The 136,146-nt window shown below is 41.3% G+C and overlaps 1 protein-coding gene across 1 annotated transcript; it reads left to right on the plus strand.

Annotated features, from left to right (window-relative positions):
• The first annotated feature begins 36,640 nt into the window (after nt 1-36,640).
• Nucleotides 36,641-99,672, plus strand: MMP20 (matrix metallopeptidase 20). The gene is made up of 11 exons (XM_055547426.1): nt 36,641-36,689; nt 37,950-38,107; nt 46,132-46,379; nt 50,414-50,562; nt 52,951-53,076; nt 53,858-54,019; nt 56,988-57,129; nt 75,806-75,942; nt 76,904-77,060; nt 97,856-97,959; nt 98,967-99,672. The coding sequence occupies exons 2-11, from the start codon at nt 37,982-37,984 to the stop codon at nt 99,065-99,067; spliced, it is 1,452 nt and encodes a 483-aa protein (XP_055403401.1). The 5' UTR covers nt 36,641-36,689; nt 37,950-37,981; the 3' UTR covers nt 99,068-99,672.
• Nucleotides 99,673-136,146: the final 36,474 nt, after the last annotated feature.

The raw sequence follows: 136,146 nt of genomic DNA on the forward strand, positions 1-136,146 counted from the left end.
ACTCCAAAACCCTCAAAAGAAGAGCCAGAGGTCCTTCCTTTGCTAGCAAGACTAGAACTCTTTTTCAGAAAATGTTAAAGGACCACTGTGCCTTAGAATTAATTAGCAGGCCTGAGGTGCTATCCTCAGAAAGCTGTGCTTGCAAGGTTGGCCTTTGGATGGCTTTCAGAAACATGATTTGGAAGGGTTCCCACCATTAACAGATTGAGTGGCTTACTGTGCCTAAACTGCTTGTGCAAACAATGTGGTTTATGCGGAACACCTGCTTTCCTTGTGGAAGTCTGGAATTTGGATTCATGCCTGGCAGAGGCTAGAAGAGGGGCCATGTCAACTGCACCCAATAAAAGCCCTGGGCAGTGAGTCTCTAGTGAGCTTCCCTCGTTGAAACAATTCACACATCTCATCACAACTCATTGCTAGGAGATTTAAGAATGTCCTATGTGATTCCATGGGGAAAGAACACTTGCAAACTTGCACCTGGCTTCCCCTAGACTTAGTCCTTCAGCTTTTGCCTTTGCTGACTTTTCTCTGTACCCCTTCACTACAGTAAATCATAGCCATGAATATGACTGTATCCTGAGTCCTGTCCATTCTCCTACAAACTATGCCACAGATTTTATTTTCTTGGGCTCCAAAATCACTTCAGATGGTGACTGCAGTCCTGAAATTAAAAGGCGCCTTCTCCTTGAGAGAAAAGGTATGACAAACCTAGACAGTATATTAAAAAGCAGAGACATCCCTTTGCCAACAAAGGTCTGTCTAGTCAAAGCTATGGTTTTTCCAGTAGTCATGTATGGATGTGAGAGTTGGACTACAAAGAAGGCTGAGCACTGAAGAATTGACGCTTTTGAACTGTGGTGTTGGAGAAGACTCTTGAGAGTCCCTTGAACAGCAAGGAGATCGAGCCAGTTGATCCTAAAGGAAATCAACCCTGAATATTCATTGGAAGGACAGATGCTGAAGATGAAGCTCCAGTACTTTGACCACCTGATGGGCAGAGCTGATTCATTGGAAAAGATCTTTATGGTGGAAAAGATTGAAGGTGGGAGGAGAAGGGGACGACAGAGGATGAGATGGTTGGATAGCATCACCAACTCAATGGACATGAGTTTTGAGCAAACTCTAGGAAACAGAGAAGGACAAGGAAACGTGGTGTGCTGCAGTCCATGGGGTCACGAGGAGTCAGACATTACTTAGCCACTGAACAACAAGGATGAACGTGGGGAATTCTTCAATACAACCACTTTTGCTTTACCATACTCTAGGGATATAAGAAGTGGGATCTGAAACTTAAATATAAGGTGTGAACTCCATAATCATCAACTAGAGAATCAATCTATGTCTTGGACATGTGGGGAAACATGATGAACTTTCTGTGGCAATTGCAGAAGGGATATTTTTCCCTTGAAAAGTATCATTTAATTTGTAACCTGATCCTGTATGGAAGAAAAGAAAGTTGCTGTGTAAGTAAAAGCTAGTTAACAGGAATGATCTTCCTTGCAGTAGATCTCAAAACTAGAAATCTAAGATTCCTCCTTAATTTTTTTAGGCCCTGCCCACTTTTTTAGAGGTATTTAGGAGTTGGTGATAGACAGGGGGGCCTGGCGCACTGCAGTCCATGGGGTCGCAGAGTCGGACACGACTGAGCGACTAAACTGAACTGAACTGAGAAGACCTTAAATGTAAGGACCTCAGAGCTCATCACCCCTTCTTCTACGAGAACAGAAATCCTCTTTAGAACATTCCTCTCAGTTACTGCTTGAGCATTTCCCTTACACTTAATGGCTTCTCTAGTCTTTCCTCCAAAGTGCCCTAAGGAAATTCTTTTTGGCAAAGAAGTAGTTACAGATGTAGTGCAAATCAGATTCACATATATACATATCTCTAAGCAGGCTTGTTTTCATTTAAAACATCATCTGAATTTTGCTTTCTATTTCATTGTGTGCCTGTGTTTGCTTAACATAAAAATAGTATGGATTTAGGCATAACCCGGCACATGCATGTTTCTGCAGAGATTTTATCACCTTTCTAAAAGGCACAGTCTGAAATAAAATAAATTTTATGTAATATTTTCCTAATTTAAAAATACATAAATGCACAAAGGAAAAAAGACAACAGTCATATATAAACTCCTTCTGGCTTCCCTGGTGGCTCAGAGGTTAAAGCGTCTGCCTGCAATGCAGGAGACCTGGGTTCGATCCCTGGGTTGGGAAGATCCCTGGACAAGGAAATGGCAACCCACTCCAGTATTCTTGCCTGGTGAATCCCATGGACGGAGGAGCCTTGTGGGCTACAGTCCACGGGGTCGCAAAGAGTCAGACATGACTGAGCAACTTCATTTCACTTCTGTCCTCAAGATAACTACTAATATTTAAGTGCATGTGTCAGAAAGAAAATTTTTTTCAAGGAAAAAACGAGCAACTATAATATATCGTGATAGATTCTACTTACACAAAGTAATAAGAAAGAAAGAAAAAAGAAATTAGGTATTAAAATTTCAATAGAAGGTAGTGACTACAAATCTAATTTTGACTAGAAGATCTAGTAGTGAGAGAGACAGAAAATTAGATATAATAACCGTGTTTCCATTTTAAAACATACCTTTCCAGCAAGGATCTAAATGCTTTAGATCCAATATGGCAAAGACAGAGGCCAGAAACTTGAAGAAAGGCTGTCTACACATTTATTTACCTTGATTCGTTGCTAATGTAAGGTTAGGCATCTGTGTACCCTTTAGTTATATTCACTCAGGTGCTGTCAGCAGAATCGTTGCACAGGTTCAGAGCAGTGTTGAGAATGTACTTTCCAGTTATATAGACACATCTTTCTAAGAGGTCGAGATCTTGGTCTCCTAAGAAAAGTGACTGTGTTTGCAAGACAACTCTGTGTTTGGCCAAATAACCTAGCAATGTTTCAAGGGCCTAAAACAAGTGAATGTTTCATATGTGTGCACATGTATATGCACACACACACTTGCACACACATATGCACACCGGGGAAGACAGAGGGAGAAGTATAGGGAGGGGCAACACTTCTATTGAACAACAGCAACATTCCTTCAGGCATCTGGCTAAAAAGACTGGATTTGCTCCAGTGTTTGGAAACTTGATGTAGCTACAGTGTTTGAAAGAAACTGAGAACTGGCCCTGTAAAAACGTGTCCAAGTTCCACTTCTGGTTCTGCCATTTACCAGTTGGTGGTATGGTGTGTGTGTACCGTCTCTTCAGTTGTGTCCTACTCTTTGCAACCCCATGGACTACAGCCCGCCAGGCTCCCACTGTCCATGGAATTTCCCAGGCAAGAATACTGGAGTGGGTTGCCATGCCCTCCGCCAGGGGATCTTCTCAACCCAGGGATCGAACCTGGGTCTCTTACGTCTCCTGCATTGGCAGGCAGTTTCTTTACCACTGAGCCACCTGGGAAGCCAATTGGTGGGTATTGGTGATACAGTAGTGAGCACAACTGCCTTTCAATTGGGCTCCTGCAAGCCACTTCTCATCTCTGAGCCTGTTTTCCCATCAATAAAATGAGAATCACAATATCCACCTAGAAGGATTCAAGTTAGTATAATTTAGACTGTCTGTAATAAATACTTAATACATGAGAGCTCAGATGGTAGTTATTGCTGATAAAATAAAACAATTTACATGAAAGCACTTTGTAATCTATACTGCTATTGAGAGTAGGAGGAAGCAAAACCTTACTGGAATGCTAATATTTAGAACTAAGGATTACAATTATTAAGGGCCTCATTGACTAAGGAAAGCAAATAGCTTTCACCTGGAGGGACAGCTGTACTCAATGCTGCTGCTGCTGCTGCTGCTGCTGCTGCTGCTAAGTCGCTTCAGTCGTGTCCGACTCTGTGCGACCCCATAGATGGCAGCCCACCAGGCTCCCCCGTCCCTGGGATTCTCCAGGCAAGAACACTGGAGTGGGTTGCCATTTCCTTCTCCAAGGCATGAAAGTGAAAAGGGAAAGTGAAGTCGCTCAGTTGTGTCAGACTCTTAGCAACCCCATGGACTGCAGCCTACCAGGCTCCTCCATCCATGGGATTTTCCAGGCAAGAGTACTGGAGTGGGGTGCCATTGCCTTCTCCGCTCTACTCAATGAGTATCTGCTGAAAGAAGTGCTGCCTTGTGGGGAAAAAAAAAAAAAATCCAGAAGCCATATCCAGACTCAGAGTTTTTGAGAAATTAGTTATGTCTTCCATGAATACAGGAAGGAGAATGAATATCAACACTCATGCCTGGCATTGCAGTCTTAGGTCATGGAAAGAAGTCTGACCTCAAGCTCACCTCCAGCACTTATGGAAAAGCTCCTGCTTGCATCCTGTCTCCAATCTGCAGCTGCTCCCTTAAGATAAAGATTTCATGAACAGAAAACATCAGTCATAAACATCAGACTCGTATGGTGTACACATGGGTGAGACCCACGATATCCCGAACTTTGCAAGTTCATCCAAATACATAATCTCAAATTACTGAGTAACAGCAAAAAAGACCAGGAAATCTTCCCAACCACAATCCAAAGACAAAATTGGACATTGGTTTCCACCAACATGAAGTAGTTATAGTGCTACTTTTCAGGTTTTATGAGGAATAAATTAGATGAATATGTTAAATGCCTAGAATAGGATCTAGAACATGACAATCCTTCAATATTATTTAGCTGTTATGATGATGAACATGATTTATTATCTGTTGTTTCAACAATTTATGATGATTTGATTTAGGTCATACCTAGATGGTCTGGGGGCTTCCCTGGTGGCTCAGAGGGTAAAGCGTCTGCCTACAGTGTGGGATACCCAGGTTTGATCCCTGGGTTGGGAAGATCCCCTGGAGAAGGAAATGGCAACACACTCCAGTACTCTTGCCTGGAAAATCCCATGGACTGAGAAGCCTGGTAGGCTACAGCCCATGGGGTCACAAAAAGTTGGACACGACTGAACGACTTCACTTTCACTTTAGATGGTCTAATGTTTTCCCCTACTTACTTAAATTTAAGCCTTAATTTTGCAATAAGGAGTTCATAATCTGAACCACAGTCAGCTCTTGGTCTTGTTTTTGCTGACCATATAGAGCTCCTCCATCTTTGGCTGCAAAGAATATAATCAATCTGATTTCAGTATTGACCATCTGGTGATGTCCATGTGTAGAGTTTTCTCTTGTGCTGTTGGAAGAGGGTGTTTGATCAGTGTGTTGTCTTTGCAAAACTCTGTTAGCCTTTGCTCTGCTTCATTATGTAGTCCAAGGCCAAACTTGCCTGTTAATCCAGGTATCTCTCTTTTCTTAATTTTTAAAAAATGTATTTGTTTTTTAATTGAAGGATAAATGCTTTGCAGAATTGTTTTGGTTTCTGCCAAACATCAACGTGAATCAACCACAGGTAAACATATGTTCCCTCCCTCTTGAACCTCCCTCCCTCCAGGTATCGCTTGACTTCCTATTTTTGCGTTCCAATCCCTTATGATAATGTAAAAGGTATCTTAATTGGTGTTAGTTCTAGAAGGTCTTGTAGGTCTTCATAGAACAATTCAACTTCAGCTTCTTCGGCATTAGTGGCTAGGGCATAGACTTGATTTACTGTGATGTTGAAAGGTTTGCCTTGGAAACAAACAAAGATCATTCTGTCATTTTTGAGACTGTGCCCAAGTACTGCATTTCAGACTCTTGTTTTGACAAATAGATTCAAGGGATTATTTTTGGTAGACAGAGTTCCTGAAGAACTATGAATGGAGGTTCACAACATTGTATAGGAGGTAGTGACCAAAACTATCCCAAAGAAAAAGAAATGCAAGAAGGCAAAATGGTTGCCTGAGGGGGCCTTAAAAATAGCTGAGAAAAGAAAAGAAGCAGAAAGCCAAGGAGAAAAGGAAAGATATACCCAACTGAATGCAGTTTCAAAGAAAAGCAAGGAGGTATAAGAAAGCCTTCTTAAGTGAACAATGCAAATAAATAGAGGAAAACAATAGAATGGGAAAGACTAGAGAGCACTTCAAGAAAATTAGAGATACCAGGGGAACATTTCATGCAAAGATGGGCACAATTAAAGGACAGAAATGGTATGGACCTAACAGAAGAAGAAGATACTAAGAAGAGGTAGTAAAAATACACAGAAGACCTGTACAAAAAAGGTCTTAATGACCCAGATAACCACAATGGTGTGGTCACTCACCTAGAACCAGACATCCTGGAGTGCAAGTGGGCCTTAGGAAGCATCACTGTGAACAAAGCTAATGGAGGTGATGAAATCCCAGCTGAGCTATTTCAAATCCTAAAAGATGATGCTGTTAAAGTGTTGCACTCAATATGCCAGCAAATCTGGAAAACTCAGCAGTGGCCACAGGACTGGAAAAGGTCAGTTTCCATTCCAGTCCCAAAGAAAGGCAATGACAAAGAATGTTCAGACTACTGCACAATCCCACTTATTTCACATGCTAGCAAGGTAATGCCTAAAATCCTTAAAGCTAGACTTCAGCAGTATATGAAACAAGAACTTACAGATGTACAAGCTGGATTTGGAAAAGGCAGAGGAACCAGAAATCAAATTGCCAACATCTGTTGGATCATAGAAAAAGCAAGGGAATTGCAGAAAAGCATCTACTTCTGCTTCACTGACTATGCTAAAACCTTTGACTGTGTGGATCACAATATACTGTGGAAAATTCTTAAAGAGATGGGAATACCAGACCACCTGACCTGCCTCTTCTGTTCAGGTCATAGAAACCTGTAAGCAGGTCAAGAAGCAACAGTTAGAACCGGACATGGAACAACGGACTGGTTGAAAATTGGGAAACATCAAGGTTGTATATTGTCACCCTGCTTATTTAACTTATATACAGAGTACATCATGCAAAATGCCAGGCTGAATGACTCACAAGCCGGAATCAAGATTGCCAGGAGAAATATAAACAACCTCAGCTATGCAGATGATCCCATTCTAATGGCAGAAAGCGAAGAGGAATTAACGAGCCTCTTGATGAGGGTGAAAGAGGAGAGAGAAAAAGCTGGCTTGAAACTCAACATTTCAGAAAACTAGGATCATGGCATTCAGTTCCATCTCTCTCTCTCTCTTTAGCCAATAAGTCATGTCTGACTCTTGCGACCCCGGGGACTGCAGCCTGCCAGTCTCCTCTGTCCATGGGATTCTCCAGGCAAGAATACTTGAGTAGGTTGCCATTTCCTTTTGCAGGGGATCTTCCCAACCCAGGAATCAAACCCGGGTCTCCTGCTTGCAGGCAAATTCTTTACCAACTGAGCTATGAGGGAAGCCCAATGGCAAATAGATGGGGGGAAAGTGAAAGCAGTGACAAATTTTTCTCTTCTTGGGCTCCAAAATCACTGCACGTGGCAACTGCAGCCATGAAATTAGACGATGCTTGCTTCTTGGAAGAAAAGCTATGACAAACCTAAACAATGTATTAAAAAGCAGAGACATCACTTCGTCAACAAAGGTCCATATAGTCAAAGCTATGGTTTTTCCAGTAGCCATGTACAGATGTTAGAGTTGGACCATAAAGAAGACTGAGAGCTGAAGAATCAATGCTTTTGAACCGTGGTGTTGGAGAACTCTTGAGAGTTCCTTGGACCGCAAGGACATCAAACCAGTCAGTCCTAAAGGAAATCAACCCTGAATATTTTTTGGAATGACTGTTGCTTAAGCTGAACCTCCAATATTTTGGCCACCTGATGCCAAGAGCCAACTCATTGGATGAGATCCTGATGCTGAATAAGATTGAAGGCAAAAAGAGAAGAGGGTGGCAGAGGATGAGTAGGTTAGATACCATCACCAGCTCAGTAGGCATGAATCTGAGCAAACTCAGGGATATAGTGAAGGACAAAGGAGCCTGGCATACTACAGTCCATGGGCACGCAAAGAGTCAGACATGACTTAGCAACTGAAGAACAACAAGAACAACAAATGGAGTTTTACACGAAATGTGTTCATTATAAATTATGGGCTATATTCAGCAGGCCTACAACCAGAACTAATTTAGAGAAATAAAGAAACTGCTGCAGATCTTGCCTGTGATAAGCATGAAACAGGGACTCCATAGAAAGTGAGGTCGCTCAGTTGTGTCTGACTCTTTGCGACCCCGTGGACTGTAGCCTGCTAGGCTCCTCTGTCCATGGGATTCTGCAGGCAAGAACACTGGAGTGGGTTGCCATTTCCTTTTCCAGGGGATCTTCCCAACACAGGGATCGAACCCGGGTCTCAGACACTGCAGGCAGATTCTTTACCATCTGAGCCACCATGGGCTCTCTGGTACTCCACGTTGGTTCTCAAATTGAAGCAGATTTAGAGTCAGGCCTGAGTTCACATCCTGAAGCTACTTAGTGGCTGTGGCAAGTTGCTTAATTTCTCATTTGTTTGCCTATGTGTAAAATGGGCAACAGTAATGCCTCTATTTTACAGTTGTTGTGAAGGTGAACCTAAGTGAGATTGTGAACTTTTAATCTGAATACCTACATATATACAGCCCACTAATATCAGTGCACAAATTTTTTAAACCCAGGATTTCAGGAGAACCTCAGCCCCTCCCTCAAAATTCTTGTGAAATTTTTTTCTTTCTGGTTCTCTCAACTCTTGGATTTCCCCTTTCCCCTTTGTAATTAAAAAGTATTTCATTTAAAAAGTACTTTGAGACCATCCAAATATCTCATCGTTAAACTATTTTTAATTTACATGTTAATGAATTAACTGAGAACTATTTTATTCAATTATATTATACTTCTATAATTATTTATTTTGATACTCAAAGTGCTCCAGATTTGGTCAACAGGACCCCTTAAAGCTAGTTATTCCATCTTTTTGTCAGTCTCTGTTATTCTTTAAACAATTTCTTACTTTTTAGCCAAACAAGATATTTCCAGCTTATTTTGTACTTTTCCTTCCCCACACCAGAAATCAATCATTTCTCCAAGAAGCCCTGGTCCCTTTGAGGAGAGATTGGTGTTTAGAAACCAAGATCTGGGTGCTAGTTGTGTGTAATACTATGGGGGTGCCACAGCTCCAGGACTCCTTCACTGGGTAAAGCAAAATGTGATGTATATACAATCAAATGCATGGATATATCAGCCCACATATGTGTATGTATATACACAACTAGCCTATTTCTCTATCTATATACATTGAAAACCATAAGTTCACACTAATGTCTCCAGTCCCAATCTAACATCTAGTTTTTTCTGTTTCCTTACTTATAATGCTATCTTCTGACGTTGAAAAACCTAGCTCCCATTATCCTTACAATATTTACTGAATTAACAGATCCTCCTGTATGTAACAAACCTCCTTGTATATAACAGACAAACCTAGGCCTCAGGCATATGCCCTTTCACACCTCTCAGGCCCCAGCACCCCTCATGGGGTTGCCATCACCCACACACCTGCATGGACACCCTTCTCATCTCCTCACGCTCAGGTATGTTGTGCTGGGCTCCCCCACTGACAGACACCTCCTCATCCCATTTGGGCTTTACATCCTGTTCTGGACCATCATTATTTGCTTAATTTCACCCAATGGCTTCTGGATTAAATTGTTTGAAAAGGAAACTGTGGAAAATTCTGAAAGAGATGGGAATACCAAACCACCTGATCTGCCTCTTGAGAAATTTGTATGCAGGTCAGGAAGCAACAGTTAGAACTGGACATGGAACAACAGACTGGTTCCAAATAGGAAAAGGAGTTCGTCAAGGCTGTATATTGTCACCCTGTTTATTTAACTTATATGCAGAGTACATCATGAGAAATGCTGGACTGGAAGAAACACAAGCTGGAATCAAGATTGCCTGGAGAAATATCAATAACCTCAGATATGCAGATGACACCACCCTTATGGCGGAAAGTGAAGAGGAACTAAAAAGCCTCTTGATGAAAGTGAAAGTGGAAAGTGAAAAAGTTGGCTTAAAGCTCAACATTCAGAAAACGAAGATCCTGGCATCCTGTCCCACCACTTCATGGGAAATAGATGGGGAAACAGTGGAAACAGTGTCAGACTTTATTTTTGGGGGCTGCAAAATCACTGCAGATGGTGACTGCAGCCATGAAATTAAAAGACACTTACTCCTTGGAAGAAAAGTTATGACCAACCTAGATAGCATATTCAAAAGCAGAGACATTACTTTGCCAACAAAGGTTCGTCTAGTCAAGGCTATGGTTTTTCCAGTGGTCATGTATGGATGTGAGAGTTGGACTGTGAAGAAGGCTGAGAGCCGAAGAATTGATGCTTTTGAACTGTGGTGTTGGAGAAGACTCTTGAGATTCCCTTGGACTGCAAGGAGATCCAACCAGTCCATTCTGAAGGAGATCAGCCCTGGGATTTCTTTGGAAGGAATGATGCTAAAGCTGAAACTCCAGTACTTTGGCCACCTCATGAGAAGAGTTGACTCATTGGAAAACACTCTGATGCTGGGAGGGATTGGGGGCAGAAGGAGAAGGGGACGACAGAGGATGAGATGGCTGGATGGCATCACTGACTGGATGGACATGAGTCTGGGTGAACTCCAGGACTTGGTGATGGACAGGGAGGCCTGGCGTGCTGCGATTCATGGGGTCTCACAAAGAGTCAGACACGACTGAGTGAATGATCTGATCTGATCTGAAAGAGGAAAAATGAGGAATTTAATCTTTGTGATCATGTTTTGATAAGAAACATGAGCAAGTAGATTCTAAAAAATCAAAATTTTTGCTAAAAGGTGGACAAGATGTTTAGATATTACATCTCCAACTGCCAATGAGATGGCCTATGTAAGTGGTTGTTGTTGCTGTTTAGTCACTAAGTTGTGTCCAACTCTTTGTGACCCCATGAATTGTACCAGGCTCCTTTGTCCATGGGATTCCCCAGCAGGAATACTGGAGTGGGTTGCCATTTCCTTCTCCAATGGATCTTCCCAACCCAGGAATCAAACTCACATCTCCTGCATTGGCAGGAAAGATTCTTTACCACTGAGCCACCAGGGAAGCCGTAGATAAGTGGACTGTAACACAAATTTTTTTATGAGCCCACTCTCAACCATCCCCCTGCTTTCTCCATCATGATTACCCTCACTCCTATACCCATGGTCACTTTCAGTGCTTCTGGCAAAGAAGGATACAAATAGGAAACTTAGGACTTCAGTATAGACAAAATCATGACTGATTTTCAGTGAATCCCCATTCTAAGATAGGCTTATAAAGATCCACCCAAAAAAAAAGGATGTGGTGACAACTCAGGCACTAATACAGGAAGTGTCGTTGGCGTTCATCACGTATTTATTACTCATTTGCTATGCTTAGTGTAAGTGGCAAGGTATCTCCTACTCTGCTCTGTGCAAGGCCTGTCAGCAAGAGAATGAATGAAGGAAGAAGAGAAGTGTTTTCAAAACTAAGTGACTTGGATCTGGAAGGTACTTTTGAGGTCACAGCCTGGTCTGCTGAATATTCACACTGGGAGCGAACACACTGTCTCCACTTTTCAGTCAACTCCAAAATTTGGATGTCAGGGTGAGAGTCTATCCTCTACCTTCTGGGAACTCCTGTCTTTCCATAGACCCCAGATCACCCCTCTGAGGTCACACAGAACAAGTTTAAGAACCCTATAGGTACTCAAAGAGAGCTGTTGTGTGCCTCCTGTCTTTAATGTTTGCTTTCTTGACCTATTCCTTATATGATGTGTTTTGAAGGCCTCTTATCTTTTGATTCCTCTCTGTAGAGGTTCCAGTTAGGACCACTTTCAAATGCAGACTGTAGAACCTATACAGTGGTGCAGGTGTGTTCCGATCAGGGCTGAGATCAGTGAACCATCTCAGCCAGCACATCATTCCCGGCATCCAGTCCTGAAATACATGCATGACAGCAATCTGATGCCTGTAAGGTCGGTCACTCTACTTCTAGACAGTGCTATTGAAGCAAGCTGTCATCAAAGAAAACCGGGGAACTCCTGTTCCTCAGTGCCTTGTTTCAAGAGCTTACTATAGCCCCTGCTGAGTCACTTCAGTCGTGTCCGACTCTGTGCGACCCCATAGATGGCAGCCCACCAGGCTCCCCCATCCCTGGGATTCTCCAGGCAAGAACACTGGAGTGGGTTGCCATTTCCTTCTCCAACTATAGCCCCTAATCCCATGGATTACAGTTAAATCTTGTGTAATTTTAATGGCAAATATGATCGGAGTGGCAGGGTATTTCATCTCCTTTTCCAATTTTACCATATTTATATTTTTCAAATTCATCTAATTTTTCCCTCCTCAGTTGTAGCCTCCATCCTGTCTCTATTGCTATGTCCAGCTATTGGGATCAAATGGCCTCCAATTTTACATACCAAGGCCAGAGTAAGCCCTCTGAAATTACTAATATCATCTTCTTCCTTAAGACCCTTAAGTGGTTCTCCATCACTCTTAGCTTTCTTAACAGGATTCACAAGGCCTGGCATGACAGAAGCCTCTACCATGCTTTATTATCACCCATTACCCACCCAGCCTTGTGTCTAATGCTCAAGCCATGCTGAAGTTGCATGTGTTTGCCTAAACATGGCCATGTTCTTTTTCACCTTCAGGCCTTTTTACCTGCTGTTTTATTTTCCTGGAACTCTCTCCCCCTACTATTCCATCCTCTTCACCTGGCCCTCTCCTTCTCAGGCTTTAGGACACCAGATAAAGTTTCCCTCTCATGGAGACCCTTCCCTGATAGCCAGCGGTTTCCCTCCCATGCTATTCCCTTAGTACACTGCATGGGGTGTCTATCATCACATTTATCAGAAGTCTTTCTCAAGACAGCAGGCCAGGAAGCCCACAACTAAATGGTCAGAGTCGGTACAATCTATGTATATTGAACTGATCAAAGAAAAATAGTCAGAAAAGCAGCATATACACTATTTGAATCCTTAGAATCCTTTGGCCCTGAAGAGTAGGAAAAAAGGAACAACTTTACTAAATCTAGAACAAAATGAGTAGAGTAGAAAACCCAGAAGTCTGATGGAAAACAAATGAAGATTTTAAAATAATAGTGCTAAAATATAGTTTGACTTGCAAATGGTGGTATTTGGCGAATCCCAGGAGCTGAGTCATCAGCAGTTTCAACCACCCATGAATGCTACAATCTGGAGTGGTCTGGCCTTTTTTAGAAACTGTAATCAGCTCTGGGTCTAAACCTAGATGATGGGTGTTGACTGGAGCAGAGGACCAAAAAAAGAGGAAACAAAGTTGTAATATCTTTCTGGAAAGGAAGCACTGTGTTGAAAGAATGATGGGATGGAGTCATTTATTTAGAAGAAGAGTACATGAAAATGTAACGAGATGAAAAATCTCAGTCACCAAAATCTCTGATAGAAATCTCTCTCGTCTTGTAGCAACTGTCTGAATTAACCATTACTAGAAGTTAGCATCTGGAGAAGGCAATGGCACCCCACTCCAGTACTCTTGCCTGGAAAATCCCATGGATGGAGGAGCCTGGTAGGCTGCAGTCCATGGGGTCGCCAAGAGTCGGACACAACTGAGCAACTTCGCTTTCACTTTTCACTTTCATGCATGGGAGAAGGAAATGGCAACCCACTCCAGTGTTCTTGCCTGGAGAATCCCAGGGACGGGGGAGCCTGATGGGCTGACGTCTATGGGGTCGCACAGAGTCAGACATGACTGAAGCGACTTAGCAGCAGCAGCAGCAGAAGTTAGCATCACCTACAGGGTGTAGATGCCTGCTCAAGAAACAGAAATTGCTTGCTAAATTTCTCTGTACAGCAGGTAAGTGAGGGATTTAAAATTCTGTTTGAAAAGAGGAGAAAGAGATCAGAGAAAGGAAAATCCCAAAAGTGGCAAGAAAAGGAAGAACTGAGAACCAATGTATTAGATGTAACAGATGTATTAGATTAACCAAAAAGGCTTGAGTAAAATATTATTTATTCAAACAAATCTTTGGGCCTTTGGGTCCTTCTTTTCCTGGTTATTTTAAAAGAAAACTATAGGGTAAGTAAATGTTTGCAGAAGTTTAAACTCGCATTTCTTTAAAAGACAGAGACTAAAGACCTTTTGAGCCCTCCGTCCTGTGATTCCATGACATTTCACAGAATCAAGAGCATGATTAAACCTGAAGAACTATAATAAAAACAATCCTTAGGTGTAATTATAATATCCAAAAGTGCCTGCTTCGTCTCTTTTGCTGCTGCTTCTTGTATTTTCAACAGTTTCAAACTGCAAATTAGCATTTTAAAAAAGATCCTGGTTTCTCAGGGAGAAAAAGGTAAATACTTCTGAATTTGGACCATGATTCTGGTTCCAAGTCAATATCTTTGTTGCTGCTATAGTTTATTTTGTACAGTGTATACTTTCTAAACTGCTCTCTGCCATTTATATTAGATAGGAAATCAAAGATGCGTGAAATACTGATTTTGGCTTTTAGAGACCTCCTAATATTATATAATGTGGGAATCAGAATACAGTAAATAGCATAAATAAAAGGAGATAAGTACAGAAATGGAGTTCTATGAAAATGCTATCTAATAAAACTTAAGACACTAAAATGCAGCTGCTGCAAATCTTAGGCATTGTTCTCTGTAGTGCTAGCCTATCTCATTATCCTGAGGGAAACACGACAATGGCCACTATATCAAAGCCTGATAGAGACGAAAAGCAGAACTACAGCAGTGACGATTATGCCAAATAAAGCCAAGGAGGCTCTGAACCCAAAGTTAAAGCATAAGCCTCACAAGGGCTGCCAGCCTGGTGGTCAGATGATTGTGCATAGAAGCCAAAGTGTGGCCTCACTGTTCAAGAAATCGGAGTTGGAAGACACAGAATACCCCAGGAAGAGCCAGCCCTTAGGAAGTAGGCTCATCACCACCACCGCCGTTTCATGCGGATGGAATCAGGGTAAGGTGAACATCAAGGAGAGGGAAAGAAATGTAAAAAGGACAGCTTGCCACTTTCTCAGGCTAGTGTACAGAAGTACAGACTGACTTCGACTTGAGGATGGTGGTCTTGGGGAACAATAAATGCAAATCCATCAGGTCATTTTAGTCCTACTGCTAAGTCACGGTGTCATGCCCACCACTGCCAGCTTGACCTCTAGTCCTGGATGCCACAAGGTGGCCACTCTTACCTGCCACTGCCTGTCAATGATTCTAACCTCTGTTCCTCTCACTGAAAGACTCTAAAACCAAATAATCATTTGCAGATGAAGAAATTACACCCCTTGACTTAAAATCAGTGGTTAACATTTGAAAGGCTTTCTGAGAAAAAAATTAATGTTACTCAGTGGTGTGAAAGGGCTTCCCAGGTGGTACTAGCGGTAAAGAACTCACCTGCCAATGCAGGAGATGTAAGAGACGCAGGTTCAGTCTCTGGGTCAGGTAGATCTCCTGGAGGAGGGCATGGCAACCCTCTTCAGTTCATCCTGGAGAATCCCATGGACAGAAGGCCTAGGAGCCTGGCGGACTACAGTCCATATGGTCTCAAAGTCAGACATGACTGAAGCAACTTAGCAGGAACGAAATAATGTGAAAACACAGCTGATTTTGCTTTCCTGATTAAAACCATGCATTATAGTTAATGTGTGAAACAATATTATTGGTACCTTTCTTGTTCATTTCACTTTTTACTTACTCCTCTTTAATAAAAATTGGGAGTTGGGGAGGGGACATAGTTAATTTCAAATGACATGTATTAGAATTTTTAAAGATTCAATGCTCCAGGAAAAAAAAGAAACAGATGAAATGATTAATTACAGACAAATCCTGTACACCTAAATATATGACAATGGAACAATAAGTTTTGAGGAAAACAGAGCCAACTGCAATGACAAAATGAAAAACAGAAGCATTAACTAATATTAAATTTCCCTTGAATTTGATCTTCAAGAAGAATGAAAGGAAAGAATCATTTGAATGAGTGATGAATGTTTATGACTTCAGCTAAAGTCCAAGCCATCACTGATTTTGCAGTGGCTGTTAAAAAGAAGACCTACCTTACAATAAGCACACTTATTTTGAGTAACTGTTTTTCTCATTATAATAATAGAATAATCAGACATAAAAGTCAGAAATTTTCTTTTGAAACAGCAACTGGGAAATGAGACGTGAGAATAAAATCTAGACACTTCTCACTTGAGCAGGAAAAAAGAAAAAATGACATAGTTTAAAAAAGAAAAAATACAGCCTGATGACCCAAAAGAAATCAGCGCCTGTCTTGGGAGAAACCAGGAGCATGCTGCAGACTCAGCCCAGTGGCAGGTGGTGATAAGAATGTGCCAGAAGCTTCTTTTTGTTGCCCTGGGACTCCAGTTTCTCAAGAATGCACATTTTCAGTCAGAGCCACAATTCTGTTCTTGATGCTAGGATCAGTAGAAGAAGGTACACAGAAAACCTCAGGAAAAGCAGGAAGTTAAAACCGCAAGTACAGGCAGGGTTAAAATCTCACTTGCACCAGGTAAATTCCAAGTCTGTGGCTGGGCCCCAGCCTCTTCTGCCTTGAATCTTGCGACTCTGCACAAACCAGGACGTCGCAGACATCCCACTTTCTAAAGGGACACCTGTTTTTTCTTTTCGCCTAGTTCACTGTTGCCTATACCACCACACCCAGGAAGCTTTCCCTGACCTCTGCAAGAACCCCATAAAAATGACAACCTAAATCTGCCCTTGGCCCTGTTTTATAATTGCTCTTTTAAATGCCTGTGTCTTACACCAGCTAGTGAGCTCCCCGAGGGTAGAGCTGGGTCACGTTTACTACAATACCACTCGTGGCAGGGCTGTGGCCATATGCTTTGTGGATGAGTAACTGGGATAGTCATAAATCTTGATCGGCTCTTCTTTCAAAGTTTGTTGGCAAAAACTTCCTAAGCAGTGCTCTAGGGCCTTTGTGGGGGTGACGGGCAGGGAAGAGGTGGAGGTGGGGAGGCAGGGCACAGTGAGCCATGGGTCCTTGACAAAGAGGTAATTTTTACTTTTTAATTGTGGAGTAGTTGGGCAGGGTAGGGTAGATAAGTTTAGGATATGTTTAGAAGATTGGGAAAAAGAAAAGTATGAGAGAAAAGAAAACCAGAGGGTACTCTTATAACCATTTATTAAGCTGCACACATTTGCATAGCTGTTCTAAGCATGCTTGAAGGGATTCAGGTCAAAAGGGAGTGATATTAAGAGGCTTTGAAGATAAATTATATCTTAGGATTATAATAATTATGTTAAATTATAATTGGATTTTATATATATATGACATAATATATAATAATAGCAAACATTTATTCATCACTTTCTACATTTCAGGTATTATATGAAGCCTTTACACACACTGTCACATCTAATTCACATAACTCAGTGAAATAAGTTTTAATATCCTCATTCCTTAATTGAAGAAACTAAACCTTAGAAAGGTCTTCCCTGGTGGCTCAGATGGTAAGGAGTCTGCTTGCAATGTGGGAGACCCATTCCTGGGTTGGTAAGATCCCCTGGAGAAGGCAATGGCAACCCACTCCAGTATTCTTGCCTCGAAAATCCCTTGGACGGAGGAGCCTGGCAGGCTGTAGTCCATGGGGTCGCAAAGAGTCAGACACAACTGAGCTTTATCATCTTCAAACCTTAGAAAGTAAACTACCTTGAGGAAGATCACACAACTATAAGTGCCTACTTATCTTGCATATATGTAAGTTATTAAAGAAATCAGTAACTTAATTAATTACAATTTAGCATCATTGTGCATAAACAGACTTGTCCAAATGGTTTGTTGTTGTTTAGTGGCCAAGTCGTGTCTGACTCTTTTGCGATCCCATGGACTGTAGCTCTCCAGGCTCCTCCGTCCATGGGATTTCAAAGGCAAGAATACTGGAGTGAGTTGCTAGTTCCTTCTCTAGGGGATCTTCCTGACCCAGGGATTGAATTGCGACTCTGCTTGACAGGCAGATTCTTTACCACTGAGCCACTTGGAAAGCAAAGTTTCAGGACTATTGCTACCAAAACATCACCTATGTCTCAAGTGGACCAATAATTTCTTTCCAAAATGGAATGTTGTCCTTGTTTAGATTCTGGTTAATAATTAGTGTATTGTGTCCTTTGGATTTGCCCCAGATTATTAGAGAAAGATTTATAAACCAACATTAAGGTTTTATTTAACCATCATTCTGGTCTTGAGAAGACATTTATTGACATAAATACTTCAGGACTATAGGACGGAGGGATCAGTATTTCTGCCTTCATAACATTAAAATAAAATTACTTGAGAAGCTTGATATATGCAATATACATTTTTAATTACTGGGAACACTGAACAGGAAACTGTGGTTGTTTTATTGTGTGCTCATGAATTACTGTGATTACGTGGTTTAAGACAACTAGCCTCTATTTATATACACTTCCTTTAAATCACTGCTACCCACATTGCACTTTATTCACAATTTTTCCTTATCTAAAAATGTAAATATTTATGTATAGTGACTTCCTTATTCTAGAATCCTCACTGAAGATTTTGAAATGAACACATTTTCAGAATTTTAGTATGTAAAATCTGTTTTTCTTCTTAGAAACATTAAACCTAATCAAAGACTAAAATCAAATGATTTTAAGTCATTATTATCAAATTTATTGTAAATTCAGTTCACAGTGTAAGTTTTATTGAGCTCTGTTTTCCCTCACAGAAATCATGGCTGGTGGTTCTAGAGCCCTGGAAGAAATGCACCTCCCTAAGCCCACCTCCGTCCACACACGATGACACTCAGGGTTAATGGAATCCAAACCATGTACAGCGTCGTGCTTGTGGATGTCGTGGGTGCTGTGCAGCATGTCGAGATCCTCCTCTGAACTAAAGGGCCCCCCAGCTCTTGGCAGCACTGCAGCAGACAGCCCTCAGTTCTTAGCCCTTTGCTGCCTTGCTTCAACTGGAGGGATTTTGCCTCTTCCAAGGCAGCGCTCAGTCACTCAGTTATGTCCGACTCTTTGCCACCCTATGGACCATAGCCCGCCAAGCTCCTCTGCCCATGGGATTTTCCAGGCAAGAATACTGGAGTGGGTTGCCATTTCCTCCTCCCTTCCGAGGCAGACCACATCCTTATTACATGTATGGGTTATAAGGCAAGTCAATCACAGTCTAACTCAGGACAACTCTGAAGGACCCTGTCAGCTCCTAACACCATTCGGGATGCTGACACCATCCTTAAACTATTTCACAGCTGAGATTCTCCATCTGCTTAATCCTGCTTCCTCCCCTCCCCTCCCCTCCCCTCCCCTCCCCTCTTCTCTCCTCCCCTCTCCTTTCCTCCCCTTCCCTTCTCTCTTCTCCCCTCTCCTCCCCTCCCCTTCCCTCCCTTACCCTTCCCTTCCTTTTCCTTCCCTTCCCGTTCTTTCAGTTCCTTTCCCATCCTTTCCACAGTGCTGAGAGCACTTCCCAATAACTTCCTTCGCTCTTGTGTCCACTGCAGAGTGTGCTACCAGGAGAACCCAATCTGTGACCACGGGCAAATTTTTACTTTGTTATATGTATCACAAAAATTTATGTGTTACATATGTCAATTCCATATCATTATTTTTAAACTTTTCCTGAAGTCTAAAGAAAATACTATGTAGTACTATTCTAGAGCATCCAAAATTCATTCTAATCCCATTTTTATCAAATAATCTTATTAATTTATTCAAGAAAATCTTAATTTGTTCAACACATATATTTTGTTAATTTTTTTAACATTTTATATCCAATAACCGTATTTACTGGATGTCAAGTTTCTTTCCTTAAGGAGCTCAAAACATAATTAAAAGAGAGACATACAACTTGCTCAACAGCATGAGAAACATTTAACGGATAAATAGATGATCTTTGAGCTGAGTCTAAAGAGACAGGCAATTCAGCATTCAAGCCCTCTGAGGCAAGGGAGAGGGAAACACACACAAAGAGAACAGAGCCAGCTCTGGGTTGTGCTCTAGCAACTTGGAATCAGGCCCTCCCCTCAGTAGGGTGGGAGCAGCCACTAAGCAGAGGGGGACGTCCCCATCACACCCAGCTCCAGCTCTAGCCACATCCCCTACCAAGGGGTCAGCTGCCAGCACAGCCTGAGGAAAGACGTGATTTGTCTCCAAGGCAAACCCAACTCTCCCACCCAAGGCACTGGGCACACAGTCTGCACAGGGATGTTCCCACGAAGATCACCCCTGTAAGACCACAATAGGCAACTGTTTCTCCTAAAGTAAGAGGGGCAGAGAAAGTAAAGCAAAATGAAAAGAGAGAGAAACTGCTCTCAACTGAAAGAGCAAGAGAAGACCCCTGAAAAACCACATAATGAAAGAGAAATAAGCAACTTACCAGATAAAGAATTCAAAGCATCAATAATAAAAATGTTAACTGAACTAGGGAAAAGAACTGATGCACACACTTTAACAAGGACATAGAAAATGCAAAAAAAAAAAAAAGACTCTGAAATGAAGACTTCCACATTGTACAGCAGAAACCAACACAACATTGTAAAACAAATATCCTCCAATTAAAAATAAATTTAAAAAAAAGAAATGAAGAATTCAATACTCAAAATAAAAACACACTAGAAGGACTGAATAGCAGACTAAGTGATATAGAAAAATGCATAGGTAATCTGGATATTAGCTAACTTCCCTGGTAGCTCAGGGGTTAAAGTATCTGCCTGCAATGCGGGAGACCAGGGTTCGATCCCTGGGTTGGAAAGATCCTCTGGAGAAGGAAATGACAACTCACTCCAGTACTCTTGCCTGGAAAATTCTGTGGACGGAGGAGCTTGGTAGGCTACAGTCCATGGGGTCGCAAAGAGTCGGACACTACTGAGCGAGTTCACTTCACTTAATCTGGATATAGTATAATGGGAATCACCCAATCAGAACAGCAAAAAGAAATACAAATTTTATTAAATAAAAACAATTTAATAGATGTCTGGAATAACATTAAACATATATACATTAATATTATAGGGGTCCCAGAAAAAGAGAGAGAAAAAGGCATCAAAAATGTATCTGATGGAATTATGGCTGAAAGCATCCAAAGTCTGAAGAAAAAAACATATCCATGTACAGGAAGCACGAGGGATCCTGAATAAGATGAACCCAAACAGACCCAACCAAGACAAATCATAAATAAGATGGCAAAAGATAAAAATAGAGAATTCTAAAGGCAGCAAGAGAAAAACAAAGAGTCACATACAAGGGAATCCCTATCAGCTGATTTATTTATAGAAAACTTGTAGGCCAGAAGGGACTGGCATGATATATTCAAAATGCTGAAAGGGAAAAACCTGCAACCTAGGGTGCCTCAGTTCATAATGAATCTGTCTACAATGTAGGAGATGCAAGTTCGATCCTTGGGTCAGGAAGATCCCCTGGAGGAGGAAATGGCAACGCACTCCAGTATTCTTGTCTGGGAAATCAAATGGACAGAGGAACCTTGCGGGCTATAGTCCATGGGGTTGCAAAGAGTCAGACATGACTGAGCATAGTACTAACACCTTACCTTATTTTAGGATACTCTACCTAGTTCAATACTAAATCTGCCTTTTAAAGGAAATGTTCAAGGATCTTCTCTAAGTGGAAAAGAAGTAATAATCTTTTACTTATTAGAATGGGAAAATTCTACTAGGAAAGACAAATATATAGTTAAGGACTGAAAATTAACCTCTTAAATAAGCCAGTACATAGGTTAAAAGACAAAAAAAAAAGTAAAAGCAAATGTAATTACAAAAAACAGTTAAGGGATAAGCATGAAGATGTAGACTATAACATCAAAACCCAAAATATGGACGGAGTAAGAAATATAGATCTTTTAGAATGTGTTTGCACTTAAATGACTACCAGTTCAAAACAAGTAGATACAGTTGTAGGTCAAGATAAATGAACCCCATGGTAACCACAAATTAAAAAAAAAAAACACCTAAAAGAGATACCAAAAAAAACCCTAAAAAGAAAGAAACACAGCATACTACTAAAGAAAATGCACAAACCATAAGAGAAGAAACAAACAAAAAAAGAACAGAGAAGCAATACAAAAACAACCAGAAAACAAGTAATAAAATGACAACAAATGCAAATCTACCAGTAATTACTTTAAATAACAGTTTGATAAATGCTCCCAGAAAAGGACATAGAGTGGCTGATTAGATTTTTTAAAAAGAAAAAAAAAAACAAGAGCCACCCATATTCTATCTATAAGAGACTCGATTCAGAGCTAAAGACACAGACTGAAAGTGAAAGGATTGAAAAAGGCATTTCATACAAACAGAAATTGCAAGAAAGCAGGGGTAGCTATACTCATATCAAGTAAAATAGATTTTAAAAGAAAGGCTATATAACAAAACATCAGTATAATGGGATCAATATAAGAAGATATGCTTGTTAACATATATGCACCCAATAATAATAATAATAATAATTAGAGAAATGCAAATGAAAACAACAATGAAATACCACCTCACACCTGTCAGAGGGGCTATGCATCAAAATGTCTACAAATAACAAATGCCAGTGAGGATGTAGAGAAAAGGAAATCTTTGTACATTGTTGATGGGAATGTACATTCAGTTCAGTTCAGTTCAGTGGCTCAGTTGTGTCCAACTCTTTGTGACCCCATGAATTGCAGCACGCCAGGCCTCCCTGTCCATCACCAACTCCCGGAGTTCACTCAAACTCACATCCATCGAGTCGGTGATGCCATCCAGCCATCTCATCCTCTGTCGTCCCCTTCTCCTCCTGCCCCCAATCCCTCCCAGCATCAGAGTCTTTTCCAATGAGTCAACTCTTCGCATGAGGTGGCCAAAGCACTGGAGTTTCAGCTTTAGCATCAGTCCTTCCAAAGAACACCCAGGACTGATCTCCTTTAGAATGGACTGGTTGGATCTCCTTGCAGTCCAAGGGACTCTCAAGAGTCTTCTCCAACACCACAGTGCAAAAGCATCAATTCTTCGGTGCTCAGCTTTCTTCATGGTCTGACTTTCACATCCATACATGACCACTGGAAAAACCATAGCCTTGAGTAGACAGACCTTTGTTGGCAAAGCAGCGTCTCTGCTTTTGAATATGCTAGCTAGGTTGGTCATAACTTTCCTTCCAAGGAGTAAGCGTCTTAATTTTGTGGCTGCAATCACCATCTGCAGTGATATTGATGCAGCCACTATGGAAAACAATATGGAGATTCCTCAAAAAACCAAAAATACAACTACCACGTGACCCAGCATTTCCATTTCTGGCTATATATCCAGAATAAATGAAAACACTAATTTGAAAAGATCCAGGAGCCCAAATGTTCACAGTAACACTATTTATAATACCCCAAATGTGAAAGCAATCCTAGTCTCCATTTATTTAAAGGCCTAGATAAGGAAAAGAAGGGCTTCCCTGCTGGTTGAGGGGGTAAAGAGTCTGCCTGCAATGCAGGAGACCAGGGTTCGATCTCCAGGTTGGGAGGATCCCCTAGAGAATGAAATGGCAACCCACACCAATATTCTTACCTGGAAAACCCCATGGACAGAGGAGCCAGGCAGGTTACAGTCCACGGAGTTGTAAGGAGTTGGATAAGACTGAGTGATTAACACACTTGAAGGAAAAGAAAGTAGACTAAGGAGATGAGAGAGGAGCCCAAGGACATGGGTATAAGCTGGTATAATGTGGCTAAGAGGTTAGGGTGGGGGTACATGAACTGAGTTTGATAATGCTAGATCTCTCTATTCAAATACTCATAACTTTTTTATTTTGATTACTTAGCTTGACAAAATTTTTTAGATATTCATGAATTCAGAGAACAAATAAATTTATAAATTTATTATTTAACATTCCTAATTTAGGATGACTTGTTCCATGTATGTTTAAATTTTATTGCATTTCTGACCATTGTAATTATTTTCTGGGAATTTAAGAGGTCATATTACTCTCCTTCCTTAATCAAGACTAGACCAAAGCTAAAGCCTAATATTCAGCCTGGTAATTTGGCACCTTTCAAATCTATAATCTTGGAAGACTTATTCAATGCCTAGTTAAAAGAGATCAGGGAAAAAATCTTTTCTATTAACAAAAATCATGTGTGTGTTAGTCGCTCAGTCATGTTCGACTCTTTGCGACTCCATGGACTGTAGCTCGACAGGGTCTTCTGTCCATGGGATTTTCTGGGCAAGAATACTGGAGTGGGTTGCATTCCCTTCTCCAAACAAAGATCATATCTTCTGTATATAAAATGAGATTTATCACAGGCACTTAATGGATCATAAACTTTTAACTTATTTGGACTTATCTTTTATTTCGATTTTTCCCTTAAATATTTAGGCAATTTTGCGTGGGTATGGTTTTACAGATTGTTTATAATAATTTTTTTCTGGCTTGAGTGTTCTCAAGATCACTAGCATTTACTCTTCTCCTCATGTATATGTGCATGAAAATTATTGCCTGCCGTATAGTAAACAAGGGATGTTGCAGCTATCAAGGCATCACATCATAACCATCCCGAGGGATCTCAGGGTGGAGGCAGGATGCCCCATCTAGCAGTCCGCTGCTGCAGCTACCCCTCACCCCCAACCCTACCCCCCGGGGTTGCATCCTGAGGAGACACAGGGTGAGAAGCACAAGATGCTGGTCCTAGATCGCTGAGGCGCATATCAAAGGGATTTTTTCCAAAAGCTCAGATTATGTATACACAGAAGCACTAAATTCCTTAACTTGAGATATCTGGGTTTCCTTAATTAGGAATACTCTTGGGACTTCCCTGGTGGTCCAGTGGTTAAGAACCTGCCTGCCAATGCAGGGGACACGGGTTTGATCTCTGGTCTGGGAACTAAGATCCCACATGCCGAGAGGCAACCAAGCCACAACTACTATGCTCAAGTACCGCAACTACTGAAGCCTGCACGTCTAGAGCCTGCGCGCGAGCCACAGCTACTGAGCCCAAGTGCTCGAGAGCCCATGCTCCAAAACAAGAGAGCCAGCACCGTGAGAAGCCTGCACATCGCAACCAGAGAGCACACACACACCACTCACCCCAGCCAGGGAGAGCCCCACTCCCCACAGCCAGGGAGAGCCCCCACTCCCCACAGCCAGGGAGAGCCCCCACTCCCCACAGCCAGGGAGAGCCCCAACTCACCCCAACCAGGGAGAGCCCCCACTCCCCACAGCCAGGGAGAGCCCCCACTCCTCACAGCCAGGGAGAGCCCCCACTCACCCCAGCCAGGGAGAGCCCCCACTCACCCCAACCAGGGAGAGCCCCCACTCACCCCAACCAGGGAGAGCCCCCACTCCCCACAGCCAGGGAGAGCCCCAACTCACCCCAACCAGGGAGAGCCCCCACTCACCACAGCCAGGGAGAGCCCCAACTCACCCCAACCAGGGAGAGCCCCCACTCCCCACAGCCAGGGAGAGCCCCCACTCCCCACAGCCAGGGAGAGCCCCCACTCACCCCAACCAGGGAGAGCCCCCACTCACCCCAACCAGGGAGAGCCCCCACTCACCCCAACCAGGGAGAGCTCCCACTCCCCACAGCCAGGGAGAGCCCCCACTCACCCCAACCAGGGAGAGCCCCCACTCCCCACAGCCAGGGAGAGCCCCCACTCACCCCAGCCAGGGAGAGCCCCCACTCACCCCAGCCAGGGAGAGCCCCCACTCACCCCAACCAGGGAGAGCCCCCACTCACCACAGCCAGGGAGAGCCCCAACTCACCCCAACCAGGGAGAGCCCACACTCACCCCAACCAGGGAGAGCCCCCACTCCCCACAGCCAGGGAGAGCCCCCACTCACCCCAGCCAGGGAGAGCCCCCACTCCCCACAGCCAGGGAGAGCCCCCACTCCCCACAGCCAGGGAGAGCCCCCACTCACCCCAGCCAGGGAGAGCCCCCACTCCCCACAGCCAGGGAGAGCCCCCACTCCCCACAGCCAGGGAGAGCCACTGCATAGCGACAAAGGCCTGGGGCACTGCAGAGAACACCCAGCCCAGCCAAAAATAAACAAACAAACAAACAAAAAACAATAATCTTTTGATGCTCTGACTACATAGTTTCTGTTGTAAAAACCTCTATATATCTGGAGTCCCCTGCATCGCTGCCTCTTGTAGCAGTCTCCCCGAGTTATAGATCTGAGATGCTGTGTCCCAGGCTTAAGTCCTTAGTTTTGTCCACCAGATAAAATGTTACTCTCAGCCATTAAGCTGTGCATTTTTTTAAGTTGACAGATATAGCAATTTAAATTCCCTTTCACACTCTTTCACTAGCTCCTCGGAAAAACACTTCGAAGGAGTTCCTATTACATGGGCCTGAGTCCTATTTTTCTGCATCTAAGCCTGAATAATTTAGATGATCATTTTTTAAATGTTTATTTAATTTTTTTTTTTTTTTTTTTTTTTTTCCATTTTGAAGCAGCTTTAAGCCTACAGAAAAGTCGCAGGAAGAGTATCAAGGACGCTCACCCAGAGACGTCATCCGAGGCCTGCTTTATGCTGGTCACGTCCTTTACAGCAGAGGATCCCAAAGGTCATCACTCTAGGTTCCTTCCACCTGGAACAGCTCCTCAGTCTCTCCTTGCCTGTTGTCAACTGCAAAGAAAATCACATGACACATCCAACCCAGAACTCTTGAGTTCCCTTGCTCCCAAATTCACCCCCCCCTAGTCTTTATCTCATTAAAAGGAAAAAAAAAAAAAATGATGTCCGCTGAGTCCTAACATTTAATCCTCAGAGCATTTCTAGCAGGGATGTATAATTAATACCATTTCTATTTTCCAGATGAGAAAAGTGTGGCACAGGGTCTGAGCACAAGCTGCAGATCCCGTCAATAACCTTCTCACAGCCCCTTAGCTAAGGTCAGAGGCTGAGTGCTGTGTGTGTTAGTGTGTGACTCTTTGCAACTCCATGGACAGTAGCCCGCCAGGCTCCTCTGTCCATGGGATTCTCCAGGCAAGAACACTGGAGTGGGTTGCCATTTCCTTCTCCAGGAGATCTTCCCGACCCAGGGATCAAATGCGGGTCTCCCGCATTGTAGGCAGACGCTTTACCATCTGAGCCACCAGGGAAGTGTCAGAACTTATCTACAGCCAATTCCTATCTCTTTATGGGGACATTTACTGTCTGGATGCTCCTGAAAAGGAATGTCCCAAGAGTAACTTCAACCAGTGAAGACAGGAATTACTAGATAAATATCCCAGTTTCCTCCCACTTCCTGGGGAGTTCTGAAGTACGCTCCACATAGGATCTCAGGGGTCCTCAGTGGGGCTGAACCTTCTGTGGGTACACAGTGGTAACTTTCCTGTTATTATACCCTTTATTGGCTTCCTTCCCATCCCTGGGAAATGACACAGGATGCCCCTCTTGGCACTTCTGAGGATCACTGCACCTAAGTCATTCTTTCAGTGTCTACTTCTGCAGGAGACCTTAATTCCCCAAAGTCACACAGATACTTAGTGATGGAGTTAGGATTGAAACCCAGACAGACTGTCTCAAACTAATGTTCAAAATTGCCATGCCTCACTGCATTCCCTCACCACTTGCTCAGACGTAACAAGATTCACTCTGGATTCTTGTCTGATCCATACCAGATCCATGCCATCAACAAGCCCCAGAAGCTCTCTCTGGGTATATCCCAGATCTGACATGTTCTTCCCACCAGTGCCCAGGACAGGAAGCATATATCAGAGTCTCCTAGCAGGCCGGTTAGAACTCCGCTTGCTGGGCCCCTAGCTCAGGGTTTCTGATTCACTAGGCCTTGAGGGGGCCAGGAATTTAGAAACCGCGCAGTGATGCTGACGTGGCTGGTCCAGGGACCAACTTGGAGAACCCTTCTCTAACCACCACCACTTTTTGCCCGGACACCAGGCTCCCAGCTGGTCTCCCTGCTCAGACTCACATGTCTCCAGAGCGGTCAGTCACCCCTATAGACGAGCTGGCTGCACGGTGAGGCATCTGCTCAACCCACCCTCCAGGCCTCCCCTTCCCATGGAGAGCCAGATGTGGGACCCAAGTTTGCCGCGCTCGCCCCGCAGCCGCCCTGCCCCTTCCGCCACACAGCCCTCACCCCCTCTGCTCTGGCCTCCGACTCTTCCTGGCTCTACCTGAGCCGACCGTTCCCTCTATCTGAAATGTTCCTCCCCCTCCACGCAGAAGAGATTCACTCCCTCCTTACATTTAAATCTCTGCTTAAATGTCTCCTTCTCACTTCTGCATTCCCTGCATCCAGAACAGTACCTGAGACATGTAGAGGATACTCAAAAAAACATTTTTGAACACATATTGAAGAGGGGGGCTTCCCTGGTGGCTGAGAGGGTAAAGCGTCTGCCTGCAATGCAGGAGATCCAGGTTTGACCCCTGGGTTGGGAAGATCCCCTGGAGAAGGAAATGGCAACCCACTCCAGAATTCTTGCCTGGAAAATCCCATGGGTGGAGGAGCCTGGTGGGCTCCAGTCCACAGGATTGCAAAGAGTCTGACATGACTGAGCGACTTCCCTTCCTTCCTCCCTTTCTCCCTTCCTTTCTTCCTTCCTTCCTTCTTTCTTTCAGAGGGGATGGTGGGAGATATGTGTGGTAGATCCCTCAAAGTGATTGAATTTATTTTACATGCAGATAAAACTCTAAAGGAAAATGAAAATGGAGATTTCAAAAGAAACTTCTGGGCCAGCTATCAACTTCCAGAAATTGCTGATTCCTCCACTGAAATAGATCTGTAATTTAGAGAATTGACTGCTAAAAAGATTGGGCATGTGGTATGTGGTCTCATGGAACTTTTGACATCCCACCCCTCACACAGGCCACAGTAAACACACTGAATATCCAACCTCAAACGCTGATATTAGTGGTCCTTGCATTACAGGCTCAGGATTTTACAGAATAAACAGAACACTAACCATACTGATATGTGTGTCTCCACAGTACTTGATCTAAGATAAACACAGCTGCTGGCACTCCGCCTGGGCCTCCTACAACCCGCCCCTCAGTGACCCCTTCCTGCCGTCCTTGGTCCCCTCCAGTCTGTGCTGTGCACTTCAGAACAGTCTTTTCTAGAAATGCAAACCCTGTCATGTCATTCCCGGGGCAGAAATGCTCCCGTGGCTTCCCATCAAAAACCCTTAATGTCTAGATGCCTTAGCCTGGCACACAGGGCTCCATGACATTGCCCAGTCCACCCCTCTCTGTGCCCTTTAAATAAACCGAGCAAGCTCTCCAAAGCTGTCCAAAGATCCAAAGCTCTCCAGGCTCTGCTGTAGCGGCCCCAGGTGGTGCTGGGCATTCTGTTCACCTTCTGCCTTCTGGGTTTTGCCCACACGTGGCAGATCTGTGCCCTGCACAGATCAGTCCTGCCTTTGGACCTCAGCATGGGGCAGAGCTCGCTCTCCGGGCCTGCTTCGTGGCTCCCCCAGCAAATGACACCTGGCCTGCCTGGCTGATGCAGTCATCAGAACTGCGGGTGAGAGGCATCCTCCAGCATACAGGTCTCTGCTACCTTTTCCGCTGCGTCTCCTGATGCTGCCCCCAGACAGACTCGTGCACAGAAACGCCTCCAGTCTCCTGAAGGAAATATGCCTTTTGATATCTCCTCACCCCCAATTCCTTCCCCTCGGAATTTCCCCTTCCCGCTTCCCTGGCTCAGTCCTCACCTCGCCCGTCTTGTGGGTGGACTCAGCTGAAGCTCCACTCTGCAGGGAGCCCACTCTGACCCCCTCCTCCCATCCCACCTCCATTCTCAGGAGCCCTCTTCCACCCTCATCCGGACGCTAGATATCTCTATTTCCAATTAATTATGCTGCAGGACTCTTTGAGTTTACCTCTGATTCGCTCCCTGGAGACCCAGAGACCCTTGTGGGTAGGAACAGGTTTTATTTACCTTTTGTACCTCAGCCCTAAGCCTAGTACCAGCACATAGATAAGATGCAAGAGCTTTCGAGTGGGGAAACAAATGAAGAATGGGCAAATAAATGAATAAGTAAAATATGCTATTGAGTTCATCATATAGGTTTTCTCAAATACAAACGGAAGGAATACATGGATGTAGTCTTAGATGGTTCACTGGTTCTTTTTTTGTGGCATCCAAACGTCATACTTGTTTCAAGCATAGTTGATGTTTGTTTTAAGTATAGACATACAATACAGCGATTCACAATTTGTAAATGTTTAGTTAATATAATATACTGGCTACATTCCCTGCGATGGACACTACTTCCTTGTCGCCTATTTTTTCTTTGTAGATTTATCTGCTTTTGCTCTTTGGCTGCTGTGGGTGTTTGGCTGCACGCGGGCTTTCTCTAGCTGCGGCGCGCAGCCCTCTCACTGCCGCGGGGCACGGGCTCGAGCTGTGCCGGCGTCCTAGGTGTTCAGTAGTTGTCTTCAGGGTTAGTTGCTCTGGTCATGTGGGATCTTCCCAGACCAGGGATCAAACAGTGTTCCTTGCACTGCAAGGCCATTTTCCTTCTTTTCGTTTCACTCATTTATTTAATTGGAGGCTAATTACTTTACCATACTTTGCTGATTTTTGCCAAACATCAACATGAATCAGCCACAGGTGTACATGTGTCCCCCATCCCGAACCTCCCCCGCCACCTCCCTCCCCATCCCATCCCTCTGGGTCATCCCAGTTGCACCAGCCCTGAGCGCCCTGTCTCATGCATCGAACCTGGACTGGCGATCTATTTCACATATGATAATATACATGTTTCAATGCCATTCTCTCAGATCATCCCACCCTCACCTTCTCCCACAGAGTCCAAAAGACTTGTATACATCTGTGTCTCTTTTGCTGTCTCGCATATAGGGTCCTTGTTACCATTTTTCTAAATTCCATATATATGCGTTAGTATACTGTATTGGTGTTTTTCTTTCTGACTTACTTCACTCTGTGTAATAGGCATTTTTCTTTAACCACTGGACCACCAGGGAAGCCCCTTGTAGCTTATTTTATACCTAATGGCTTGTACCTCTTAGTCTCCTTCCCCAAATGGCCCCTCTCTCTCCTCTCTCCTCACTGATGACCATTAGCTTGCTCTGTATATCTGAAATTTTCCCTATGGTCAAATTAGAAGAAGATTTACAAACATAGTTATGTATAAGACCTTCCACCTTAACACTACTGTGCCATTTCTCCAGGTATTCTCTTTTGCCTTTATGTGTGTGTATATATATATATATATATATATATATATATATATATATATATATATTTTGGGAGAAGGCAGTGGCAACCCACTCCAGTACTCTTGCCTGGAAAATCCCATGGACAGAGGAGCCTGGTAGGCTGCAATCCATGGGGTCTCGAAGAGTCGGACATGACTGAGAGACTTCACTTTCACTTTTCACTTTCATGCATTGGAGAAGGAAATGGCAACCCACTCCAGTGTTCTGCCTGGAGAGTCCCAGGGACAGGGGAGCTGGTGGGCTGCCATCTATGGGGTCGCACAGAGTCGGACATGACTGAAGCGACTTAGCAGCAGCAGCAGCAGCATATATATTTTTTTTAGCAGACTGAAACAAATTTGCCCAATTTTGTGATTTCCTTTTTTGGTTGAAATTGTTCCTTTAATATTTAATGCATTGCTCTTTCCTTTCTAATGACTAAATTATACAATCTTGAGTTGCCATCACTTACATAACCACTTCCCTATTTTTAGACATTTAGGTTGTTTCCAAGTTTTTGCTGTTATCACTAAGAATAAAATAAACACTTTGGATTTTATTCTTTTAAATTATATTCTCAATGAGAATTCTGGGGATTACACAAAATGTTCAAAAAAGTATGAACCCTTATATGGTTCTTGATACATAGTGATTTTAGGATTATATCAGTTTGCACCATTTTTACAAGTCAGACATTCAAAGTGGAGTATGTTTGTTTGAGAAGTATGAAAGAAAGACTATGGTAATGCTGGTGGCTGATTTGCTAGGAGCCTGTCTCCCATGCAAGGCATTCTCCCAGACTGCACCTAAACCCCTCAGAAGTCCAGAGATCCAATCATTTGTCAGAGCTGAATTCACTAGAGATTGAGATGCAGAAACCAGAAATGTAGAAATCATACCTGAGAGTGCTCCGGAGCTGTCTGGCAGCTGGAGTCAGCCAGGTGGTCCTCTCCTAGCTCGAGCCCAGCATCCCAAGGACACTGCCTGGCCCACGCACCCATGTGTGTATGCTTCCTGTAACCCACAAGAGCACAGGTATTGAGCTCTGACGAATTTGGATTAAAATCATGGAGCCATCAGTTAGCATCTATAGATACTCCAACTAACTATTTACCCTCCCTAACTAAGCCCGAAGTGTCTTCATCGGAAAAATGGAGTGTTCTACACTTTTGGGGGAAGTGTACGTAGGGTGCTTGGCTCAAAGTGTGGTGTCTAACAAGGTTTTAAGAATACCTTGGGGTAATGTTACACATGTTTGTTTGATTCACCATATGGGTTAAGTAAAATTTATCCCTCTGAGGACAATCATTTTTCTTATTCCTAGCTTTAATCATTCAATCATTCATTCATGCATGCAATCATTTATTCAACTATGTATGAATACCTATTTTGTGCCAGACACTGTTTTATGTACTAGAGATATTGTTGCAGAGAAAATATAGAGTCCTTATTCTTATGGAGCTTACATTCTAGTAGTGAGTGTCAGACAAAACATACTTAAACAACATATAGCATATCAATATGTACATATAATGATGTAATGCTTTGTTTTTTCCCACAACTGTTATTTTAATCAATGGTCAATTCAATAACCAATGGTATCTTAGAAGTTAGAAAATGCCATATGTTCATTTGTTTATTAATTAATCAGTATTTCTGGGGAATTTTTGCAAATCATGGCAAAAAAAAATTCTGAAACCTCCTATTTCAGAATTGGACTGAATACTAAGCTTCCATAAGCTATTTTAATCCTCTCAACATCCCTCTGAGATAGATATTACCCCGCTTCCCGATTTTATAATGCAAGAGATAGTTTAGGAGGGTTCACAGATTGTAATAGACATTTTCTGGGTTTGGTTATGATTTGTTCTTTGACTGCCCAGAACCAATTTTCTCTCCGGGGGATATTGCCATTATACATAATATATATATATATATATATATATATATATATAATCAGTGATCTCTATGGAAGGTGTCCTGCCTCTTAGTGTAGAGACGTGCTTGTTGACCCTGAATGTCAAGGTAAGGACACTGACCCAACCTAAGCAACAGAATCTCTCATTAAAGACTTTGAATGCTGTGGGAGAGAAAAAAAAGACAATCAGAAACCAGAGCCCAGCAGCATGTCTTTGACTGTCAGCTGGGCCTGTGCCCGGCTATAAGGTGCCCAGATCCCAGCCACAGAGCACTCCTTGGCTTTGGTTTCTGCTGCCCTTATTTCTGCTGGTTCTCCCAGTCTGATGTGCCAGCCTCTCAGATGCCTGATATCCTTTAAAAACTGAATTATCCAAGCAGATTTTCATAGCTTGAAACTTAATAACACTAACTAATAATACATTTAGAAAGCGACCAAGTCAATATTTAATTTTAAGTCTGTCTAAAAACAGAACCCCTGTGGTGGATTCATTTTGATATTTGGCAAAACTAATATAATTATGTAAAGTTTAAAAAATAAAATTAAATTAAAAAAAATAAAATAAAATAAAAATAAAAACAGAACCCCTTAAGTAAGTCAACTGGGCAAGCAGTAATTTATTCAACAATTATTCATCATATGCACAGCAGGCACCATCTCAGCAACCTAAATGCTGAGGATTTACTAAAACCCCTATGGAATCGAGGGCTTCCCAGGTGGTGCTAGTGGTAAAGAACCTGCCTGTCAATACAGGAGAGTTAAGTGATGTGGGTTCGATACCTGGGTTGGAAAGATCCCTTAGCATGGGAAATTACAACCCATTCCAGTATTCTTGCCTGGAGAGAGAAGGCAAGAATCCCATGGACAGAGAAACCTGGTGGGCTATAGTCCATGGGGTCACAAAGAGTCAGACATGAGTGATCACACCATGGAATTGAATTCAGCGAGAGTCTAAAAAAGAGCAATTATTTGCAGTGAACTTGATTCTATAATTTGAAATACTTAGCCCCTTATATTAGTGGTATATGGAAACCTAAGTTCTGTATAAACTTTCTACAACGTCTGCAGGATCCCCAAAACATCAACCCAAACATCAGTATACATGAAACAGGTTGTCAGCCTCCAATCTGCATATTATTTTTATCACCCAATTTTTCTACAGATACTGTGCTTTCCACATATCTTTGTGATATGGTCTCTCATTTCATTACCTTTTAGTCATTGACTTGCTTTGATATGACCTTTTTAGGTTGGAATGATTTGGATTTAACTTAGACTTGACACAAAAATGGTAGAAAGCAAATTTTTTCTCCCCTGTGAAGAGAGAAAATACCTATAACTTATCAGCTTTTGTACTTAACAATCAAAGGGTCATACCTGAGAGTATTGAGATTTATTAAGCTCATGCAAATGAAAACTGGATGCTGGAATCTTCTAGAAATATCTAGATCATACCTTGCATTAGTTGCTCAGTTGTGTCTGACTTTTTGTGAGCCCAGGGGCTTTGGCCCACCAGGCTCCTCTGTCCATGGAATTCTCCAGGCAAAAATACTGGAGTGGATAGCCATTCCCTTCTCCAGGGCATCTTCCCAACCCAGAAATCGAACCCAGGTCTCCTGCATTGCAGGCAGATTCTTTACCATCTGAGCCACCAGGGATGCCCAGATCATACCTTATAAGCAGTTATTTTCCTCAATTTGTATCCAAAAATGGAATTTTGTAAACTCTTTGAAGTTCTGGAAATGAGAGCATTTTCTCTCAATTGGTCCAGAATTTCCTGCTGCCATCCCTCCACTTCCTGTCTGCATTGGACCATCATGATAAACTGGAACAGTAGTATGGGGAGAAAACAGGGGAACAAGATGATCAAATGGAGGGAAGTTTCAAGGACTCATTCATTCTTTGTTCTTCAACTGTGGCAGCTGTTATGAAGTTATAGTAGTAAGTAGTACTGTAGAAGATAGGAGAACATATAGATGGAAATTTTGAATGATTATTGTAATGTCTTTCCCTTTCCTCAGACCAAAAAGTGGCAATGAGTATATGTGTGTGTGTTCATTTATTCATTTGTAAAACAACCTTAAGTGAGACTTGTATCATTCATTCTTCAAGGAACAGTATAATTTAGTTAGTTGAACTAGCCTACTAGATCTGTGATTTTCTTTTTTCTTCTGAGGATCATGTTTTGTGTATCTCACAGCATATGACAGAGATAACGTTCATATGTATAACAAATTCTCATCGAGCACCCGGGATTATTCACCAGACCCCCATACATGGCTTGTAACTCCACTATTTTCTCTTCATGTAGGAAAATATATCACCATGCAACAGAGCAAGAGAGAGAGAGAGAGATCACCTAGGAATAACCTTGAATCTAATCATACTTATTCTGATATCTAAGTAAGACATTCACATATTTTTATCTATCACCTAACAAATATTAGTGTTCAATTATTTGCAACAGACTTCACAAATGACTTTAAATACAAGAAATGCCACACTGTTGCAGATGACAAGGGTGATACTGTATACTGTCTGTGACAAGGATGTTTTTGGCATTTTGTATATATTGTTCATTTCATCCCATATTTCATAATCCTGTTTGCTCAATTACTCCAATGGTTTTCCAAGCATGCATCAGAATAACCTGCACAGCTTGTTAAAACATATCTCCTACATGTGTACCCCAATGTTCATCACAGCACTGTTTATAATAGCCAGGACATGGAAGCAACCTAGATGTCCATCAGCAGATGAATGGATAAGAAAGCTGTGGTACATATACACAATGGAGTATTACTCAGCCATTAAAAAGAATACATTTGAATCAGTTCTAATGAGGTGGATGAAACTGGGGCCTATTATACAGAGTGAAGTAAGCCAGAAAGAAAAACACCAATACAGTATACTAACGCATATATATGGAATTTAAAAAGATGGTAATGACAACCCTGTATGCGAGACAGCAAAAGAGACACAGATGTATAGAACAGTCTTATGGACTCTGTGGGAGAGGGAGTGGGAGGATGATTTGGGAGAATGGCATTGAAACATGTATAATATCATATAAGAAATGAATCACCAGTCCAGGTTCAATGCAAGATACAGGAAGCTTGGGGCTGGTGCACTGGGATGACCCATAGGGATGGTATGGGGAGGAAGGTGGGAGGGGGATTCAGGATTGGGAACACATGTACACCCATGGCAGATGCATGTTGATGTATAGCAAAACTAATACAATATTGTAAAGTAAAAAATAATAATAATAAATAAATAATTTAAAAAAATTTTTTAAATAAAACATATCTCCTGGGCCCCCATCCCAGAGTTTCTGATTCAGTAATTCTGGGTGGGGCCTGAGAATTTACATTTCCAACAAGTTTCCTAGTAATAGTTATGCTACTGGTCTAGGAACTACATTTTGAGATTCATTGATTGAGTCATTCATATATCCATCAGTCAAACCAGGCAATCCTAAAGGAAATCCACTCTGAATAGTCACTGGGAGGGCTCATGCTGAAGTTGAAGCTCCAATACTGTGGCCACCTGATGTGAAGAGCTGACTCCTTGGAGAAGACCCTGATGCTAGGAAAGACTGAAGGCAGGAGGAAAAGGGAGTGGCAGAGGATGAGATGGTTGGACGCCATCATTGACTCAATGGATATGAGTATGAGCAAGTTCCAGGAGATGGTGAAGGACAGGGGACCTGGCATGCTGCTGTCCAGGGCATCACAAAGAGTCAGGTACAACTGGGCAACTGAATAACAGCACATATATTCAAAAAACATTAATTAAAAGCCTACCTGGTGCCTGGTATCAAAGTAAAAAGATAAATTGAACATTATTTTGTAAGAGCCGATGTCTACTGAGCACTCTGTTTTGTTAAGACCTGATTTACTCCTTTATAACAATTCTTCAAAGTAGGCACATTTTCCCCCATTTTTTCAGGAAAAGTTACATAGCTGCAAAAGATTAAGTGACCTGCTCAAAGTCATATGGACAACTGTCAGAACTAGCATTTGAACCCAGGTCTACTGGATGCAAGTGGTGCCCACAGACATCACGTGCCTGCTCTGCTACCGCTGTACCGTGACGAGCTTGCACACAGCATTAGTTAGTCTTTTGCAGATTAAAACAAACTGATGTTCAGAGGCTACATAACTTGTCCAAAATCACACAGCTAGAAATTTAATCTCTATTTGATGCCAAGAGAGGTTACATAACTTGTCCAAAATCACACAGCTAGAAATTTAATCTCTATTTGATGCCAAAGTGATTTTGCACCATTTCTGCATGCTATCTTTAAGTCACGATCCACCTAAATCAGAGCCAGGAACAACAGTATGACTCTAGTTAACCAGAGTGCACAGAGAATGCGGAATATAATATTTCAGTTAACAAAGAACATCTCTCTTGCGCTAACTTATTCAAAAGCTTTCTAACAATTACCAGTGTACCTTGCAACCTAAGTCAGCACAGAATAATGTACTGTTTCCTTGATGACTCAGGATCTTACGTGTCCCAGCACCATCGTTATAAGCAGCATTCGTTTCTGAGAAATGTCCAAGTGAATGCAGAAGAAGGTGATAGGGGTGAGCGTGTGGGGAGCCCGGAATCACTGAGGACAAATTAAAGTATATTCTATTCCTTCACCTTTCCTGCAAGTAGAATGGACAAGGCCCCAAACTGAGACTTATCAAAGGTTTCACTTGAGATGGGTTCAGATTAATCATGTTTACTCCAATTCGTGGAATTATTAATAGCTGACAAAATGCATTCAAAGTGATTGTTTTTCCTCCTTTTGCCACTTGATAAATGGCAAAGAATGAAGCTTTCCCTGACTCCTGTGTCCTACTGTGTTACCCCGTCATCAGGGGAGAAAGGAGCTGTATAATTACCTTTTGAGACATGAATCATCCTTACTCTGAGGGCCCAGACCTGTTTGACTCTATAAAAGCAGCTCAAGGTTGAAGTGCAAACATGCACTGTCTCGCATCCCCCAGGGTTGCTATAATTACCGATCCACCGAGAGGAGATGAAGGTGCTCCCTGCATCTGGCCTTGCTGTCCTCCTCGTCACCGCTCTGAAGTTTTCCACCGCAGCCCCCTCCCTACTTGCAGCCTCCCCCAGGACCTCAAGGAACAACTACCGCCTTGCACAGGTTGGTGAATCTTTGCACAATTCCCTCTTCCCCCTCCTGCCCCAGAAAATCTAAAGGGGATAATAATAATAAAATCAGGAATATCTGTTGTGGTTTTGAAATCATCTTCTAAGTCCACTGAAGCCTGATGGATACGATTCCCTGTTCAGCTAAGACTGGTGTGTAGTACACGCTGAGTGTCTGTGTTGCAAGATTGCATAAATAAATGAATGAATATCTATCCAGATATTTTGCTGCACACAGAATTTGAGGGGGCTTGCAAAAATACAGGCATTACAGAAAGACAAAAGAAGTGTTTGAGGAACAACGTAGAAGGAAAACTAAGAAAAATAAAAAACAAAGTGTAAGATTTGCACAGTAGCTGCTGCTGCTGCTGCTACTAAGTCGCTTCAGTCGTGTCTGACTCTGTGCGACCCCATAGATGGCAGCCCACCAGGCTCCCCTGTCCCTGGGATTCTCCAGGCAAGAACACTGGAGTGGGTTGCCATTTCCTTCTCCAATGCATGAAAGTGAAAAATGAAAGTGAAGTCGCTCAGTCATGTCTGACTCTTAGCGATCCCATGGACTGCAGCCCACCAGGCTCCTCTGTCCATGGGATTTTCCAGGCAAGAGTACTGGAGTGGGGTGCCATCACCTTCTCCATTGCACAGTAGAGGTGGGTTGCAAATTTAGTGCTAAGATTCCTAACAGTCACAACAGAAAGATTTCCTGTGTTCATTTTTCAGAAAAAATGGCTTTTATACTCAGGGCAAATTTGATCAAAATTTGAAGTGAACCGAATTTTTCCTGGATGCCAACCCACTTCTCATGCCAAGGTCTTTCCTCTCTAAAGCATATTCCCAAAGTCCCTTATTTACTTACATTTTCTGTATCTTTCTCTTTCAAAATCTCTCCCAACTGACTGTTGGCAAGGATCGAATACAAATAATTCATTCAGCATACCAGAAGTCCTTCAAAGACTAAGAGTGACTCAAAGTGATTCAATGTATATTTGCTTCCAAGCATTTTTTGGGTGTTGTTTTGGGGGGATGGGGGTGGTGGGAGGGATTTTTTTGCTTTTGTTTTTTTACATTTAAAACAAAGATGTTAAACTTTAGCCTAAAGAAATAAACCTTCAATGGAGGAATTTCCAACGTTCATGAAAGGTGTGTAGTGAGACGTTTTTGCACCAAGGCCTCTGTTTTGTATATCTGTCACACAGACATCATACTTGTGATTGCAGCCCTGCTGGGGACTGCTTTCCTACCTGCCAGGCTACACCCATGGGCTGCTTCTTCTGTACACACCGCGTGTCCCTACTGATGGCTCATGCCACTCTTGCTTTCTAACTGATCAGTCCCCCTGCCACACTGGTCGTTCAACGTTTTGAATATCAGCCCTCCATATGAACAGCACAGTGGATGCCAAGTACAGACCTGTCGAGTTGAACGTTCTTTGACTTGAAACCACTTTCAGACGAACTAAATTCTAAATAACATATCTCAGAATATTAACTGGGTCTATTTCCAATCGTATTTCGCCACCAGCCTTTGCCTCCCTTCTCCTGACATGTAATTGTCGCTTACCCAGTTTCATGCCACTGGACCTCCAGAAGGAGTGTCATACTGAGGTTAGAACTGATCTGGTGGCTGAAAAATCATGGTTTTGTCCAGGTTCAGATAAGCTATGGTCATCGGGCCCAAACCAGCCAGCCTTGTTTGTTTACAAATCATCTTCTGCATTTGTACTGCAATGGTGGAAATCACGTGATGAAACAGAAAATATTAATTATCGGACCTTTCAGAAGTTAACTGACCCCATAGTGGTCTATGCAGGAATAAGGCCAGCCAGCCTTGAAAGAAATCTGTCCTTGCTAAGAGTATTAGGAAAGAATTAGGTGTTCTTGGAATGTTAGGGGTCTCTAGTGACCCCCTGGGGCTTCTCTGGTGACTTAGATGGTAAAGAATCTGCCTGCAGTGTGGAAGACCTGGGTTTGATCCCTGGATGGGGAAGATTCCCCAGAGAAGGGAATGGCAACCCACTCCAGTATTCTTTCCTGGGAAATCCCATGGACAGAGGAACCTGGAGGGCTACAATCCATGGGGTTGCAGAGTCAGACACGACCGAGTAACTAACACTGTCACTTTCAGAGTGACCCCTTATCCTTTCTCTCCAAAGCAAGTCAGCCCCCTTCAGTTTCCCTTACGACATACTTTGAAAGACCTTCAACCAAGGATCAAGGAAACTTGTTGACACCTGGCAAACAGGCCTTCTCCTGCCTGCAGTGGCCCTAGGCGTCAGCTCCAGGAAGGAAAGGGTATCACTCTTCAGCAGGCTGGTATGATCTAGGCAAACCTCCTAAGTGCATCCCAATGACTAGAAAGAATTACTGTCCCACCTTATAGTTTAAAGAAATAGCTAACAACTCAGGCAACAATACAACAAATGAAATGACATGAAAATAGACTTATTTCATAAAACAGCTTAAGTTTATTCATTTAGCAATTATTTATTGAATGGCTTCCCTGATAGCTCAGTTGGTGAAAGAATCCGCCTGCAATGCAGGAGACCCTGGTTTGATTCCTGGGTCGGGAAGATCCGCTGGAGAAGGGATAAGCTACCCATTCCAGTTTTCTTGGGCTTCCCTGGTGGCTTAGCTGGTAAAGAATCCCCCTGCAATGCAGGAGACCTGGGTTTGATCCCTGGGTCGGGAAGATCCCCTGGAGGAGGGAAATGCTACCCACTCCAGTATTCTGGCCTGGAGAATTCCATGGACTGTATAGTCCATGGGGTCACAAAGAGTCGGATACAACTGAGCAACTTTCACTTTCACCCTTTCACTTACTATATGCTATGTGCCAGGGTATGTCCTAAGCACTGGAGAAACATCAGTGAACAAAACAAATAAAGTTCCTGTTCTTCCAGCATTGACATGGGCATGACGGAGAAGTGGGAAGAGCTGGGAGGAGACAAGCCAGGCAATCAATAAGTGTCCATGTGATATTAAAAAATAAATTTACCAGGATGATAGAGAGTTACTAGGGCCCTGGAGGGGGAGGGGGGCATTCTCACCTGAGTAGTCCAGGAAGGCTTCTCTGAGGAAGGGATATTTGCAATGAACCTGAACTCTGTAAAGAACTATGTGGACCTGAACTTCTCGGTCGTATGAAGATCTGGAGACAGAGCTGTCCAGGCAGAGGAAAGAGCAAGTGCGGCAGCCGGGGCAGCAGGCCAAATGGCAGGAGGACACCGCTGAGTCCGGAGTCAGGCCAGCACACACCGGGGCCTGGGCCTCCACCCTGCTCGCTTCTCTCTCGATAGCTCACCAAGAGCGGGCAAACGGTTCCCTGTGCCTGGGAAGTCCAGGCAGGAAATGTTTCCAAGTGCTAGTCACTTCTTCCTCCATCCAGGAACACAGTAGTCTATTCTTGCAAAGATAAACAGGTTTTTAATTGATTTATTTCATGCCCACTTGTATCTTTTCAATTCTCATTGGCTAATTGTCACAAAGGCTTGGAAAATGATGAAATAATTAGTCTCATCATCCAGAGTTTTAGCCCATTGTTTGTTTGTTTTTAAATAGTAATATCAATACGACATTTAATACAGGCTGTTAAGTTGTCCTTAAAATAATAGAAGCTTTTATTATCACATTATTATGAACTTATGGAGAAAGCAATGGCAACGCACTCCAGTATTCTTGCCTAGAGAATCCCTTGGACAGAGGAGCCTGGTGGGCTGCTGTCCATGGGGTCGCACAGAGTCAGACATGACTGAAGCGACTTAGCAGCAGAGCAGCAAGCAGCATTATGAACTTAAAAGCTGAAGAAAATAAAAAAACTTCCAAATACAAATTGTTAAATTCAGGTGCCTTTACTACTCTTTTACTTTCTGTGCATAAAGATATTTTTAAATTGCCATTATACTCAAATTTTGGTTTCTTCTTTTTTTTATTATTAAATCATAATAAAATTTTGATGTTTATATATTCATAAACATCATGTTTAAAAGTGACAAATATTTCAGAAAATAAGTGAGCTATAATTTGTTCCATTTATATAGTTGGATACATGGAATATTTCCATATGAATAAGATTTCTGTGAACATCTTTGTACATCAGCTTAATTTAAAGGATTATTTTTTCAGGATAGATTTCCAGAAGTGGAATTAATGAGTAAAAGGATATGAACATGTTAAAGTCTTTAGATACATTTCAAAGCATTTTCACACTGAGCATCTCATTGGATCCTCACCTTGGTGTGGGAAGGCTAGACACTGAACCCATCTCATAGATGAGAAAACTGACACCAAAAGAAATTACAGGAATTGCCCACAATTTTTAGAACCTAGGATTTATCACACAGCTGAAAATTCACGCAGTTGCATTTCTGTGACTTTGCCAAAACAGAAAGAAATGTTGGAGACATCGTATCTTGATGTCTTCATCAAGAAGAACTTGATGAACTTGAACTTCACCTTCTCTTGAGGAGCACTTAAATCTGAGCTTTAAGCTCCTTCTTCCTGGGAGGGACACTCGGAAGGCACACTTAGTAAGAGCTGGGCGGGATAAGAGCTTCTGGGCCTGTTCTCCAGGCCTCTGCTATTCTAATTTCTGGAAAGAGGATCACCCAAACACCAGTGGCAGGCTCCTGTGGTTTTACCAGTGGGGATGAGGAGGTGGAGGCATGTAGGACAGTTCTGGGGAAGCCTCAAATCCTTGGCCCAGATAATCCCACAACCAAGAGCTGAGCCAACAGCACGCAAGTGTTAGAACAGAACACACAGATCTAAGCGTGCACCTTTGTGCCTAACTGAACATTTTGACTCTGGAAAGCATGCTAAAACCTCTTTGGTAACCTCGTCGGTAATTTTAGCAATAAAGTGCACAGAAAACATTGGCCTCTCTGTACCTCGGAACACCTGATAATTCTTCAAAGAAGCATATTTGCTATATTTTGCCTAAAGGATAGGACCTCAAATTGTAACTGAACATCCACCCTGTGTCTGGAACCGGGTCAGGCCACGGCCGTAGCTGTGAAGGCATCATCACACCCAGCAGGGAGGACCGTGAGACCCCCGGGTGGGAGTGATGAGAAGGCCGTGGACTGTGTGCACGGCGGCCAGTGCTTCCTCGTGTAGGAGCCGCGCGTCCTGCGGGAGCACCCAGCGCGGAGCAACTCACCCGCTCACCGCAGCAACCAGTCCTCCTGCTCTAAGGAGAAATCGTTTCTGATTCTACCTTTACTTCATTGAAGATGGTTTGCATCCTATTTACTATCACTGGCCTTAAACTTCTTGAGCTGCAGGTCTAGCCTCTTGTGCGCATTTTGAAGAACCATTTTATTGTAAAAATTTTATTGCTATATGTTCATAGCAAACATATATATAACATATATGATTTTAAAAGTATTATTCTAATTCCATCACCAACATATCAGAACTGTTAATCCCTTAGTCTATATTTTTCGAATTACTTTCTATGAGTCAGGGCTTGGACTAGGACAAAGGACTGCTGAAGGTTAAATCCTATTTTTATTTAAAATTTTAATATTTTTTCCACAGTGAATTTTTTTTGTCTTTTTAAGTTTTTTTCCAAAAATATTGCATGTGATATTATTTTTCTGGATCACTGTTTTTGGCAGCCCCCACGCACTTCCTCACCTCATCCTAGTTTATCACTGTATGTCTGTGTATTCATATGCACACATTTCTATTTACAAACTTGGCTTGTACTGTAATAATAATAGTGATAAATCTCTTTTCACTTAATGCATATTAAGCATCTTCTTCAGTTCAGTTTAGTCGCTCAGTCATGTCTGACTCTCTGCAACCCCATGGACTGCAGCACGCCAGGCCTCCCTGTCCATCACCACCTCCCATAGTCTACTCAAACCCATGTCCAGTGAGCTGGTGATGCCATCCAACCATCTCATCCTCTGTCGTCCCCTTCTGCTTTCAATCTTTCCCAGCATCAAGGTCTTTTCAAATGAATCAGTTCTTCGCAGCTGGTGGCCAAAGCATCTTCTTATGGGACCATATTTTGTGAAATGAAAATCAGAGTTTAGAGTGTAACTGTAACACATACTCTAACAGGAAACAAAATATTTGAAATTTAAACAGCCTCAGAATATATGGAGCACAGAGCTCCACACAGAGGTCACCTCTAAAGAGTGTAATTCAGACTCACCATGAGCCTTGTATGACTACAGCATCTGCTTGAGCAAACAGAATAGCTCAGAGAATCAACGTCATCTTGCCAAAAAATTAAAAAAAAAAGAAACATAAATGTGTATATCAGATAGCTTAATGAGACACGGAAATGAAAGCAAATAGTCACACCTCTGTTTCAGGGCACCTCTCCTGGGTTCCAGGGCTCCCTCACCCTTTTTCTCCTCTTGGGTTCTCATCTCACTAAGATTTTACCAAGAACAACCACCAGGGAAGTGAGGTCTGCTCACAAGCAGGCCAAGGACTAAGGGCTGGTTGAGCCCACAGGAAGGACACAGTAAGGACACAGAGCACCTTGTCTAAACAAGTGAGTCTTACTCCTTTTCACTTTTTGCTTAACAATTACAGCTTATGTTGACACCAGAAATCTTTGGGATATAGGAAAGGATAAAGACAAATTGTCACCCATAATTTTATAACTCAGAGAGAAGCAAGATTAATATTCAGATATATTTCCTTCCATTATTTATGTTACTTATGTTCACTATATTAAATTATATGCGCTAATTACCAATGCATTGATTAGTGTGTTAACTTTAAATGTTAATATACATGCTAACATTATTATTGATATATTAACATACAGATGTAATAAACATGAACAAAATACATATAACGTTATATGATTTGGTTTATGTATGAAATTGTGATTATAATCTGTATAAAGTTTTCACTTCTGCTTTTCTCAGGGTATTGCCATTATATTGAATCATTATACATGCCACTAAATATTTTTCAAAAACATGATATTAGCAGAGGCCTAGTATTATTTCATATCAATATATAATAATGTATCTAACACATTCCCTATTGTTAGATATTAAGATCACTTCCAATATTTTATTATTTATACATAAATATATTTAACAGAAATGAATAATACACATAGTTTATATAGAACATAATAAAACACATGGTTTCTGAATAAAGTTCATATGATATACAAATAATATTATTTATATAGAACAAACACCTTATAACATATAAACATTTATGTTTAATAAAATACCGATATAAATCTCTAGCTGCTTTCTGTTTTCCTGAAACAAGTTGAGTGGATGAAATTCCTAGGACAACAGCAGGCACTAAACCTGCATTTGCATGACTATGTTATTCACTTCACCCGAGAAGTCATACAGAGTGTTTTGAGTGATATATTAGGGGTTTTAAGCCTTTAAACACAAATGAAAACATTATATTTATGACTAATTTTCTAATATTTGCTTCAAGGGACAAAGAGTCAGTCCTAGAAAACCTGCCCCTTGAAAAACACCCCACATATCCAACACACCTGAATTATTTAAAAGGCTCAGCCAGGAAAACAGATTGACACCTACTGATTCACATAAAAGGAGAGACCACACTATGAGGCCTCACAGAGCTAAGAACTCACTGATCTTACGTGGTGTAGAATGAAAAGGCAACGCTGATAGTTGCTTACAGAGAAATAGGATAGTCTTTATTTTGCAAATTGGTAAAGACTTCAATACAAATAAATGGGCTGTGGGGGAAATGTTCACATTATTTTCTTTCTAATTTTTTTTCCCTCTTAAAATAGCAGTTCATTGTAGAAAAAGCACAAAATGCATTCAAATAAAAACATCTAAAATCCCACCTCCCAAAGATAATTGTTGTTAATAACTTGGAGTTTTCTATCTAAGCTTTATCTATGCAAATATATCTAATTTTTTTTTTCAAAAGTGGCAAATACTGTGCAGACTGTCTTTAGCATAACGAGAATACTGTCCTGTCTTACCTGAGCATGAGTGTTGCTCAGAGCTTGTGCTGTAGACGTCAGCCTGCCTCTCCGTTTCAGGCGTACCTTGACAAGTATTACACAAAGAAAGGAGGGCCCCAGATTGGGGAGATGGTTGCAAGAGGAGGCAATTCCACGGTTAAAAAGATTAAGGAGCTGCAGGAGTTCTTCGGCCTCCGAGTCACCGGGAAGTTAGACCGAGCTACCATGGACGTGATCAAGAGGCCTCGCTGTGGAGTTCCCGACGTGGCCAACTATCGCCTCTTCCCAGGTGAACCCAAATGGAAAAAAAATACTTTGACATACAGGTAATGAGATCGAGTCTTTCCAAATTCAGAGAGAAATAGCCTCCCTCTCCTTCTTTTCTTTTAAAAGTATCTTCCTTCTGATGTGTATAAAAATCATGACTCGTCCCAATCATAAGAGAGAATGAGAACTTTTTTGGTCTACTCCTTAGACACGAGAATTCAAGAGAAAACATGCCTTCGAGATTGTCATAATGAGTGGCCAGTTTAGGTATAACAATTTTACCAGTTTAGAGACAACACGTTTTTCCATAAAGAAAATGAATCTTGCCTAACATTAATAACCTGATGGTACCAACCAGTTTTCTTAAAACAATCTTCTAAATTAGAAGTAAAGCTCTCCTAATAAATTAATTTTTATTAATTCCCAAAATAATTTATTGGCAATTTGTTAAATGTCTGCCATAGGCATTCCATTCTGGAGGTAAAAGGTAAGTACATCATTTTCCCTCGCCTTTTGGGGAGAAATACATGCAAATTGCCGCAGCTCCGGGTGAGAGATGTGAAATCACAAGTCTAAGCAAAGAGCTGCGACAGCATGTGGAGGAGCTAGCAGGTCACCCAGGGATGGCCCGTGACATCCGCGCCTGACCCCCCAGCCCGCCCCACCCCGGCCATCCTCCCGTTTCTTCCTGCCAGAGGGGGAACAAGGATTCTGCATCAGCCAAGGGGACTCACCCAGCCAGAACCGACCCCGCACCGTGCTTGGGAGTCTCAGGCCTGAACTCCAACCCCGCAGCCCGCATCCATTTGCGAGGCCAATGCTGGCTTCCTTCCCACTCAGTCCACCTCCGATAGACCGACCGTGGCGCTTCCTAATTATTATAGTGCATTTTACTGTTATCTATGTTCTGTTGGGGAGGTGAGTTACAGGTCTTATCTGTGTGGTGGAAATGACCTGCTGCGGCTTATCTAGTCCCAACATCTAGTCCCACCAGGTTCGCTGGTGGCAGGCTGGTAGCTGAAGTTAGCCGTAGTGAAGAGTGTTTCTAACACGGTGATCAGCAAACCCAGCGCGGGGAGGGAGCTGACTACAGAGCCAGCTGTTACACTGCCCCAGCACTGCGGTGACTCCTTGTGACCGCTGAGGGCCCAACCCAAGCAGAGATCGGGATTCCTCTGTTAGTTGCTATGAGCCTTTGAGTCCATAAGGTGGCACTCTGAATACAGCTATTAGTCTCTGCCTCAGTGTAAGAATGCCTCAAAGATCTTTCTTGGGAAAAAAAAAAACACCTAAAAGAAACTGAGCACCCACGAGATTACAAGGTAAGAAAGGAAATTTTTATATAAACTCATGAAATCTTTCCCATCATTTCCTAAACTGTGCCACAGGAAGTTTTCCTAAACTGTGTAAACTTTCCTAAACATTTCCTAAACTGTAAACATTTCCTAAACATTTCGTAGCACACCGTCTATGATTACGTTCATGCTAAATCACTTCAGTCGTGTCCGACTCCTTGCAACCCCATGGACTATAGCCCACCAGGTTCCTCTATCCATGGGATTGTCTAGGCAAGAATAGCGGTTTCCACGCCCTTCTTCCGGGGATCTTCTCGACCCAGGGATCAAACCCACTTCTCTTTTGTCTCCTGCATTGGCTGGCAGGTTCTTTACCACTAGCGCCACCTGGGAAGCCATAGTCTGTGATTACACACAGCAAAGACAAGCTAACTTGGGATTTGAAGTATAGTATTCTTGTGGTAATATTCTCTGGGCAGTCCCCAAAACCCCTCAACACACCCACACTGACCATCCACTTCCTCCTGAACAACTCGCCTTCTCCTCCCCTCCCCTTCTCCAAAAAAAAAAAGGAACTAGAGACTACCTTAGCTCTGTGAAGCTACTGGATCTCAGAATAACTTCTTTTAACATAGCCCAGAGGACTGAAAGGATTTCCCTGTAGCTCAAACGGTAAAGAATGTGCCTGCGATGCAGGAGACCAGGGTTCGATCCCTGGGTCAGGAAGAGCCTTTGGAGGAAGGGAACGGCAATCCACTCCAGTAGTCTTGCCTGGAGATTTCCATGGACAGAGAAGCCTGCTGGGCTATAGTTTGTCGGGTCACAGAGACTTGGACAGGACTGAGCGACTAACACACACACAGAGGACTGAAAAGGCTTCCCAGGTAGTGGCAGTGGTAAAGAACCCTCCTGCCAAAGCAGGTAGACGTAAGAGATGGGGGATCAATCCCTAAGTTGAGAAGATCCCCTGGAGGAGGGCATGGCAACCCACCCCAGTATTCTTGCCTGGAGAATCCCATGGACAGAGGAGCCTGGTGGGCTACAGTCCATAGGGTCCCACAGAGTAGGACAGACTGAAGCAACTTAGCACACAGAGGACTGAAAAAGATAAAATATAGCCTAGTGCTTATGTGCATAAACTTTGGAGTCATAAACAACTGGGCTCAGTTCCTGACTACTCATGAAACACAGAGTGATACTATTACCTCTGAAGGTAGCTGTGAGGGTTAGCGGGCATACCACACTGAAAAGTGCCTGGAACTGGGTCCAGCCCTTAGCGTGTGTTCCCAGAACGTCAGCTGTCATCACTGCGGCTGTATCAATCTCTAGACCCTCCGGGCAAGGACCGCTGTCCACGTGCTCTTCCTTTCTGGTCCACCCCTTCTCCATGCCTGTTTTCTCCAGCCCAGCACACACAGGCCGCTATGTGGGGATGGATAACTTATCTACAATATGAGAGAATTGGGGGATGCTAATTATACAGAGCCACGACAAATCACAGATTCATATTATGCTGTGGGAGTGGCAAATTCAGAAAACACTAACTGGTCCCTTTAAGAGTCCTGGTTCCCCATCTGGACACTCTAGCTCCCTCCTCTTGGACCCAGTTCCTGGAGTGAGAGATCTTATTCCTTCCCTCTCAGTTGCTGGGTTTGGCTATTTCCCTTCCTCTCTGTGGGACATGGTCCCTTCCTTTGGGGCCTCCGGGACAACCACTGAGACTGCACCACCTGCATCAGAATAGCCTGGAACACTTGTTAAAATGCAGATTTCTTGATCACGCTTGTGTGTTTAACAAGCTTTCTGAGTTGTTATCACAGGTCCTAAACTTTGAGGACAACTGAGTAGGCCCTAAAAAACACTAGCTTTTATTCATTAGTTCATCCATTGAGCAAGTGTTTGCTAAGCACATATTATGTGCAAGGGCCAGGGCTAGGACCTGGAGAAGGTAGAGTATGTGTCTGGCTCTCAAGGTGGGTGTTTACAGAATTCGCTTCTAACTCTATTCACTTCTAACTCGCCCCCACTATTCAACCTGAGCCCAAGTTCCCGCAGGTTTCAATTCCTTTCTTCCGCCCTTCCTTTATGGCAGCTTAGAATCCCCAGCCCTTGGGTTCCAGAGTGGCACATCCTAGAAAAACACCAACTGTCTCTACCCACTGTATCCAAAACGCTCTATACTTTTATGCCTCCCAATGTCATTGTCAGAGAGGACTTGACGAAAGAAAGACTTGAGCCTTTTTCAGCCCAAGTGACCGTCCTTGTGACAAGCTAGCACTTCCTCTTTTAAGATGTGCATTATTTTAAGACAAAACATTCCCCCATGGCCCTGGGGAAAACCTGCTTGTCTTTGAGTAAGAATTTGCAAAACCTCAAAACTCTTTGTCTTTATTTTTTACAATTGAAAAATTTTGGTCTCTTTAGGGGAAAAAGATTCCTTCTCAATTAAAACCGCTTTAGAAAAAAATGGACTTCTAGCTACTCATAAAGTTACACAGGTATTATTCTTTCCGATTAGTGATGTATAATAACAACAAAAGTCAAACTGTTTCAGCATCAGAAATCTCAAATTTTTCATTTCACCCCCTTCATTTTTCTTAAGTTAGCATGTTTCAGTAATGTAATAAAGATGAAAGCAAAATAAGAATTATTATTTTAGAGAAAAATCTCTAAATTGTAGATTTATGGTCACTATTTTTATCACTATTTTTATTTTCAATATGAACTAGACATAACTTTCACTTTCTTCACTTAGGAGCACTTGTTAAAAGGAAAACGTGTTGCTTCTGTATTGACAGAATATCCAAATACACCCCTTCCATGACTCCTGCAGAAGTGGACAGAGCCATGGAGATGGCCCTGCGGGCCTGGAGCAGCGCCGTCCCTCTGAACTTTGTCAGAGTCAATGCGGGCGAAGCAGACATTATGATCTCTTTTGAAACTGGAGGTACTGTGGTGCTTCCTGGATTTTGTCTATTACTCCAGAGGAAAAATATTTCAGTACTTTTCCTCATACAATGTTTAATCCATGTGACCAGCATGCTCCTTCTCAGAGCTGTGAAGGGCAGAGGCCGAGGTAATGGCAAAGCCACGACCTTTATTTAGTCAGAAAACAGAGCCAGGGGAGTTCTCCACATGACTGAGCTACAGAATGGACTTGGCATAACCCATTTTTGCTGTGGCATTGCCCCATCAGGGACAAGTTCTGTCAGGTTTAGCTTCTCTATGGCTGGGAGGCCCTCTGACCTCACCCCAGCCCCATGATGATGTCCATCACTCCCCTTCATATTAGCCGAGGATCTGCCCCTCTGAATCCTCTCTAAGGGTCAGCCCCACAGAGCTCCTGCAGCTTTCCCGGGCAGCAGCGGTTAGGAGGGCAGCTGTCGCTGCTGTCTAGCCGTCAATGCTGTCTAGCCCACGCTTCAGACGCCTGTTGGTGGAGTTGCCAGGCCTGCCACCAGCCTGCAACACTCTGTCCCTCACTCGCCCCTGTTTCAGAGAAACGGGTCTAGTAGTAAATGAAGGAAAGGCCATTTAAGTCCTTTCCCTCTCAGCTTTCTCAGAGTCAAGGTGAGTATCCCCGCCTCTTTCCCTCCACAGATAACCTTTCTAAGTGTCCTCTTTAAAGTCTTTATCCTAATTTTAATCTGATATCACTGGGGAGAGACATGTGATGTCACTGGGGAGAGACATGCATAGGAACTGGGAGAGAGGATCAAGCAAGTCCTGAGCTGGAGCCCTTCAGAGGTGGCCCTGGGGTGACTGGCCCATGGTGGGTCTCGCCCCTCCCACAGGGTCAAGGCCTCCCCCAGGGAAGCAGCAGGGTGGTGTGGCTTGGGGCAGCTTTGGGGGTGATGGAGTTAACATCTGGCTCTCTCTTGATCTTTCAAGCTGGCTCTGTTCCCTAAAACAAGTGGACTGGGCACTCTACTGCCATTTAAGCAGGACCTCAGGGCATGTACTGACTAAACAACACTGCCTTGAAACTTGTGGAGAAGGCAATGGCACCCTACTCCAGTACTCTTGCCTGGAAAATCCCATGGACGGAGGAGCCTGGTAGGCTGCAGTCCATGGGGTCGCTAAGAGTCGGACACGACTGAGCAACTTCACTTTTACTTTTCACTTTTATGCATTGGAGAAGGAAATGGCAACCCACTCCAGTGTTCTTGCCTGGAGAATCCCAGGGACGGGGGAACCTGGTGGGCTGCCGTCTATGGGGTCGCACTGAGTTGGACACGACTGAAGTGACTTAGCAGCAGTAGCAGCCCTGAAACTTGGGGAATGGCACACCAGAACTTTGTTTTGTTGGTTTTAAATAAAACAAGGTATTCTCACCAAAATCCTGAAAATCTGTGAAATGTATTCTATAATATCCCTCATTTTATTCTTCCTTCTTTTCTATTATTTTGTAATGAACTTTTAAGTAAATATAGATACTAAAACAAAAGCCTACTAAGCTTTAAAAGCTGCAATTTTATAAATACTTCTGTTGCTTTCAGGAGTTTTATGCATGAAAGTATAATAAAATTACAGAGAAATTTTCTTTCTTGTTTTGACATGTCCTTAAAATATATTGGGCTATACAAACAGAAAGCACACACTTGTCCAATTTACTATCATTGTCTTAGCCAGATTGTATTTTTGTTTTGTTTCTTGTTAGCAATTTTTTTTACATATACTTGATATACAATGTTGTGTTAGTTTTAGTTGTACAGCAAAATAATTCATATATATATATATATATGTTCTTTTTCAGATTTTTTCCCCTTATAGGTTATTATACTATACTATACTCAAAAATGTTGAGTATAGTTCCCTGTGCCATATAGTAGTTCATTGTCAGTCACCTATTTTATACATAGAAATGTGTATATGTTAATCCCAAACTCCTAATTTGTCCCTCCCTCACTGCCACCCCCTAAATAATACATTGAAATCACTCTGCCAAGACGTTCACAGTCCAGTGAGTGGGTAAGATGGTGGTTGAATAACCATCTGCCTTTCTCCTTTTGTAATCTGCAGCATGGTCATAGTCTATAGTAGGCCGTGTGCCAATTAATAGACAGTGCAACAAATACAATAACAAAAAGAACATTTTTTTTAATTTTTAGTGCTTACTGTCTTTAAAATACAAAATATTGCTTTTATTATTTTAATAGATCACTCATTGGCATGTGAGATTCCTCTTATAAAAAATGAATATTGAAAAGTAAATCTATTTGTATGAGAAATACCAATGCTATTCAAAAAGTTATCCATTCCCTGTGATATTATGTACCCCTCAAAATTTGCTAGAAGGACTAAATCCTGTTGGCATTTTGCCCCATATGTCTAGATCACGGGGATTCCTATCCATTTGATGGGCCTCGAGGGACTCTAGCCCATGCATTTGCACCTGGAGAAGGCCTGGGAGGAGATACACATTTCGACAATGCTGAGAAGTGGACTATGGGAACGAATGGTATATATGCACAATTCACCATAACCTGGAAAATATTGTACCTTCTTCTGGGCCTCCATCATGAAACCTTGAGGTTCAACGTCCCAAGCCACCCTTTAACTAGGGGGGCTGGCTAGGAAAAACAAGTAAGCCAAAAATCCAAAAGGGAACACCATAAGGGAAAAGATCCACCCTCAATTGTGCTGTAGATTTGTCTGATCTCTAGTTCACAGGGTATAATCGCGAGAAACAGCAATCCCCTACTCAACACACAGCAGTATTTTTCTTCAGCTGCATAGTATTTTTTGTTTCTTACTTGTACTTGGAATTAGGCTACGTTCAGAAATGACCTAAGAAGAATTAGTACTTTACTGAGAAGTACAATGGGGATGGGTTAAAATTTCTAGAATATCTGCATGTCATCTGGAAATCTCCATTGTGAAACATGGGTGGATAAAAGAGAGCAGACAAGGAGCCAGTAAAGCATGCATGGACTAAATCTAGGTATTACAGCCCCTGTTAGCGCTAAAGCCCTTCTTTACGACACCATTGACCATGAACAAAATAAATCGATTTACATTTCCATCGTCCCCTACCCCAATCCCCTCCTCGCCAAGGAGGGAAGAACTAGGCTAAAGTCAGCAAAGCTAAGGGCTAGAACACCCCACCAACATTATAATAACCCAGGTCTGAAAAGAAAATGAATAAACTATTATTTGGCATAAATTCTCCTGTGAAGACAGGAAATAGTGAAAATAAAACTCTGTGTTGATGCTGTCTTTTCCTCTCTCATATCATCTAGGTTTCAATTTATTCACCGTTGCTGCTCATGAGTTTGGCCATGCACTGGGCCTGGCCCATTCCACAGACCCGTCAGCACTGATGTACCCAACTTATAAGTATCAGAATCCCTATGGGTTCCGTCTCCCCAAGGACGATGTGAAGGGGATCCAGGCACTGTACGGTACAATCGCTACACTTTTTTGACTACAGACTCTGAAAGTGACAGGCATTTGGTTTCACAGCAAAGTGTTCTCTGCCAGCCATTAACCTGCATAGGTAAAGATTAAGCTAGAAACCACAGCCCCAACTATCCCCTCTTAGGAAGAACTTATTTACCATATATGAGTATTGCTTTCTTTTGTAAGATGAATATTTAAATTTTACGTCTTTCCTCCAGAGCATATTGGTCCCTCGATGGCCATAGAAAATACAATCATTTGTGTGTATTTTGAGTGTTGATCAGGGGTTAGATATTGGAAGAGGGTGGATTTTTTTATAGTTCATATATATAGTGTTTATCCATCTGCAAATAAGTGACCTTATCTCGGGGCTTCCCTGGTGGCTCAGACAGTAAAGAATCTGCCTGCAGTGCAGGAAATCCAGGTTTGATCCCTGGATCAGGAAGATCCTCTGGAGAAGGGAATGGACCTTATCTTCCTAAAACTAGTAATGATGATGGTAATAACTGTACCATTTAGTCATATAGCCGACCTGCAGTTTACAAATCATGGTCATCAGTATGTGATGACCTCATCGCTAGCCTGAGGGATGTAAAATGTTTTCTGCATTTTATAGTTGAGAAAGCTGAGGCTCAAAGACAGTAACTATCCCAAAATATCCAAAATTATCTGAAATGTTAGTGTTCTTTTAAAGATGATAAAGGATTATTAGGAACTCTATATCCCATTTTCCTGAACAGAAAGACAAGTCCATTCATCCATGAGAAGAAATCTTGAAACATCACTAGACCTTGACATTTTGTCTGTTTGATGGGTAAAAAGCTGGAGAATCTAGGAAGCTGCCTTTCCCATAAGCCTCAGAACCTGCTCATTCAGCATTTACTTACAGGCACTCCTGCTCTTCCGCTCAGCCTAGAGAAGGGCCTGTAGAACCCAGCTCCTCCTGCCTTCCCGCATCTGGCCAGTTCATCTGTTGTTTAGACTTAGGTACACACAGCTGCTTCCCTGGGGCTCAGAGGTTCCTTGGGGCTTCCCTGGTGGCTCAGAGGTTAAAGCCTCTGCCTGCAATGCAGGAGACCTGGATTCAATCCCTAGGTCAGGAAGATCCCCTGGAAAAGAAAATGGCAACCCACTCCAGTGTCCTTGCCTGGAGAATCCCATGGATGGAGAAGCCTGGTGGGCTACAGCCCACAGGTTCACAAAGAGTTGGGCACAACTGAGCGACTTCACTTTCACACACAGCTGCAGTCAGATTTCACCTAAGGCACATAAAAGACAAATTTCATCCCAAGAAGTGTTCAGCCAGCTGTTTCCCTTCAGAGTGGGGTCTGTGCCAGTTCTGCTTCTCTCTTGAGTGACAGGAAAAAAAAAAAAAAAACTCTGAATCTCTCCATATAACAAGCTAGGGCTCCAGTGTAAAACCCTTCCTGCGGCTATCAGGGAATGCGTGCTCAGTCACTAAGTCATGTCCGACACTTTGTGACCCCATGGACTGCGGCTTCTGTCCACGGAATTCTCCAGATGAGAATACCAGAGTGGGTAGTCATGCCATTCTCCTGTGGCCCCCAAGAGGAACCCACTCCAGATCTGTGCCTACCCTTTATGGGTCTTTGTGCCCTGGAGCATCACCACCATTCTGACAGCCACTGTTCCTCAGCCAGGAGAGGAAGTTTATATTTTGACAAGGCCGTTTTTCCACAAGTGAACAAAATACAGAAACATGGTTTTATATCGCCGAGAGGTACAAGCCTCACCTACTGCTGACCACCTTACCACCCTGAGCTTCAGCAGAGTGCTTGGAGGATTAAGAAATGTTCAAAAAATGGCAGCGTATTTCTGATCTGACCAGTTTCCACTTTCTGATCTTTTCCCAAAGCCTCACCCCAACCTCTGATCTCCATCCTATTGCTGACCCTTCTCCACCCAGGTCTTACCCACGTCACCCCCTGGTCTCACTCCTTCCCTGATCCCCAGCTATGGTAACAAGACTTGATTCAGCACAGGGACCTGCCGGGAGCAGTGGCTCAGGCAGCCCCAGCTCACTCCTCTGTAGTTGGCAAACAGTCCTTAGGAACAGAACGGGAGATGAAAACTCAACAGCATTTCCCAAGGGCTGGGTCCTATGTTCCAAGAGGATCTACCAGAAGATGCCTTTAAATGGTAAACACCTCCATGGTACCTCAGGGCCCCAAGAATTTGCTCAGCCTCTCCTGGACACCTAAGAAAAAGCTTATGCACAGGGCAGGACACCCAGAAGCTGTTCAAAAATAAGAAAACACACAAGAAAGATATAATCTTATTGAGAGCAAGAGTACTTAATAACCAAAAAAAAAAAAACCACAGAGGAAATTTTCAAAATAGATTCCTAATTTGAAACACCCATAGCTATCAAATAAATTTTCATAATAGTAAAATAATAGCTGCAATTTTTTTGGAACTTTTATTATGTGTCAAGCACTCCACTAAAAGTGCTTTTCAGGCATTATTTAATTCTCACAGAAACCTTCTGAGGTAGGTACCTTTATTACCTTCCCCCATTTTACTGTGAAGAAACGGAGGCTTAGAGAGGTTGAATTATTCATCTGTATCACATGAGTCTTCCCTCATAGCTCAGTCGGTAAGGAATCTGCCTACAAGGCAGGTGACCTGGGTTCAATTCCTGGGTCGGGAAGATCCTATGGAGAAGGAAATGGCAACCCACTCCAGTACTCTTGCCTGGAAAATCCCATGGACCGAGGAGCCTAGTGGGCTACAGTCCATGAGGTCGCCATAGTCAGACACGACTTAGCGACTGAACCACCATCATAGGAATCAGAAACTAATGAAGCCAGGATTCAAACCCAGGTCCTCATGTCATCGACAGCCACGCTGTTTGTGACCTTGTAATATGCAGTGGAAGTGGGTCCCTGGAGCAGAAGTGTACAGACTGCATTTCTGGTACCATTTTGACCAAGTCACTTTGAATCCTAGGACCTCGGAGAGCATTCCCAGGGAAGCCCACCGCACCCCACGGGCCCCCTCATAATCCGTCCATCCCTGACCTCTGTGACTCCAACTTATCCTTTGATGCTGTGACGATGCTGGGGAAGGAGCTCCTGCTCTTCAGGGACCGGTAAGCCTGACACGTGCCCCCAGCTCTCACCAGGCCTCAGCCACGTGTGCAGGCACATGTTGTCAGAGACGACCTTGTCGCTGCCATGGGTGATGATCGTGCAGAAGTGCTGTCCTGTTTGACGATCGGATGGGAGGCAGGAGTCTTTGGGGAGACACAGAATTGCCAAAGCTACTGTTTGGGGGGTACCTACAATGCTCTTGCCATTGGGCTGTTTTCTATATAAGTCCAGTATTTCTTCTAATCCTTTTCACTGTGAAGCAGAGTTAGAATCCAAAATTAACAGATGAAGACAGAAGCTCAAGAGAACACAAAACTTTACAAGGTAACACAGTTGTATTAAGTGACTGAGTTATGACATCAGCCCAGATTTATCTGATTTCTACTTTATTCACCTCTGTATCCCTACTGAGAGTCCATAGTATATTCTCAATAAATATTTGTTAAAGAGGGTTGGGTAGATGGAAAGATAGACAGATAGGTTGTTGCATGGATGGATGGATTCATGGATGGATATTCAGGTGCATAGGTAGATGGGTGGAGAGTTCTGAACTTAGTATTCTTCCTAAACCCCTGTTTCTCAAGGCCTCTTGACTTTTCAACTATCAGTTGTCAAAAAGCACAGAAAGAGAGGGAATATTGGTGATTTCTTGTTATACCGCAGCTATAGCTATTAAAAGAATACCCTGATGTTTGAGTTTCTATTATTGTCATTTTAGGAATGCTTCTTTTGGGCTTATTGATAAGTTTCAGTAGTTGTGTGAGTTATAAAAAACAATGAGATGGCACTCCTATTTGACTTTTATGGCATAGGAGACTGAGTAATTTATGATACTGGAGATGCTGGATTTTTAGTGAAGATACTATAGGAATAGCTGCAGATATAGCTATGATGAGTGGTGGTTGGTGGTTGATCTTTATTTTTTAGTAATTTTGTTGTTATGGAGATTACTCATGGAAATTAAGTAGACGTAAGTTTAACATTAGTGTAATAAGGGAAAAGGAGAAAATTAAAACTTTTTGTTTTGAAAGTAATGTGGAGGTTTTTATTTGAAGATAAGAAGTAGGTTTTGATAATACATTTTTCTAGCCAAATTAAGTGTAATAATAATGATGCTGACTTTTGGCTTACTGAAAGGTGGATGGATGGTGACAGGCAGTGAGTGATAACTAGAAAAATCTGAAGAGGTTGGAAAATTCATGCAGATGCTTCCCTGGAGACTCAGTTGGTAAAGAAACCTACAATGCAGTAGATCTGGGTTTGATCCCTGGGTCGGGAAGATCCCCAGGAGAAGAAACTGGCAACCCACTCCAATATTCTTGCCTGGAGAATCCCATGGACAAAGAAGCCTGGTGGGCTACTGTCTGGGGGGTCTCAAAGAGTCATATATGCTTGAGTGACTAACACACAAAGGGGAATTAAATTTTAGGTTTTGTGTTATAAATTTAAATTCAAGTACTAGAATAAAACCTGAGAGAGTTACAGCAAAGCTGCTCATTTTAGGTGGTAGGGCAGAGTTATATGTCAATAGTTGTTGAAGTAATCTTGATGGAAGTAAAAATTCTAGTGAAAATGCTTCTGATTAAAAGATGCTTAATAGAATCAATTAGGAGAGGATTATTTTCATTTATTAAAATTAGAGTCAGAAAATGAGATTCTTCTAGACACATGAAGAAAAATAATTTGAATACTTTGGGCAGCTGCTAAGAAAGTGGCAGTGAGTCTTATTAATCAGGTGCAGGCATTAATATATGATGTGTTAGCAATTTTGATAATTCAATCTTTGGAGAAAAATCCTTTAAGGGAAGGCTTATCTATAAGCTGTAGGCTTCTGATAGTAGATGAGGTTGAAATAAACAGTAAAGCTTTAAATAAGCTGCCCATTTGAAAGGTGTCTTGTTTATAGTTATGAAGAATAGACCCAGAGCATATAAATAATATGGATTTTTAAAATGCAGATGTGCAGACATGAATGAATGCTAAGTGTGGTTGACTAATACCAATAGTAACTATTACTAGGCCTAAATGGCTTGAAGTAGAGAAGAGAGCAATCTGCTTCACGAGAATAGTTGTTGTGGGTAGTAACACCTGGACAGATGTCAGTGTTTTGGTAGTTTTATTATTTTCTATCACTGATAAAAACAAAGTAATAAAAGCTCCAACCATGGTGCTTGAGTGAGGCTGAGGGAAGTGGTGGGCAAGGCCAAGCTGGAGGGACTCACCAGCCACAGCTGGGAGCCCCGTGAGTAGGAGTAGACAGTGACTAAGGTTAAGCATGAAGACTTGTTGGAAAGCTCATGAATTAAAGTTGCATTGTTCCTATTTCCCTCCCACTGTGCTGTCTCTGGGAACATGGCTACCAGTTACTCTGTAATTACTTCTCTCCTTGGACAAAAAGAAACCTCCCAACTCTCACTTCCACTCCTCTATTTACTGGGGACAGAATTCAACCACATCAGAATAGGCAGAGGTAGCTTAGGCATAAGCATGTGTGACATTACTTATTCTTTTTCTTCATTGGAAAAGAGTGTGTGTTGAACTCATGTAGGGTGCTAACCCCATCAGTACCTGGGCCTGTAAAGACAGATCAACAGTCCCCTGGCCGTTGCACACCTCACGCTTAGATGAGGGAAAGAAACACCCAAACAGCACTGCCATCTCGCTGCGTGCTGTGGGTATATTTAGACAGACAGAGAAAAGGCTCTGGTGTCTCTTTCTATAAAAGCACACTAATTCCATCAGCCCCGCCCTCATGACCTTATCAAGCCCTAGTCACCTCCCACTGGTCCCATTACACTGGGGGTTATGATGAATGATGCGAAGACACAGACGTTCAGCCCATAACACAGAGTACTCATATTGTTAAACATGTTATTGAATATCCTTCCAGACTTTTTCTCTGGGTAGAGATTTATCATAAATATGTGAGGGAGACAGGGATATCCACAAAAGTAAGACTTTGTAATGTGCTAGATGTGCTGATTTGCAAACTTTTTCACTCAGTTATCTCTCATTTTTTCCATGTCAATGAACTTTAATTTTCATCTTTATTTAATATATGTGTATATTATCCCAGTGTATAGATCTATCCTTACTTATTTAACCAGTCCCAAACAAATGGACATCTGGATTGTTTCAAATTTTTAAAAAGTTAGAAACAGCTGAACTAAATCTTCAACAATAGATGGGCATCTACTTTTCAAAGCAAGTGAGAGGAAAACCCAGAAATCTAGGCTTTAGCCTTAGGCTAATTTGGTTTGAATTCTGGTTATGCTTCCTACTGATCAGGTGACACTGGGCAAGTCATGTGCCAAACTTGGGAGCACTCAATAAAAGGCAGTTACTATGTTTAGGAGGGGGAATCAAAAATATATACAATGGATTAAGGCTTGGAAACAATCAGAGGTATTTTTAATTGTTACCTGTTTTGATTGATTCTTTTTTCTTAAGACTTGCTGATTATTTACTTTGTTTTTATTATTACCAAAAAGTAAACCAAAGTGGAATCAGTAGGCATTGACCCAGGAGCGATAGGCAAGGTGCGGAGCCGGAGAGCCTCAGACACCGTGCAAGGTGACGTCGGCTCCATCTGACTCCGTGCTGTCCTGATGAGGGATACAGCGCTTGTGCCCCAGCGCAGCGAGTAGCTGCTTCTTTTGGTATTATCAATGGTTGTGATAGAGGCAAAGGAGACAGTGAAGTCAAAGACAGCCCTTTCACACAATTATATTTTCTTTAAAAACTAAAGGAAACACTTTTTAAACTTCTATTTATCAAACTATGAGCATTCAACAATTGCTAACAACTAATTGGAGATAATATATCCTTTGATGAAATACCAAATGTAAATGGAATGTAAATATTGAGGGTGGTAAGAGAATAGAAAGAGAAGTATAGATATAAGGGACATTTATAAAGGGGTAAGCAGGGAAGAAATTAGGGGAAGAAAGGTGGCTCATTAACTTATGTCTGCTCAGCCATCACCTTCTCCTCTTCTTCCACTCAGGATCTGAGGAGCTATTGTAGTAAGGGCAGATAATTCCAAAGAACTAGGAAGAGCTAAAAAGAGGACGAGGAGCCAGTAATGCTACCCTTTCAGCACTGGAGCTGCCACTAACCTGCCATGGGACCTTGAACCTCTCTTCCTCCTTTGCAAAAGCAGATGTTGCCTGATATTTGTTGTGACTTCAATGTGTTCAGTACTTGGTGCTAAGCATTTTGTTATCAACTCCTTACAGCAGCCCTGTAAGGTATGAATTATTATTACTCCCTTTTTCTTAGACATAGAAAAGATGAACAGCTTGTTCATGCTCACAAGGCTCGTCATGTTTGAAGCTGGGGCCCACACCCACAGTCCTGTGCCGGAGGCTGTGCTCCTAACTGCCCTGCCCTGCTGCCTCGTGGGTGCCGCGCAGAGCTGGACTCGCATGGCGCTGATCCCCTACTGGCCGTCACCAGAAGTCCCCAAGGGCTTGCTAAGCCTGGACAAAGAACAAAGAATTCTTTCAGCCACAGCCAGCATGGCAACCTGGGGGTTATACAAAAGCGTTCCCAACCTGTTCTCTCCCTCCCGCCAGCCTGGAATTCCCCATCACTAACAATAATCTGTTGATGAGACATTTCAGGACGTGGATGTAATAACCGCACAGTTTGTTTCCAAAGCATGATGGAATGCAGTGCCTTTTAAAGTCACTGTGAGACTGCTGCATATTCTCCACAGTGTATAAATGGATCTGGGTCCATTCAAATGTTCTGTTTGAAGAGAAACTTCAGCTACACACACACACACACATATATTTAATTTACATAGATTTAGTCTTTATAATAAATGACAAAATATTATCTCAGATTTCCTTGAAATGACTGGAACAGCAGTCATACCCAAATGATATTTGTATGCCTTCTATTATTCTGGGTTTTATATGATACAATTTTAATGATAAGATCAAGAATATGTCTATCAGCTTCAGATTTCAGAAGAATAATAGCATTTCACATGTAGAATAGCCATAAAGGTTGATCGTGTCCAAATCCTTCATTTTGGAGACAAGAAAGTCAGGCCTGGGACTCTCAGCCCAGAAGACCCTGTTCTGAAACCCAGGCTTGCTGACACCCAGCACAGAGTCTATCACTCACATAGAAAGCTTCATAGCTGTGCAGTGGAACTGTGAAGAGAATGTTGAATTTTGAGTTGAATTCATGAATCAATGCCTTCTGACTGGAATGCATCTGCGTGAGTAAGAAAAGCTGCTATGTCCCTGGGCCCTGGGCCTGCAGGTTGGGTGAAGAGCCACAAGGAGAAGGAGGTTCTTGAGCAGCCAGGTCCCCAGAAATGTCTGCTAGGCTTCTCCACATGCTGTTTTGTTCTCAAAATAGGGTTCTTTATTTTAAAACATCTGTAAATCCCTGACTGATTGACTAATTGTCACATTCTTAAAGATGTTTTGTATCATATATAGTAATGGAAAGAAAAATAGGTTTCAGGGTCATGCATGTAGGGATTGAAGAGAAGGACGAATGTAAGAGGTATCTTGATTTGATGAGAACAATGGAAAAAGAGAGTTGATGGTAGCAGCATCTCTCACTTAGATAAGAAAATCAAAAAGATTTAGACATATCAAGAAAAATTCAATTTTAGATAAACCCTTATAATATTATTAATTATAAAATCTGACATTTTATGATCCTTTAGGACGTGCTATGTTATCCTAAGCATTTTATAGACATCTGCTCCTTCAATCCATGCTCTTTGTCCCAGCTAGAGTTTTAACCTAGGTTTACTTGACATCAGAGACAGAATCATTACAATGGAACCCCAGATAAGTCAGGGGAAAGAGGATTGTCTTTTTTTTTTTTTTTTTTAAATGATCAGTAGTGTACAATGCTGTTGGGGTCACCAGGTTGAAAACTGAAGAACAGGACTGACTATCTGGGATGATGAAGGAATATAGTTTTAGCAGCACAATTGGGGCTTCCCTGGTGGCTCAGTGGTAAAGAACCCGCCTGCTAATGCAGGAGATGCGGGTTCAATCTCTGCCTGGGAAGGATCCCGTGGAGAAGGAAATGGCAACCCACTCCATTATTTTGGCTTGAGGAAATCCCATGGACAGAGAAACCTGGAAGGCTACAGTCCATAGGGTTGAAAAGAGTCAGACACGACCTAGAGACTGAACAACAACGAGGAATGAACCCAGATTCTGCAGAACGAAAAGGCAAAGGGTAATGGTGGGCTTCCTAGGTGGCACTTGTGGTAAAGAACCCCCCTGCCAGTGCAAGAGGCAGAAGAGATGAGGGTTTGATCCCTGGGTCACGAAGACTCCCTGGAGGAGGGCCTGGCAACCCACTCCAGTATTCTTGCCTGGAAAATCCCACGGTCAGAGGAGCCTGGAGGGCTACAGTCCCTAGGGTCGCAAAGAGTTGGACACAACTGAAGCGACAGTATACATGCACAGAGAGTGATGGTATAGATCATTCATTTTCAAATCATTCATTTGAAAATCTTGTTAATAACAAGGAGTTAAGTCAATAACTGGAAGAGGCAGCAGAGTCCAATGAGGATTTTTCAGTCTGAGAAATACCAGGGAATATTTGAAGGCATAAAAAGGAGCCATTGAGGAGAAAGAAATGCAAAGCTCTATCAGAAGGAGAGACAATATAATCAGTACCCTCTCCTATTATTAATAGATGAGTCCATTGGAACCTAGCATTTTCCAGATTTTCATGGGCTCGAGGAAAGCGTGCACAACAACTAAAGAGGAAGTCTTCCTCCTTCAGTCTCCCTGAGGATATTTCTTTTCTGGCTATAAGGTTGCATCACTGAAAGTCAACACATGGCATTGCATTTACTTAGATTGATTCTCTGTTATGTATTATGAATTCAAAGAGGCAGAAGGTGTACAAAGATTGCTGATTCACTGTTGTTTCTTCTGAAACCCCTCCTTCTGACTAAGGACGAGGTTCTTTACATCTTCATAGGTTGTGGCTTAAAATATAGATCTCCATAGGCTCCACAGATGGATATATACACTTAATTTAAGGACACTATGAATAGTTTTCACTGTTTTAACCACTGTCTACATGTAGGATTTTAATTTTATAAGCTCTGTTTTTCTTGGTTTCAGGGAGATGTTTAATGTATGTCTGATTCTTGGCCTCTTAACCCTCCTGATATAAACAGCCCTGGTTAGCGAGCTCCCCACAAATGAATGCCTTCTTGACCAATGATGTGATTGTTTGTATTTCAAAGTTTCCACAGACAAAATTTTATATTAATGAGAAAAGTTTAGAAGAAAATTTAGTTCTATTCATAAACTCTAAGTATTACATAATTAATAAATTTGTAGGGTGAAAACATCTTTTTAAAGTATTTACAAATAAGTGTAAGATTATTTATGCACTTTCATATGCATTGTCTCAATTGATCCTTTGAAATGTTAGCAGTTATTATTTTTTTCATTCTTATTTGACAAGAAGAAATTTAGCCTCAGAAAAATTAAGTGACTCATAAAAGGTCTGCTGCTACTGCTACTGCTGCTGCTAAGTCGCTTCAGTCGTGTCCGACTCTGTGCGACCCCATAGACAGCAGCCCAGCAGGTTCCCCCGTCCCTGGGATTCTCCAGGCAAGAACACTGGAGTAGGTCGCCATCTCCTTCTCCAACGCATAAAAGTGAAAGGTGAAAGTGAAGTCGCTCAGTCATGTCTGACTCCTAGCAACCCCATGGACTGCAGCCCACCAGGCTCCTCCATCCGTGGGCTTTTCCAGGCAAGAGTACTGGAGTGGGGTGCCATTGCCTTCTCCATACAAGGTCACACATCCAATAATAAAATAAGGTCTCAAGCACCCATTGCTTCTTTCACTGCACCACAGTGCCCATTCTCAGGGAAGAGACGCATCAATTCAACCCAGCATCAAAAGACTGAAAGAAAAAAGACACCCCCTCCTCCTGAAACTAGGGCACAGAGTGACAGAGAATAGAAGAGTCAAGGAAAGTCAGGGGTGAAAATGAAAGGGCCCATCAGCTCTTGCTGGATTACAGTCAGCAAAGAGGTGACCGTGTCTCCTAAAAAGGAAAGACCGAGAGGATCAGTCAAGCAGGTGGAGAATGAAGGCAGAGGGGTCCAACAACAACAACAAAAGGATAAAAAGCTTAACAGACTTGAATCAAGCCCCAGATGTGCCAGGACTTGCTGATCCCGAGAATACATAGATGAATAATACACGACCCTGCCACAAGGAGCTCACAGGACTGGCAGCAAGCACCAGGAATGTTACCAGTGACTTCTGCTCAAACCTGATGACTTAGATGCTGTTCTTTAGTAAAGAGAATATGAAAACTGATGATTAAATAAGTTCTACACAACCATGACATCTATCTATCTAGTCAACAAATATTTATTGAGCCTAACTATGTTCCAGATACAGCTTTGGTTCCTGGCTAAACAATGCAGTTAAATATCTATCAGCAAGTCTTTAATATCAATAAACTCCATTGTTTTGCCCTCCTTACCTAAGATCAGATTACAGACTATTAATATCTGTTTATTTCACTACATTTTCAAAATATCCTGCAATTGTTCTTTTTTTTTTTTTAATTGAAGTATAGTGGGTTTCCCTGGTGGCTCAGTAGGAAAGAATCTACCTGAAATGCAGGAGAAGCAGGAGACATGGGTTCTTTCCCTGAATTGAGAAGATACCCTGGACCAGGAAATGGCAACGCAATATTCTTGCCAGGAAAATTGCATAGACAGAGGAGCCTGGTGGGCTGCAGTCCATAGCGTTGTAAAGAGTCAGGCACAAGTGAACACACATGGTTGGTTTACAGTTGAGTTAGTTTAAGGAATACAGCAGCATGATTCAGTTATACATGCATATATTTTTTCGGATTCTTTTCTCTTATAGATTATTATAAAATATTGAGTATAGTTCCCTGCGCTATGCAGTAGGTCCTTGTTGGTTATCTATTTTATATAGAGTAGTGTGTATATGTTAATCAAAAACTCTTATTTTATCCTTCTCTCCTTTTCCCCTTGGTAACCATAAATTTGTTTGCTATATCGATGAGTCTAATTCTTTTTGTATGTAAGTTCACTTGTATCAGTCTTTTAAGATTCCACATATAAGCTATATCATATGATATTTGTCTTTGTCTGGCTTACTTCACTTAGTATGATAATCTCTAGGTTCATCCATGTAGCTACAAATGGCATTATTTCATTTGTTTTATGGATGAGTAATATTCCATTATATACATATATATGTATGTATATATATGTATATATATATTCCATCTTTCATACCCATTCATCTGTTGATGGATACTTAAGTTGCTTCCATGTCTTGGCTTTTGTAAATAGTGCCACTGTGAATATCAAAGTGCATGTATTATTTCAAATTGGTTTTCCCCAGATATACACCCAGGAGTGGAATTGCAGGATTATATATAGCTCTATTTTTAGTTTTTTAAGGAACCTCCTTATTGTTCTCCATAGGGACTATACCAGTATACATTTCCAGCAGCAGTATAAGATGGTTCCCTTTTTCCCATACCCTCTCTATTGTTTAGACTTTTTGATGCTGACCATTCTGACTGGTGTGAAGTGATACCTCATTGTAGTTTTGATTTACATTTCTCTAATATCATTAATGATGGTGAGCATTTTTGTTTGCCTTTTGGCCATCTGTACATCTTCTTTGGAGAAATGTCTGCTTAGATCCTTTGCCCATTTTTTGGTTGGATTGTTTGCCTTTGCAAATATTTTCTCCCATTCTGTAGGTTGTCTTTTTATTTTTTTTATGATTTTCTTTGATGTGCAAAAGGTTTTATGTTTAATTAGATCCTGTATGTTTACTTTTTTATTTCTATGACTATAGGAGATGGATTCAAAAAGGTATTGCTGTAATTTATGTCAAAGAGTACTCTAGATATGTTTTCCTCTACAAATTTTATAGTATCTAGTCTTACAGTTAGGCCTTTAATCCATTTTTAGCTTATTTTTGTGTGTGATATTAGAGAGTATTCTAATTTCATTCTTTTACATGTTGTTGTCCAGTTTTCCCAGCACCACTTATTGAAGAAACTGTGTTTTCTCCACTGTATATTCTTGCCACATTTGTCATAGATTAATTGACCATAGGTGCATGGGTTTATTTCTGGTCTTTTTGTGTGGTATCTTTTTCTGATTTTGGTATCAAGATGATGGTTGCCTCATAAAATGAATTTGGGAATGTTCTTTCCTCTGAAATTTTTTGGAGGAGTTTCAGAAGGTAGGTGTTAACTCTTCTCTAAATGTGCAGTAGAATTTGCCTGTGAAGTCATTTGGTGCTGGGCTTTGGTTTGTTGGGAGCTTTTAAATCACAGATTCAATTTCAGTATTTGTAATTCATCTATTCATTTTTTTTTTCTTTCTGGTTTAGCTTTATGAGATTTATAAGCTTTATAAGATTTCTTTCTAAGAATTTGTCCATTTCTTCTAGGTTGTCCATTTTATCAGCATATAATTGCTTGCAGTAGTCTTTTATGGTCTTTAATATTTCCATGGTATGGGTTGTAACTTCTCCTTTTTCATATCTAATTTTATTAATTTGGGCCCTCTTCCTTTTTCTCATGATGAGTCTGGATAAAAATTTATAAATTGTGTTTATTTTGTCAAAGAACTAGCTTTTAGTTTTATTGATCTTTTCTATGTTTTCTTTGTCTCCATTTCATTTATTCAATATTTCTGCTCTGATCTTTATGATTTCTCCTCTACTGCAAACTTTGGGTTTTGTTTGTTCTTCTTTCTCTAGTTGCTTTAGGTATAAGGTTAAGTTGTTTATTTGAGATTTTTCTTGTTTTCTGAGGTAAGCTTTTGTCACTATAAACTTCTCTCTTAGAATTGCTTTTGCTGCAACCCACAGGGTTTGGATCATTGCGTTTTCACTTTCTTTTGTCTCTAGGTATTTTGTTTTATTTCCTCTTTAATTTCTTCAGTGATCCATTGGTTGTTTATTGTAGCATATTGTTTAGCCTTGATGTGTTTGTGCTTTTTTGCAAAAATCTTTTAGTTGATTTCTAATCTCATAGTATTGTGAATGGAAAAAGTGCTTTATATCAGTGGTCCCCAACCTTTTTGGCCCCAGGGACTGGTTTTGTGGAAGACAGTTTTTCCATGGACAGGGCAGGTGTGTGGGGGGGGGCGGTGGACATGGTTCAGGTGGTAATGTGAATGATGGAAAGCAATGGGGAATGGCAGATGAAGCTTCACTGGGGAATGGCAGATGAAGCTTCACTCACTTGTCTGCCACTCACTTCCTGCTGTGTGGCCCACTTTCTAACAGGCCACAGACCAGCACTGGTCCTCAGCCTGGGGGTTGGGGACCCCTGCTTTATATGATTCAATCTTTGTAAGTTTACTGAAGCTTGCTTTGTGGCCTAGCATGTGATCTATTCTTGAGAATGCTCCATGTGCACTTAAAAGAATGAATATTCCACTGCTTTCAGATGGAATGTTCTATAAATATCAATTAAGTTAATCTGGTTTAATTCATCATTTAAGCCTTGCATTTCCTTATTGATTTCTGCCTGGATGATCTGTCCATTTATGTAAGTAGGGTGTTGAAGTCCCCCGCTATTATTGTGTTACTGTCAATATCTCCTTGTATGTCTCCTTGTATATCTGTTAACAGGTGCTCTCATGTTGTTTTTGTTGTTCTTTAGTCACTAAGTCATGTCCAACTCTTTTGTGACCCCCTGTAGCCTGTAGCCCACCAGTCTCCTCTCTCCATGGGATATTCCAGGCAAGAACACTGGAGTAGATTAACATTTCCCTCTCCAGGGGTTCTTCCTGACCTGCATCTCCTGCTTGGCAGGTGGATTCTTTGCTCTGAGCCCCCTGGGAAGTGTATGTTGGGTGCATGTGTGCATGTGTCCTAAGTCGCTTCAGTCAAGTCTGATTCTTTGCAACCCTATGTACTGTAACCCACCAGGCCCTTCTTTCCATGGGTTCTCCAGGGAAGAATACTGGAGAGGGTTGCCACACCCTCCTCCAGGGTCTCTTCCCAACCCAGGGATCAAACCCACATCTCTTAAATCTCTTGTATTGGCGAGTGAGTTCTTTACCACTAGTGCTACATCTACAATTGCTATATCTTCTTCTTGGATTGATCCCTTGATCATTATGTAGTGTCTTCTTTGTCTCCTGTAACAATCTATCATTTTTAAATTAATTTTTATTGGAGTATAGTTGCTATACGATGTTGTGTTAGTTTCTACCACACAGCAAAGTGAATCAGTTATACATATACATATATCCCCTCTTTTCTGGGTTTCCCTCCCATTTAGGTCACCACAGAGCACTGAGCTATACTGTAGGTTCTCATTAGTTATCTATTTTATACATAGTAGTGTATATATGTCAATCCCAATCTCCCAATTTATCCGACCCCTCATTCCTCCCTTAGTATCCATACATTTGTTCTCTACATCTGTGTTTCTATTTCCACTATGCAAATAAGATTATATATACCATTTTTATTGATTCCACATATATGCATTATATACTATATTTGTTTTTTCTTTCTAATTTATTTCACTCTGTATGAAAGCCTCTAGATCCATCCACATCTCTACAAATGACCCAATTTCATTCCTTTTTATGGTTAAGTAGTATTCTACTGTATATATGTACCACATCTTCTTTATCCATTCCTCTGTTGATGGACTTTCAGGTTGCATCCATGTCCCGGCTACTACAAGTAATGTTGCAGTGAACACTGAGGTGCATGTGTCTTTTTGAAACTTGACTTTTTGAGGGTTTATTCCCAGTAGTGGGATTGCTGGGTCATATGGTAGTTTTATTTTTACTTATTTAAGGAGCCTCCATCCTGTTCTCCATAGTTGCTTTATCAATTTATATTCTGACCATCAGTGCAAGAGGGTTCCAAGAGTCTTTATCCTAGTCTATTTTGTCTTGGGTTTCCTTGGTGACTCAGTGGTAAAGAATCTGCCTGCCAATGCAGGAGACATGTGTTTGATCCCTTGGTCAGCACTATCCCCTGGAGAAGGAAATGGAAACCCATTCCAGTATTCTTGCCTGGAAAATCCACTGGACAGAGGAACCTGGAAGCTTACAGTCCTTGGGGTTGTAAGAGTTGGACTTGACTTAGTGACTAAACAACAACAACATTTTGTCTTACATGAATACTACTACTCCAGCTTTCTTCTGATTTCCATTTGCATGGAATATCTTTTTCCATCCCCCTCAGTTCTTTTCTGACAGTTTTATAGATTTGCTTTTTTTGCCTTATACTTTAAATTTATTTACAGGTATATTAGGAGATTAATTGTTATACCTTTTTGTGGTCAATTTTAATTATTATTGTAATCTATAGCTCTAAGTTTGTAAATCCTCTGGATATGTGTCTTATCACTTTATTACCCACAAGATATAATTTTTCTTCATTAATATGAAATTTTTCATGAGTACAGATTCTTTTGGAATTTGTGATACTTTACATAAGTATCACATATAGGTAGTGTTTATCACTACCTCATGTATACATTCTAATGTGTCACAACGGTATTTAAGCCAAGGTTTCTTGACTTTGGCACTACTGATATTTTAAGCCAGACAAGTCTATGCCATGATGGACTATCCTATGCATTGTAAAAGGTAAACTAAAATGATATCCCTGGTTTTCACTAGACTCCAAAAGCATTACCCACTCCTAGTTGTGACAACCAAAATTGTCACCACTCATTAAAAAATGTCTTCCATGGCACAAAATTATTCTTGGTTTAGAATGACTACTTCACATCAATTTAATCCTCCCAATACCCACAATATCCTAAGTTAAGTAAGGAATATAAGATTCTACCACCTGCGAACAGTTCCAAAAGTACATTTTTGGTTTGCCTAAACTCTTAACCATTGCACTTTACTACCTCTCACATTGAGTCATCTGGGACATCAATAAGATGTAACTTCAAATGAAAGATTGGGTTTAATTTGTCTAGAGCCATTTGATTTTTAAATGAGAATTTAAAAACTCCCACATGATTTTTAAATGAGAAATGAAAGAAAATACAGCCCAGCTCTAGAGTACCCAAAAAGAGAAAGCAGCTGGAAGTTAACCTCATCAGTGATGTAATTCAGAAGGAGCCTGATTATTAGACAATGTGTCTGCTCCTCCTCCTTCCCACTTTCCTCATCCTCATTATTTTAATTGCCTGAAAGGCGCACTCTGTTCCTTAGAGAGAATCTAGCACAGTGACTTGAGCTGAGTCAGCATTTTGGAATTACATATTGAGTTGAATTAATTGGAAAATGCTTTTTGGGTTCTTCATGAGTTCCCAGTGAATCCATTGTTTGGCCTCCTTATCAAAGATGAAATTATGAGCTTTTGACTTAATCTGTTTTTCTATATTTATTACCTGATTCTTCTGGATACCCAAACAAGTGTTCACTTTGTGATGGTGAAGAGAAGGAAGTGGGGGAAAGCAGTCCTTCTGGCCTCCAGAAAAAGCCAGATCTCATTGGGTAAGCGGTCAAGTTATAAACAGAGGAAAACCAGAGGTCACAAAGCTGAGAAGGAACAAGTAGAGAAATTAGGGGGTATGATGAAAATCAAGGCAGCTGGAGTTTAATTGACTCTGTCTGGCCTTAGCCGCTCACTGACATTAGAGCCTCCTAGCCTTTCTGGGTCTCAGTTTTCTATCTTTTACTTCATACAATGTAAATATATAATTTCCTTGAAAAATAAAGATTGGTATAAAATAGACTAATTCAGACAACCTGAGAATATACTGAGCTACACGCAATGGAATGATGGTGGTGGTTTAGTTGCTAAGTCGTGTTGAACTCTTGAGACCTGATGGACTTTAGGCTGCTAGGTTCCTCTGTCCATAGGATTTCCCAGGCAAGAATACTGGAGTGGAGTGAGTTGCCATTTGCTTCTCCTGGGGATCTTCCTGATCCAGGGATTGAACCCATGGTTCTTGCATTGCAGGCAGATTCTTTACCTCTGAGCCACCAGGGGCTTCCCGCACCTAACAAGTTTTTGGCCTAATTCTTACATATAACTTTAATAATACTGCTAGCTATGTTACTTGCACTTTGCCTATTTTATGAGATTGTTGTTTCCTGCATTACCAAATGTGTGACTGAACCTCCAACAAAATAATAATAACTAGGCGACTTGGAAAAGTTGATCAAATACATAGTTCTGGATGCAATCGGTAATTGTAATTACTCTAGATATGGAAGGATACAAACAAGAGGAAATTTTTCCTGGACTGTAAGAGACTGGGTAAGACAGGTTGGTCCAGCCCTTTGGTTACTGTTGATAGTAACAGTACGCTAGTAACAGCAAAATCTTCACCAGACCTAAGAATGAGTTCCTTGCTCCATGGGATGAAATGGTCATGAACTGCCTCCTAAAGTATGGTCAAATTTGTAACCATGAGGGGGCTCTGTCAACTACAAATTGCCACCTACCTCTACAAGAATTAAATCATGAGCTGGGGCAACTGCTGATTTTCAACATCCCCCGGAAAATGTTCAAGGTGGAGAGCAAAAATGAGGCACTCTGTGCTCAGGGAAAAGCTGGCAGAATGGGTTTTCAGATAGATATTTTTAGGAGCTGATTTTATGAGCCTAATTTTTGCACCTCTTCATATCTAGAAAAGCACTAAAATCCTTCACAGTGACACCTGTTACTTGTGACTAGCAGAAAGCTTCACCAGACTAGCAGAAACCTTCTGGAAAAATATGTGCTTGATTATATATATTCCTTCTTCACCAAAACCAAATATATATACTGACCACCCCCACCCTGCATCTTTGGAGCAATTTCTCAGAGCCATCTGAGGGGCCATCTCCCAGCCTACAGTCCTCATTTTGCCCCCAACAAAACTTAACTAACACAACAACAACCACAAAAATACCTACAGTCTAGATAAGTCCGTGATGTATAGGGCTTGGGGAGAGGAAGTGTACCCTCAATAGACTCCTGCCACACTGAGTTTTATGTATGGTAGGTGCCCAAGTAATTATTTTTAAAATGGACAATATCCAGCCAAGTGGCACTTTACAGTTTATGATGCACTTTCAGATGCTTTATCTCAGTTGATCCTCTTAATGATCTCATGAGATAGGCCAGGTATTATTATTTTCATTTAAGAGATTATGAAACAAGCTTGGAGATAATGGCAACATTGGAGGTGCAAAGACAGCATGCTGCTGCTAAGTCATTTCAGTCGTGTCCGACTCTGTGTGACCCCATAGACAGCAGCCCACCAGGCTCCCCCGTCCCTGGGATTCTCCAGGCAAGAACACTGGAGTGGGTTGCCATTTCCTTCTCCAATGTATGAAAGTAAAGAGTGAAAGTGAAGTCACTCAGTCATGTCCGACCCTTAGCGACCCCATGGACTGCAGCCTACCAGGCTCCTCCGCCCATGGGATTTTCCAGGCAAGAGTACTGGAGTGGGGTGCCATTGCCTTCTCCGATGATGCTGCTTAAGAACATGAAAAAAAATATTTCTGTCTCTCAATACAGCTGTCCTTTGGATTTCATTATCAGCTCACCCAGATAGCTTCAGCAGACCCCTGTATGCAGCATCCCTCTTATGGGGTACATACTATGCTCCAGAACATCATGAACTTAACTCTTCGTTGCACAAATTTCCCTGAATTATAATGTCTAATTGGGCTTCCCTGGTGGCTCAAATGGTAAAGAATCTGCCTACAATGCAGAAGACCTGGGTTCGATCCCTGGGTTGGGAAGATCCCCTGGAGGAGGGCATGGCAACCCATTCCAGTATTCTTGCCTGGAGAATCCCACGGACAGAGAAGCCTGGCAGGGCTACAGTCTATGGGGTCTCAAAGAGTCAGACACGACTGAAGCAACTAAGCATGCACAGTGTCTAACTACTTATCTGCCTCTGCTACTAGATGATAGCTTCTTGAGGGCAGAGCCTGAATCTTGTTCAGTGTTTCATCCCAAGGTCTAACTCAGTGCCTGCTGAGAGGTTCTTATAAATATTTGTTAAATTAACTAAAGCTCAACAGAATGTTTGAGGAGTACCTAAATTTACCACATGGAAATTTAAAAACCAAAACTTTCCCTTGAGTTCCCAGTCCATAAATACTTTTATGTATTGATTCTAGCTTCTACTGAGTCAGTAAACTATTCATATTTTATAAGAATGATTTTAAACTCCAAAATTCAAAATAGACCACATTTACATTGAAATTTTCAGACCAGTACTCTCATGTATACTCCCACAATTTTATGTAAATAATATTGGGAAAATGGATGGTTAAGCTGCTAAATCTTAAGTTAATGTACAGGTACCAGATTTTTGTGAACTAGCCATTCAGTTCAGTTCAGTTCAGTCGCTCAGTCATGTCCGACTCTTTGCGACCCCATGAATCGCAGCACGCCAGGCCTCCCTGTCCATCACCAACTCCCAGAGTTCACTCAAACTAACATCCATTGAGTCAGTGATGCCATCCAGCCATCTCATCCTCTGTCATCCCCTTCTCCTTCTACCTCCAATCCCTCCCAGCATCAGAGTCTTTTCCAATGAATCAACTCTTCATATGAGGTGGCCAAAGTACTGGAGTTTCAGCTTCAGCATCAGTCCTTCCAATGAACACCCAGGACTGATCTCCTTTAGAATGGACTGGCTGGATCTCCTTGCAGTCCAAGGGACTCTCAAGAGTCTTCTCCAACACCACAGTTCAAAAGCATCAATTCTTCGGTGCTCAGCTTTCTTCACAGACCAACTCTCACATCCATACATGACCACTGGAAAAACCATAGCCTTGACTAGACGGACCTCTGTTGGCAAAGTAATGTCTCTGCTTTTGAATATGCTATCTAGGTTGATCATAACTTTCCTTCCAAGGAGTAAGCGTCTTTTAATTTCATGGCTGCAGTCACCATCTGCAGTGATTTTGGAATCCCAAAAAATAAAGTCTGACACTGTTTCCACTGTTTCCCCATCTATTTCCCTAACTGATGGAACCAGATGCAGCCATTATGTCCTAAGATATAAACACTTTCAATAGATAAGTAAATAGGCAACACAATTTATAATTGTTAATGTTTTTGCTGTTGTTACTGGAAGTAATTAGCATCTCCAAACCACAAAAATTTGGCTCATTTATATAATACTTATAAAATACACCTGAATGGCTAACTTTATGAGATTTTAATTTTCAAAAGATCTGATTCATGTTGATGTTTGGCAGAAACCAACAAAATTCTGTAAAGCAGTTATCCTTCAATTAAAAAATAAATTAAAAAAAAATTTTAAGGCACAAACACACACACAATAAAAAAAAAATCAGAAGAGGAAAGGGAAACTTGTAGCAAATGATACTTGGAATAGGAAGATGCACAGCTTAAGTGTATACATCATTGATGTCAATCCCTGCTATTTCCTTCCATGCTTTGAACATCCTTAAATAAATGAAGGATAAAGAATTACAGAGATGCTAAAAGAATGAAAAGGAAAAAGAAACAGATGACTAAAACCAATATATATGTATATATATTCTACTTAAAAACAAGACAGGGACAAGAGGCATTTAGAAATGGCCTCTAAAGTATGGCTTGCCATATATTTCAGTCCAAGCTCAATTGAAGATCTAAGTCAACCCTGATCTTGTTCCTTTTCTGTTGCCAAATAGGATTTTCTGGCGTCGGCAGGTTCACTTGATGTCAGGGATCCGGCCCAGCACCATCACCAGCTCCTTCCCCCAGCTTATGTCCAATGTGGATGCAGCTTATGAAGTGGCTGAGAGGGGCACAGCCTACTTCTTTAAAGGTAAGCTGAAGATCCCGCAAAGAAAGAAGTGGCCGGGTACAGGACACGGTGTGTCTGGAGCACCCAGAACTATCAATGTTTATTAGTGATCGCGGAGCAGTTCCAGCCTTTCCTGCTCCTCAGATTGGGGGTGAAACATCCCTCTACTCTGTTGTGAGAGGGACAGCAGTAAGGGTGACGATCAAACCCTTCCCAGAGCCGAAGGTGCCGTCTGGTGAGGCTCGGTGAAAAGCGAGCGTCAGGAAGGTGGAAACCTGCTGCCTGCCCCGCCCCGCCCCACCCGCCAGACCTCTGCTCTGAGTGACAAGGTATTCTCTACTGAGAGCCTCTCATTCACAGAAGTCAGCGTGGAAACCTCAGGAAAGCAATACAAGCATCTGGGAGCAGAGAGACGCCTGGACTCTTGTCTCCAGCCCTTTAGTGCCTTAGGGAACTTATCTAATTGCTCTGCATCTTCGTTTCTTCCTGTGCAAAATAGTTATAGTAATAACAACCTTGAAGGTGTGACTGTGGCTAGCCAATGGAAATTGTCCAGCAAACGTTAACTATCAGTTTAGATTGTATTTTCTTGATGCCGAGGGCTGAGAATAGAAGATTAGTGCCAGTTTAAGCAAGAATCAGCATTTGTGGTTCACTTGCCCCTTCTCTCTCACACATATATAAGACTGAAATGAGATTATACAAATGAAAAGTATCTTGAAAAAAAATGAATGTGTTGCATTTAAGACACAGTTGTATCAGTATTATTGCGTTCATAAGGCATGACTAGGGATTTCTGCCTCCAGGGCAAGTTTTCAGTCTTTTACTGAACTGAATAGAGACTTGTATCTCCTCCTGGGTTTTATCCATGGCAAATATCCCATAAACTAGCCCCATTTGTAATCCTGCATAGAAATCCTAAAGAGTGAAGGGTACCACTAAATAGTACAGAGTTTTTATAAGCTTTAATTTCTGGCTCCAGGACCTCACTATTGGATAACAAGAGGATTCCAAATGCAAGGTCCTCCTCGGACTATTTATGACTTTGGGTTCCCAAGATATGTGCAGCGAATAGATGCCGCGGTCTATCTCAAGGATGCACAGAAGACCCTTTTCTTTGTGGGAGATGAATACTACAGGTATGGCTTTTCTCTTTGTGATTGTCCAGCTGTATTCAATGAGAAGGAAAATCCTTTTGCTAAAAAGAACGCAAGGCAAATTTACAAAAGGCCCGTTGACTCTTTTCAGTCACTAGGGTGTCATTTGCTGATGGTTGACACTGTCTTCAAGAGACAGAACCATCCAAATAAGTGAAAGTAAAGTGAAGTGAAGTGAAGTCGCTCAGTCGTGTCTGCCTCTTTGAGACCCCAAAGATCTATATAGCCCACCGGGATCCTCCATCCATGGAATTTTCCAGGCAAGAGTACTGGAGTGGGTTGCCATTTCCTTCTCCAGGGGATCTTCCCAACCCAGGGATTGAACCCGGGTCTCCCACATTGCAGGCAAACACTTTACCTTCTGAGCCACCAAGAAAGTACCAAAATAATAAGTGAAACATTCATTCAATAATCCCATTGTTTAGTGTCTAACACTTGAAACATCCTAATCTTTCAAAGCACTCATTAACTGGATGCCCAGTGGCCTAAAAGAGTGGAGTTACCATTCCCAATACATAACTACCCACTGGGAATGCCTTGAAAGAAGAACTGATTCCCTCTTATGTGAGTATATCTTATTGATACATGAATATCACTGCATTCCAGAATGCTCTGTGATTTTGTACAAAACGAATGTGGTGACGACTGTGGGGCTCTTTGAAGGAAATTTTTGCTGAAAGGCTTATTGCTATCTTCTTTAACCTAGAGCATGAAAATTCTTCTTATCCAAAGATCATGTGTAATTTCCAAGCCTGTCTTACAAGAGGTCACTATGAGCAGATCCAATCACTGTGCACAGGGTCACATCTCATCTCTCCTGCCTCATCTCACTGCCGTAACTGGCTCACGTTGAAACTGGGAACAACTTTGTCAAGCTCTGCTGCTACACCTTCTCTAGTCACAGTTCTCACTTTAGCATTCCTTGTCTTTCTGAACTTTGAGAAGCAAAAACAGATTTTAAATAGGTGCTATACTAAACTCTTTCCTTCCAAGCAGTAAGCATCTTTTAATTTCATGGCTGCAGTCACCATCTGCAGTGATTTTGGAGCCCAGAAAAATAAAGTCTGACACTGTTCCCACTGTTTCCCCATCTATTTCCCATGAAGTGATGGGACCAGATGCCATGATCTTCATTTTCTGAATGTTGAGCTTTAAGCCAACTTTTTCACTCTCCTCTTTCACTTTCATCAAGAGGCTTTTTAGTTCCTCTTCACTTTCTGCCATAAGGGTGGTGTCATCTGCATATTTGAGGTTATTAATACTTTTCCCGGCAATCTTGATACTAGCTTGTGCTTCTTCCAGCCCAGCGCTTCTCATGATGGACTCTGCATATAAGTTAAATAAGCAGGGTGACGATATACAGCGTTAACGTACTCCTTTTCCTATTGGAACCAGGCTGTTGTTCCATGTCCAGTTCTAACTGTTGCTTCCTGAGCTGCATATAGGTTTCTCAAGAGGCAGGTCAGGTGGTCTGGTATTCCCATCTCTTGAAGAATTTTCCACAGTTTTTTGTGATCCACACAGTCAAAGGCTTTGGCATAGTCAATAAAGCAGAAATAGATGATTTTCTGGAACTCTATTGCTTTTTTGATGATCCAGCAGATGTTGGCAATTTGATCTCTGGTTCCTCTGCCTTTTCTAAAACCAGCTTGAACATCTGGAAGTTCATGGTTCACGTATTGCTGAAGCCTGGCTTGGAGAATTGTGAACATTACTTTACTAGTGTGTGAGATGAGTGCAATTATGCGGTAGTGTGAGCATTCTTTGGCATTGCCTTTCTTTAGGATTGGAATGAAAACTGACCTTTTCCAGTCCTGTGACCACTGCTGAGTTTTCCAAATGTGCTGGCATATTGAGTGCAGCACTTTCACAGCATCATCTTTTAGGATTTGAAATAGCTCAACTGGAATTCCATCACCTCCACTAGCTTTGTTCATAGTGATGCTTTCTAAGGCCCACTTGACTTCACATTCCACCCTAGATAGCATATTCAAAAGCAGAGACATTACTTTGCCAACAAAGGTCTGTCTAGTCAAGGCTATGGTTTTTCCAGTGGTCATGTATGGATGTGAGAGTTGGACTGTGAAGAAAGCTGACTGCTGAAGAATTGATGCTTTTGAATTTTGGTGTTGGAGAAGACTCTTGAGAGTCCCTTGGACTGCAAGGAGATCCAACCAGTCCATCCTAAAGGAAATCAGTCCTGGGTGTTCATCGGAAGGACTGATGCTAAAGGTGAAACTCCAATACTTTGGCCACCTCATGCAAAGAGTTGACTTATTGGAAAAGACCCTGATTCTGGGAGGGATTGGGGGCAGAAGGAGAAGGGGACAACAGAGGATGAGATGTCTAGATGGCATCACCGACTTGATGGATGTGAGTTTGGGTAAACTCTGAGAGTTGGTGATGGACAGGGAGGCCTGGCGTGCTGTGATTCATGGGGTCGCAAAGAGTCAGACATGACTGAGCGACTGAACTGAACTGAACTGATGCTAAACTCTATGTTAGTACCTTGTTGGCAGTGGAAAACAGCTCAGCTTTTGTCCAAGGGTTTCATTTTATTTTATAGTACCTATTTTTAATAACCATATCTGTGGCATATAATAAATTTATAAATAAATATCTGTCATCTTCCTCTACTTCTTCAGTTTAGAGCTGAGAATGTAATCTAATAGAAGTACAGATATACTTCAGGAAATTTTATTTCATAAAAATGAATGTCAAACGTGGGCCCTCCTGACTCTTCTGAGTCACTGAGAGCCTTAGAAGCATTGCTCAAAGTGTCTTGTGTTGTCTTGAGTTGACATTTCCAGTCTAATGTTTAAGCCACTAAGCCAGCTAATTTTCTTTCAGAACTTCCTGTATACAATAGGAATAGTTGTTCACTTATTAAGTCCCTAGTATCTGCTGGGCGTGTTCTCCAAAGTTTTTCTTCAAGATAAGGTGGCTGTCATTACCATGCTGACCTACAGGGAGATATATATTGAGAAACTCAACTCCCATTTTAGGTTTTCAGAGAATGGCAACCAGAGATGGAGTGTACAAGCTGACATGTAAGAGTGTGAGTTGTGATTACCCATTTAACTTATCAAAGTCTGTTCACAGCTTGATTCTCCCTGGGGGGATTTATCCACTCTCATAATTTCTATTATCCATTCATTGCCTAGAACTTTGGTTCTAGTCTTTGGACTAATCTACCACCCACTAGAACCCAAAGTCAAACACATACTTCCAACCAAGCAGGACTGAGGCTTAGCAGCTAACATGAGCAGCTTGGTGAAAGGTTTTTAATTCTCTGTAAATTAAGGAATGGGAAGGAGAGGATTTCTAATATTAATGATGGCTAATAACACCCGAGGAAATAATATTGAAACTTTACATTGAACCTCTGTGAGGATCTATTAAGGAAAAGTCTTTGGCAATCTAGATAAAGCAAATTCATTTGAAGTTGGCCTAGGACATTAATGCAAATATTAAAGAGCTCATTTTGCCAGAAAGGAAAAGAAACCACAGTTGCCACTTTTGATATTAACCTCCCTGGGTTACTGAGGCTATTAAGTGATATAATGGATGTAGCTACCTAATACACTGCCTGACATATTGCAGGTGCTCAAAAAGAGTAACTGTTTAGTAGTAAATAAAAGGAACTTACATAGCTGTTGTTGTTCAGTCCCTCGGTCATGTCCAACTCTTTGCAACCCCATGGACTGCAGCACACTACACTTCCCTGTCCATCACCAACTCCCGGAACTACTCAAACTCACGTCTGTCGAGTCGGTGATGCCATCCAACCATCTCATGCTATGTCATTCCCTTCTCCTCCTGCCTTCAATCTTTCCCAGCATCAGGGTCTCTTCAAATGAGTCAGCTCTTCACATCAGGTGGCCAAATTATTGGAGCTTCTCCTTCAGCATCAGTCCTTCCCATGAATATTCAGGACTGATTTCCTTTAGGATGGACTGGTTGGATCTCCTCACAGTCCAAGGGACTCTCAAGAGTCCACAGTTCTCCAACACCACAGTTCAAAAGCATCAATTCTTCTGCACTCAGCTTTCTTTATAGTCTTAGTCCAATTCTCACATCCATACATGACCAACTGGAAAAACTCTCACATCCATATTGAGAGTCCAACTCTCTCATCCATACATGACTACTGGAAAAACCATAGCTTTGACTAGACAGACCTTTTCTGGCAAAGTAGTGCCTCTGCTTCTTAATATGCTGTCTAGGTTGGTCATAACTTTTCTTCCAAGGAGCAAGTGTCTTTTAATTTCATGGCTGCAGTCACCATCTGCAATGATTTTTGGAGCCCAAGAAAATAAAGTATGTCACTGTTTCCATTGTTTCCCCATCTATTTGCCACGAAATGATAGGACCAGATGCAATGATCTTTGTTTTTTGAAAGCTGAGTTTTAAGCCAGCTTTTTCACTCTCCTCTTTCACCTTCATCAAAGGCTCTTTAGTTCTTCTTCGCTTTCTGCCATAAGGGTGGTTTCATCTGCATATCTGAGATTATTGATATTTCTCCCTGCAATCTTGATTCCAGCTTGTGCTTCATCCAGCCGAGCATTTCTCATGATGTACTCTGCATATAAGTTCAATAAGCAGGGCGACAATATGCAGCTTTGACATACACCCTTCTCAATTTGGAACCAGTCTGTTTTTCCATGTCCAGTTCTAACTATTGCTTCTTGACCTGCATACTGGTTTCTCAGGAGACAGGTCAGGTGGTCTGGTATTCCCATCTCCTTAAGAATTTTCCACAGATTATTGTGACCCACACCATCAAAGGCTTTAGCATAGTCAATGAAGCAGAAGTAGATGTTTTTCTGGAAGTCTCTTGCTTTTTTGATGATCCAACAGATGCTGGCAATTTGATCTCTGATTCCTCTGCCTTTTCTAAATCCAGCTTGAACATCTGGAAATTCTTGGTTCATGTACTGTTGAAGCCTGGCTTGGAGAATTTTGAGTATTATTTTGCTAGCCTGTGAGATGAGTGCAATTTTGTGGTAGTTTGAATATTTTTGGCATTGTCTTTCTTTGGGATTGGAATGAAAACTGACCTTTTCCAGTCCTGGAAATTTCCAAATTTGCTGGCATATTGAGTGCAGCACTTTAACAGCATCATCTTTTAGGATATGAAATAGCTCATTTGGAATTCCATCACCTCCACTAGCTTTGTTCGTAGTGCTGCTTCCTAAGGCCCACTTGACTTCACATTCCAGGATGTCTGGCCCTAGGTGAGTGATCACACCATCATGGTTATCTGGATCATTACGATCTTTTTTGTACAGTTTTTCTGTGTATTCTTGCCACCTCTTAATATCTTCTGCTTCTGTTAGGTCCATACAGTTTCTGTGCTTTTTTGTGTGCCCATCTTTGCCTGAAATATTCCCTTAGTATCTCTAATCTTCCTGAATAGATCTCTAGTCTTTCCCATTCTATTGTGTTCCTCTATTTCTTTGCAATGATCACTGAGGAAGGTTCTCTTATCTCTCCTTGCTGTTCTTTGGAACTCCATTCAGATGGATATATCTTTCCTTTTCTCCTTTGCCTTCAGCTTCTTTTCTCAGCTATTTGTAAGGCCTCCTCAGACAACCATTTTGCCTTTTTGCATTTCTTTTTCTTGGGGTTGGCCTTGATCACTGCCTCCTGTACAATGTCACGAACCTCCATCCATCATCCTTCAAGCATTCTGTCTATCAGATCTAATCCCTTGAATCTATTTGTCACTTCCACTGTATAGCTGTAAGTGATTTGATTTAGGTCATACCTGAATGGTCTAATGGTTTTCCCTTCTTTTTTCAATTTTAGTCTGAATTTGGCAATAAGGAGTTCATGATCTGAGCCACAGTCAGCTCCTGGTCCTGTTTTTGCTGACTCTATAGAGGTTCTCCATCTTCAGCTGCAAAGAATATAATCAATCTGATTTTGGTATTGACCATCTGGTGATGTCCTTGTGTAGAGTCATCTCTTGTGTTGTTGGAAGGGGTGTTTGCTATGGCCAGTGTGTTCTCTTGGCAGAATTCTGTTAGCTTTTGCCATGCTTCATTTTAGACTGCAAGGCCAAACTTGCCTGTTACTCCAGGTATATCTTGACTTGATACTTTTGCATTCCAGTCCCCTGTGATGAAAAGGACATCTTTTTTCAGTTCTAGAAGGTCTTCATAAAACCATTCAACTTCAGCTTCTTCAGCGTTACTGGTTGGGGCATAGACTTGGATTACTGTGATATTGAATGGTTTGTCTTGGAAACACACACAGATCATTCTGTCATTTTTGAGATTGCATCCAAGTACTGCATTTCAGATTCTTTTGTTGACTATGAGGGCTACTACATTTCTTCTAAGGGTCTTGCCCACAGTAGATACAATGGTCACCTGAATTAAATTCACCCATTCCAGTCCATTTTAGGTCACTGATTCCTAAAATGTTGATGTTCACTCTTGCCATCTCCTGTTTGAGCTTATATGGTAATTAACAAATAATTTTTTTAAATGTTGTGATAATTAACAAGTGATTGCTTAAACCTAAATATTCTTATAAATAGCAATCCAGTCAAAGAGTTCATCAAAGGGAATTTTCTTTTTAAACACTCAAGTGCCTTGACATTGCACTGAAATTTCTGCTTCTGGCAAGGCAGATACGGTACTTTCAGCAATGAGAGTCTTCTATTTTACACTCTCTAACACACACACTGTTTTTCACAATAAGGAATATGACAAATAACCTTGACCTCCAGCTCAGAAGTTCAGGAAAAGCTAATGTATGATTTTTATTAATAACTGCCCCCCTGTGTTTGACACGTTTTCCTCAATAGGGCCTCATGTGTATGCCATCTTACAGTCTATAAAGCCCTATATCAGATAGAAATTATGTTCAGCGGCTAGAGAGACCCAGTAATAATTGTGGCTTAAATACCACAAGGGTTTTTTTTTTCTCATATATGTGAGATGTCTGAAGTTTTATGGATTTAGAGCTGGTAAGATGTGTCCATGGCCATTAGGGTCCCAAGTTCCTTCTGACATTTTGCCCAAGTATTAACAGGTAGCTTCCACTCTTATGATTGCCACAGGATTCCAGATGGCCAGTGGTGCCTCAGTCATTACATCCTATGCTAAATAGGAAGGCGTTGGACTGGAAAGAAAGAGAAAGGGGGCAATGAAGTTCTATAGGTAAAGCACATGGACACATCTAAAAATACCAAAGCCTCAAGTTACACACCAATAATTTTACTATATAGATACCCCTGGACAGTGTGTTAGGATTTACTCTCCGTGGTCATCCCTCAGGGTCTTCTTTGGTCCTCATACTAGTTCAGTCTGTGGTAAAATACTGTGCCAATGGAAGAAAAGGCTCTAGATATGCTTGTTGTCAGGGAAATTCTCCATGAACCCCTAGGGCTGGGACCCGTTTTAGTGAATGAAGTGCCATTAAAAAAACTACTGAATAGCTTCCTGCACTGAGGATTGAGTGTTGGGTTGGGCCAAGTTGATTCAGGCTCTAAGAGTAAGGGGACTTCCCTGGGGGCTAAGGGTAAAGAATCTGCCTGAAATGCATGAGAACACCTGTAATGCAGGAGACTGCCTGCAGTGTAGAAGACTGGGGTTCAGTCCCTGGGTTGGGAAGATCCCCTGGAGAAGGAAATGGCAACCCATTCTAGTATTCTTGCCTGGAGAATCCCATGGGCAAAGGAGCCTTGTGGGCTACGATTCTTGAAGTTGCGAGAGTGGGACACAACTTAGTGACTAAACCACCACCACCACCTAAGAGTGAGAACCCTCGTATCAGTGTAATAGTAATTTACAGAGGAGCAGACCATAGAACTACAAAGTGAAACCTACATGGGGCTCTGCCAGGCTGATGCCAGCACATGCTGCCCCACCAAATGACACATCGGGTAAACTGTACTAACAAGGGCTACTTCCCCATTCATCTGTCTGCTTTTATTCCTTCCTTTCCTATTTCTGCTGCTACTGCTGCTGCTGCTAAGTCGCTTCAGTCGTGTCTGACTCTGTGCAATCACATAGACGGCAGTCCACCAGGCTCCCCCATCCCTGGGATTTTCCAAGCAAGAGTACTGGAGTGGGTTGCCATTGCCTTCTCCATTCCTATTTCTAGACAGCCTCAGTTATCCATCCAGTTTCTTTCTTTACATTACTTCTACCACCTCTGGATAATTTCTCCCTGTAAGTATTCTCCCTGCTTACTAGCACCAGAGCAGTGATTACACCAAGGAGCTCCTGAGGACTCTGGGAGAAGGGGGGTGCCATCAACTCCACCATGCTTTGAGATGGTCAGTTCAGTTCACTCAGTTGTGTCCAATTCTATGCAACCCCATAAACCGCAGCATGCCAGGCCTCCCTGTCCATCACCAACTCCCGGAGTTTACCAAACCCATGTTCATTGAGTCGATGATGCCATCAAACCATCTCATCCTCTGTCGTCCCCTTCTCTTCCTGCCCTCAATCTTTCCCAGCATCACCGTCTTTTCAAATGAGTCAGCTCTTCCCATCAGGTGGCCAAAGTATTGGAGTTTCAGCTTCAACATCAGTCCTTCCAGTGAACACCCAGGACTGATCTCCTTTAGGATGGACTGGTTGGATCTCCTTGCCGTCCAAGGGACTCTCAAGAGTCTTCTCCAACACCACAGTTCAAAAGTATCAATTCTTTGGTGCTCAGCTTTCTTTATAGTCCAACTCTCACATCCATACATGACTACTGGAAAAACCATAGCCTTGACTAGATGGACCTTTGTTGACAAAGTAATGTCTCTGCTTTTGAATATGCTATCTAGGTCGATCATAACTTTCATTCCAAGGAGTAAGCGTCTTTTAATTTCATGGCTGCAGTCACCATCTGCAGTGCTTTTGAAGCCCCCCAAAAATAAAGTCTGACACTGTTTCCACTGTTTCCCCATCTATTTCCCATGAAGTGATGGGACTGGTATGCCATGATCTTCGTTTTCTGAATGTTGAGCTTTAAGCCAACTTTTTCACTCTCCTCTTTCACTTTCATCAAGAGGCTTTTTAGTTCCTCTTCACTTTCTGCCATAAGGGTGGTGTCATCTGCATATCTGAGGTTATTGATATTTCTCCCAGCAATCCTGATTCCAGCTTGTGCTTCTTCCAGCCCAGCATTTCTCATGATCTACTCTTCATATAAGTTAAATAAGCAGGGTGACAATATACAGCTTGACATACTGCTTTTCCTATTTGGAACCAGTCTGTTGTTCCATGTCCAGTTCTAACTGTTGCTTACTGACCTGCATACAGGTTTCTCAGGAGGCAGGTCAGGTGGTCTGGTGTTCCCATCTCCTTCAGAATTTTCCAGAAAATTTGGCAAAACCAAAAGGAAATGGCCAATTCTAGCAAAATTTTCCAGAAAGAATTTTTAGAGGAAGCAATGACTGAGCTTCATTTTGAGAGTTGAGTAGGAGTTTCCCAGACAGGATGGGCAGGGTATCTTCCAGGCAGAGAGAGCAGTTGAAGCAAAGGCACCGATGCATGAAAACAGCCTGTGTATAGGAGGAAAACCTCAAGTAGTTCAGTATGATTATCGTGATCCACATAGTCAAAGGCTTTGGCATAGTCAATAAAGCAGAAATAGATGTTTTTCTGGAACTCTCTTGTTTTTTCGATGATCCAGCGGATGTTGGCAATTTGATCTCTGGTTCCTCTGCCTTTTCTAAAACCAGCTTGAACATCTGGAAGTTCACGATTCACATATTGCTGAAGCCTGTCTTGGAGAACTGTGAGCATTACTTTACTAGCGTGTGAGATGAGTGCAATTGTGCGGTAGTTTAAGCATTCTTTGGCATTGCCTCTCTTTGGGATTGGAATGAAAACTGACCTTTTCCAGTCCTGTGGCCACTGCTGAGTTTTCCAAATTTGCTGGCATATTGAGTACAGCACTTTCTCAGCATCATCTTTTAGGACTTGAAATAGCTCAACTGGAATTCCATCACCTCCACTAGCTTTGTTCATAGTGATGCTTCCTAAGGCCCACTTGACTTCACATTCTAGGAGGTCTGACTCTAGGTAAGTGTGAGTGATCACACCATCATGATTATCTGGGTCATGAAGAACTTTTTTGTACAGTTCTTCTGTGTATTCTTGCCACCTCTTCTTAATATCTTCTGCTTCTGTCGGTGGTTTCTAAAATTTGTGTAAAATGACTTACAAATGTTTAGGTACAAGCCCTTTTCCACTCCTAAATCATTCTTTCTAACAGGTAGACTAGAGGCATGATTGACACTCAGTCATGTCTGACTCTTTGCGACCCCTTGGACTATACAGTCCATGGAATTCTCTAGGCCAGAATACTGGAGTGGGTAGCCTTTCCCTTCTCCAGGGAATCTTCCCAACCCAGGAACTGAACCCAGGCAGATTCTTTACCAGCTGAGCCACAAGGGAACCCCAAGAATACTGGCATGTGTAGCCTGTCCCTTCTCCAGAGGATCTTCCCGACCCAGGAATCCAACCAGGGTCTCCTGCATTGCAGGTGGATTCTTTACCAACTGAGCTATCAGGGAAGCCCAAAGTAGGATACAGTCTTCCAGATTCTTTCCTTCCTGGATCCCTCAAGAATGCTGAAACTGGATCTGTTTATTTAAAGATTTTATAGTTAATCAAAATAAGGAAATAAATAATAGTAACAAAAATAAGAAAGATGGGTAGATTTCAAAATCTTGTTTTTTAATCTTTTTTTTTTTAATGTATTACCAAACTACTGCATTCATGCCCTTATTGGTCATGATTACATGTCAAGCTGTGTACTAAGACCTTGACACTCATGACAAGGCACAAAGTTTGCTGTTTAAGAGTGTAGACAGGAATAGACAGTGTTCATCTCAGCTCTGGCATGTTGGATCATCTTTCTGTTGGATCATTTCTGGATGCAGAAATAGTATCTACTTCATTGAGTTGTGGAAATCAATGAGAAAAATGTTAAATTCCTGTCTTATTGTAAGGACTCAATTCATATTGGGTGTTATTAATGCCCTCAGCAAGTTGTACAGTTGAAAGTAAATGTATAGATAACTAATTAAAAGCAACCCAGATGCCACAAGTGGCCTCATGGAAGACTGCACAGGGTTCAGTGGGGCAAAACCAAAAGGAAATGGCCAATTCTAGCAAAATTGTCCAGAAAGAGTTTTTAGAGGAAGCAATGACTGAGCTTCATTTTGAGAGTTGAGTAGGAGTTTCCCAAACAGGATGGGCAGGGTATCTTCCAGGCAGAGAGAGCAGTTGAAGCAAAGGCACCGATGCATGAAAACAGCTTGTGTATAGGAGGAAAACCTCAAGTAGTTCAGTATGATCAGAACATGGGCTGGGATGAGAGATGTGGCCCAAGGATGGAGATCAGGAAGGGCCTGTGCCATTCTAGGAGATCAGTGCTAATTTAGAGAAAATAAGGATATCTATAAAGGTCTTAAACAGGGAAGTAAGTCATTAAGGTTTTTGTTATATCACTCTGGAAGCAGTGCAGCTGTATTAGAGCGGGAACAAGACTGAAAAGCAGTCAAACCAGTTAAGCCAGAAAGTAGTGGGAAACATCTTCAGAGTGCTTAAGGAAAAAATGCTCAACCAAGAATCCTATATTCTGCAAAGCTATCTTTAAAAGATGAAGGCAAAATGAAGACATTCCCAAATAAACAAAAACAGAAAATTTATCACTATCATCTTCCTTACAAAAAGTAGTAAAGAAAATTCTTCAAGCAAGTAAACCCAGACAGTAATTTGAAAACTTGAAAACACATTAAAAAAAAGAACGCCAGTAAGTGCAATTATGAAATTATAATAGGTAGTATAAATGTATGTTTGCTCTAATTTTTAAATTAACTGTATAAAATCATACATATATATATGTATAATTATATTGTTGGGCCTATAACATATAGAAAGATTTGTTTCTTTCTGAAGAAAGCAGAGCATGGTAAGTTAAAATATGTATATGGTATGCTTTATAGCAACTACTAAGAAAACAACTCTATTAAGTGAAGTGAAAAAATAGAAATTTAAATGGTGCATTGGAAATTTGTAACTAATGCAAAAGAAAGCATAAGGAGGGAAAAAGAACTAAAAAAGATGTGGGGTATATAGAAAACAGAAGTATATAAATCCAGTTATATCAGTAATATTAAATGTGAATAGATTAAGCAATTTAATCAAATTACAAAGGCTGTCATACTCGATTAAAAAGCAAGATGCCACTGTGTACTCAAAGATACAAATGGACTGAAAGTTAAAAGGATGGGGGAAAAAAAAAAAAATATATATATATATATATATAGATATCATGCTAACCATGGCCATAAGAAAGCCAGGGTAGCTATGATATCAGGCAACAAGAAGTATCAAAACAATACTTTTAAAATAAAAGTATTACTAGGAATAGACAGGGACAATTTATAGTGAAAGACAGATTACTCTACCAAAACTAAAAGAACCTAACAGTAGGGCCTCAAAATGCATGAAGTAAAGAAACTGACAAAAATGAAGAGAGAAAACAACATGTGAAATAATCATAGTTGGAGACTTCAATTCTTCACTTTCAATAATGGACAGAACAACTGGAAAACAAGATCAGTTAGGAAAGGAAGATTTGAACAGCACTATAAGAAGCCACCTAGACCTAATAGATATCTATGGAACACTTCATTCAGTCAAAGAAGGCTACAGATTCTACTTAAGTACATGTGGAACATTGTCCAGGATAGATAAAAAGTTAGGCCACAAGAGAAGCCTCAATAAATTTAAAATCATTGAAATCATACAAAATATCTCTTCTGATTACAATGGAATTGAGCTAGAAACAAATACCTGGAAGAAAACTGGAAAATTTACAAATAAATAGAAATTATATATCACACTCTTCAACAACCAATGGGATGAAGAAGATATCACAAGAGAAATTAGAAAAGACTTAACGATGAATGAATATTAAAGCACAACCTATGTTGACGCAGTTAAAGCAGTGCTCAAAGGGAAACTTCTAGCTGTAAATATCCATATTAAAAGAAAAAAGAAAAAATTCAAATCAATAACCTAACTCTCCACTTAAGACACTGGAAAAAAGAGCAAATTAATTCTAACAAGCAAGAAAAAGGAAATAATAAAGATAACAGTGAAAATGAAGTAGAGAATAAACAATTTGAGAAAATCAGCAAAGCTAAATGTGTTTCTTTGAAAAGGTAAAAAAAAAATTTATAAACTTCTCACTAAATTAATCTTGTACAAAAGAGAAAACCAAAATTACTAAAATCAGAAATGAAAGAGTGAACACAACTTTACAGAAATAAAATGGACTATAAAAGAATGAACAATTGTGTGCCAATAAATTAGAAAGTTTAGATGAATAGACAAATTCCTAGAAAAATACAAAGTGATAAAAAAAAAAAGTGAGTCACGAAGAAATAGACATTCTGAATAGACCTATAACAAATGAGGAGGTTTAATTCATAGTATAAAAATTATCCACAAATAAAAACACAGGCCTACATGTTTCCTGGTGAATTCTATCAAAACATTTAAAGAAAATTATTGCCCATTTTTAACAAACTCCTCCAGAAAGTAGAAGAGAAAGGAATACTTCCCAACTAATTGTATGAGGCCAGTATTGCCCTTATATGAAAACCAGAATAAAACTTCAGACCTATATCTATTATGAATATGGATGCAAAAATCCTCCAAAAATACTACCAATCCAAATCCAGAAACGTATAAAAAAGAATTATACACCATGACCAGCTGGGAATTTTTCCCCAAGAATGCAAGATTGGTTTAACATCTGTTCTTCTATAATAACATCTATAATTGATTAATTATATCAATTAATATAATACACTATATCAATAGAGTTAAAAATTAAAAACCATAAGATCACCTTAATAGATGTAGAAAAATCATTTGACAAAATCAAACACTGTTGCATTATAAAAAAAACATTCAACAAACAAGGAATAGAGAGAAACTTTTTCACTCTGATAGAAGGCATCTATGAATACCCACAGCTGATATCATTCTCAGTGTTGAAAGATCGGATGCTTTCCCTCTAAAATCAGGAACAAGACAAAAATTTTTATTCTTACCACTTCTATTCGACATTTTACTGGAGGCTTTAGTCGGGGCAATTAAGCAAGAATGAATGATATTTAAAAAAGAATGATAACAGAAGATGGGAAAGAAAGTAAAACTATTTGTATTTCTATGTCATATAATCTTTTACATAGAAAAGCCTAAGGAACCTCAAAAGAAAAAAAACTGTTAGAACTAATAAATGAGTCCACAAATTTGTAGATACATTCAATATGAAAAAATCTAATGTATTTCTAGATACTTCAATGAACAATGCAAAAATGAATTAAGAAAGTAATTCCATAGCATCAAGAAGAAAAATACACTTAGAAATAAATTTTAACAGAATAAATGGGAAACTTGTCATCTGAAAACTACAAAACACTGTCAGAAGAAATTAAACAAGATCTAAATGAAAAGATATCTTATGTTCATGGCTCAGAGCCCTAATGGCAGTGCTCCCCCAACAGATCTATAGACTCCACACAGTCCCAACCAGAATACCACTGATTTCTTCTTGGAAATTGAGAAGCTGATCTTAAAATCTATTTGGAAAATCAAAAAACCCAGAATAGCCAAAATACTTTGAAAAAGAGAAACAAAGCTGGATAATTCAGACTTCCTAATCTCAAAATTTACCAGAAAGCAGCATTAATCAAGACAATGTGATACTAATAATGAAAACAGACATATAGATAAATGGAAATAGATAAAATTGACAGTCCATGTATCTATGTTCAGTTGCTTTTTGACAAGGATGCTAAGGTCATTCAATAGGGAAAGAATAAAATTAAGAAGTAAAGCAAAATTAAAAGAATGAACAGAAATTCCAGTTTGTACTTATGTAGTTTGACATGCTGGTAAGATCAAAGAATGGAAATGTCTGGAAGGGAGTTGGACATACAGGTCTTGAATTTAGAGAATTCAGGCTGGATATAAATTTGCATTTCATCAATCAGGTAGTAATTGAGATCATCAGTACTTTTCAACATTATTACTAATTCTTTGTTCCAGAATTTTCTCATAGCCACTTTCCTCATGGGAATGCACCTCATCTAGGATGGTGCATAGCCGGTTCTTACTCTTCTCCCTTCTCTTCATTCCTGACCATTTACCCCCCTACCCTCTCTAGTTTAGACCACAAAGATCCCTTCCTCCATGAGAACCATGTGATTCCTGGCTAGAAGTGGCTTAACTTCAAAGGGAATTTCACTAGAAATTCCACTAGATTTCACTAGAAAGGTCTCCTTGAAGAAACTTCCTGAAACATGTACCATAAATACATGTGTGCATGCTAAGTTGCTTCAGTCGTGTCCAACTCTTTGCAAGCCTATGGACTGTAGCCCACCAGGCTCCTCTGTCTGTAAAATTCTCCAGGCAAGAATACTGGAGTGGGTTGCCATGCCCTCCTCCAGGGGATCTTCCCGATCCAGGGATGGAACCCAAGTCTCTTATGTCTCCTGCATTGTTAGGTGAGTTCTTTACCACTAGCACCACCTGGGAAGACAGTATCTTACATACTTAACAGTAAATTCCTGCGTCTGCCATCCTTTCTCACATTTTCTTTAAGCATTGTTTACCATACTGAACTCCCGATTCAGTAGTTCAAAGAAGACAGAATGCTGTTAAATTTTGCCGTTGACACAAGTTAGAAATCATCACAATGAAAACGCTAGAAATTTCTAACAAATCTAAGTTCTCGGTCAAAAGTTAAACAATTTGCAGGTACTTTACCAAAATACTCCCTAAATCCTTAGATTACAAACACGGAGAGTAAGATAATATATATGAAAAAGCATATCAGATATCTACAGCCCTACAATATTGCAGTTAAACAATATTGCTAGTAAAGTTTAACTGTCAGTAATGATTCGTTTAATTCCTATATTCATTGATCAGTGTTAAATGAAACAAATACTCTCAAAGGAAATAAACATAGTTACTGGGCAATCGTTTTTAGCTGGTATTTGGTGAGAAAATGTGTGCAATGCTTTTACCAGGTATCTAGTATACAGGTGGTGCTAGTGGTAAAGAATCCACCTGCCAAAGCAGGCAGATGTAAAAGACGTGGAATCAATCCCTGGATTGGGACGATTCCCTGGAGGAGGAAACGGCAACCCACCCCAGTATTCTTGCCTGGAGAATCCCATGGACAGAGGAGCCTGGCAGGCTACAGTCTATAGGGTCGCACAGAGGTGGACACAACTGAAGCAACTTAGCACACACATAGTATATAGTATATTTACAATAAATACTTTCTTAGTATTCAAATATTGATGGTTTATTATGCGTTAGAACTCAAACTATTTTCTTTTTTTTCCTCTCATTTTCCCATCTGCCTCCTCAACCATCTTGAGAAGTAGGTATTGTTATCTTCATTTCACAGTTAAAAATATTACATCTAAGAGATCAAGTGATTAAGTCAAGGCCACACAGTTAAAAGTAGTCCATCCAAGGCTATATTTTATGCCCTCTGAGTCCAGATCCAGAAGTCCTTTCCATCTACCATGTGTAGTAACTTTTCATTCTCTTCACCATCTATTTATTTACTGTCAATTAAAATAACCATACCCATAATTCTCATCCTGTCATATAATTTTATTTTCTTTAATCCTCAGTAAAATCCTCAGTATACTGTTAACAGTAGACCTTCTAACCTCATTTTTGCTGAGGTCTATGGACTACCTCCAATATTTTCTAGTCCTCCTTTCTTTTTTTCCTCAACTTTGCCTACTACTGCAAAATGTTATCCCAATGAAGTGTGTTTAAAAAATTAGGTAAACACTAAACTCTTTGATGACTCAGGATCGCAGACAAAATCACACATTCACTCAACTTCATACTAGCCAGCCAGTTAGTGGCTCCTGGGACCAAGTGAAGTGAAAGTCACTCAGTCCTGTCCAACTCTTTGTGACTCCATGGATTATACAGTCCATGAAATTCTCCAGGCCAGAATACTGGAGTGGGTAGCTGTTCCCTCCTCCAGGGGATCTTCCCAACCCAGGGATCGAACCCAGGTCTCCCACATTGCAGGCAGATTCTTTACTGGCTGAGCCACAAGGGAAGCCCTCTTGGGGCCAAAATAAATATCAGATAACTTGGGCCAGCCCTTGATTTCTACATGTGCCAGGCACGTTTCTGTGTGCATATGTGCCTGTGTGTGTATGTGTGTGTGTGTGTGTGATTTCTCTCATCCTCATGGCCACTATATTCCAGATAAAGAAACCAGGGCTCAGAACACTTTCTCCTGATCACAGAGCCAGCACATAACAGAATCAGAACTCAAACCCTGACTGTGCCATCGACTGTGCTCTCTGCTCTATAACAGAAACCCTCGAAGTGAAAGTGAAAGTCACTCAGTTGTGTCTGACTCTTTGCAATGCCATGGACTATACGATCCATGGAATTCTCCAGGCCAGAATACTGGAGTGGGTAGCCGTTCCCTCCTCCAGGGGATCTTCCCAACCCAGGGATCAAACCCAGGTCTCCTGCATTGCAGGCAGATTCGTTACCACTTGAGCCACAAGGGAAGCCCAAGAACACTAGAGTGGGTAGCCTATCCTCTCTCCAGGGAATCTTCCCAACCCAGGAATCCACCTGGGGTCTCCTCCGTTGCAGGCGGATTCCTTACCAACTGAGCTACCAGGGAAGTGAAATCCTCAGATTCCTGTCCAAAAACCAAGGCATAGATCATCACAAAGTTTTCATTAGTCCACAGAAAAATAAAAATAGCACAATAAAGACATAGGAGGATGTGATCTGGGTCAGTATTATTGGCAAGAACCATCTTTTCTTCTGAGGTTATGTTCTTTCTGCCTTTTTTAGTATTAAAGTTTCTTTTTTTATGAAATGATGATGAAAATAGGTGATAATTATTATTTTGATGGTTAATGGTAATGTTCTTATTTGGTAAAATGAGAAGTAGTTTAACCCTATGTTAACTGCATAAGGCCATCTACACAGTGTCTATGTAAGAGGTCCAGATGAAATATATATGTTATCAGTTAATCTTAAAATGTGGGCTTCCCTAATTGCTCTGGCCCTGGATGGTAAAGAACCCACCTGCATTTCAGAGTTCAATCCTTGAGTCAGGAAGATCCCCTGGAGAAGGAAATGGTTACCCACTCCAACATCCGAGGACCACATGATTTATGTGTCAGACTGATACTTTGACATAGATTTTATTGATACTCTTTAAAAAGATACTCTTTGAAAAGCAGTTATAGGGTAAGGGGCAAGAGGGCAGAGACACAGTTGGCAGAAAGGGAGAGGAACTATTAAATACCTAAGTAGTAGAAGGGATAAAAAAAAGAAAAGTGATTTCACAGGTTTGCCAAAATTTTTGCCTATGTTTTTATAAATGTAATTGAAAATTAAAATTCTCAGCTGGATATTGCTTGTCCAAAATTTCTGCTGAAATTATATTTACATATAATATTATTAACTCCATTATCTTCTGAACAGATAGATATATAAGATTTTAGATGTCACCCCTGCCCTTAGCAAACTAAGCACACACATTAAAAGAAAGAAAAACCACTTTTTCAAATCTACTGGATTTTTCTATTTTTTTGTTGTTGGATTAATAGTCATCATTTTCTTGAAAACTTATTCCATACTATTTAAATGGTTTTTCTATTCTCAAGAAAAGATCTTCACTCTCTCCTTTCATACTTTCCAGATTTCTCAGTATGAGCAGATATCAATTTGTAATAGGTTTCCCTACAGATATTCTTTGGCCAGTCATTTGTTTGGAACTGAGAACACATTTTGCTGTAAAATGATGTAAATGGTGATGAAGTTCTTAAAATCACTCATAAATGTTTAATGCACACAAAGGTAAGGCATAGCTCTAATTATAATAGCTCACCCTCTAATCCTTTATTCAGGACAGACGAAAGAGGAGGAGGATATGAAAGGCATTTTGCTATTTTTCCCTGAGCTTAGGGATCGACATTAAACAAAGAATTCAAAATGTCATATTACCTGGTATCCCCCACCACATCTCTCTGTATGTCTACAGACATGCCAACACCTTTCGGTCACTTTGTTCTTCCTTTTTCATCCCTCGCCCCAAATATTTTAAGCATTAGAATTACCCTCCTCATTACCTCCAGTCATAGCATCCGTTTCCTCAATTCAACTGTTTCAGGGAAGTGAGAGAAGAGAACCTAGTAAGCACTGGTTAATATGTAAACAGCCACACTCCCACTTTAAACCAGGGACTCTAGATTTCAAACACTGGAACAAAGCGAACAAGAGAAATCCAAGCCCTGGCGAGGCAATATGCCCAGCTGTCCTTTTCCTCCACTCGTTCCCTCACTACAGTCCTGACACCTTGCAGCACTCCTCCTGATAGCGTAGACATGCCCTGTCCCCACTCCTTACTGGCACTTCTGATGACAAACCGTGGCAATGGTTTCCATCTTTATTTGTATAACTCACATAGCTCGGGTTCCCCTCGGCCCCCTGGAAGGGTCTAATGACTGTCCTGGAAAGGGAGTTTGGACTTCCAGGAGTTAACTTCCACTTCTCTCCTCAACACCCAGCAAAGCATCTCAACCACAAGTCAGTTTCAACCTGAATACTTCCTTCCTGGGGTTTGATCCGCTCAGTATCATGAGCACTGTTCCCTGCCTGTGTAGTCATAGCCATGTGAGGGGCACATTTCAGGAGAAGGCGGTTGTTTTTCTGCTGCTGCAGGAAACTCCCAGTGGCCCAGGCACCGGGAGAAACTGTTTGACCTTCTGGTGGGAAATGAGTAGGGTGTCCACCTAGGGAATGTCCCCACTGGGAGCTCCATGCTGATGAAGAAGGGACTTTTCTCACACTTTAAATGAAGTCTTCTTGAAGGGAAGAGAGCCTGCTCTGCCTACATGAGCTCATCCAAGTCATACTGGTTCATATGAGTCACAATCTCTTTACAAGGGATAATTTAGAGTTACTAAAGAGATGTATTAATCAGTCTTCAGAGTTATCATTGCATGGTAATTGTGAATTCAGAAAAAAAACCTAATCTACTTTTTGATTAGTTGTATAATCTTTCTAGGAAACAATTAGAATGTTTTAAAAGCAGAATATCTGTTATTCCAGACTTTCTCACTTCTTGTCTTTATCTACTGATCATTCACACATTTGTTTCTTTGTTTATCCATTAATCGTGCGTCATTTGTTCAATCCCTTCTCTACGGAGCACAAAGCTCCTTCCTGGCACTTCTGATGACAAACCATGACAATGGTTAATGAAAGCCTCCGTGAAGGGCTTTCAACTGTTTGGTGAGCCAGGAAATTCACACATGGAGGGTAAGAGAGAAATTACAATAGTAAAAAAAGCACTAAAAATAAGTGTAGATTTTCCATGGAAAAGCAGTAATTTTTGATTATAGAAATATGATCTTATAATTCTAAACAATATAACTAAGTCTAACCAACATATCTGGCAATTTGCTAAAGAAAATGTTTAGAGCAAATGACTCCCAAACTAGTGGCCACAGAATCTCTGCAACCTGGGAAAGTAATGGCAGAATGTGTGTGAGAGAGAGAGAAACAGAGAGAGAGGGAGACACAGCAAACAGAGAGGCAGAGGAGATCTGAAGTAAATCATAAATCAACCCTGGCTAAATACACCTGACTAGCACAATGTCCTCTACATTCAATGAATACCTCATGTTTATATTATTTATGAAATAATATTTCTTACAGTTACGATGAAAGAAAAAGGAAAATGGAAAAAGACTATCCAAAGAGTACTGAAGAAGAATTTTCAGGAGTCAATGGCCAAATAGATGCAGCCGTAGAATTAAATGGTGAGTGTTTCCATGGAACACTTTCTTTGTAGAAATTGTAACAATTTCTGGGCTTTGCTTTAACATAACTGAAAATGGATTTCCGAATGGGAGTCCTTGGTTCTTGTTTTTGGGGGCCCTGAGTCCCTTATAAATTTAACCAGATTAACCACCAGAAAAAGTATAAAAAGTCTGCCATTATGGGTCTCTCTTTACAAATGGAAATTTTTAAAAGTATAGCTTCAGTCCATTAGCCAGTTACATCATAAAGGCCATCCAGTCAAAATTACCTTTTTCATCTTTAAAATGTACATATTCTCAACCTTCCCATTGAGAATAAATGCCTTTCCCCATTCTATCACCCAACTTCTGAAATTTGACACATAGCTGTGAAAGTTGAATTGAACTGGGTTGAAGAAGTTTAACTGAATCTTTGAATCAGTCCGTCAACACGTTCTTCTTGAGTGTTTAGCACAGAGCTGGGCACTGTTGAGAAATGCAAAGGCAGCTTCAGATATGGTCTCTGCCCTCATGGAATGGTTACTCTCTTTGGGAAATGCCCCTCCATCCAATGCAGATGAAATTACTAGAAATCAAGTATAATTTAGTACTGAATTGTTGTGGTCGTCTTCCCAATAATTGCAAGAGGTGATCTGAGAAAGAAAAGATCAAAACAGGCATCAGTTGGTATAAATTTTGTGATGGGACTTTGGCTGGGTTTTAAAGAACGGCTAGATTTTTGACTCGGGAAAGAAAAAGTCAGGGGTGGATTTCCCGGATGGGAGCAGCCTGAGAAGCACAGAGCGCCCCCGGTGTGGCAGAAAGAATGATGAGAGATGACTAGCAAGTTAGGGGTGTCAGATTCCAGGGCCCAGAGAGAGCTGTGCTGAGGGTTAGCCAACTGCCCCCTGGCACATTTCCTGTTTCTCTTTGGTGCCCCCTCGAAAAAGTTACAACTGCAAGGCCATCCCATTTATAAATTTTCAAGTCCTTTTCAGTGACCATAATTTCATCTTTGTCTCTTTTAGGCTACATTTACTTCTTTTCGGGACCCAAAGCATACAAATATGATACAGAGAAGGAAGATGTGGTTAGTGTGCTGAAATCTAGTTCCTGGATTGGTTGCTAAATAGCAAAGTCTAGTCTTTCCTAAAGAATGAAGATGATTGAGAGCTGGATCTGAGGACTGGATCTTAAGGACTAAATCGGAACTCAGGTTACATATTCTTCCCATGGCCTTCACTTCTAAGGGTAATTTCGAATTCATTGAAAATAATTATGCTTTAAATAGTTTCTCAGTTTTGGATTCAGAATTTTAAACCAAATGGGAAATTATTATACAGTCAGCTTCACACAAAATCAGAATCAACATAGTGCAACTCTTCAGTTGGATACACATCATTTTTTTTCCTCACTAATACACTGAGGCAAATTGATCAGTTTGTGGATTTTCTGACGTGTATTATAATTCTTTTAATAGGAAATAGCATTACCACACAAATTACATTAATTCTATACAAGCCTTTTTGGTCTTAACATTTGTTATGATGAATATAAATGTATCCGTCTTTAACCATATCACAGACTACACACTGTATAAGTTTTGTTTCTCATTGTTTGTGTGTTTGTTTGTTTGTTTAACTCTATGTGTGCTCACTGGTCTTTGAAGTAGGTTATAATGGGCAAATCTACTCACATGGATTCTCATACTAGGTAAGAGATGGGCGTTTTGCAACAACAAGATAATTTTTAACAAAAGCCAATAAAAATGTTGTATAAGATCAATCCAGTATTTCTCTTTAGTTAATGGTTACTAGCTTCTATCACACTTTGATAACAAATTCTGTGTACTCTATAGAAAACTCAAACCTTGAGATAGTATCATGAATATTCAGACTCAGAAGAAATAATAGTAATTCACTCTTTTTCCTCCTTCCTGAAAGTAAAATGCCCTCAATGAAACTGTCTTTAACCCTTCTAAGAGGGCCTCTTCTGACTAGCTTTTCATTTGGGGAAGTTTGTCTTTTGCTTTAGTTTTTCTTATTTCAAGCTAAATTTTTTTTTTTCTACCTAGTCATTAGTACAGATAAAATAAATACAGCTGTCATTCTTATTTTTTTATCTTACATTTTAGTAGTTCTACTTTGAAACATTGATAAATTAAATTGAAGATGATTCAAAGAAATGGAAAGATATCCCATATTCTTAGATTGGAAGGATTAATATTAAAATGGCCTTACTACCCAACACAAACTATAGATTTAATGCAATCCCTGTCAAATTACCCATGACATTTTTCACAAAACTAGAACAAATAATCTTAAAATTTATACAGAACCACGAAAGACCCAGAATTGCCAAAGCAATCCTGAGGAAAAAGAATAAAGCTAGAGGCATAACCCTCCCAGACTTCAGAAAATACTACAAAGCCACAGTAATCAAAACAGCAGGGTACTGGCACAAAGACAGAGGTATGAATCAATGGAACAGAATAGAAAGTCTAGAATAAACCCACATACCTACAGTCAATTAGTCTTTGTGGAGATAAGAATATACAATGGAGAAAAGAAAGTCTCTTCAGCAAGTAGTGTTGGGAAAGCTGGACAACTACATATAAATCAATGATGTTAGAACACTTCCTCACACCCTACAGGATTCCCTAACAGCTCAGTTGGTAAAGAATCCACCTGCAATGCGGGAGACCCCAGTTGGATTCCTGGGTTGGGAAGATCCCCTGGAGAAGGGATAGGCTACCTACTCCAGTATTCTTGGGCTTCCCTTGTGGCTCAGCTGGTAAAGAATCCACCTGCAATGTGGGAGACCTGGGTTCAATCCCTGGGTTGGGAAGATCCCCTGGAGAAGGGAAAGGCTACCCACTCCAGTGTTTTGGCCTGGAGAATTCCAAGGGGGTCACAAAGAGTAGGACATGACTGGGCAAATTTCACTTTCACTTTCACACCCTACACAAAAGTAAACTCAAAATGGCTTAAAGACTTAATTAAATATAAGATATGACACCATAAAACTTCTAGAAGAGAAAACATAGGCAAAATATTCTCTTACATAATTCATAGCAACATTTTCTTAGTTCAGTCTCTCAAAGAAATAGAAATAAAAGCAAAAATTAATGAATGGGACCTAATCAAACTGTAAGCTTTTGCACAGCAAAGGAAGCTGTAACAAACAAAAGGACAACCGGCAGACTGGGAGAAGATATGCAGTGAGACCTGACAAGGGCTTAATTTGCAAAATATACAAACAGCTCATACGACTCAATAACAAAGAAACAGAACCAAATCAAAAAATGAACAGAAGACTTAAATAGACATGTCTCCAAAGAAGACATACAGATTGCCAATAAAATTGCTCAACTTCTCTAATTAACAGAGAAATGCAGATCAAAACTACAATAAGCTATCACTTCATGCAGGTCAGAATGACCATCATTAAAAGGCTATAAACAATAAATGCTGAAGAAAGTGTGGAGAAGAGAGAACATTCCTACATTGTTGGTGGGAATGTAAGTTGGTGCAGCCACTAGGAAAAACAGCATAGAGGTTCCTCAAAAAACTAAAAATAGACTTGCCATGTGATCTAGCAATCCCACTCCTGGGCATATATCTGGAGAAAACTCAGTTTAAAAATAAAATTAAATTAAAAAATAAAAATAAAAAGACATATGCAATCCAACGTTTATGGTAGCACTATTCACAATAGCCAACATATGGAAGCAGCCTAAATGTCCACCAGCAGATGAATGGATAATGGAGATACAAACATACAATGGAATACCACTCGGCTATAAACGAATTAAATAACGCCATTTGCAGCAACGTGGATGGACCTAGAGATTATTTCACTAAGTGAAATAAGTCAGAAGGAGAAAGACAAATACCGCACGATATCACTTATATGTGGAATCTAAAATATGATACAAATGAATTTATTTATAAAACAGAAACAGACTCACAGACACACAAAACAGGCTTATGGTTACCAACGGCGAAAGGCAGGGGAAGGATAAATTAGGAGTTTGGGATTAGCAGCTACGAACAAATATTTATAAAATAGATAAACAGCAAGGCCCTACTATATAGTATAGGGAATTATATTCAATATCCTGTAATAAACCATAATGAAAACAGATATGAAAAATAATATGTAATACATACATGTATAAAACTGAACCACTTTGTTATACATCAGAATTTAATACAACATTGTAAATCAACCATACTTCATTTTTTTTTAAATGTGACTCAGGGAACTCAAACAGGGGCTCTGTAACAAGCTGAAGGGTGGGATGGGGAGGGAGGTGGGAGGGAGGTTCGGGAGGGAGGGGACATGGGTGTACCTATGCTGATTCTTGTTGATGTATGGCAGAGAACCGCAAAATTTTGTGAGGCAATTATCCTTCAATTAAAAAAATGTTTTTAAAAAGTAGTTCTAAAATTAGATGATAAAATATAGTTAGCATATTTCATAGACTGCAAGGAACAGCTACAGTATTCAATAGATACTAGTTATAATTTTACTATTATTTATTAAATTTGTTTCATATGCTCACTAAAAAGACTTAATAGTAAGAAGGGATGGGACAGTTACTCAAGGGTACTCTAAACTTTCCATTTGGTTTCCATTACTGAAAGTGGCTATTAACAGCCAACCAGACTATTGACGACAAAATCTGGTATCCCTGATTTCCAATGTCAACTGACTCTACAGAGTAAAAAAAAAGTCACTTTTGCAAAAATGGTCAGCTGAGGAAAACTTAATATCAATAGGCAAGAAGGGAAAACAGTCTGGCATCTCCTCAAAACACAGAACACAGAGATACCACATAACCCAGCAATTGCACTCCTAGGTGGTGGTGGTGTTTGGCTGCTAAGTTGTGTCTGACTCTTTTGCAACCCCATGGACTGAAGACCACCAGGCTCCAAGTAGGTATATACCTATGAGAAGTGAAAATATATGTCCACACGAAAATGTGCACATAAAGATTCACAGCAGCATTATTCATAATAGCCAAAAAGTGGAAATGCAGGCATCAAATGATGAATGGACTTTTTAAATCTGGAAAATTCACATATTGGAGTATTATTTGACAATTAAAAAAACACTAATACATATTACAATATGAATGAAATTTGAAAACAGTACGCTAAGTGAAAAAGTCACACACATAAGGCATTGATATGCACAGAAGGCAGAGAATATTGCATGATTCTATATGTATGAGATGTTCAGAGATGCAGGAAACAAATCTCTGCTTGTCAGAAGCTGGAGACAGCGGGTGTGGATGTGACTGCTAACACGTATGACCTGCTACAGGTGATGGTTGCACAAATCTGTGAATATACTGAAAGCCATTAAATTGTACACCTTAAGTGAATGGATTGTATGGTATGTGAATTATTTCTCAATAAACCTGTTATATTTTTTGAAATAATAAGCCAGGAGATCAAGGTAGTGTGATGATGTGTGCAGGCTGTGCCTGCTGACCAGCTGTGGCCGGGAACCCACAGCAGCAAAGCTTTGGCCTGAAGGCATGTGGTGCTGAGCACACCCCGCGAGGTGTCTTGCAGCCACGGCTAGCCCTGCATGTGTCCGATGTAGACACTTCACCAAACAAATGAATGTGTGTGCTCTGAGGCCTGCCTGCCTGAATTCAAACCCCAGATCTGTCATCTTTAGCCTTGTGATATTGTTCAAGTTCCCTAATTTCTATCTTAGTTTCCTCCTTTGTAAAATTACAGTAAGAATAATTCTTACCTCACTGGGATATTTAGAGGCTTAAATATATGAATCAAAATATGTGGAACTCTAGACAACCCATATAAGGGCTCTAAAACTCTCGCTTTTGAAACAATTAGAATGAATTTTGTTTTGAGATATTTTACAGAATTTATAATTATCCCTTGAGATAGCTGAGCAATAGTACTACAAAGATTGATAACCAGTGACCTGAAATTTTTTATTCCCAAATTCCAAATTGAATTAATAATCAAATAATATACTGACTGGGGTTAACCCGCATCCACCAAAAGGAATTCTTACAAATCCTTAACCCTTTTTGAGTAAGGGAAATGTATGCATTTTGTAAATATATAGTCTCTCTAAAGCACAGGAAAAAGTGATTTTGTTTGTGTCAGAACTCAATCAGAGTATTTACATACTCATCTGAAAGAGGACTTTTGTGCAGAAGTAGTTTATAACATATACTGCTCACTTGTTTTCAAGATCAGTCAGTTCAGTTGCTCAGTCATGTCCAACTCTTTGTGACCCAATGGACTGCAGCAGTCCAGGCCTCCCTGTCCATCAGCAACTCCCAAAGCTTGTTCAAACTCATGTCCATTGAGTCAGTGATGCCATCCCACCATCTCATCCGCTGTCATCCCCTTCTCCAACCTTCAATCTTTCCAAGCATCAGGGTCTTTTCCAATGAGTCAGCTCTTCCCATCAAGTGGCCAAAGTATTGGAGTTTCAGCTTCAGCATCAGCCCTTCTAATGAATATTCAGGACTGATCTCCTTAGGGGTGGAGTGGTTGGATCTCCTTGCAGTCCAAGGGACTCTCAAGAGTCTTCTCCAACACCACAGTTCAAAAGCATCAATTCATCGGTGCTCAGCTTTCTTTGGAGAAGGCAATGGCACCCCACTCCAGTACTCTTGCCTGGAAAATCCCATGGATGGAGGAGCCTGGAGGGCTGAAGTCCAGGGGGTCGCTGAGGGTTGGGCACGACTGAGCGACTTCACTTTCACTTTTCACTTTCATGCATTGGAGAAGGAAATGGCAACCCACTCCAGTGTTCTTGCCTGGAGAATCCCAGGGACAGGGGAGCCTGGTGGGCTGCTGTCTATGGGGTCTCACAGAGTCAGACACGACTGAAGCGACTTAGCAGCAGCAACAGCAGCTTTCTTAATAGTCCAAATTTCATATCCATACATGACTAGTGGAAAAACCACAGCTTAGACTAGATGATCCTTTGTTTGCAAAGTAATGTCTCTGCTTTTTAATATGCTGTCTAAATTTGTCATAACTTTTCTTCCAAGGAGCAAACATCTTTTAATTTCATGGCTGCACTCACCATCTGCAGTGATTTTGGAGCCCAGAAAAATAAAGTCTGTCACTGTTTTCATTGCTTCCCCATCTATTTGCCATTAAGTGATGGGATCAGATGCCATGATCTTGGTATTTTGAATGTTGAGTTTTAAGCCAACCTTTTCACTCTCCTCTTTCACTTTCATCAAGAGGCTCTTTAGCTCTTCTTCGCCTTCTGCCTTAACAGTGGTGGCCATGGGCATACCTGAGGTTATTGATATTTCTTCTGGCAATCTTGATTCCAGCTTGTGCTTCATCCAGCCCAGTGTTTCTCATAGTGTCCTCTGCATATAAGTTAAATTAGCAGGGTGATAATACACAGCCTTGATGTACCCCTTTCCCTATTTGGAACCAGTCTGTTGTTCCATGTCTGGTTCTAACTGTTGCTTCTTGACCTGCATCAGATTTCTCAGGAAGCAGGTAAGGGGGTCTGGTATCTCCATCTCTTTCAGAGTTTTCCACAGTTTATTGTGATCCATACAGTCAAATTCTTTAGTGTAGTCAATGAAGTAGAAGTAGATGTTTCTGGAATACAGTGTTTTCAGGATAACAGTGCAAAAATATTTGGTTAAATAACAGTTTTGACCAAAGTGTGAACCAACTGCTTCTTTTGAAATCAAGATGAAGCAGAACAGAATTCGGTTTCTGATGACCTCTGTGTATTGTCCTATTAATCTCTTTATAATGATTTGTGGGTGGCCTTGGAAGCACCAGAAAGGCGGCTAAAGGACAAGTGGATCACCTGGGTGGGGAGCCTCCCTAACAGATCAGCATTAAATTTTCTGTGGCTGGAACCAAGCTCTTTTCCAGTTAGCCTGGTGTGAAATGGTGGAGTCAACTTCCCTAGGTCCTCTGTTCTTTTTCAAATGTTTATTCAGAAGCATCTTGGACTTCTATTTCACGTGATAGATGACAGATGAACTACAGTTTTTAATCTGGAATTGTGTGTGATATGTTTAAAATGTGTCACAGGATTTTTAAGAGCTTTCATTTATATGTCACCCACATTTCCTCTTCATTCCTGCTTTTAGTCATTCCTTCTATTGAAGTTTTTATGTGAATATTTGTAGCTCAAATTTCCCAGTGAGTCGAAATGCCTAATGCTTGTCAACGGGTTTGAGTTTTAGATTCTCTTTAGAGTCAAAGCTATGGTTTTTCCAGTAGTCACGTGCAGATGTGAGAGTTGGACCATAAAGAAAGCTGAGCACCAAAGAATTGATGCTTTTGAATTCTGGTGCTGGAGAAGACTCTTGAGAATCCCTTGGACTGCAAGGAGATCAAACCAGTCAATCCTAAAAGAAATCAACGCAGAATATTCATTGGAAGGACTGATGCTGAAACGGAAGCTCCAATACTTTGGCCACCTGATGTGAAGAGCTGACTCATTGGAAAAGACTCTGATGCTGGGAAATATTGAAGGCATAAGGAGAAGGAGGTGGCAGAGGATGAGGTTGGTTAGATAGCATCACCAACTCAATGGACTTGCGTTTGAGCTTGCTCCAGGAGATGGTGGACAAAGGAGCCTGACATGCTGCAGTCCATGGGGTCACAGGGTCAGACACAATTTAGTGACTGAATAACAACAACAAAATGGATCATAGAAAGGTCTGGGCCAAAAGGTTCTCTGTGTCTCTGTCCTACAGGCCTGACTAGGCCTAAACAGTATCTTCTGATTATCTTCCATCTGGTGAACTTGTCTTTGGTCTCATTCTCATCCCCAAGTAGCTTGTCAAGATGGTAAGGCTAAAGGGCACCCTATTATGCTAAAAACGGCATAATTTCTGCCTTGCTGTCACAGCTTAGAATCTTGGGATTGAAATAAAGCAGAATTGGAAGCATGCTGGTAAGTAAGGTAGAGTAAGAAATTAGTCAGTGACTTTGGGGTGCTTCTAAAGGATCTATCCTCATTTTTAACCTCTTCTCCATTAATCTTAATCCAATATACTTTCCTTCATTCAAGATATCCTTTTAAATGGTTGGGGATAAAATTAAATCTTTGTTACACAATGCAGTATATTGTTTCTACAAGTAGAGGGAGAGATCAGAAAAAGATAAAAGGATGAAAAAACAGTTTCAAAAGACCAGTTAAGAAATGTAACATTTAAATCCATTTTAGATCATCTGCAGTGGTGGGAGAAAATCAAGTCTATGTAAATAGCTAGTAATTTGTTTATTCTTGGAAAATTCCGGGCCTGTAATACAAAGTAAATAATGTGAACTCTTGAGGTTGGGTGTTCACAGCTGCCTCAGTAGGGGATGGGACATCAAAAGTCCTCTTAAAGCACATTATACATGAATCATTTGCAACTCAATCCTCATTGAGTGCAACATGTTATTCCATTAAACTTTAGGCATATTTCCATATATGAATTGGCAATTTCTGGAAGTTAATACTTTTTCAACAGTTTATTTTGAAAGACTTTCAGTTCAGTTCAGTCGCTCAGTCATGTCCGACTCTGCAACCCCATGAATCGCAGCACGCCAGGCCTCCCTGTCCATCACCAACTCCCAGAGTTCACTGAGACTCATGTCCATCGAGTCAGTGATGCCATCCAGCCATCTCATCCTCTGTCTTCCCCTTCTCCTCCTGCCCTCAATCTTTCCCAGCATCAGGGTCTTTTCAAATGAGTCAACTGTTCGCATGAGGTGGCCAAAGTACTGGAGTTTCAGCTTTAGCATCATTTCTTCCAAAGAAATCCCAGGGCTGATCTCCTTCAGAATGGACTTGTTGGATCTCCTTGCAGTCCAAGGGACTCTCAAGAGTCTTCTCCAACACCACAGTTCAAAAGCATCAATTCTTTGGCGCTCAGCTTTCTTCACAGTCCAACTCTCACATCCATACATGACCACAGGAAAAACCTTAGCCTTGACTAGCCAGACCTTTGTTGGCAAAGTAATGTCTCTGCTTTTGAATATGCTGTCTAGGTGGACATAACTTTCCTTCCAAGGAGTAAGCATCTTTTAATTTCATGGCTGCAGTCAACATCTGCAGTGATTTTGCAGCCCAAAAAAATAAAGGCTGACACTGTTTCCACTGTTTCTGCATCTATTTCCCATGAAGTGATGGGACCGGATGCCATGATCTTCATTTTCTGAATGTTGAGCTTTAAGTCAACTTTTTCACTCTCCTCTTTCAGTTTCATCAAGAGGCTTTTGAGTTCCTCTTCACTTTCTGCCATAAGGATCGTGTCATACTTCATCTCCACAAATAATTCAGTGTTTTTTGAAGGCTCTAGCTTCAAATCACCATCACCCTCAGGATTCATTCTTAATTCATTAAAAAATAAGTGTTTGCTTTTTATGAACACCAGTCTACACTCAGCTGCTTTCAAGTGTAAACTTCTGCCCTCGAGGAGCTTACATTCTAATGGGAGAGACAGTCAATATTCATATGGATCAATAAATCTCAATACATTGAAAGACATTGAAAATAATTTAGAAGATATGTAAAACAGGAGAGAGGGAAAAGGGTGTTGGAGTGACATTTTATAAAAGCAAGTGTGGGGAAAGGATACACTGAGTCAGGAATGTTCATGCAACGATGTGAGTGAGGGAAGGAAGGAGACGTGGGTGTCTCTAGGTTTCAGGTAGAGGAAGCAGCAAGGTGAGGCCTTGAGCTAGGAAAGGGTCGGGCGTATTTGAGGCACAGCAGGAAGGCCAGGGTGGCTGCAGGCGGTGGGAGAAGTAGAAAAGGCGAGGTCAGAGAGGAAGCCAGCCACACTCTGCAGAGCCTGCAGGCCATCTAAGGAGATGGGCTGCACGCTGACGAGAAGGGTGTGAGCGGGCACATGACGATCCCAGGTTTCTAAGGGTCCGTCTGGCTGCCGGCTGGCGGTAGGCCTGTAGAAGCATACAAGTAGACGAGGGACACCATATGCATATGGTGGGACATACACGTGTAGAGGCATTGATGGACATCAGACAGTGGCATTTCCCAGGGGGGAGATGACGATGGTGCTGACCAAGGAAAGAGCCATGAAGACGCTAAGGATGGTCAGATGCAAGGAAGGTTTCTACACAGAGCCAATAGGATGCTCAGGAAATACATACCATAAACACAGAGTGATACCACTTCATACCCACTAAGATGGCTCTAATCAAAAACAATAACAAGTACTGATGAGGATGTACAGAAAATGGAACCCTCAACACAGGTTTGTTGTAAAGTGGTGCCTGCAGCCACCAGGAGCTTGGAGGAATAGGGAATAGAATGAATGCCAATGAGAATGGGGTTCTTTTGGAGATGAAAATGTTCTGAAATCAGGTGGTTATGACCAATGCACAACTGTGAATATACCCAAAACCACTTAACTGTATGCTTTTAAAGAGTGCACTTCATGGTCTGTGAATTCATACTGCAACAAAGCTGTTACTTAAAAAAAAAAAAAGCCAATAGGATTTGCCCCCACAGTGCATGTGGCTTTAAGAAAAAGAAGGAGGTCAGGAATGACTCCAAGATTTGGGGGCTGAGCAAATGGGAGAATGGTGGTAAAATGAGGGAGATTAGAGGAAGAACAGGTTTATGACGGCTGGAAATCAGGAGTGCAATTTTGACTTTGCTGGGTTTGAGTTACCTATCAATACATCCAAGGGGATGTGTTCCAAGGGAAGATGTCCGATTAGGTAGTAGATATAAGAGCTTGAGTTCAAGAAAGAATTTGGAGCTAGATATCTGGGAATCACAGATAACCCTTACCTTGCAGTTTACAACCTGCTGAGGCCCTTTCCCCCACAGACTACCACAAAACCTGGGTAAAATGAATTATAAAAGAATAAAGAGGCAGATAAAAATGATTCGAAGTTTTTAATCAGGATCTAGTGCTCAGTCTACTAATCCATTCTTCTTACCCTCTTCAAGAACATGGTTTAATTTTTAACAAGAGTTTTTTATGTTTTGAGGCTTTTTTTCCTTGATAGTTACATTTCTTGGAGCAAAAATGAAACCCTAAATCATAAAAGAAAATACAAAATCTTACAGGATGCTCTTCTGGAAGAAAGTTGTTGGTATCCTGGGAATTTATTTAAAGCAATCTATTTTAAACTCTTAAAAAGTTTTAAGAGTTTTCAAAAATCCATTTTGTTCTTATAGTGAAAGAACTTATATTTGTAATGTTCCCAAGCCTTACAGAGAAGGTGACTAGCCAGGTCTCTACCACATTTTTCTGTCTTTGCCTGAAAACCGAAGTCACTACATCTTTACCTCAATATCCAAGTCAACCTTTAAGACAACCATTAGGCCTGGAAACTCAGCCCAGCCATCAGTGGAGCTCTCCAGTGGGCCAGGATTCCAAGGGCTAGGATGAATCCCAGAGATGCACACCCTCACCCCTGCCTCAGAGTTTGTTCCCAGCACACAAATTCCTAACCTGCTTTCAACCCCAGATCACCTGGATGGTGTCTCAGAATTATATTCAGCACCAAAGTCTTAAAGCATCATTTCACACCTAATCTGCTTTAATCCTGAGAGATATTATTACTTCCACAGTCACACAGATAAGGCTAGAAGTGTGCGTGAATGTGTACAGAGAGTAAAATCAATGCTAACTAAATTGCCAAAGGAGGAAAACCAGCCAAACATGCTATAGAAACCCAAAGTGGGGCGGGGAGGGGGGGAGGTGCGGGGGGGAATGGCAAGAGGGAAGGGAAAAGAAACAGAAATCCAATTTTTTTTAAATTGTGGCAAGAGAGAAGGAAAAAGAAAGCGTATCTTGAATTTTCCTTCTTACAAGTGAACTTGAAGTCTGATTCTGAAGTCTGATTCAGTAATACTTCCCTTTCTTTGGGATTGGAATGAAAACTGACCTTTTCCAGTCCTGTGGCCACTGCCGAGCTTTCCAAATTTGCTGACATATTGAGTGTGGCACTTTCACAGCATCATCTTTCAGGATTTGAAATAGCTCAACTGGAATTCCATCACCTCCACTAGCTTTGTTCGTAATGATGCTTTCTAAGGCCCACTTGACTTTGTATTCCAGGATGTCTGGCTCTAGATGAGTAATCACACCATCGTGATTATCTGGGTCGTGAAGATCTTTTTTGTACAGTTCTTCTGTGTATTCTTGCCACCTCTTCTTAATATCTTCTGCTTCTGTTAGGTCCATACCATTTCTGTCCTTTATCGAGCCCATCTTTGCATGAAATGTTCCCTTGGTATCTCTAATTTTCTTGAAGAGATCTCTAGTTTTTCCATTCTGTTGTTTTCCCTATTTCTTTGTATTGATCGCTGAGGAAGGCTTTCTTATCTCTTCTTGCTAGTCTGTAGAACTCTGCATTCAGATGCTTATATCTTTCCTTTTCTCCTTTGCTTTTCACTTCTCTTCTTTTCACAGCTATTTGTAAGGCCTCCTCAGATAGCCATTTTGCTTTTTTGCATTTCTTTTCCATGGGGATGGTCTTGATCCCTATCTCCTGTACAGTGTCACGAACCTCCATCCGTAGTTCATCATCCTGTACAGTGTCATGAACCTCCATCCGTAGTTCATCCTCTGTCTATCAGGTCTAGTCCTTTAGTAAAGTAATGCTCAAAATTCTCCAAGCCAGGCTTCAGCAATACGTGAACCATGAACTTCCAGATGTTCAAGCTGGTTTTAGAAAAGGCAGAGGAACCAGAGATCAAATTGCCAACATCTGCTGGATCATCGAAAAAGCAAGAGAGTTCCAGAAAAACATCTATTTATGCTTTATTGACTATGCCAAAGCCTTTGACTGTGTGGATCACAATAAACTGTGGAAAATTCTGAAAGAGATGGGAATCCCAGACCACCTGACCTGCCTCTTGAGAAACCTGTATGCAGGTCAGGAAGCAACAGTGAGAACTGGACGTGGAACAACAGACTGGTTCCAAATAGGAAAAGGAGTACGTCAAGGCTGTATATTGTCACCCTGCTTATTTAATTTATATGCAGAGTACATCATGAGAAACGCTGGGCTGGAAGAAGCACAAGCTGAAATCAAGACTCCTGGGAGAAATATCAATAACCTCAGATATGCAGATGATACCACCCTTATGGCAGAAAGTGAAGAGGAACTAAAAAGCCTCTTGATGAAAGTGAAAGTGGAAAGTGAAAAAGTTGGCTTAAAGCTCAACATTCAGAAAACGAAGATCATGGCATCCAGTCCCACCACTTCATGGGAAATAGATGGGGAAACAGTGGAAACAGTGTCAGACTTTAATTTTTGGAGCTCCAAAATCACTGCAGATGGTGACTGCAGCCATGAAATTAAAAGATGCTTACTCCTTGGAAGAAAAGTTATGACCAACCTAGATAGCATATTCAAAAGCAGAGACATTACTTTGCCAACAAAGGTTCGTCTAGTCAAGGCTATGGTTTTTCCAGTGGTCATGTATGGATGTGAGAGTTGGACTGTGAAGAAGGCTGAGCGCCAAAGAATTGATGCTTTTGAACTGTGGTGTTGGAGAAGACTCTTGAGAGTCCCTTGGACTGCAAGGAGATCCAACCAGTCCATTCTGAAGGAGATCAGCCCTTGGATTTCTTTGGAAGGAATGATGCTAAAGCTGAAACTCCAGTACTTTGGCCACTTCATGAGAAGAGTTGACTCATTGGAAAAGACCCTGATGCTGGGAGGGATCGGGGGCAGGAGGAGAAGGGGACCACAGAGGATGAGATGGTTGGATGGTATCACCGACTCGATGGACATGAGTTTGAGTAAACTCCAGGAGTTGGTGATGGACAGAGAGGCCTGGCGTGCTGCGATTCATGGGGTCACAAAGAGTCGGACACAACTGAGCAACTGAACTGAACTGAACTGAATACTTCCCTGGTGGCTCAGACAGTAAAGAATCTGCCTGAAATGGGGGAGACTGGGTTTGATCCCTGGGTTGGGAAGATCCCCTGGAGGAGAACACTGCAATTCATTCCAGTACTCTTGCCTGGAGAATCCCATGGACAGAGGAGCCTGGCTGGCTACAGTCCATGGGGTGGCAAAGGGTCAGACATGGCTGAGCATAACGGCAGCAATATTTTAAAGTGGTTAAGCTTAACTATCAGGATTCCCACTTTCCTTGAACACAACACCATAACCAATCTCTCTCTCAGTACCTCCCCGCAGTATCTCTGTCTCTTTTCCCAGATTCCAGATCAAATTTAGTTTGAAAGCCTGAAACCTAGATACGTTATGTGCACGTGAATGGAAGTTTCACTACAGTAGAAGCAGGCTTCAAACTACTACAGAAAGTAAAGGCTTTTCCGGAAAGCACATCACATGAAAAACTCTAGCAACATGATTCTAGAGTCTTGCAATACTTCTCTCTGTCCTCAGCACATCACCCCAAGGCTCTGTCTTTATTGCTATGGAAAGAGGGTGGGGAATGATTTGTGAATCACTTTTTTCATTAACTCAGGATGTTTATTTATTCACTTATAAGAAAAAGAGACACCCTTCTATAAATCACTGCAGTACTTATACCTGAACAAACATCTCAAGCAGCAAAATACAAAGAAACTACAATGGACTAAAAATAACTGTGTGCATGCCCACTTGGGGCAAGTTATGAACAGTAAGATTCAAAAAGGCCAAACCCTAACTGCCATTTCTGAGGTGCTAAGAGCAAAAGTGAAGTACTTAAGCATGATCCCTGCTCACAGCACCACCAAGGGGGTGGGCAGACCACCTAAGCCTCCCCTCTGGCCCGACTGTGGATCTGCCCTTACCCTCACCCTACTTGAGGGACCAGCTTGCCCCCACTCAGAGAGGGAGCAAGGGAACCCGTTACTTGTTTTCACTCCTGCATGCTGAGTCCTAATAAATCCTTGTCTGAATTTCTCATCAATTTCTATTGACTAAAGAGTGCAAGAACCCAGGTCGGTAACACCATGTATATCATGAATTATTGGTCTCAGATGAGTTCACCTAGCAATCTCTGGAGATATCTCCTATTACTACCAACACGGATGGCAAAGCCAGTACACCTTTATTTCCCTTTCCAGATCCCATGGGCCACTCATGCCTGGACTCCACTCCATCCAAAACAGAGCTCCTGATGGGAAAGCTGCTGCCAGCTTCCCTGATTTCTCCCAGCAGTGTTTTGTAGTTGTGAGTGTTCTGGTGTTGCATGTATTCTATTAAATTTATATATAAATATTTCATCCTGCTGAAAATGGCATTCTTTTTTATTCCAGTTTCCAATTATTCTTTCTGAGTATATAGAAATACAGCTGATTTTGGTGTATGAATTTTGGATTCTGTGACACTGCTTAATTTATTTATTACAACTTTCAAGAGGTCTATGCTGCTGCACATTGTGAGAAAAAGAAGACATAAGAATGGGAAGACTATTACTGCCTTTTAAATATATTATGCATTTATTTTTTAAAAATTATATAAGTGCTTATTTACCTCTGAAAAAATCAGAACAGTCCTTCTTTAAGACATTATAATCTAATTTATTAATACCCTGCCATAGCAATACCTTCCAGAAGTTGCAAAACATTTTCCATTTTCACAATTATAGGATAGAACCTGTTTCAGTTACAGACACTAACACAGAGAGATGCATAAGCACATAGAGAGCTTATGGCTTCAGTCTCACACTTCAGCTGAGTCAAGAATAAAACAGAAAAAAAAAAAATCGAACTCGTCTAGATCTTACAGCATTATCCTCCTTCCCAATGGCCTCAAAATTCTGAATAAATGTGAGCTCACAAATAGATAAACAGAAAAACAAACAAAAAAGACCAATCAGTTTCTCTGCTGTTTCTCACCAAACTGAGAATTCGTATCCGTTATCTAGAAAGATCATCAAATGGTTGTGCTATAAAAGCAAATTTCCCAAAACCAAAATTGATGCAACCAACTGACAATACGCTCTTCAGTTCAGTTCAGTTCAGTCCCTCAGTCACGTCCGACTCCTTGTGACCCCACGGGCTGCAGCGCAGCAGCCTTCCCTGTCCATCAGCAAATACCGGAGCCTGACCAAACTCATGTCCATCGAGTCAGTGATGCCATCCAACCATCTCATCTCATCCTCTGTCATCCCCTTCTCCTCCCACCTTCAATCTTTCCCAGCATCAGAGACTTTTCCAATGAGCCCATTCTTCACATCAGGTGGCCAAAGTGTTGGGGTTTCAGCTTCAACAGCAATCCTTCCAATGAATATTCAGGACTGATTTCCTTTAGGATTGACTGGTTTGATCTCCTTGCAATCCAAGGAACTCCCAAGAGTCTTCTCCAACATCATAGTTCAAAAGCATCAGTTCTTTGGTGCACAGCTTTCTTTATGGTCCAACTCTCACATCCACACGTGACTACTGGAAAACGTATAGCTTTGAATAGATGGACCTTTGTTGGCAAAGTAATGTCTCTGCTTATGCTGTCTAGGTTGGTCATAGCTTTTCTTCTAAGGAGCAGGCATCTCTTAATTTCATGGCTGCAGTCACCATGTGCAGTGATTTTGGAGCCCAAGAAAATAAAGTCTGTCACTGTTTCCATTGTTTCCCCATCTATTTGCCATGAAGTGATGAGACCAGATGCCATGATCGTAGTTTTCTGAATGCTGAGTTTTAAGCCAGCTTTTTCACTCTCCTCTCTCACTTTCATCAAGAGGCTCTTTAGTTCCTCTTTGCTTTCTGTCATAACGGTGGTGTCATCTGCATATCTGAGGTTATTAATATTTCTCCTGGCAATCTTGATTCCAGCTTGTGCTTCATCCAGCCCAGCATTTCTCATGATGTCCTCTGCATATAAGTTAAATAAGCAGGGTGACAATATAAAGACTTAATGGAATCCTTTTCCGGTTTGGAACCAGTCTGTTGTTCCACGTCCAGTTCTAATTGTTGTTTCTTGACCTGCATACAGATTTCTCAGGAGGCAGGTAAGGGAGTCTGGTATTTCTATCTCTTTAAGAATTTTCCATAGTTTGTTGTGATCCACACAGCCAAAGGCTTTAGCATAGTCAATTCTTTTCAGAATTCTCTTGCTTTTTCTATGATTCAATGGATGTTGACAATTTTATCTCTGGTTCCTCTGCCTTTTCTAAATCCAGCTTGAATGCCTGGAAGTTCTTGGTTCATGTACTGTTGAAGCCTGGCTTGGAGAATTTTGAGTATTACTTTGCTAGTGTGTGAAATGAGTGTAATTGTATGGTAGTTTGAATATTCTTTGGCATTGACTTTCTTTGAGATTGAAACGAAAACTGACTTTTTCCAGACCTGTGGCCACTGCTGAGCTTTCCAAATTTGCTGGCATATTGAGTGCAGCACTTTCACAGCATCAGCTTTTAGGATGTGAAATAGCTCAGATGGAATTCCATCACCTCCACTAGCTTTGTTCTTAGTGCTGCTTCCTAAGGCCCACTTGACTTTGGACTCCAGGATATCTGGCTCTTGGCGAGTAATCACACCAAGGTGGTTATCTGGGTCATTGAGATCCTTTCTGTACAGTTCTTCTATGTATACTTGCCACCTCTCCTTAATATCTTCTACTTCTGTTAGCCCCATACCATTTCTGCCCTTTATTGTGCCCATCTCTGCATGAAATGTTCCCTCGGTATCTCTAATTTTCTTGAAGAGATCTCTAATCTTTCTCATTCTGTTGTTTTCCTCTATTACTTTGCACTGATAACTTAGGAAGGCTTTATTATCTCTCTTTGCTATTCTTTGGAACTCTGCGTTCAGATAGATATCTTTCCTTTTCTCCTTTGCCTTTCACTTCTCTTCTTTTTTCAGCTATTTGTAAGGCCTCCCCAGACAACCATTTTGCCTGTTTGCATTTCTTTTTCGTGGGGATGAATTTGATCACCACCTCCTATACAGTGTCACAAACCTCTGTCCATAGCTCTTCAGGCACTCTGTCTATCTGATCTAATCCCTTAAATATATTTGTCACTTCCACTGTATTTTAAGGGATTTGATTTAGGTCATACCTGAATGGTCTAGTGGTTTTCCCTACTTTCTTCAATTTAAGTCTGAATTTGGCAATAAGGAGTTCATGATCTGAGCCACAGTCAGCTCCCAGTCTTGATTTTGCTGACTCTATAGAGCTTCTCCATCTTCAGCTGCAGAGTATAATCAATCTGATTTTGGTATTGACCATCTGGTGATGTCAATGTGTAGAGTCTTCTCTTGTGTTGTTGGAAGAGGGTGTTTGCTATGACCAGTGCATTCTCTTGGCAAAACTCTAACAGCCTTTGCCCTGCTTCGTTTGTACTCCAAGGCCAAATTTGCCTGTTACTTCAGGTTTCTCTTGACTTCCTACTTTTGCATTCCAGTCCCCTATGATGAAAAGAACATCCTTTTTTGGTGTTAGTTCTAGAAGGTCTTGTAGGTCTTCATAGAACCGTTCAACTTCAGCTTCTTCAGCGTTACTGGTTGGGGCATAGACTTGGGTTACTGTGATACTGAATGGTTTGCCTTGGAAATGCACAGAGATCATTCTGTCGTTTTTGAGATTACATCCAAGTACTGCATTTTGGACTCTTTTGTTGACTATGATGGCTATTCCATTTCTTCTAAGGGATTCTTGCCCACAGTAGTAGATCTAATGGTCATCTGAATTAAATTCACTCATTCTGGTCCATTTTAGTTCACTGATTCTAAAATGTCAACATTCACTCTTGCCATCTCCTGTTTGCCCACTTCCAATTTGCCTTGATTCATGGACCTAACACTCCAGGTTCCTATGCAATATTGTTCTTTACAGCCTAGGATTTTACTTCCATCTCTGGACAAATCCACAGCTGGGTGTTGTTTTGCTTTTTCTCAGCCTCTTCATTCTTTCAGGCACTATTTCTCCAGTCTTCTCCAGTAGCATATTGGGCACCTACCAAACTGGGGAGCTCCTCTTTCAGTGTCCTATCATTTTGCCTTTTCATACTGTCCATGGAGTTCTCAAGGCAAGAATACTGAAGGGTTTGTCATTCTCTTCTGCAATGGACCACATTTTGTCAGAACTCTCCACCATGACCCGTGTGTCTTGGGTGGCCCTACATGGCATGCCTCATAGTTCCATTGATTTAGATAAAGCTATGATCCATGTCATCAGTTTGATTAGTTTTCTGTGATTATGGTTTTTAATTCCGTCTGCCCTCTGATGATAAGGATAAGAGGCTGTGGAAGCTTCCTGATGAGAAGGACTGGCTGTGGGGAATCTGGGTCTTGCTCTCATTGGCAGGGCCATGCTCAGTAAATCTTTAATCCAATTTTCCGCTGATGGGTGAGGCTGTGTTCCCTCCCAGTAGTTTGGCCTGAGGCCAAATTCCTTCGAAAGGACTCATGCCAGAACACCCTGCAGCTCCCAGGACTGTTGTGTTCAGTGCCCCTGACCCCACTGCAGGCCGCTGTCAAACCAGGCTTCCATGGGAAACTTCTGGACACTCACAGGCAAGTCTGGCTCAGTCTCTTGTGGGGTCACTGCTCCTTTCTCCGTGGTCCTGGTGCGCGCAAGCTACCAGGATACCAGTCAATGTGTTATTGACTATGAGCAAATCAGAAAGGAAAATAAAACAGAAAATCAGTCAAGAGAGAAGAAAAACTACAGAAACAGAGTAACTAGAGCTTAAGTTCTACTGTTACTGGAATTCACCCTGGATTCCAAGAAGAGATGTGTCCAGGTTAAATAACCATTAGTGAACATTTCCAGAAGTGCGGTTTACTTGATACTAATACTTTGCTGACTAATACTTGATACTAATACTTTACTGACACAATGTGGTCCACTGAAGAAGGGAATGGCAAACCACTTCAGTATTCTTGCCTTGAGAACCCCATGAACAGCATGAAAAGGCAAAATGATACGATACTGAAAGAGGAACTCCCCAGGTCAGTAGGTGCCCAATATGCTACCAGAGATCAGTGGATAAATAACCCCAGAAAGAATGAAAGGATGCAGCCAAAGCAAAAACAACACCCAGTTGTGGATGTGACTGATAGTGATAGAAGCAAAGTCCGATGCTATAAAGAGCAATATTGCATAGGAACCTGGAATGTCAGGTCCATGAATCAAGGTAAATTGGAAGTGGTCAAACAGGAGATGGCAAGAGTGAACGTCGACATTCTAGGAATCAGCGAACTAAAATAGACTGGAATGGGTGCATTTAACTCAGATGACCATTATATCTACTACTGCGGGCAGGAATCCCTTAGAAGAAATGGAATAGCCATGATGGTCAACAAAAGAGTCTGAAATGCAGTACTTGGATGCAATCTCAAAAATGACAGAATGATCTCTGTTCGTTTCTAAGGCAAACCATTCAATATCACAGTAATCCAAGTCTATGCCCCAACCAGTAACGCTGAAGAAGCTGAAGTTGAATGGTTCTATGAAGACCTACAAGACCTTTTAGAACTAACACCCAAAAAAGATGTCCTTTTCATTATAGGGGACTGGAATGCAAAAGTAGGAAGTCAAGAAACACCTGGAGTAACAGGCAAATTTGGCCTTGGAATACGGAATGAAGCATGGAAAAGACTAATAGAGTTTTGCCAAGAGAATGCATTGGTCATAGCAAACACCCTCTTCCAACAATACGAGAGAAGACTCTACACATGGACATCACCAGATGGTCAACATCAAAATCAGATTGATTATATTCTTTGCAGCCAAAGATGGAGAAGCTCTATAGAGTCAGCAAAAACAAGACTGGGAGCTGACTGTGGCTCAGATCATGAAATCCTTATTGCCAAATTCAGGCTTAAATTGAAGAAAGTAGGGAAAACCACTAGACTATTCACGTATGACCTAAATCAAATCCCTTACGATTATACAGTGGAAATGAGAAATAGATTTAAGGGACTAGATCTGATAGACAGAGTCTGTGATGAACTATGGAATGAGGTTCGTGACATTGTACAGGAGACAGGGATTAAGATCATCCCCATGGAAAAGAAATGCAAAAAAGCAAAATGGCTGTCTGGGGAGGCCTTACAAATAGCTGTGAAAGGAAGAGAAGCGAAAAGCAAAGGAGAAAAGGAAAAATATAAACATCTGAATGCAGAGTTCCAAAGAATAGCAAGAAGAGTTAGAAAGCCTTCCTCAGCGATCAATGCAAAGAAATAGAGGGAAACAACAGAATGGGAAAGACTAGAGATCTCTTCAAGAAAATTAGAGATACCAAGGGAAACTTTCATGCAAAGATGGGCTCGATAAAGGACAGAAATGGTATGGACCTAACAGAAGCAGAAGATATTAAGAAGAGGTGGCAAGAATACACAGAAGAACTGTGCAAAAAAGATCTTCACAACCAAGATAATCATGATGGTGTGATCACTCACCTAGAGCCAGACATCCTGGAATGTGAAGTCAAGTGGGCCTTAGAAAGCATCACTATGAACAAAGCTAGTGGAGGTAATGGAATTCCAGTTGAGCTATTTCAAATCCTGAAAGATGATGCTGTGAAAGTGCTGCACTCAATATGCCAGCAAATTTGGAAAGCTTGGCAGTGGCCACAGGACTGGAAAAGGTCAGTTTTCATTCCAATCCCAAAGAAAGGCAATGCCAAGGAATGCTTAAACTACCGCACAATTGCACTCATCTCACACACTCATAAAGTAATGCTCACAGTTCTCCAAGCCAGGCTTCAGCAATACGTGAACCATGAACTTCCAGATGTTCAAGCTGGTTTTAGAAAAGGCAGAGGAACCAGAGATCAAATTGCCAACATCTGCTGGATCATCGAAAAAGCAAGAGAGCTCCAGAAAAACATCTATTTATGCTTTATTGACTATGCCAAAGCCTTTGACTGTGTGGATCACAATAAACTGTGGAAAATTCTGAAAGAGATGGGAATCCCAGACCACCTGACCTGCCTCTTGAGAAACCTATATGCAGGTCAGGAAGCAACAGTTAGAACTGGACATGGAACAACAGCCTGGTTCCAATAGGAAAAGGAGTATGTTAACGCTATATATTGTCACCCTGCTTATTTAACTTACATGCAGAGTCCATCATGAGAAGCGCTGGGCTGGAAGAAGCACAGGCTGGAATCAAGATTGCCGGGAGAAATATCAATAACCTCAGATACACAGATGACACCACCCTTATGGCAGAAAGTGAAGAGGAACTCAAAAGCCTCTTGATGAAAGTGAAAGTGGAGAGTGAAAAAGTTGGCTCAAAACTCAACATTCAGAAAACGAAGATCATGGCATCTGGTCCCATCACTTCATGGGAAATAGATGGGGAAACAGTGGAAACAGTGTCAGACTTTAATTTTTGGAGCTCCAAAATCACTGCAGATGGTGACTGCAGCCATGAAATTAAAAGATGCTTACTCCTTGGAAGGAAAGTTATGACCAACCTAGATAGCATATTCAAAAGCAGAGACATTACTTTGCCAACCAAGGTCCGTCTAGTCAAGGCTATGGTTTTTCCAGTGGTCATGTATGGTTGTGAGAGTTGGACTGTGAAGAAAGCTGAGCACTGAAGAATTTATGCTTTGGTCTGTGGTATTGGAGAAGACTCTTGAGAGTCCCTTGGACTGCAAGGAGATCCAACAAGTCCATTCTGAAGGAGATCAGCCCTGGGATTTCTTTGGAAGGAATGGTGCTAAAGCTGAAACTCCAGGACTTTGGCCACCTCATGCGAAGAGTTGACTCATTGGAAAAGACCCTGATGCTGGGAGGGATTGGGGGCAGGAGGAGAAGCAGACGACAGGATAAGATGGCTGAATGGCATCACCAACTCAATGGACATGAGTTTTAGTGAACTCCGGGAATTGGTGATGGACAGGGAGGCCTGGCGTGCTACGATTCAAGGAGTTGCAAAGAGTCGGACACGACTGAGCGACTAAACTGAACTGAATACTTTGCCAAGAGAGCCCATTCAGGTTTCTCAGTGGAAATTCCAAAAATGCTAAGCTATAATTTTCTAAAATGATGACTCTCAAACATAAAATAAACATATATCAAAGAATTTGTTTATTCAATTAATTAATGGGTGTACGAGTCAGAGATTTTGGAAAATATATATGTGCAATTAGGTACACTGAAATATTTTTGCTAATAAATGCAAAACTGATTAAAATTCTATAGGTCAATAAGATATAAATTTTACATTTCAAAGTTTTATCTCTATGAGACAATATGCCATCAACATTTTCATATATTATGAATTGATCAGTCTAGTGATAAGTGATAAGTCTAGTAATCATCTGTTACCATTCTTCTTCTTCTTCTTCTTGTTGAGTCACTAAGTCATATCGGACTCTTTTGCAATCCCAGGGACTGTAGCCCGCCAGGCTCTTCTGTCCATGGGATCTCCCAGGCAAGAATAATGGAGTGTATTGCCATTTCCTTCTCCAGGAGGTCTTCCTGACCCAGGGATCAAACCTGAGTCTCCTGAGTCAGCCAGCGGATACTTTATCCCTGAATCACCTGGGAGGCCTTGTCACCATTCAAAGTTATTAAAATATTATCAGATATTGCACTGTACGTTATATCCCCATGACACTTGTGTGTGCGTGTGTGCACCTGCATGCTGTTTTATCCAACTCTTTGCAAACCTAGAGACTATAGCTCACCAGGCTCCTCCGTGTAGGAAATTTTCCAAGCAAGAATACTGGAGTGGGTTTCCGTTTCCTACTCCAGGTGATCCTTCTGACCCAGGGATCAAAACTGCATCTCTTGCATATCCTGCATTAGCAGGCACCACTGGGAAGCCCAGTTATTTTATAACTGGAAGATTTGTACCTCTTAATCCCCTTCACCTATTTGGTTCAACCCCTACTTCACCAGTTTTTGTTCTGTTTCTATGAGACTGTTTTTGTTTTGTTTGTTCATTTGTTTTTAGAGTGTTTGCATCTCTATGGGTGAGACTGTTTGCATTACTGTGGACTAGAAAAACTTAGATTGCTATCCGTTTTCTACAACTTAGTTTCTATCTCTACAGAATTATAGAATATACTTGTCAATCAGACCAGACAGTGAAATAGTAAAATATAATCAAATAATCCCTGGATGATCAGCTAGACAGCACTCATGACCACTCTGCTGAAAGAGCATTCAATGCTCTCTTTTTTCTCCATTTCTAAGTCTCATAATTTTTCTTGAAATTTGCAATAAGTAACCAAAATTAGTTTCCAACATCAATTTATTCAGTGCTATATAATTAATTCTTTTATATAATTAATTCTTTGTTCAGTTTTCATGCACTTTTTGAGTCTGCTTTCATATACCATCTGGACAAGAAAGACTGCACAGGTACATTATAAGCATTCAATTAGGGTTAGCTATAATTTGAAAGTTAATTCTAATATTAGTTCTTAATATGGTGTAATTCTGAGCTTACTTTTTTCTTTTTGAATTTTTGTAAATAAAGTCAATATAAATAAAGTTAAAACTAAATAAAAGATACTCATCTAAGTCAGAACACTGCTCTCTCCTTCCATTTTGCTAGACACTATTCTTCAGAAAGTTGGTTACTGGATAGAGCTACTGAGAGATGGAATATTTGAGAAAGGACACTTCCTGGAGCGGGACTTTTGAAGACGTGATGTGGCCTCTGGAAGTTCACTGAGCACCCAGAGGAGTGTTTGGCATCTGCTCCTTCAGAGCTGGGAAAATGCAAGCGGGTTCAGAGCCTCTAGGCAAGAACTAGCAGTTATCCCTTTGTCTGTATTTACCCAAAAGCCGCCTTCCAAGCCACACCTGACAGGTAATTGGTGATATGTCTATTACTGAAGCAGTATGATGTCAAAATAATTGGCTGAGTAAGAATTTTTCCACCCAGTATTTTGGGGCACAACCAACTTTATCAAAAGCATAAGAAGCCCTTGAGTTTTTACCCTCGAAGTTTCAGGTTTTTGCAAATACAGAATGTCTGAGGACATGGGTTAATTATTTTGCTAAAGGACAAACTGGTTGCAGTTCCCTGGTCTGGATGCTGTACATGAGAGAGGCATTTGAGCAGTAGACCCTGCAGCCACTGGGCCTCTGCATTAAAACAGGACTTACCATCAATGTCTTCACCAGTGTCAAGGTTCTACTGGGTTTTTTAACCTCTTATCATACGTTCTAAACTCCAGGGAGCAGGAAAATACAAACACATAACAACATTTTCCTTACCATCAAAGAACATTTATTTTCATTAGATCGATAAGATGGGGTTAATATGATGGCCACCAACACCTGAGATAATAGGGCTAGAAGCTAAAGTTCTCTAAGGAAATCCCAAAAAGTCAAGGGGCCTGTGAGTACTTATGGAGAAGTGAGGTTTTTGAATCCCATCCTGAAAAAAATAATGAATTGGGGCAGATGGGAAAGGAAGGGAGGAGATTCCAGAAAAAGGGGAAGTTAGGATAGGAAGATCGTACCTATTAAATGAACTAATTTAGCATGTGTACAGTATTGAGGAGAGAAAAAACATGCCTTTGATGGCTGAATTAGATTGAGTAAAAAGCAAAATTTATCATAGGAGGAAAGAGGAAAATAGCGTGGAGAGACTTCATATTATGCCAGACATATTTACATCATTATCCCATATAATTTAAAAAAATAAAAATCTTTATGAGGCTTCCCTGGTGATACAGTGGTTAAGAATTGCCAGCCAACGCAGGGGACATGGGTTCAATCCCTGGCTCAGGAAGATTCCACGTGCCCCAGAGCAGCTAAGCCCGTGCCTGCACCCACTGGAGCCTGTGCACGTAGAGCCGGTGCTCTGCAACAACAGAACCGCCATGAGGAGCAGCCACCGCCGTGAGAAGCCTGAGCGCCAAAACAAGGAGCAGCCCCGCTCTCCGCGACCAGAGAAAACCGGGGGGGGGGGGGAGCCGCAAAGACCCGGTGCCACTAGATACAAATAAGTCAATCAGTCTGTTTTGAAAAAAATAAATCTTTATGAAGAAAAGATCACTATTGGCCCCATTTTACAGATGACTATACAAATGAGACTCAAGGAGTAAAGTAACTTTCCCAGTTGGGATTCACACCCAAGTGTTCTGACTCTCAACTCTTCTGACAATAGTCAGTACTTTTTCTAATTACACCTCATGGGGAACCAAGACTTGAGCTAGTCCCCAAAGCAGGTAAGTATTTGAAATACTAGTTATTAAACTACTGAGAGGCAGAAACCCATTGCCCAGTATCTGGAGTGAAAAAATAAAGTGAAAGTGTTAGTTGCTCAGTCATGTTCATTCTTTCAGCCCCATGGACTGTAATCTACCAGGCTCCTCTGTCCACGGAGTTCTCCAGGCAAGAATACTGGAGTGGGTAGCCATTCCCATCTCCAGGGGATCTTCATGACCCATGATTGAACCCAGGTTTCCAGCATTGCAGGCAGATTCTTTATCATCTGAGCCACCAGGAAAGCCCAGCAAGTATTCATTAGATGAGTGAATAAATTCATAAATATTTAAGCAGAGAAAACATTCTGGGAAAAGAAATGGTTTTAATGGATAATAAGAAGAAATTATTTAACTTTTATAAGAATTATGAGAAATTCAGCTGTTATACTGGGCTTAGGTTAAGATCCTAAAGGTCAAGCTGAAGAACTATATTTTACTCAGTAAAAAATGCAAGTTGCAAAACTGAATTTTTTTAATGGAGCTACTCCTCCTTAGTATAGTGGTGAATATCCCTGCTTGTCACACAGGAGACCAGGGTTTGATTCCCTGACGGGGAGCAGTACTGAGCATTGGGGCTTTCCAGGTGGAACTAATGGTTAAGACCCCACTTTCCAATGCAGGAGCCGCAGGAGATGCAGGTTCCATCCCTGGGTTGGGAAGATCCCCTGGAGGAGGGCCTTGCAACCCACTCCCATATTCTTGCCTGGAGAATCCCATGGACCGAGGAGACTGACAGGCTACAGTGCATAGAGTCGCAAAGAGTCAGACACAAATGAAGTGACTCAGCAGCAGCAGAGAGAAAAGGGGGTATTTTTAATAATGGGTATTAGTTCACAACTTCAAGAGTTCCCTTGGGTGAAATTTGAAACTGGCTCCCACATGTGTAAAGCAAGGAGAGACTGGAGAAAGCAGATCACTCCAGATGGGTAGGTGGCAGGTATGATAAGCGAGGGAGCCGACATACAAGGCTTGTCTTGGGCGACCTCAAGGGTAGTAAATCTCTGCCCCTGCCCCCAGAGTCTTGTTTATACAGAGGTCTTAACCAGGTTCAGTCACCATCAGACATGATCTCAACAGCACACACTCTCTTAAGCTGCGCCCTGAAAATGACTCCTGCTGTGGGAAGGGTGGGCAAAACATGCCTTCCGGGGCAGCGGGGAGGGAAAAGCCTCTGGTTGCCCAGGTCCAGCCAGGGGGTTGTGGGGACAGAGCACACTGGCCAAAATGGACTGTTCAGACACTCTCGTCCCACGTTTTGTAAATAATGACTGTGTAACAGCTGAGACCATTTTTTAAATTAATTAATTTATTTATTTTAATTGGAGTCTAATAACAATATTATAGTGGTTTTTGCCATACATTGACATGAATCAGCCATGGGTGTACCTGTGTCCCCCCATCCTGAACCCCCCTCCCACCTCCCTCCCCATCCCATCCCTCAAGGTCATCCCAGTGCACCAGCCCCGAGTACCCTGTCTCATGAGTGGAACCTGGACTGGTGATCTGTTTCATATATGGTAATATACATGTTTCAATGCTATTCTCTCAAATCATCCCACCCTCACCTTCTCCCACAGAGTCCAAAAGACTGTTCTATACATCTATGTCTCTTTTGCCATCTCACATATAGGGTCATCATTACCGTCTTTCTAAATTTCATATATATGCGTTAGTATACTGTATTGGTGTTTTTCTTTCTGACCTGCTTCACTCTGTATAATAGGCTCCAGTTTCCTCCACTTCATCAGAACTGATTCAAATGCATTCTTTTTAATGGCTGAGTAATAGTCCATTGTGTATATGTACCACAGCTTTCTTATCCATTCGTCTGCCGAGGGACATCTAGGTTGCTTCCATGTCTTGACCCTTGTAAACAGTACAGCTGAGATCACGTACAGCACTGCGCATGCGCCTCACAAAGCGCTGGCATAGTCTCGGGTTGTGTGCGGTGCGCATATGTGAGCTCCACTCAGAAGGCGGTGGCAATTACTGCTGCGTCATGGCTGTGTCCATGGGGTCAACCTGCAGAGGGGAGAATATAGCATGTCTGCTGCTACGGCTGCTGCGTCAGACAGGCGAGAAGAAACGCATCTGCAGATCCGACCGCTGCCCGAGTTTGCTTCCAGCCTCTTAGCTTGCACCTTGCCTTACCCTGGGTTCAGCAAACAGTGCAGACAGTGTGAACAGCAAGACAACTGGTGTCATGAACACAATCAGTGATACAGTTGACGTAGTTGGCAGGATGCACAGCAATCCAAGGGTCAGCGGGCAGTCCTGTCCTCACAGGGCCTCCTCCAACAGTGGTTTAAACAAAGTTGCCATTACATTGACTGAGAGGAACAATTCTTTATGCACCTTATATCAACATCACAGACTTTTATGTCTATAGAAGAAGGACAAGGAGGAAAAGAAAAAAAAGGAGGAGGAGGAAGAGGAGAAAAAGGACGAGGGGAAAAGGAGAAGGGTGGGAGAAAAAGAGGAAGAGAAGCAGCAGCATGAGACGAGCCACTTGCTTCTCTTTGGAAGACATTATTACAGACATACTCGACGGACATAAAATCACTCTGAGAAATTGCTTATAAAAATGTATAAATGCTTACTGTCAGGTTCTATAGAAGTTCTGCAGGTATGTCTTCACAGACTGGTAGCAAGCAGATCGTAGACAGACACTGCCCTGTGAACCACATTCTGAATAGCCCTGGTCCATGGGATGGAGCCATTCAAAATGATGTGCCTTAAATTCAAATTTCTTATCATATCAACAGTGTTGTTCAGCAAGTTTTCAAATTCAAAGTCAACTGTAAAGTATTTCATGTTAATATATATGTTTATATTTATGAGATATCTGAAAATAGATCACAGCAGAGATATAAAGGAAGAAGGGAGGGAAGTAAGAAGAGAGGAAGAAGAATGAGCTGACAGTTTTATGATTGCACCAAAATGTATATCAATAAGGCTTTATTCATAAAACATTACAACCAAATGTGACAATCCTGCTGAGGAGTGAATAAGAGAATTTTGAATGTAATTTCACCAAGTGAGCATTTGATGAGTGTTTAGTTCTTACACAAGTAATAATGTCCTCAACAGTGAAAATTGTCAAGCATTTTAATGTGACATTTGTCACACCCAGAAACCCTCCTAGTGGCTGGCCTAGCATCATGGGACTTACTCTTGTCTATTCAAGGATGTCAACCAATTCTGAGTCATTTCCAAGTCAGCCCAAGATGTAATTACTCCTCTAATAACAGAGTTCAAATTCCAGAATATGACCATGCGACTAATTTAACCATGGAGTGCAAAGATCGTCAAGCCAATAAGGCTCAGGAATTTAAGTACCAAACAACACCAAATTGAAGTCACTCAGTCGTGTCCGACTCTTAGTGACCCAACGGACGGCAGCCCACCAGGCTCCTGCATCCATGGGATTCTCCAGGCAAGAGTACTGGAGTGGGTTGCCATTGCACCAAACCACAACATTATTAATCAAATATAAAACAGTCCTCAAGTTATACTTGGGTTGAATTTCAAAACTTTGTAAGTTGGCTCTTTAGAGCTCAGAGCATATTTTCCATGATGGTGACCTTTTAAACTAACAAAAGATTGTAACTTTGAATAGAATTGTTGAGATAATTGATGCATATGTTCAGCTTTGATATATATGCAAAAAGTTGTCTTCAAGAGTGCATGCATCTTTGAAGGATTGTCCTAATATACACTTCAGTCAACAGTGTGTGCATTCCAGTGAATGATCCTTTTTATTGAGCATTTACTATGTACCAGACACCATGTAAGTGCTTTACATGTGTTGTTTTATTTAATCTTCACAACTCAATGAGGTGGGTATTTCTGTTTCTCTATTTCTGGGTTAAGTGAACTTGCCCTAGTCCTAGAGGCAGAGATACGACTGGAATCCATGTCCAATGCTTTGAGCCACTAAGCCTTCCCTGAGAAAGATTCAGTACATCCAGAGCAAACACATCTGAAAAGTACCCCTCAGTGCAGTAAAGGAAGAGCTGCATTTGGTCCTGTGAGTCAGCCACCCATCAGCTCTGCATGGGGATACACGGAGAGCTGATGGGAATAGAAACAAGCCTCCCAGATGCAATTAGTGTAAGAAGATGATTTGGAGATTTGGAAGGAGGGGAAGGATGGCTTAGACAAGACTGGGAGATGGACAACACCCAAGTGAGGTCAAGAGCTCTGCCTGGGATCGCTCTGCCCTCTGCACTTGCAGCCTCCGGCATCTGTCACTTCCTGAGCAATGAGTCGTCTGACTTTCTGGAACTTTCCTAGAATAATAATACAGAATAATACAGACTCCAGGGCTCTGAATGAAAGAGTGATTTTCACACACATTTCACCTTTCCCAGGGAAGAAAATTTCTGTTATCTCTTCCTGGAACTCCACCCTTTGTTCTTGCTTCTGTTTGTTTTTTCTATTTCTTCCTCATTCCCCTGCTGCGGGCCTATCCTCCCACTCTGATGGGAATTCCTCTGAGAAAGCCGGCAGCCTCTTTGATGAGCTGAGCCCTAAAAACATCAGGTAAACCCTGGGAAGGGTGCTCTGAGGCTCTGGCTGTCTGACCACCTTCCCACAACCCGCAAGTGGAGTATGTCTGCGCATAGATCATCGGTTTTCCCCTCTTGAAACTCTTGGATGCCCTTCAGGGAGGGAAAAACCCTGGGAGACTCAGTCTGCTTCTTTGAGGGCCAAGTTGGCCTGGCCTTACCCTCTGGGTGGACACAATCCTGAGTCAGCCTACAGTACTGATTTTAGCTCCAAATTTCCACCCTCAAGGTCACCCTTTCTGCACTGACTCTCAAGTTATCACCAAGCAGATCCTCTGAGACTTTCCATGCTAGGGGGATGCTTGCTTTCTCGCTCATCTCTTATTTGTTCCATTGTCTTTGCTCAAGCTCCTCCTCCTCATCACGGTCATCTGTGCCTTGTCATCCCTCCTAGGCCTTTTGTCCCCTTCATCATGGGCACAGCCCCTCTTCCCCTTGTTCCAGCTCATCACAATCACAGGGCTGTGAGCGGCAGATTTATCACAGGTTTAAGGAGAAAATTAGAACACAGGAGTCTCTCAACACTCTCTTAAAACATTTTTCAACCGTGTGTATGTGTGTACATGTTAAGTCATGTCTGACTCTTTTTGCAACCCCTTAGACTGTAGCTGGGAAATATTGAAGGCAGGAGAAAGGGATGACAGAGGATGAGATGGTTGGATGGCATCACTGACTCAATGGACATGAGTTTGAGCAAGCTCTGGGAGATTGTGAAGGACAGGGAAACCTGGGGTCCTGCAGTTCATGGGGTTGCAAAGAGTCAGACACAACAGAGCAACTGAACACCACGACTGTAGCCCACCAGTGCTTTTGCCATGGGATTTTCCAGGCAAGAATATTGGAGTGAGTTGCCATTTCCTTCTCCAGGGGATCTTCCTGATCCAGGGATTTAACCCATGTCTCCTCATTGGCAGGCAGATTGTTGACCACTGAGCCACCAGAAGAAGCTCCTTCCCTTCCCAAACCATGTCAGCCCAGTATCCTTTCCTGCCTCTTTCTCTCCTCAGGCCCTAATCCCCCCCATCTGTGGGGCTCTTCTCTCTCCCCTTGCCTGTACTTTCCTTTCCACTTCCCCAAATTTAGAGGCCCCTGAACACTTCCTTGGAAACACCAGGAAAAAATAGGAAATTCCTATTACTTTAATGTTGCTGTTGTTCTTTTTGTTCAGTCACTCAATCATGTCCAACTCTTTGCGACCCCATGAACTGCAGCACACCAGGCTTCCCTGTCCATCACCATCTCCTGGAGCTTGCTCTGATCAATGTCCATTGAGCCAATGATTCCATACAACCATTTCATCCTCTGTTGTCCCCTTCTCCTCCCGCCTTCAGTCTTTCCCAGCATCGGGGTCTTTTCCAATGAGTTAGCTCTTCATATCAGGTGGCCAAAGTATTGGAGCTTCAGCATCAGCATCAGTCCTTCCAGTGAATATTCAGGACTGATTTCCTTTAGGATGGACTGGTTGGATCTCCTTGTAGTCCAAGGGACTCTCAAGAGTCTTCTCACCCCAGTTCAAAAGCATCAGTGCTCAGCCTTCTTTATGGTCCAACTCTCACATTCATACCTGACCATGGGAAAAAAGCATAGCTTTGACTAGACGGACTTTTGTTGGCAAAGTAATGTCTCTGCTTTTCAATATGCTGTCTAGGTTGGTCATAGCTTTTCTTCCAAGGAGCAAGAGTTTTTTTAATTTCATGGCTGCAGTCACCTGCAGTGATTTTGGAGCCCAAGAAAATAAAGTCTCTCACTGTTTCCATTGTTTCCCACCTATTTGCCATGAAGTGATGGGACTGGATGCCATGATCTTAGTTTTTTGAATGTTGACTTTTAAGCCATCTTTTTCATTCTCCTTTTCACCTTCATCAAGAGTCTCTTTAGTTCTTCTTCACTTTCTGTCATAAGGGTGGTGTCATCTGCATATCTGAGGTTATTGATATTTCTCCCGGCAATCTTGATTCCAGCTTGTGCTTTATCCAGCCCAGCATTTAGCATGATGTACTCTGCATAGAAGTTAAATAAGCAGGGTGACAACAAACAGCCTTGACGTACTCCTTTCCCAATTCTGAACCAGTCCGTTGTTCCAGCTCTGGTTCTGTTGCTTCTTGACCTGCATACAGGTTTCACAGGAGGCAGGTAAGTTGGTCTGGTATTTCCATCTCTTTAAGAGTTTTCCACAATTTGTTGTGATCCACACAGTCAAAGATTTTAGTGTAGTCAATGAAGCAGAAGTAGATGTTTTTCTGGAATTCTCCTATTTTTTCGATGATCCAACAGATGTTGGCAATTTGATCTCTGGTTCCTCTGCCTTTTCTAAATCCAGCTTTAACATCCGGAAGTTCTCAGTTCACACACTGTTGAACTGGCTTGGAGAATTTTGAGCATTACGTTATTGCACAGCTCACTTCAGCTCCTTTGCTTCCATTTCCCATTTCATAGTCTTGACTTTCATTAAGTGAGACGATCTACATAAAACACATATCACAATGCCTAGCTCATAACAAGCAATAAAATGATCAATAAATATATTGATATAAAATTAAATTAATAATTATTTTTACTTCCTTTTACAGTCCTGGGGAACTGTTTCATGTTGCAGTGCTACCCATCTTGTTAGCAGATGCTGCTGCTGCTAAGTCGCTTCAGTCGTGTCCGACTCTGTGCGACCCCATAGATGGCAGCCCAACAGGCTCCCCTGTCCCTGAGATTCTCCAGGCAAGAACACTGGAGTGGGTTGCCATTTCCTTTTCCAATGCAGGAAAATGAAAAGTGAAAGTGAAGTCGCTCAGTCGTGTCCGACTCTTCGTGACCCCATGGACTGCAACCTACCAGGCTCCTCCATCCATGGGGTTTTCCAGGAAAGAGTACTGGAGTGGGGTGCCATTGCCTTCTCCGTAGCAGATGCTAGGAAACAAGAAATCTGAGCTCCAGTTCTGGTCTTCTGTTAATGAAGTCTGTGTTCTTGGATAGCTTGCTTCATCTTTCCAGACTGACTAAATATCAGTCTCCTTTTTATTATCACCATATGCCAGCAATTCTAACAAATAGCATTGAAATAAGCCCCCTCCAAAAATCTTGTGTCAATCTGTATTCTAAATAAATGCTGACATTACAGTTGGATTTTAATAATGTATATGCAGACTTCCAGTAAACATGGTTTTATTACTTATCTTTAATAGACATTGTGTCCCACATAGAACTTAATTTGGAGAACTTATAGCTGAAGTTAGCCATGGACTAATGAGGACTCACACATACCCTTAAAAGTAAGTTCATAACTTTCATGATCACTATGGCCCAATTCTTTTCTCCAGTTTCTATAGGACTACTCATTCCTATGTTTGAAGAGTAGATTCAAGACAAACAATAGAAATAAGGTATTATAAAAATAAGAGAACAGAATTTGAACTTCATCATTTCTGTCATCCCCTGTGACTATGTGGAGCTTTTTGGTATTTTAAATTTTTCGACTGTAGAGATATATGAAAGATGCTAAAGTCAGTTCCAAAGTAACAGATGTGGATAGCACTGTGATATCTGGAAACTGATGTAAAATGGGATTTTTTTATGACTGACAAATGTATCCCTAAGTTTTAAGATTTTTCCTAACTATTTGTTATTTGGTCACTTCATGTGAAAAAAAAAAACCTTTAAAATTAAATTAATAAAAGCTGTTCTTTTTGAAATAATGCCATTTGCAGCAACATGGGTGCAATTAGAGACTGTCATACTAACTGAAGTAAGTCAGAAACAGAAAGATGAATACCATATGATATCACCTTTATCTAAAATATGGCACAAATGAACCAATCTGCAAAGCAGAAACAGACTCACAGACATAGAGGACAAGCTTGTGAGTGCCAGTGGGGAGCGCAGAGAGAGGGACCGGGAGTATGGGGTTAGCAGATGTAAACTGTTGCGTACAGGATGGATAAGCAGCAAGGTGCTACCGTACAGCGCAGGGAACTAGATTCAGTTCCCTGTGATAAACGGTAACAGCAAACAGTATTTTAAGAATAATGTCTATCTATATGTGCATAAGTGACTCAGCTACACAGTAAAGGCTGGCACAACACTGTAAATCATCTATATGTCAATTTTAAAAGTTTAATAAATAAAGTGCAAATCAAAAAAGTGTTCTTCGATGCACTGTGAGTCAAGACAGATTGAAAAATTTTGACACAACTGTGCAAAATCGATTACAATGAAGTTCAGGTCCAAAAACAAAAAGTGCAACATTATTCATTACAATGTTCGGTAACTGAAAATTTCACTTTCTGCATTTTCTTTCCAGTCAGTGCTCTTATTCATTTCCTGATTATGATTGAAAATAATTTTGTCATACAGAGAAAGGAGGTGTTGAAAAATGACTCACTCCATGGGCCGTAAGATTTGCTCTGGGTCCTGTCAACCAGCGGTAAAGAGTTTGGGCTGGTTTCAGAGTTGGAAAGCATGATCCACGGGGAAAATCTAACCCAAAGGCATGCGTTGTTTGACCTGAAGGGTGTTGGGCCACATAGTATGGTTGGTTGTTTGTTTACTTATTTATTTAAATTACTTACATTTCCTTCTCCAGGGAATCTTCTCAACCCAGGAATCAAACCAGAGTCTCCTGCATTGCAGGCAGATTCTTTACCAGATGAGCTACCAGGGAAGCCCACAGTGGCATATTACTAAGCCATAAAAAAAGAAATAACACCATCTGCAGGAACTTTATCATACTAAGTGAAGTAAGTCAGATAGAGAAAGAAAAATACCACATAATTTTACTTATATGTGGAATCAAAAAAGAGGCAAATGAACTTATATACAAAAAATAAATAGAGCCAGAGACATAGAAAACAAATTTATGGTTACCAAAGGGGAAAGGGGGAGAGGAATAAATTAGGATTTGGAGATTATCATATACACACTACAGTATATAAAATATTAGTAGATTACCAACAAGGACGTACTGCATAGCACAGGGAACTACACTCAATATTTTGTAATAACCTATAAGGAAAAAGAATGTGAAAAAATAGATACACATGTATTTATAACTTACTTTTATATATACCTGAAACTAACACAACATTGTAAGCCAACTAAACTTGAATAAAATTTAAAAGTAATAAATATAAATAGAATTTAGCAGATTGGGAAATGGTTAAAAAATTTTTTTTAATTTACCTTTTTGAATGCCCAGCACTGTAAAACCTTTTAGAGGCCATTAGTAACATTATTAAAATAAACACTATGGAAAGTGATACAAAGAGATCAGAATTTTCGTGTATTAGGTATTAAATTTTTAATAATATTAAAAATTTCTGGGGCTTCCCTGGCAGTCCTGTGGTAAATCAAGAGACGGCAGTTCAATCCCTGGTCTGGGAAGATTCCACGTGCCGTAGGGCAATTAAAGCCATGTGCTACAACGGCTGAATCCTGCGTGCCCGTGTTCCACATCGAGAGAAGCCTCCACAATGAGAAGCCTGAGCACTGCAGCTAGAGAGGAGCTCACGCGCCAGAGAAAGCCCACACACAGCAACCAAGACCCAGCACAGCCAAAATCAAAATACATAATCTTTTTTAATTTATGATATCTCTGGTATCAATATGGTATTGATCTGGTATATATCTATTATATATATATATATATATTGATCTGGTATATATCTGGTAACAATATGCTGCCTCTTAACTGGAGTGTCAGAAACCCTAAGTAATTACCCTCACCTTACTGAAACCAGCACATCAGATCTCCTGAGTTGAATTCCCAGGCTCTCCCCAGTGTACTGGGAATTTGATACTACCGGCCTATTGTGTGTGTATATAAAAGAAAGAGGGCACCGTGGCAGTGGTCACTGCAAGGATCAGGGGCCATCTAGAGAGGACTCTGTTTCAGCACACTGAGAGGAGTTTGTTTGAAGAGGAATAATACCAAATCGAGTTCTGTGCCGTGTTCTCTGTCTCCCACCCCCACCGAGCACACGTCTGTCACTGCACTTACTGAGCACCTGTGACGTTCCAGGCACTGGCCACTCATTATTACATCATCCCTCCAAAATCACTGCACTTGAATTCTCTCAACCCCATGGCTGCCAAACTTCACACAGAGGGGCTCCTGGAATAGCTTAAATTTTCAGGGGAAATACAGCAATGCTCAGTGTTTCTTGGAAACTGAGCAAACTAGTAGTTCACAGTTTCAATATTAGATCACGCTACATTCCTTTGGATGTCATCAAACTTTGCAAAACTGGGTTCTGTGATAAAAAGCAAGTACTGTGTGAAAATCAGTGTGGATTGATCCTCCCCCAAAATCCAGAAGTTGCGTAGTGTCCACCAGGAGCCTGCACACATTCCATTAGTAAGAAATCATGATTTATTTAAGGATGAAATAAAAAGATTATTTTTCTTTCAATTTATGTCTATCTTTTCAAATAGCTTTTAAGTTGTTAGGACATAATTATTAAGTTGATTCAAACCTAACTACTTAATAAACAGGACTGTTGAACATTTACTTTGGCTAAGAAGCCTTGCAAAAAAAAAA

The sequence above is a fragment of the Bubalus kerabau genome, chromosome 15, assembly GCF_029407905.1.
Source record: "Bubalus kerabau isolate K-KA32 ecotype Philippines breed swamp buffalo chromosome 15, PCC_UOA_SB_1v2, whole genome shotgun sequence".
Taxonomy (NCBI): Eukaryota; Metazoa; Chordata; class Mammalia; order Artiodactyla; family Bovidae; genus Bubalus; species Bubalus kerabau.

Bases quoted from the DNA above. Each gene is read 5' to 3' on its own strand.
- MMP20 (XM_055547426.1), top strand. From the start codon at position 37,982: ATGAAGGTGCTCCCTGCATCTGGCCTTGCTGTCCTCCTCGTCACCGCT. The intron at 38,108-46,131 runs GTTGGTGAATCT...TCTCCGTTTCAG, and splicing joins ACAACTACCGCCTTGCACAG to GCGTACCTTGACAAGTATTA. The intron at 54,020-56,987 runs GTACAATCGCTA...TTTGAATCCTAG, and splicing joins GGGGATCCAGGCACTGTACG to GACCTCGGAGAGCATTCCCA.